Genomic DNA, 144,179 nt, shown 5'->3' with positions numbered 1-144,179 from the left:
ATTGCTGGGCCTCTTGTTGAGATATTTGTATCATCGATTGTCACAGGTGAGGTGCCAGAAGACTGGACGTTGGCTAACGTGGTGCCACTGTTTAAGAAGGGTGGTAAGAACAAGCCAGGAACTATAGACCAGTGAGCCTGACATTGGTAATGGGCAAATTGTTGAAGGGACAGGATGTACATGTATTTGGAAAGACAAGGACTGATTAGGTATAGTCAACATGGCTTTGTGCATGGTAAATCACAAACTTGATTGAGTTTCTTTGAAGAAGTAACAAAGAAGATTGATGAGGGCATAGAGGTTGATGTAATCTATACGGACTTCAGTAAGGCGTTCGACATGGTTCCCCGTGCAAGACTGATTAGCCAGGTTGGGGAGTGGATATGATGAGTCGTCAAGTATTGTTTTCTTTTTCCAAAGGTGGTCGAGTTCAATACCAGAGGGCATAGATTTAAGATTGTTAGAAACAAGTTTAATAAAATTTGGATGAGATCACCAAAACTGGAAACAAGACAATTTCTTCTATGATCTTGCAAGAAAGGGCATCAAATGCAGAAGCAAATGAGCAATGAACATTCAAACAGTTATACTTTTGAGCTGTGTGAGGTCACCTCTCCCGACTCTTGCATTACATAAGTCTTCCTTATTGTATTCTACCATTACCCCCAGCTGCGCTCCGCCCTTATTGCCCCCTTTTCTCCAAGTTAGCAACCTTTCCCTCTGCAAGTACTGACATAAGGTTAAACTTGTATCTTGATGTTCTTTTACTTTGCTTGTAACATCTTCCATTCTTCATAGGTACATTCCATTTCAGAACATACGTTTTGACAATATAAGTTTGCCTGGTTTATGTGCTTCAGCTGTCTCAGCTATTTTGCTGAGACTAAATTATTTAAAACATTATGATGAAATAAATTATTTGCTGTAATAATTCTGCACTAAAGTTAGTAATCAATTATCCACAATTATACATTAAAGATAAAGATGCATTTCCCTAATGCTTGCCTAGCTGATATTTTTCTCTGTACCCCTTTTCTGCAATGCACACTGTTGCTTTTCTATATCTGCAAAACAAACACACTTCCTCATTTCTTACAACTCCCCCATTTCTTTGTTTTTAACTATTTGTTGTTTTTGCAATTTTATTTTCTGCCCTCTTTTCACCCTATGGTGCAGAGGTTCACAATTTTGCCATTCCTGTCCTTCTAAGTCTGTCTTTTTTTCAAACTCTAGGAGTAATCTGCTACTCTCTCTTTCTTGTGCTTGTGCTATTGTCATGACCAATATTGATTGTTGTCCTTCCAAAGGCATTACCAGCTTAGTCATTATCCACTTTAACACATTGCACCCTATCAACAGACTAACTATTATTAGTAATACATAAATGCCTAAATTAACTAACCATTTTCCCCAACCAATCAGTCCCCAGTCGCCCCATCCCAATCCCTCATCTTTTCGAAGTTCATCCCCAATTTTTATCTTTTTCTTCCTTATCTTCCACTGTGGAAGAGGTGTCTGGGATGAAAGTGCAGCATTCCTTCCCAATCAGAGCACAGGTTCCCCCTTTTCTGGCCAAGAGATAGTCTAAAGCCATTCGATTCTGTAAAGCTGTTAGTCTTGTGGCAATCACTTTGGTGGTTATGGCCGATATTTGGGACTGAGTTTTTCCCATTGTGTCTACGGTTTCATTAGTTATCTTTTCAAGGGCAGCCGCCAGTTTCTGTACCCCAGCCCTTGCAGCGCCATAGTTTGGGAATAGTGTCCACAACAGAAGGTCTCCTTCAGAGACCTCTCGGGCCTTACGTCTTATCCCCGTACCCCACCCCACCGCACCCACCCCCCTTTCTCAGGTTGTGCTCATGTTTTTCTAATCGGAGGTGAGGAACTATACAAGCGAGGTAACAGCAACTACTCCAACCTTTCTGGCTTGAGGTAGTGTTTCACCAACATCATAACATGCATGCATTCCTATACATTTGGTCACACGAATGTATTTTTCCCGGGAATAAATGGATAGGCCTTCAGGCCACATACCCAACATGTTCCGTTTAATATTCGGGGAATGGTCATGGCAGTGGCTTGGCTAGTGTAGACACAAGATTATTTTCCTAATTAGAAGGGTGCGGTATCATTCTGATTACAGAAACAAGTGGTATTTACTGTTCATTTCAGGGGGGAAACTCTAAGGCCATCGATAGCACCCAGAGTTTTAGGGCCTGGTCTAGGGAACCATCCTGCAAAGTTATATTTACCCCTGTCAGATCTCCACTTTGTATCATTTGAGCCTGAGTCAAATTGTTATACATCGTATACGTCTCTTTTGGTGAGCGGTATTACCGAGGTGGGGATCCCACATTCGCCATGACGTAGGACCTCTGCACAGTCCCAACAGTCAGCAAGTACCTTTTGTTCAGCATAAGTTTGGCATAGTGTAGTGAAGTGATTTTCCCGTCTCCTTGAACAGTTAGTACTACTAAAGTTACAATACTATACCAGTACCCGCCCATCTCTGACCCCTGCCTACCATCCTGTCTATCTGTCTTAATCTTTTGAGTGCCAGGGAGAGGTGAGTCCACACAGCCTTACAATTAATAACAATAGATATCATCAAACGTTAAAAGAGTCTTTTGTCTCCGTTTATTCCTTCTTTCTTAGCTTAATTTTCAGAGTGTTGTCTGTAGGATGAGCATGCCACTCTGCCAATGGGGCGTTCACAGGACCTTTAACATGAGTGTGATGACTCCACCCTTTCTCAGCTGTTCGGACAGCTATATCAGTAATCAGGAGGGTTAGGAATGGTCTCTCCCAGCACGGGTGCAGTTTGGCATTTTTCCAGGTCTTGATCAGGACCCAAGCACCCGGTTGTCGAACTCAAGTGGAGGTGTCTGGGTCAACAGCCCCTTCTTCCTAAGGACAGACAAAGAAGAGCCGAACGCCACAATATAGTTCTTTAAAAACTTATCATTAAACTCTGCAGTTGATAATTCCCCTCTTTCACCCAAGAAAGGTAATCCAAACATCATCTCATAAGGGGAGAAACCTATATCACGTCTAGGCGCAGTCCTAATGCGTAGCAATGCAATAGGCAAGCATTTTGTCCATGGTAATCGAGTCTCTAGGGCTAGCTTAGACAATTGCTTCTTTAAGGTTTGATTCGTTCGTTCCACCCGTCCAGAGGAAGGTGGGTTTCAAGGAGTGTGGAATTCTCAAGAGATTTCTAATCCCGCCATTCCTTCTTGTAGGATCAAAGAGGTAAAATGGCTACCTTGGTCTGAATCTATACTTTCCACAACTCCATATCGAGGAATTATATGTTCTAAAAGAGTTTTCATTATCCCTTCGAGGTAGCCGAGGACATTGGAAATGCCTCCACCCACCCAGTTAGGTGATCCATTAGGACTAATGAGCACTTTTGTTTCCCTACTGGGGGTAATTCTGTGTAGTCTACCTGTATACTTTGGAAGGTTCTCACCACTGGGTTTCTCCTCTCTTTTGGCCCTTCCCTTATTACTTTCTTGTTGATCTTCTGGCAAGTTATACGCTCTGTACATATCTGTTTTGCCAACGTATATATTCCCTTACATCCATATTTCCTTAATACTATGTCACATATAGCTTGGGAGCTCCAATAACTACCTTGGTGTAAAGTGGCTAAGGTGTTTCTCAGAACCGGTTTACTCAACAATTCCCTCCCATCCAGGAGGGTCCACCTTCCTTCTGTTGTCTTAGTGGTTCCTATTTCCTGGAATTCTTTTTCCTCTTCTGTGTACACGGGGTTCACAAAAGAAGACTCAACTAGGGGTGTAAGAACCTGCATCTTTGTTACTGTATGGTTCATAGCTGCCTCTTTGGCTGTCTCGTCTGCTAGTCTGTTTCCCTTGTTTCCGGTTCATTCCCCTTCTAATGTCCGTTTATATGAACTATTGTCATTTCTCTCGGGAGTAACAGAGATTCCATCACTTGTTTTAGCAATACCTCATGTGCTAGTTCTTTTTCTCTGCTATTTATCAGTCCTCTTTCTTGCGAAATTTTTCTGAAGGTATGTACCATTCCAAACACATATTTGGAGTCTGTACATACCGTTCCTTTTATTGTTTTCTAAGGTTCTGAGAGCACTTTCTAGATAGAGTATAGAGTTCACAAGTTTGGGCTGACCAGCCATTAGGCAGTCTTTCAGCCTCCATAATGCTTCCCTCTATCCTGTCTACTACAGCATATCCACTGTGCATTTTATCCTCAAAGGAGGACCCGTCGATAAACAACCGAGCTCCTGCATGCAACGGTACATCTCTTAAGTCCATTCGCACTTTAGTCTGATATTCAGTAATATCAAGACAGTCACGTTCTGGATTGCCAAGGGCCACCCCCTCTCCCCGCCACAGAAATGCAGCTGGATTCAAGCAACTGTCTGTGACTAACACAAGGTCATTCTGTTCTATTAAGATTCTCTCATATTTCAAGATCCTAGAGTCTGTGAGCCATCGTCCTGCTTTCTGATTTAGTATGGTCTGTACCTGATGTGGAGTGCTGACTATTAAGGCTCCCCCAAAAGTAAGTTTCCGACTCTCCTCTACCAATAAGGCTGGTGCTGCCACTGCCTGCGCACACTCTGGCCAGTAATGTAGCTTTCCATTCTTTAATTAACAATGAATTCATGCAGTCATGTTTTAAATTAACCATGAATCAATATGACAGGTCAGTGAGAATTGTGAAGGAATCTTGCCAATTAATATTGATTCATGCTAATACAATTGATTTATTATAAGTATTAATTATTAATTATATATGCTATATAATTCAGGGTGGAAACGCAACAAGTGACTAAAACATTTTAACAACTGTAATCGCGCAGTTCTGTTTGTTTGCCAGTCACTTGTGACTTCTCATTCTGTTTCTGTAATTGTTTTGCTCGAGCACATTCATTTTTAAGAACCTCAACAGATTCCATAGTACCATTTGCAGTTAATTCGATCCCCAATTTGGTGGCAATATCTCCTCATGAGCGCAAAACTGATTCTTCGTGCCTCTCATCACAAAATTGTTGCCATAATCCAATTAACTTTTTCGTTCCCACGCCCTTGGGTTTAAAATTTAAGGATGACCTTTCTGCCCCCGTATCGACTAGGAAAACTACGTCCTCTTTGTAAGGTCCCACCTTTAAATTTATCAAAGGTTCTTGGTGGGTCCCCGGGGGCAGAAACTCCTGACACCCCTATTTTTCATCAAGGTTCATTAACGGCACTGCCTTTACTTCCTTTTTCGGATCTGGACACTTTCTCTTAAAGTGACCTGTTTTTCCATATCCCTCCTGTGGGGATTTCCACTTTGATCCTTGTTCCTGTTTACCAGACCCCTTAACATCTCCTCTCCGATTCCTTCTCCTCCCTTTATTTTCAACATGCTGCCCGCCACCATTCCGGTTTCCTTCTCCTTTTTATTTTGTCCTTTTCTTTATTACCTCATCAGCCGTGGCTATCATTATTTTTGCCTTCTGTTTCTGCTTCTCCTGTTACATTGCCAGAGCCGATTTAACCAACTGAACAGCTTTGGGGCCACCTCATGGCCATTCCTCATCCCCCAATGTTCTATTTAGACCTTCGTTTTTTAAAAAGAAATATTGCAATATTTCTTGCTCCCTGTAATCTCAAATACAATTTATCAATTTATCCTTGCTTTTCTTTAAAGCCTGTTCTTAACTATACATTTTGGAATCTTACTTGTAAATATATATTTATATATTATAAATTCATTTACTCAGTGTTTAATATTCAAAATGCAAAATGTATACAGTTCCCAACTCAGAAATCCACCACAATCACCCGGTTCCAGTCCCCCGATTCAAATCCAAAACTAGTCCTCCCAAGTAGTCCTGACCAGTCATTGCTCAATTACAATGCTATAGGTCGTGAAATAACCAGAGCTGCCTTAAAAGGATTTGTCTATTCAAGTTAAAACTTCAACTGTCCTCCATAAATCGCTTTTATGTAAGGATAAAAAAGATTAGTTAGAAACTGATAGTAAGGCAGTCATGACCTGTAAAAAGAGCAGGAGTTAACATTTGATTTCATAATCTGTAAAATCCTTAACCTTAAAAGGAATCATGTTAAAATTTCCATGATAGAAATCAGATTCAAAACAATCCCGGATCTCAAGCTCCAGGGAACAAAGCACAACATTCAATCTCCAACAAACAATGTGCATTCAAACCGAATCACAAAGGGCTAAACTTTCTGTTAGTTGTACAGCGTTTCTCTCTCTCTCACACACACACACACACACACACACCATACCTCACTTCCCGCAACGACTCCTCTAGCTTTTGAATATTTTTCTGGATGTCTGGCTATAAGTTAGTTACCAAGTGTATCCTCAGTAGCCCTTCAGCTACTAGCCCTTCTGACACGAAGCATAATCGAATTCCTCCTGACTGTAAGGCTGTTTGTCATTGACATTTTATCATTTGTTTTTATCTTTTCCTCGAGTCCAAGGATTGTACTTCCAATCTCTTAACATTTTTCCTAAAGGACAGTCCGTTGGGATGTGGTCCTCGAACGTCCCTCTCATGTCCCCTTCGACACTTAAACGACTATTTTTATTTCCCATTTTAATATTCGGCCATTTCTTTATGTAATTTAATTAACCATACTGTGGTCCGGTGTCACCTTCTTCCACACCCACTTCAGGGTCCTGACCTTCGTGTGGGGGAATTTCCCCGCTTAACAACCAGTCTAAGGCTGGGTGGTCGAATCAGGTGGACACCTTACTCGTCAGATTAATCTAAATGCTTTATTTGATAGTTGCCAATTCCCCGTACTTCTCAAACGTCCCCGACAACCAAGGCAATACTGAAAGGTCCATTTTCTTTACCTTGGTCTGTGCACAGAGTTACCTGGTCATTTCAGCACGCCCCGCCCTGTAGCAATTCCCGGATATATCCACCTGGCAGCAATTACCGCTGCCTACCCTGGTCGACTGGATTCGCCTACCCCGGTCGCCCAGAACCCCAGTTCCCCGGATCCCCGGATATATCCACCTGGCAGCAACTACCACTGCCTACCCCGGTCTCCCGGATACATCTTTTAAGACCTTTCTTACCCGAGTCTTCTGCACACAAGAGTCACCCGACCATCTGCCTGTCTTGTTTCCAGGGTCTCCCAGTCCGGATCACACTCGCCCAAGCTCCCGCGGCAAGGAGGGAAACTAGAGACCCGCCGAAATCAGCGAGGTGCACCTTCTCCGTTTTCCCAAAAGTGCAGAGCGACTGGAGCTTGGGATCCTGGAATGAGAACCCAAATCTGTTAGAAACAATTTGAATAACATTTGAAAGAGACCACCAAAATTGGGAACAAGACAATTTATTTTACGATCTTGCAAGAAAGGGCATCAAATGCAGAAGCAAATGAGCAATGAACATTCAAATTAGTACACAGTTATACTTTTGAGCTGCGTGAGGTCACCTCTCCTGACTCTTACATTACCCAATCTTTCTTATTGTATTCTACCAATAGCCAGCTGCGCTCCGCCCTTATTGCCCCCTTTTCTCCAAGTTGCTAACCTTTCCCTCTGTAAGTGCTGACATAAGGCTAAACTTGTACCTTGATGTTCTTTTACTTTGCTTGTAGCATCTTCCATTGTTCATAGGTACATTCCATTCCTGAACATATGTTTTGACAATATAAACTTGCCTAGTTTATGCGTTTCAGCTATCTCAGCTATTTTACTGAGACTAAATTTTTAAAACATTATGATGAAATAAATTATTTGCTTTAATAATTCTGCACTAAAGTTAGTATTCAATTATCCACAATTATACATTAAAGATAAAAATGCATTTCCCTAATGCTTGCCTAGCTGATATTTTTTCCCTGTACCCCTTTTCTGCACATACACACTCTTGCTTTTCTATATCTGCAAAACAAACACACTTCCCCATTTCTTACAAGATGAGAGGGGAAATATTTAAAAGGGACCTGAAGGGAACTTGTTTTCTCAGTGAAAGTTGTGTGTGTACGTAATGAACTCACAAAGTAAGTGGCAGAGCCTGGTACAATCACAACATTTCAATTGCATTTGGGTGGGTACATGGATAAGAAGGGTTCATAAAGAAAAGGGCCAAATGCTGCTAAATGGGGCTAGCTCAATTTCGGGCATCGGGTCAGCAGGGATCAGGTCGACTGGAGGGTCTGTTTCCGAGGCTGACACCGACTTTAATGGATTATTTGTCTAGCAGCCTGGTGCCGGATTCTGTGCGACACTACATTTATAATTCAGGTATTATATGGATTGTTTGTGGTTTGAAACTAACCGGAGACAATGGGCTTCTTTTCATTTGCCCCCAGTGACCACTCTGCATGATACTTTCCCAGATTCCCAGTCAGGATTTTGCTGCAGACTCTGTTCACTCCTCATCTATCGAATGATTCCCCAAACATCAACATGTAATGCATAAGAGAAGCGCAAGGGACAAAGCAAACGTGTCTTCAGACACAGTGTATCATGAATGCTATCTGTGGGACAAGTCCGAGGGATCTGAGTAATAAATGACTCGCACAACTGCCAGCAGAGCAAATCCAATCTGTGCTTCCGAACGTGCTGGAGCCTAAGTGCACCACCACTTGCTGGGAAGTGCACAAGTGAGAGAGAAAAAACAATAGAATTGAATGACCATTGAGAAGTGAAGACGACCAATCAGTCTCGATTAGGTTAAGTTTCCCTTCCGATCAACAATATGGGTATCACTGCAGCGGCTCACCAGCCTCCCTCTCCAGCACAGAAATGATGTAAATGCGAGAAATTTACCAACAGATCACATCGCCATTATTTTCCCATTGGGGACAATAGCAAAATAACTGCAAGTTGTTTCAATGTAGGATTTTGTTTCCCAACAGTGGTAAAATAATGATCTCCACTCTGACATAACGGTGAACGACACAATTTGCCTGGAACATTGCACAACAGCACAGCCTCTTTGGGCCCAGTGTAATGCTGGGGGCGTTTTGATGGGAGGTGATTGTGATAACCTCAGCACTATGTGAACACAGCATGGACGCTGACCCGTTGGAGCAACATGGTACTTTGTGCAACATAATTACATTGCGTTGCAATCAATTTAAACACAACTCACGCCTACCAACTTTCAGCATAACAAGCTAACATCACAAGTGGCAGCCAAGCCTCTATCCACACAAGTGCCTTGCACCGAATACCATGGTCTCTTGTCTTATTTAGCAGCTTCCGTAAAATACCTTGTTAAATGCCTTTTGGAAATCCAAACTGATCACATCCACTGGCCCTCCTTTGTTTAACTTTCTCAGTACCTCCGAAAAGAATTGCAACAGGTTTGTCAAACATGACTTCCTGCTGACGAATCTCTCTTGATTCTTCCAAGTACTCTGTGACCACATTCTTTCAATGCCCTGCCACACTGTTTAATACAAAGCTGATTTATTCGATTTTTATTCAGAATCTTAAAACTTTGCTTTAAGCCATGAACGTGATGAGCAGCAAATTGTCGAGATGTGTGAACTCTGTATTGTTTTAGTAGGGTCAAAGAATGAATGAATTCATTCCCCTTCACTGCGAAGATGAACAGTCGACCCCACAGACTGATCTGTCTGTTTTGTCTGCAGTGTAGATAAGTGACATAAATGGTTTTCTCATTTAGAGCAGGTAAATGCTTTCTCAACAGTGTAAACACGCTGAGTTAAGATGATCGCCTGAACCCATTCCCACAACGAAAGCACCTGAAATGTTTTTTTCAAAATATGAATATTTAATGGGACATCAGTTACAAACAACTTCTATATCACTTCCCACAGACTAGACATTTGAAAGATCTCTCCACAATGTGAATACGTTGATAATAAATCAGTTCCAAGGAACTTCTATCGTTATTCCTTTTGTCTGAGCATTTAAAAGGTCTCTCCTCAGTGTGAACACATTGATGGGACTTCAGTTAGAACATAGAACATTGAAAAGTATAGCACAGAACAGTCCCTTTGGTCCACGACGTTGTGCCGAAGTTTAATCCTAATGTAAAATATAATAACTTAACCTACACCCTCCTCAATTAACTGCTATCCATGTGCATGTCAAACAGTCGCTTAAATGTCCCTAATGACTCTGCTTCCACCATCACTGCTGGCAACACATTCCATGCATTCGCAACTCTCTGATGTCCCCTTTATACCTTCCTCCTAATATCTTAAAATTATGACCCCTTGTACCAGTTCATCCCGCCTTTGGGAAAAGTGTCTGGCTATTGACTCTATTCATGCCTCTCGTTAACTTGTATAACTCTATCAGATCACCCCTCTTCCTCCTACACTCCAGAGAGAAAAGTCCGAGCTTAGTCAACATTCTTCATAAGGCAAGCCCTCCAGTCCAGGCAGCGTCCTGGTAAACCTTCTTTACAGGAGAAAGTGAGGTCTGCAGATGCTGGAGATCAGAGCTGAAAATGTGTTGCTGGAAAAGCGCAGCAGGTCAGGCAGCATCCAAGGAACAGGAAATTCGACGTTTCGGGCATCAGCCTTTCCTGATGAAGGGCTTATGCCCGAAACGTCGAATTTCCTGTTCCTTGGATGCTGCCTGACCTGCTGCGCTTTTCCAGCAACACATTTTCAAACCTTCTTTACACCCTCTCCAAAGCCTCTGTATCTTTCCTATAGTAGGGTGACTAGAACGGGACACAATTTTCCAAGTGTGGTCTCACCAGGGACTTGTAGAGCTGTAGCAAACCTTTGCAGCTCTTAAACTCGATCCCCCTGTTAGTGAAAGCCAAAACATGATATGCTTTCTTAACAACCATATCCACCTGGGCGGCAACTTTAAGGGAACTATGTACTTGAATACCAAGATACCTGTTCCTCCACACTGCCAAGAATCCTATCTTTAATCCTATATTCAGCATTCAAGTTCGACCTTCCAAAATGCATCACTTCGCATTTATCCAGGTTGAACTCCATCTGCCATTTCTCAGCCCAGCTTGGCATCCTGTCTATGTCATGCTGCAGACTGCAATAACCCCTCGATATATCAACTGCACTTCCAACCTTTGTGTCATCTGCAAATTTACTAACCCACCCCTCAACCTCCTCATCTAAGTAAATTATAAAACCTACAAAGAACAGAGGCCCAAGAACACAGCCCAAGAACACACACGACTCAACATCTACCTCCAGGCAGAATACTTTCCATCTACAACCACTCACACTCACACTGCCTTCTGTCAGCCAACCAATTAGCTTTCTGTCAGCCAACCAATCATGATTCCCAGATAGCAAAATCTCCCTGCATCCCATACTTCCTGACTCTATGAATGGGCCCACTATGGGGAACATTATCAAATGCCTTGCTGAAGTCCACATAAACCACATCCACTGTATGACCTTCATCGACCTGACTTGTCCCCTCCTCAAAGAACTCAATACGTTTTGTGAGGCACGACCTGCCCCTCACAAAGCTATGCTGACTGCTTTTAATCACGCTATATAGCTCTGTGGAATTCCTAAAGCACTTTCCACAGACTGAGCATTTGAAATATCTCTCCTCAGTGTGAACCTGCTGATGACAAAGCAGTCCCTACGAGCTTGTGTAGCACTCTCCACAGTATGGGTATTTAAAATAACTCTGCAGTGTGAACTTGCAGGTGTCTCAGTTGGTTGAATGATTGAATGAATCTGCTCCCCAACTCGGAGCTGCTAATCATTCACTTTCCAGTGTGAACCTGCTGGTGCTCCATGAGGTCAGATTATCACCAGAACCCAGTCTCACAAAGAGAGAGCACCTAAGCGGTCTCTATTCAGAGAACATGTTGGTGGGGCATCCGGTCCCGGGAGTATTTGTAGCATTCCCCTCAGACTGGGCATTCAAAAAGTCTCTCATTGATGTCAGTAAGTTGATGAGACAAATGTTTCCTGGGTAATTATGCCACCCCCCACAGTCCAGACATGTAAATGGTCTGTCCTCAGTGTGACCCCGTTGAAGGCACAGCAGTCTTGCGAGGTTGGAATTGTGCAAAACAGACACAAAACCAAAAGTTACTAGAAAGGCTCAGCAGATCTGGCAACATCTGTGAAACGAAATTAGAGTTCATGTTTTGGGTAAGTGACACTTCCCCAGTTCTGCAAAATAGAAACTTTAACCCTGATTTCTCTTCACAGATGCTTCCAGACTTGCTGAGCCTTTCCAACAACTACTGGTTTTGGTTTTGATTTACAGCAGCCGGAGTTTTTATTTGTTTCTTTCTATTTAATTCTAACGATTGAGCCACACTGCTGTGCTATGTAGCTGCCACTTAGATTTTCAACTTATTTGTTGTTATGTGTACAAGAGTGTTTGTATTTATCGCATACAAGTATAAGTGACCTACATAATGTTTATAATTGGAAATAAAATATTCCTTGTGTGCCCCAGGAATATAATATCACATGGAGTCACATATTAAATGGTAAAGACGCCACACTAATTCTGGACTATACTCATTAGAGACAGACAACTGCTGGTGTTTTACCCTGAGGGACATTATACCACAAATGAGCAGAGAGGCTGAAAAAGAGTGTCATTAGCGTAACCTCATCGACTTAAACCCATCATGTTGGCATCATGATGAAAACTGGCAAACGTCTGCGAGAAAGAATTTGACTTTTGGAACTGTCTTTCAGGAATAAAATGTAGAGTTCATAGAAATCTTTCCTATTATTGTCTTAAGGAGCTGGTTCTGTTCCATTGAAGCCCTCAAAACATTGAATAACGATTTAAATGAGCCCTTAAAAGGTCAGAATATACAGAGCCAAGTATTGGAATTTGGGTTTAGAAGCAAGATGTTTAATATCTGGCATTGATAAAATAGGCCAAAGGGTCTGTTTCATTGCTGTTAAAAACACAGTGACTCTATCATTTTGCAATCGAAAAACAAGTCAAAAGCAGTGTCAAGAAGAAAAGTTGCAAGCATTGTGTGGGCCTTCATTTGTGCTCTAGTAATCCTGATTTACCTCTCTCACTGCTGTTTCCTGATTTTGATTCTCAGTCAGGGAATGAGAATTTGTTGTTCCTGTTCAAACTCTGAAAAATGAACATGAATTCTTGGTATTAAAAACACCAAAGATGAACATGACTTCCTGATATTAAAAACAGCAAAGGGAGCAGCTCTGCTAAAATCAGCACAATTTTCACGTCAGAGATGAAAGCAAATGGGAGGAAGCGCTCAAATCCATTCTCTTCTCTTGCTCAGACAGAGTTCTACAAAAAGAACATTACTCCTGATTGAGACATATAGTTTTTTTGAGTATTTAACTCTTTGCAATGCAGAAGGGTCAGTTCCCTTCTAGGACAGTCTAGTACCAGAATGCCTAATATCAAAATGTGGGTCAAACGTTTAAAACAACAATGAGAAAGAATTTTGGAGCAAATTATTGCAGATACTGGAATCTGCACTGAAAAAACATACACTTGCTGGCGATCATCGCGGGTCGTGTATCATCCATGGAGCAAAAGCAAGCTAATATTTTCAGTCGAGGCGACTTTTCATGAGAGCTGATGTGAAGTGTGGAGGGATCAGCCCATGTAACCTGCTCAGCCATTCATTGAGGGAGTAGCGGGACAAGGGGATGGAGTGCTTGGGGAGAAAATAAGTTATTAGTTCAGATTAAGTGATCATAATGTGAGAATTGAAGAACAATGTTGTGATTTTGAACCTACTCCCATTCCTTCCCTTTCTTTTAGCTTTACCTGTTACAGTATCTATCACCAACTCTCTCTTCCCTGCCGCCATCCAAATGAAATTGTCTGTTCTTTCCGGTTTGTCAATTAGACACATCTTTTTTTTCTGCCATTCTCACATTCTGGCGGAATTGTTTATAACATGGGTTGTAGGGTCTGGGTCATTAAGAACATTCAAGGCTGAGATCAACAGGTTTTTAATCAATAAATGTATGATGGTTTATGGAGAAAGGCAATAATGTGCAGTTCAGGATTATCAGGTCAGATGGAGGCTCGTTGAATGGCTGAGCAGGTTATATGGGCTAAGTGGTCTCTTTATGCTTCTAAAACGTATGGTTATAATATTATGCTGCAAAACTGACCTTAGTAATGTTTTCCAAGTTAAAAACGCACGGATCTCCTCTGGGCAATCAACCGAAGTGAGATGTGCAAAGGACAACACTGAAAGGAGAATTATTGCGTGTGATTTAACCGGAGTGATCAGTATACCAGAGTAAACAGAAAAACAGGGCTTCAGCATTCACATTGTGTCTGGCTGCACTGGGCCCACAGTCACCATTGTCCTTCCTTTTCCCTGCCATCCACTCTGTTCTTGATTTAAGTCGACTGCACATTGCGCCTGAACTGTAACATGCAGGGAAGCGATTCTGACTGGTCAATGGCATCATTCTGCTTCTATAGATCACAGTATTTCAAATTTATAACTGTAAATGGTATCCATTAATAACCAATGGCAGTGAAAATATGAATCTTCATGACTAGACTACACAAGAAGATTTTCATTTATCTCACACAGAACATTGCCTGATTTGGCAATACATTCTCATAACCTTCTGCCCATGATCCGCTCAACTCTGTCTCCTATTGTTGCGTCTTGCAGTATAGTATATAGGCTATCCAATCGTCGATTACATTGCTGTTTCTAGTGCATATGGACTCTTCTCTCAGTAGGTCCTCTGACGGCTCTGTAACTTGCTGGTTAGAACACTCGTCTTATGTAGCTGTTGTCATGAATTCGCGTCTCACTAGGCCTGTGCAGATGTCTATCCACCTGCTATATCAACTAGGCACTTTTCTGTAACCGGACTCCAGTGTTGAAGTCTGAAATAGGGCACAATAAGCCAAATGAATGCAAATCCAACATCCTGGAGTTGGCCTTTCCTGAGGCGTTTGTCACTCTTGGGGAACGTGTTTCCCTGAGTGAGTGAAAAATGCGGTTCAGCTCCGCTAGAGGGGGCATAAACACAATTTTTCAATCTCAAACAAAAACAGGAAGGCTCACTGGAGCAAGACATTAACCCCGACTTCTCTTCATAGAGGCTGTCAAACCTGTTGAGCTATTCCAACAACTTCTGATATTAGTTTCCCAACTCATTCTTCAATCCCATGTATTGTGTTGTGTGAGATCTTAATGAATATTTGGAACGTCAAACAACACAAAACTACAGGCATGTGCTGGAAACTGGGATGGTGAACCTCTCTCCGTTTATAAAAACTGAATGACTCGATAATTTTGAAGGAGCAACTTATCTCCAGCGATTAATTAAAAAGCCAAAGGCTGTGTCATTAAGAAGCGATGCAAGCATTCTTGTTTTTATCCCGGATGGTCTAGTGGTTAGGATTCGGCATTTTCATCACCACAGCCCGGGTTTGGATTCTCAGTCAGGGAAGCAAGGTTTGCTGTCCCTGACTGTGACAACAGTAAAAGCAGAATGGCTCAGACGGGAATCCGTTCAATGTCTCGGATCAATGAATATCTCTGACAACATTACAGTTCTCTTTTAAAGAAGCGGAATGTATCTAGCCTGCCTCTGCTCAGTCAGGCAGCTCACCCTTTACTCTCCTCTGATTCCGCTTTCAAAGAGTTTCTAATGATTCATAAATCTGAGATTGGGTTTTGTGATGTGTTTGTTTCCTATTCCCAGGAGCCGTAGTGATTGAGTGAGTGGGTTTGGGAAATGGAAATATGCCCATGAGCAGTGTGTGGACATCGTTCAGCTTCCGCTCCTCTGACAGCGCTGTGAGATTGACAGTGATATTCTCAGTGATATTCAATTATGTGAGACAGTGAAAGATTCCTGTTGGTCAAGAACTGAAGCATTATCCCCGATGGAGGACAAAGTGAAAAATGAGTTTGCTGCTGTAAAGAAGCTGGTAACTGCACTCAAGCCAAACAAGAGCCAAGTCTATAATCTCCAGTCTATAATCGGATATATGACTCATTATGCCCCTGGCCCTGAGCATATCTAACGCCCCAATGCTGCAGAGTTCAGATGTTTACACGGGCATGAATAACAATGAGAACACTCACAAGTGAACAACCTGCAAGGGTAATCACCTTCACTGATTCACTTCAATACTTCCCACTTTGTGAAGCAGTGCTATTCATAGGCAAAGGAAACACATTTGGCCTCAAGGACCTGTTTCAGGGTGGTCGCCTTTTTCTCTGCTGGAACTTTCTATCGTTTTATTCCCAGTCACTGCGCTATTTCATGAGCCACTTCAGTGAAATATGCATTCGTACTTTGAGTCATGGTCTCTTTGGGTCCAGAACCTGAACAAATTCAGCAAGAAACCTCTGATAATTTATACCCCATGATCTAGAATCAGGCGAGTTCAACGACGCCTTTATCACTGCTGACCCTTCACCGCAGCTCAGCGCCTCAAAACAGTCCCCTGTTAACCTTCCCTAGTTGAGTGATCCCCTCAAGTACATTCAGAATTCCTGACACGCAGCACCCGCTCCAATTCTTGTGACTCTCCAGTTCATACAAGCCTCACTTTCAATAATAACTCATCCAGTCTCTCCATCCATCTACTTATATCCATACCCTTCTCCAGCTCTTTCGCTCCAGTCTATGTAAAGTTAATTCTCTCCTTCAACCCTCTCTACTCCCTATGTATGTTACTGTCTCTGGCCTGGAAAAGCTGCCAGAACCCACAGCCTTCCTGTCTATGTAACTTCCAGAAAATGCAAGCATTCGTACGCTTGTAAACGTCTTCAGTCACTAAATTCCGCCATATATCTTTTACTTCCTCCAGTTTTCTCTGTAAAATGCTGCTCTCTGCACGCCCCTCTCTGCCCGCTTGCCTCTTCGACACCCATCCCTAACTGTAAAATCTTATCCGGCCTGTGGTACCTCTGTAATTTCCTTCAACCCTTGAAGCATTTTCTCCAACTGACATTCTCAACTGATACACACACACACACACACACACACACACATCCATGGAGTGGATTTCCATTTGCAGATTTTTGTTTGCAGTTACATTCTATGGTGTTCCAAAAGCATACAATCGGTGGGAGGTCAGTCCACGTGACATTTGATCAATTCCTACTTTGGAAATAGAACCAATCTGACTCAAGGTTGGGATAGAGACAGACTCTAACGTCACACCTTTAATGAATTGTCTGAGCAAGACGTCACTTTTTTTTTAAAAAAGCCTTAATTTATCTCAGGAATGTAATTTTAAAGGGTTTACATATTATGAATCGAAATCTGCAACCTCTTTCTAAGTGATTAAAGACTTTATGGCAAACTAGGTTTGTTCAACACATTTTGAACTTTTACCATAAATTCTGTGTCTTATGATCTTGCCTCACTAGCTATTTGATGAGGGAACAGTGCTCTGAAAGGCAGTTTATCTAGATAAGGGGTGGCATGATGGCTCAGTGGGTAGCACTGCTGCCTCACAGCACCACGATGCCACGTTTGATTCCAGCCTTGGGCAACTGTCTCTGTGGAGTTTGCACATTCTCCCAGGTTTGCTCTGGGTGCTCCAGTTTCCTTCTACAGTCTAAATGGTGAATTTCCCATCGTGTTAGGTGCATTAGTCAGAGGGGGATGGGTTACTCTTTGGAGAGTCAGTTTGGGCTGAAAAGCCTGTTTCTCCACTGTAGGAAATCTAATCTAATCATAAACCCGTTGGACTATAACCTGGTGCAGTATGATTTTTAATTTTGCCCATTCCAGTCCAAAAGCATACCTCTACATCATAAAGAGTATGATTGTCTTATGGAGTTTGAAGCATGGCATGGCAATCCATGGCCACAGCGGTATAGAAGATTCTGCTGCCTTAAACAGGATGACTGTGACAGATCTTGTATCTGGGGGCTTCCAAAATGTCTCTGATCACCAGCAAACTAGTGTGACACAGAGTCGGGGCAATAATGGGATTCTGGTACAGGAGAGGGGGCAGAGAATTCCACACAACACTCTCCCCTCTCTCACTGTTTCAACCACCAAACTAAGGGAGTACCTGTCACACCAGCTCTATCTCCTATCACAACCACCTTGTCCCACAAATCCAGAATCTGGTTTCTAGCATCTGCAGTCATTGTTTTTACCACAATAGCTCTGCCTGGCCCTGCACAAGTAGCAGTGAAACAGCCTTTACCAGGACTTTCTGGGGCTCTGAAACTTTGAAGGGCAAAAGCATCTGAAAAGTGAGAGCAACAATTTGAGAAGACTGTTTCCTTTGTTGAAACCTACAGGAAGCACCAATAAGAAGTAACAGGAAGCATTTGGACTACAAATTGTAATTAATTAAGTGTGCATGCACATATTGTGAGAGGCAGAGTGGGGAGGGGTTTGTGTGGAGGTGGTGAGTTGTTGAAATGTTCAGTTTTCTCTTGAAATGGACATCTGAAATGTCTGGTTGGAACCACCTCTACCCTCATCCATTCTCTCGTCCTGAAGGCCAGCTCACCCTTTCACTGATTTCATGCTGCAATTTTATGAAATCTGCAGCACGGTAGGTTTCAATAGTGAATTTTATTATTATAGGCTGATATCGATTGCCATTAGAATCTTGCATTGCAGTACAGTAGATAAACAAGATGTAGAAAGAAGAAGTTTGAAAAGAAGCCACGTTAGAATTCTTGAGATTTTAAATTGCATTTAAAATAGTTTTGCAGAAAGTGAGGACTGCAGATACTAGAGATCAGGAATGTGAAATAGTTTTGTACACTTTAAAGCTAAATAAAGTTCTTGAAGCTATTTTGTCAGTGAATTCACAAATGTTGATGAAATAAATAACAACAGATGTAGCAGCACTGAGGTAAGAGAAAAACACAAGAATGATAAATGTGCAGAACATCACGTGTTTAATTGAGATGAAAGTTGTTCATATGAACTGCAATTGGGCACAGGAGGAAGTTAAGCAGATTAGAACAAGGATAAACTAGATCCTCAAGAAATGTCTGTTTAATGGAGAACAACCAGAATCAGAAGATGAAGACTCAAGAAAAAAAAGAGTTTGAAGACAGGCTGAAAATGCTACAATAAATCATTTTTTGTGCTCTACTGTCCAATTATTGATATAAGCTGTATAACCCGTGTTCATGTGTAAATTGTTGTCTGCATGTATCACTATAATTTGCCTGAAAGCAGATAATTTTCAATTAACTTCATTTCAACAAAGCTGATAGTTGCTTCACAAACCAGTTCCCCTGCAAAGTCTGCTCCTGCCTGAAGAACATACAGCGCAGTATCGACCTTTGGCCCACGATATTGTGCCAACCTGTGAAATCAACCTGAATCCCATCTAACCTACACATTTCCATTATCATCCATATATTTATCCAATGACTATTAAAATGTCATTAAAGTTGGCATGTCTACTACTGTTGCAGGCAGGACATTCCATACCCTTACTAAGAAATGTGTAGACCACAGAATAGGACAATGCATATTTTCAATCCAGGCTCGGAGCAATTGGTGGATGAATTTTCTTTTTCATAAAATCCCTCCCATACAGAAACAGGGTATTTGGCCCAACATGTCCACACTGACTCTGAAGAGCATCCCACACAGACTCACCCCCTCTTCCCTATTCCTGCATTTGCCATGGCTAGCCCAACTAACCTGCACATCCATCTGACACTGTGGGCAATTTAGCACAGCCAATCCACCTAACCTGCACATCTTCAGACTGTGAGAGGAAACCAGAGCACTTGGAGACACGGTGAGAATATGCAAACTTCACACAGACAGCTGGCCCAGACTGGAATTGAACTCAGATCCCTGGCACGGTGTGCTACCCACTGAGCAGTGCTACCCACTGAAGGAACGTTCAGGGAGAGTTTGTATTGGTGCTGAGACGTATTCATTCTGAAGAGTTTGACCTGAACCAGTGACCATTAATTTACTACTTTGCTGCAATGCCTTTGCCCATTGTTGGTTTTTTTCAATTCAAACTGTGGGGGTTTTGTTGATTGTTCCGATCATAACTGAAAATGTGTTGCTGGAAAAGCGTAGCAGGTCAGGCAGCATCCAAAGAGCAGGAGAATCGACGTTTCAGGCATGAGCCCTTCCTGAAGAAGGGTTCATGCCCGAAATGTCGATTCTCCTTTCCTGAAGAAGGGCTCATGCCCGAAACGTCGATTCTCCTGCTCTTTGGATGCTGCCTGACCTGCTGCACTTTCCCAGCAACACAGTTTCAGCTCTGATCTCCAGCATCTGCAGTCCTCACTGTCTCCTGTTCCGATGATAAGACCATAACATATAGAAACAGAATTAGACCATCAGCCCATCAAATCTTCTCCACCATTCAATCATGGCTGATTGTCTCTCAACTCCATTCTCGTCCTTTCCCCTGTAACCTATGATCCCTTTACTAATCAAGAACCTATCTATCTTTGTCTTAAATACGTCCAATGTGTTGGTGTCCAAAACCTTCTGCAGCAGTTCTACAAACCCTTGCACCACATTGCATGCTTTTCTCCTTTTATTTTATTCTGTCCCTGACATTCCTAATCAATCAGCTCAGAAATGTTATTATATGCCCCTGCAGCAGGTGGAAATTGAAACGAGGTCTGTCGTTCCAGGAGTAGGGATAGTACCACCGCACCCCAAGAGCATCTATACCCCCAATTTCCCTTATGAGGTACGGTTGTCTCGTTCTTCCCTTAATATTGTCCTTGAGTACAGCTGCTGAGTGGCACCTCCACCAAACGCTGCAAATCTAAAAAGAAGGCGCAGCGGGACTGTCCTCCGACCACTCAGAGTGAATGAGTGCCGGGTTGAAGGATTGATTGTGAATGAAATCTATAGGATCGGTCAGAAACATGAGAAGTGAATTTTTTAATAAGATTTGATCATTCTCACTTGATATAGAACATTAAATCTCATATTAAATTGATAGGAGATATTAAGAAGTAGGTGAGATTCAAATCCAGATTACTTACCTATTTCCTAACTAATTTATAGAAGTCAAGTAAGAAACTGAGTTTTAAATCCCCAGAATGATGGTTAATGGCGATCTTCCATCCCAACATTCCTAGCGGGTGTGACCATTCCTTATACAGTTACCATGCTCGATGCAAGCGCGGTTTGGATTGTACCTGGCGCAAGCATAATATCATTTTGAGGCGGGCTGTGCGATTCTTTGTCCAGCGGCTGCTGTCAGCGACAGGAAGGGGGAGGAGTGGAGCTGGTGTATGGCAGTCTGCGTGAATGGGAAGAGCGTTAGTACTTCATGAATCCCTCTTGGAGGTCGCAAACCCCCAGTAAGACTGTCCTGGCTCCGCGTTAAAAGATCCAGGTCTTTGTCCAGTGGAGAGGTTCAGGTTCAGGCCACCATCTTGTTGAGGAACTGAAAACAACAAATGCTGAAGCTAACCGTGAGTCAGACAGTGGTCCATGGGGAGAGGGTAAGGTAAGGTTTTCAATCTAGATAATTCTTCATAAGAACGGAAGTGAAGTGTGGAGAGAACAGCATTTATGGTTTAGTTTCGGGGTGGGCGTGTAGGTGAAGGGTGCTGGTGGGCAAAAGATGTTGATCGTTCAGTTAAGTGAGCAGAATGTGAGAATGGTAGAACAATGGTGTGTCTAACTGCTAGACTGATAAGGACAAACAGTCCGAATGGAGTGAGGTGGATGGGAGAGAAGACATGAGAACAGAATGTAACAAGTAAAGTTAAAAGTAGGAAGAAATGGCAGTTGGTTGCCAATTTGAAGGTGTTGAACTGTACATTAAGTCCAGAAGCCCATTGTATTGCTCTGTTCCTGGCCACTCAGCTCATTTCCTCCTGCCTTGACTCCATCCTCTATCCATTTGTCCAGACCCTGCACACCAACACTTGTGAGTCCTCTGATGCCTCTCACCATATTGACAATTTCCAGTTCCCTGGCCTGACTGCCACCATGGATGTCGAATCTCTCTACCTGTATACTTCCACTCACCACCAGGATGGTCTGAAAGCTCTCGGTTTCTTCGTCAACCAGAGACTGAACAATCCCCTTCTGCCACCACTCTCCTTTGCCTGGCTGAACTCGCTTTCTTGCTGAACAATTTCTCCTTTAATTCACCTCACTTCTGTCAAGGCAAAGAAGTGGCTATGCGCACCACTTGGGTCTGAGTTATGCATGTCTCTTTCTGGGGTATGTCGAATGATCCTTGTACCAGTCTTGCATTGGCCCCCTCCCAGAACTGATTATTTGATCCATTGATGACTACTTTAGTGCCACATCATGCTCATGCTAAGGACTTTTGAAAAATTCATTAGTTTTGCCTCCAATTTCTACTCCTCTCTAATTTTCATGTCATCTATTTCTGACAATTCCCTTCCTTTTCTTGACCTCTCTGTATCCATTTTGGCGAACAAACTGTCCACTATCAAGCACTACAAAGCCAGTGATTCCCAGAACTACCTTCACTGAAGCTCATCACACCCCATGTCCTGTCAGGATTCTATCCCATTCTCCCAGTTCCATCACCTACATTGCATCTGTTCAGATGATGCCACCTTCCAAAGTAGTGCTGCTGACATGGCTTCTGCCACCTACAAATGGATCCCACCACCAGAGATAAATTTCTCTCTCCACCTCTATCCGCTTTCCATAAAGACCATTCCATCAGCAACTACCTTGTCAGGTCCACGCCCCCCCCCCCCCAACAACCCACCCTTCCCTCCTGGCACCATCCCCTGTCACTGCAGGAATTGCAAAACCTGTGCCCATACCTCCCCCCTCTCCTCCATCTAAGGCCCCAAAGGACCCTTCCACAGGCATCAAACTTTCACCTGCACTTCCACAAACATCATTTGCTCCGAATGCAATTTCCCCTACACTGGGGAGACAGGACACCAATTCACAGAGCACTTCAGAGAACATCTCTGGGACACCTGCACCAACCAACCCCACCACCCGATGGCCAAACACTTCAATACCCCCTCCCACTCCGCTGAAGATATGCAGGTCCTGGGACTCCTCCATCACCACTCCCTTACTACCCAATGCCTGGAGGAAGAATGCCTCATCTTCTGCCTCAGGACCCTCCAACCCCATGGCATCAAGTGGATTTCACCTGTTTCCTCATTTTCCTTTCCTTCCCCTCTCCTCCCCTCCCCAGTTCCAACCTTCTAGTTCAGCACTGCCCTTGTGACCTGTCCTACCTGTCCATCTCCTTCCCACCTATCTGCTCCACCCTCCTCTCCGACCTATCGCCATTGCCCCCACCTCCATCCACCAATCATACTCTCAGCTACCTTCACCCCCCCCAACCCCACCCCTCCCATTTATCTCTCCACCCCCAAGTCTCCCAGCCTCATTCCTGATGGGGCTTTTGCCGAAACATCGACTTTCCTGCTCCTCGGATGCTGCCTGACCCGCTGTGCTTTTCCAGCACCACACTATAGACTCTAATCTCCAGCATCTACAGTCCTCACTTTCACCATGGCCTTGCTTCTTGCATAACCGTGGTTTCCCACCCACTGTTGTTGACTGGCCCTCAACCGTATCCAACCTACCACCTGTGCTTCCATCCTCGCTCCTTCTCATCACTTGAAGATTGGGTACCCTTTCCTTACTTTCATCCACTAGTCTTCACATTCAAAGGATCATTCTCTGCCACTTCAGACAACTCTAGCAGAATGTCACAACCAAACACATCTTCCCCTCACTCCCCAGTCTGCACTCGATAGGGATTGTTCCCTCTAGGACACGTTCGTATATTTAAAGATGAGTAACACCACCTGCCATCCCCATGGCAGCTTCCCACGTATCTGCAGAAACTGCAACATCTGCCCCTTCACCATCTCCCTGCTCACCATCTAAGAGCCTGATTAGTCTTTCCACATGAAGCAGCATTTCACCTGTATCTCCTCCAATCTTGTGTATTGTATTCACTGCACCCAATATGGCCTAATCAACATTGGACGAACCAAACACAGACTCGGTGATCGCTTTGCAGAACATCTTCGGTCTGCATGCAAGCATGACTGTGACCTTCCCGTTGCCAGTCATTTTAACAGAGCACCTTTATCTCATGCCTACATGTCTATCCTTGACATGCTGCAGTGTTCCTATGACTCAGCACAAGCTGGAAGAACAACATCTGGTCTTCAGACTTGACACTTTACGGACTCCTGGATGAAATACTGAGCCCAACACCTTCAAATTATCAACCAACTCCCATATCTTCCTTTTCTTTTATAAGTTCATGAGATAAAGGAGCAGAATTAGACCATTCCATCCATCGAGCTTTTCTGCCACTCAATCATGGTTGATATCTCCTCACCCCCATTTTCTTGCCTTCTCCCCATAAATCTTCAACCCGTTGCAGATTAAAAATCTGTCTAATGGCTCCTTAAATTTACTCACTGTCCCAGCATCCACTGCACTTTGGGGTAGCCAGTTACACAGATTCACAACCCTTTGGGAGAAGTAATTTCTCCTCAACTCTATTGTAAATTTGTTACTCCTTATCCTAAGATTATGGCTTCTTGTCCTAGAATGCCCCACAAGAGGAAGCATCCACTCCACGTCTGTTTTATCCACACCACGTCTGTTTTATCCACGCCGTTAATCATCATGAACACCTCAATTTGATCTTTCTTCATTCTTCTAAATTCCAGAGAGTATAGAACTAAACTGTACAATCTCTCTTCATATGACAAACCCCTCATCTCTGGGTTCAATCTAATGAACTTCCAATGCCACTGTATCTTTCCTCAAATAAAGGGACCAAAACTGTGCACAATTCTCCGGGTGTTGTTTAGTTGCAACAATACTTCCTGACCTTTATATAGTGTTCCTTTAGATTTGTCAGTCAACATTTAATTCACTTTCTTTATTGTCTGCATGCTAGTTTTCTGTGACTCACGAACGCGAACACCCAGATTCCACTGTATCGCAGCACCTCAAAGTCTCTCCCCATTTAGATAATGCCTTCTAGTTTTTCTGACTAAAATGCATGACCTCACATATATCCCCGTCAAACTCCATCTGCCACATTTTGGCCCACTCTCTTAACCTATCCATATCCATTTGTAAGGTTCTTATTTCCTCATTTCAATTTACCATCCCACCTATTTTTGTGTTATCTGTAGATTTGGCTATAGAGCCTTCTGTCCCTGTATCCAAGTCATTAATATAGATTGTAAAATGCTGGGACCCAAGAATTGAACCCTATGGCACTCCACTAGTTACTAGTTACCATGCAGAAAAAAAATACCCTGACACTCTGTCTTCTGTCCATTAGGAGTTCACCCATCCAAACTAATAAATTACCCCAATCCCATATGATCCAACCTTGCGAATTAAACTTTTGTGCCACACCTTATCAACTCCCTTCCAGAAGTCCAGATATATTGCAGCACATCCACAGGATCTCCATTATCTACTTTGCTTGTTACATCTTCAAAGCACTGTAGCAAATTAGTCAAACATGATTTGTCCTTCATAAAATCATGCTGTCTTTGATAGATCGTGTTTCGACTTGCCAAATATCCTGATATTGCTTCCTTGATAATTGATTCCAACACTTTCCCAACAACAGATGTTAAACTAACTGGTCTATAATTTCTCACATATTGCCTCCCTCCCTTTTTGAATAAAGGTGTTACTTTGACGGATCTCCAAACCATTGGAACTTTTCCGCTTTCCAGGGAATTTTTGAATATTGTAACCAATGGGTCCACTATGTCGGATGTAGGCCATCAGGCCAGGGGTCTTATCTGCCCTCAAGCGTAGTAGTTTGCTCTATACCTTTTCCCTATCAATTGTTCTAAGTTGTACCCTTCCTATTGCCTCTGACTTGCCCGTTCCAATAGGAGTGGTACTATTATCCTTCACCGTGAAAACTGAGGCAAAGTATTGATTTCGCATCTCTGCCATTTTAATGTTCGCAACCACTAACGTTCCAGTTTCATCTTCCAAGGAACCAACATTCACCTTTGTGACTCTCTTCCCTTTTATATACCTATGGAAGCTTTTGCTGTCCTTTTTGATATTTTGTGCAAGTTTAGTTTTGTAATTTACCGTAGCCCTTTAAATTAATTTTTTAGTCTCCCTTTGTTTATATTTGAAAGTTTCAGCTTGCATCTGGCCTTTGCAATATTGTATACCTTAGTTTTTGATTTTATGTTGTCCTTGACCACCTTATTTAGCCATAGATGGTTTTTGACAGCCCCACCCCGCCCCTTACCAACTTCCCTCCTCACTGGGATATATTTTAGTTGTGTGGAATTGAGTAGCTTCTTAAACATCTGCCACTGCACGTCCGCTGTCTTACCATTTAGCTTTCCTGCCCAATCTAATCAGGCTAAATGTGTCTTCATTCCTATGTAATTTTCTTTGTTTAATTCCAGAATACTAGTGTGGGATTCCAACTTCTCACCCACAAACTGAATTTTGAATCCTATCAAACAATGATCACTTCACCCTAGAAGATCCTTAACTGTGATGTCATCAATTAATCTCTCCGAATTCCACAATACCAAGTCCAGACTAGCCTGCTTCCTGGATGGTTCCACGACATACTTCTCCAACAAACAATATCTAACATTTTAAATGAACTCTGCCTCCAGGTTATTCTCGCCAATTTGATTCTTGCAATCTATGGGCATGTTATTTTCATAATTATTGTCGTACCTTTCTTGCAAGCCTCTAATATTTCTTAGTTTATACTGTGCCCTACTGAAGAACTACTGGTTCCGGACCTACAGATTACTCGTACCAAGTATTAATTCCCTTTGTTATTTCTTATTTGTACCCAGAATGACTCTTGATTTCCTGTGCTTACATCATTTCTTAATACAACATTGACTCCTTCCTTTGGTAACCAAAACCACACCACCTAATTTTCATATCAGATGATCTTCCCTCAATGCTGAGTACCCTTGGATTTTCAATTCTATGCCCTGGTCTCTTTGTAACCATGTCTTAGTAATCATTATCAAATCATACACTTTTGTTTCTGTTTGCGCCATTAATGCATTCATGTTGTTTCAAATGCTTTGAACATTTAAACACAAAACTTATAAATTTGATCTACTGGTAAATTTTCCTACTCTTTGACATTTACCTGCTCTGTCCCTCACCTTTATTGTCTGGTAACCATCCACCACATTGCTTACCTCCTCCATTAATTTGAGTTTTCTAATTTCCCATACAGGAGGAAAAAGTGAGGTCTGCAGATGCTGGAGATCAGAGCTGAAAATGTGTTGCTGGAAAAGAGCAGCAGGTCAGGCAGCATCCAAGGAACAGGAAATTCGACGTTTCGGGCATAAGCCCTTCATCAGGATGAAGGGCTTATGCTGAAACATCGAATTTCCTGTTCCTTGGATGCTGCCTGACCTGCTACTCTTTTCCAGCAACACATTTTCAGAGCTAATTTCCCATACAACCTAAATGGACCATGACAACTGGATCTTTACCATCCCACTCCAAGTTCATCTGCAGTCCAGATGAGATATCCTGAACCCGAGCACCACGTAGGCAACACAACATTCAGGATCCCAGTCTTGGTCGCAAAGAACGTGGTGTATGCCCCTAACAAAACTATCCTAATTACAACCACATTTCTCTTCTCTCCCCCCATTTAAATGGCTCCCTGCACCATGGTGCTGCGGTCAGTCAGCTATCCTTCCTGTAGTCCCCCTTCCTTTCCATACAGGGAACAAGACTCTTAAACCTGATGGACAGGGACAGGGGCTGAGGCTCCTGCAACTCTACCTCCTGGATATCTACCTGCCTCACTGACAGTCACATCATTCTGTCCCAGACCACTGACCAAATTCAAGTTAGTTGGTCTAAGGGGTGTGACCATTGCCTGAAACACAGCATCCAGATAACTCTTCCCCCTCCATGATGTGTCGCAATATCCAAAGCTCAGAGTCCAGTTCATCAACTCTGAGCTGGAGTTCCTTGAGCAACCAACATTTACTACAGATGTGGTCAGTCGGAACCACAATGGGGTCGACCAGCTCCTACATCATGCAGGAACAACACCTCCATCCTTATTTTATTTAATTAGTTTTTAATTTTTATTTTATTTTTAACTATATTTATATATCCGCTTATTATCTTAATCTGAACGCAAGTTATCACCAATAATTTAGCCCAGACTCACTTTTAGCCCAGACTTGAATTTAGCAGATTCCCTGATTAGCCAATCAAATCACATCTTTCCTGTGATGTCACTTTTCAGCTCCCCCTCAGTTGAAACACTCAGAATCAGAAACTCTTACCTTCCCAGGCTGCTCTTCTGCAAATCCCTGAGGTACATTTTTATATCCTTTACCTTTCCAGATTGCTCTCTGGCTCACTCCCACTCAGCTCCACTTCTTTTAGCTTGTTATATTCTGTTATCATGTCCTGTCTCCCCTCCTTACCTCCTCCTACCCGCCGCCACCCCCACCCCACCAGTCCTGGTGGACTGTCAATCCTTTGAAATCTGAGAGGTAGACACATCATTGTTCTGCAATCTTCACATTCCAATCCCTTAATCTGAACTATCAACATCTTTTGTCCACCAGCACCCTACACCCACATAACCCCGCAAACTATGGCATAAATGTGTCCCCTCCACACTTGACTTCAGTTCTGATGAAGAGTCAGCTAGACTCAAACATTAGCTTGTTCTCCCTCCATTGATGATGTCTGACTCGCTGTTATCTCCAAAACTTTCTCTGCAGCAATTTGCTCCAACATTTCGTTGAGGGAACAGGTGTGCACAGACTTTGGGGGCGCCATCCGCATTGGGTGACAGCACGTGCTTGACCTTCCTATGGGAGGACGCCATCTTTATAGGGCTAAGGTGTAGCAAAGGGCATGTGCAGCCCTCCTGTGGGAGGATGCCACCTTGATAAAGTCACGGTGTAGCAGAGCTCATGCGCGGCCTTCCTGTGGGCAGATGTCATCTTGATAAGGTCACGGTGCAGCAGAGGGCATGCGTGGCCCTCCTGTGGGACAATGTTTTCATGCCACTGAGGATGGCTCAGCAAGAGTTGGTGTGAGTGAGGAGACAGGTAACAAGGGTCAGTGATCTCACTTACCAAAAGGGTTCATTGTGGAGAGGGGTCAGGATTGTTAAGTGTACAGATAATAATGGAGTGGATGAGAGTTTCAGAAGCAGATGAGCTGCGACTGAGGTGGATTCAGTTGATGTTACTAAGATGGAAATCTTTGAGTCAAAAAGTGGGGTGCTGGAAAAGCCAAGGAGAATCGACATTTCAAGCATAAACTGTTCATCAGGAGTGTTTTGATCTCACTAAGGATGGCTCCTTCCTGAGGAAGAGCTTATACTCGAAACATAGACTCTCCTGCTGCTCAGATACTGCCTGACTGGCTCTGTTTTCCCAGCACCACACTCTTTGACTCTGATCTCTAGCATTTTCCGTCTTCACTTTCTCCTGGTTTTACTGATGAAGTGGGCATATGGTTGGAATCTCAGGTTGGGGTGAAATATGGCAGCAAGCTTCTGAGCAGTCTATTTGAGGATTACGCAGTTGCCAGAGAAAGAGATTCAGTCAGTGACTGGGAATGGACTTTGTAACAGGGATGGAAGGCATTGACTTTCATCTTCCTAATGTTCAGTCAAAAAACGTCTCTGTTCCTCCAGCAGTGGATGTCAAAAATGCCAGGATCGTGTGTCTTGGAAGGTAATTTGGTGGTGAAGATTTTCACATAGATCTGCTCCCCTGATCCTTTGAGCTGGTGGAGATTGAGGATTTGGACCATCCTAACACACTTCAGGGCAAATTGTAGATATATAAAATCCCTCTCCTTTGCCTCCTGACTCTCCTACATCCTCCCCATGTCTCTCTCACTCTGCTCCATGCCGGTCTTTTTTTTGATTAGATTACAGTGTGGAAACAGGCCTTTCGGCCCAACAAGTCCACACCGACCCGCCGAAGCGTAACCCACCCAGACCCATTCCCCTACATTTACCCCTTCACCTAATTGTGTGGGCCCACACCAGGTAGCGGGTTTCTTCTCTGATCGATATTAATTATGAGTTTCTATGACATTTGAGAAGCTTTCATGGTAACTGTTCCCAAATGCCTGTCCAGCAAATTGCCCCAAATTCACTCAGCATGCTTTTACAACCTGCTTTTATGTTTTTGTGCCTTCTCTCTTACTCCTGCTTTCTGTTTCAAATCAATCCACAGGGTATGAGAAGTGGTGGATTTGAAGGCTGCAAACTGAAAGCAAACATCACACCATGATCTAATAGAGTCACCCAGTTTATCACAACCAGAATATCAACACATTTTAAACATAAAAGAAGTAAGCACCATTCACAATGGGGAGAACAAATACTTGTGTTCTGCATGCAAAAAGGGCTTCAGCCAATCAATTGGCCTCAAGAACCACAAATGCAGTCACATTGTGGAGAAACCATGGAAATGTGAGGATTGTGAAAAGGGATTCAGCCATCACTCTGCATTGAAAATTCATCAACGTATTCACACAGGGGAGAGGCTATTCATCTGCTCCCTGTGTGGAAGAGGATTCACTCAATTATCCACCTTGCTGACACACCAGCGAATTCACACTAAGGAGAGACCTTTTAAATGTCTAGACTGTGGGAAGTGCTTTAAAAGTTCGAGTGAGCTGATGTCCCATCAGTGTATTCACACTGAGGAGAGACAGTTCACATGCTCCAACTATGGGTGGTTTCAGGTGGTCATCCCAACTCACTGTTCACCAACAAGTTCACACTGGGGAGAGGCCATTCATCTGCTCTGAATGTGGAAGTGGATTCATTCAGTCATATCACCTCAAGGTACACCAGCAGGTTCACAGTGAGGAGAGACCTTTTAAATGCCCAAACTGCAGGAAATGTTTTAAAAGTTCTCACTATCTGCAATCCCATTAACGTGCTCACACTGAGGAGAGACCCTTTAAATGTTCAGAGTGTGGAAAGTGCTTCAAGAGATCATCTCAACTCAATCTACACCAGTGTCTTCACACTGGGGAAAGGTCATTCATCTGCTCTGATTGTGGACAAATATTCTTTCGGTTTTCCACCCTTTTGACACACCAACGAGTTCACTCTGGGGAGAGGCCATTCACCTGCACTCAGTGTGGGAAGGGATTTCATGAATCAAGGCACACCAACGAATTCACACTCAGGTGAGACCTTTCAAATGTCCCGACTGGTGAAATGTTATAAAGCTCTGGAGAACTGAAGTTACATGAACGTGTTCACACTGACAACAGACCGTTCACGTGCTCACAGTGTGGGATTGGGTTCAAGTGGTCATCTCGTCTCACTGCACACCAGCGCACTCATACCGGAGAGAGACCGTTCACTTGCTCTGTGTGGGGGAAGGGTTTCACTCAGAAAATCCACTTCCTGACACACCAGCGAGTTCACACTGGGGAGAGACCTTTCAAATGCACAGTGTGTGGGAAATGTTATACAAGATCCTGGGATCTGATATGCCATCAACGTGTTCACTCTGATGAGAGACATTTTAAATGTCCACAAATGAGGCAAGTGTTTTAAAAGTTCTGGGGGATTGATGCTACGTCAACTGTGTTCACACCAATGAGAGACCACTCTGCAGGACTGGGTTCAGATGATTGTCTCAAATCAGTGTACACCAGCAAATTCACACTGGAGAGAGGTCATTCTTCACTAAATTTGGAAAGAATTTACTGAGAAATCCTTCCTAATACAGCAGCAAGTCCACAAGTGACTGCATGAGCTGTAATTTTCCTGTTGATTGAAAAATTGACAATGTATAATTTCAGTTACAACACACTGTAAATTTTTGCTATAAATTCTGTGTGTTAGGATTGAGCCCTCCACTACCACCTGATGAAGGAGCAATGCTCCAGAAGCTAGTGTGCTTCCAATTAAACCTGTTGGACTATAACCTGGTGTTGTGTGAGTTTTAACATAATAATGTGGAACTTTGAATCAAGTTTTAAAGTGATAGAATAGCAATGTGGGTGACTGAAGACCCTAAGGAGGGCAGACATTCAGGAAGGCACCTCACCACCAGTACCACCCAAGCAGGTAGTGTTGGGCAATAAATGCTGGCTGAACCAGCAACAACCATATCCCATTAACAAATGAAAAAAAGACAGGAGTGATACTTCACTGAGATTGAGTATTTTGCTGGGGAAATTGTTTAAATGTGTTAAGGTCTTTCAAAATTGTCACATTTGTGTAGAGCCTTATTTTATGCAATAAATGTGTTATTAAAATGAATGTTGGCAGCCTCATGTGAATATGTTCAGTAATTAGCCAAATGTCTAATTTAATTGCAAAAATGAAACATGAGTTTCAGATTAAGTCAGATTTCATTCAGAAATTTGACTTGTGCAGTATTTCCATCATAATATTTGATCTCATTGAAACTTACAATGTTCTGACAGAATGGATGTAGATTGATATCTCCCCAGGATGTTCAGATTAGAACCAGGGACTTTGTCTCAGATTAAGGGATAGACTATTTAAGGAAAAGGTAAGGAGTGGGACAAATTGCCAGTATTTTCAGAGACAGTGCCAGCATAATGGGCCAAATGACTGCTACCTATGCTTTTAAGACTCTACGTGTGGGTTTATGATGAATCAAGATTTAATTATTGATATGGTTACTTTCATTTATAATCAGTTGCTTCTTCCTTCAATAATTTGGAAAGTATTTCATCAATAATCACCTCTGATTTGTGAAATAACAAAATTATTACAATTAATAATCATCCCTATTATATAAAGAATCAGGATCCTGTTAGATTTTAAAAATTGCCAGTTTTAAAAGATGAATAAACTGAATGTTATTGCATTAATAATCAAGGTTAAAATACATGAATAATCTGTTATTAACACCCAACCTGCCTCCCCCTTCCCCCATTAGTCAACAATTCTCTGTCCCCCCCAAAAACTGTAATTTTTGGTTGGGACAGATTTTGAGGCATTAAAATGGGTCATACTGGGAAATTTTGAGAAGCAGTGATTTGTTATGATTCCTTTCTAAACTTTAAATGCAATAGCTCATGTTCACAATGTTCTATCTCCCTGAGAGAAGTTATTATTATTCATCGTTACCAGGTGCCCTTGGGGATTATTGATTTGGTGTTGATCTCTGTTTCATGCCATACCTGCCCCATGTAAAAAGTCATAACAAGTGCAGATCAGACCAAAGAACATTGAATTCAGGTGCTGGGTATGATCAATCAGCTGCATTGGGCAGTTCACATCATCTACATGCTTGATACAGGGCTTCCAATACATACTCTTTAATCTGACTAAGCATCCTCAAGGAAAAATTAGATTACTTACAGTGTGGAAACAGGCCCTTCAGCCCAACAAGTCCACACCAACCTGCGGAAGTGTATACCACCCAGACCCATACATTTTACCCCTTCACCTAACGCTATGGGCAATTTAGCAAGGTCAATTCACCTAATCTGCACATTTTTGGATTGTGGGAGGAAACTACTCAAGAAGAGAAATATGGTTTGAGCAAAGATATTGTAAATCAATGATAGACATTCAGAACACAATATTCTGGATGGTGTGAATATACTTAGTTTAGAAGCATAAATTACTATATCCCATATGTTCCCTCCTTTGTCTAAGTTTGGTACATTTTTTCCTCAGATTATCTCCTTGTTTTTACTTCAAATGTCCTTCCCTGAACGTGCTTCTCGGGTTCACTGTCAGTCACCTATTCCAGGGATCAATCTAGTAAACAGCCTCTGAACCACTCCAATAAATTTATACATTTCCTGACAGATAATGATGAAAATTGCATATAATATATGAAATGTGGATTCACCAATTCTCTGCATAAATGAAGCAGAACATCCTTATTAAAAGCCAAAAGAACTGTGAATGCTTTAAATCAAACAAAAACAGAAATTGCTGGTCTCAGTATATTTTGTGCATAAAAGATATGGTAAGGCTTCCAGTTGCCTGCCACATCAACACACCACCCTATTCCCTGGCCGTTCTCTGTCTCCGTCTTGCTGCAGTGCTTTAACAAAGCTCAGCACAAGCTGGAAGAACAGTACCTTATTTTCAACTTGAGAACCTGCAGCCCTCCAGACTCAATATTGAGTTCAATAACTTTAGAGCTTGAGCTCTCCCATGTCCTTGCCCCAATCTCCAGACATCAGACCTTGTTATCATGTATTATCATGTATTCTGCTATTACACACAGCTTATTGTTAATGCATACCAGTTCCCATGAATAGCTCTTTATCCTTCTGGCCAGGTCATTTTCCATTCATTTGTCTGTCCAACTATTCTGCTGTCTCTTTGGGCTCCATTCCCATCTATCATTTACTCATTACCCTTTCTCCCCACCCTATCTTCTGGAAATAAACTGAGATTTTCCTAGCAACCATCAGTTCTGAGGACACAAAACACTTGATCTAAAACATTAATTCTGATTTCTCTGCACACATGCTTCTAGACCTGCTGAGCTTTTTTCCACCATTTCTGTTTTTATTTCAGAACATCCTTACATTTCTGTTCAATTCCTGTCATAAAAAGGATAACAACCCATTATATTTCTTGATTATATGCTGTTTCTACATGCAAATTCTGTGACATGCTTTAAAGCCCTCTCCACCTCCAAATTCTGTAGTCATTCTCCATTTAAGCAATGCTGTGCTCTTATTTATCCATCCAGTCAAGGTGAACATTTTAGATCATCTGCAAGATATTTTGCATATTCACTGAATCTATCGACCAATATTGGTACGTAAACACCTTATGTCTTCATCATAACCTAATTTTTTTTTAATCCATCTTTAGTTACTATGTTTTCAAGTGATTTATGTAAATTCTAAAATGTTGGGGAATGTATTATGCACAACATTTTACAAAACCACAGGTGGAATAAAGCTTTCTTTTCCAGAATGAGTGGTCCTACCCAGACCTCTCACCTTACAGGTGGAAACGAGGAGAACCAAAGACTTAAAATGCTCATCTAATTTCTTTTTTTAGGGAAATAAACTTGCAGAGTTTTGGGAGGAAAGCAGGGGAATTAGAGAGACTCTGTTGCTACATAGAAAGTTGGCATTCATGAAACAGGCCCATTGACCTGACAAATGTGAGATGATGCACTTTGGAAGGTCAACTACAGGTGGACATTGACTGAACAATGGCAGAACCTTTATATGTATTGAGCAGCAGAGGGATCTGAGTGTGCAAGTCCTCAGATCACTAAAAGTGGCAACGCACGTATATAAACTAGTAGAAATGGCCTTGACTTGCTTGCTTTCATTGGAAGGCATGGTGCTGGTTGACAACATTAAAAATCACCCAACACCAGGCTATAATCCAACAGATTTATTTGGAAGGACAAGCTTTCAGAGCGCTGATTCTACATCAACTACCTGACAAAGGGGTAGCACTCAGAAAGCGTGTACTTCCAAATAAACCCGTTGGACTATAACCTGATGTTGTGTGATTTTTAACTTCATTGGAAAGGGCATTGAGTATAAGGATAGGCAAGTTATGCAGCAGCTTTATAGACTTTGGTTAGGCCACCCTTTGAATATTGCATTCACTACCAGAAAGATGTGGCTGCTTTGGAAAGGCTTTACTAGGATATTGCCTGATATGGGGTATTTTAGCTATGAATGAAGGTTGGATGGACTGGGTTTGCTTTCACTTCAACACAGGAGATTGAGGGATGACTTGATAAAAGTTGATAAGATTATGAATGGCATGGATAGACTGGAAAGTATGAGGCTTTTTCCCAGGGTGGAGGGGTCAATTACCAGGGGACAGAGGTTCAAAGTGCAGGAAAAGAGGGGATGTTTAAAAGATATATGCGAGGCAGGTTTTTTCCACACAAAAGGTGGTGAATGCCTGGAATGTGTTGACAGAGGAAGTGGCAGAAGCAGACACAATGGAGGCATTCAAGAAGCACCTGGACGAAAACATGAAAGGAAAGGCAGCAGTGAGATATGGATCCTGTAAGTGCAGACAGTTTCAGTATGGAAGGTTAAATAATGTAGTTGCAAGTTTAGGGGAGGCGGAAGGGCCTGTTCCTCTGTGCATTATTCTTTTACATTGCACGGTGAAAAGCCGATGATATTGAGGAGTTCGGGAACGGGGAGTGTCTTTATTCGATTTTGCTGTGAGATTTGCTTGGATTTGACTATCTGAACACGCTTCCATTGAATGTACTGCAGAAACATTGCGAGAACAATGTCCTCCCAGTCCCGCCTCATTCCTGATGAAGGGCTTTTGCACGAAACGTCGATTTTCCTCCTCCTCGGATGATGCCATACCTGCTGTGCTTTTCCAGCACCACTCTAAACTGCAGTACCCGCTTTCACCTTCCAGTCCAGGACCAAGTTCGGGCTCCAGACCCGCCTCCTCCTTCATTGATTAGTTGTAGGACTAATCCCGCCCCTCACTCTCTCCGATAGGTTAAAGCGCTGGGCCACCCCATAATCGTTGATTGGTTAGAGTGAGTCCCTCGCTCACTCTGAATGGATGACCGGCAGCTCCTATCCCGCCTCTTGATTCCTATTGGCCCTGAGCCGTCAATCAGGCGGTGGAGCATGCGCACACCTGATTGGGCTATCGAACATGTCTGTGCCGGGAGTGACGGTTGGAAGTTTATCACATTCCATGGGTGGTAGGTAAAGGTTAAAGTAGGCAGCTATCGGAGAAATATTCTGGAAAGTATAATTCATAATTGTGGAGTTTAGATCGCAATCCCCAAACCTGGGTGTTCTGGTGCAGCGGAGTCCTCGGGCCTCCTCCTGAAATAGGCCCCGTTTAACGGCAGTTGGTCTTTGTTTTTGTTGGGTGTTTGGGGGGTGTCCGCAAAACGTCGAGATGTGACAGTGAGTGGGCGTGACCATGCGGAGCCCTTCTACCCCCACCACCCCCCAACCATCCTGATCCGAAATCTGCATGTGGGCCTCTGCTGGTTTGTTTGGTTACTTCCGGCTTACTGCAGGAAAAGGCCAATATGAAGGGAAGACGAAGGTGGCTGGGATAAAAAGCAGCAATCCCACAGAATCCAACTCCTGTAACCCCCTGTAAACTTACAGGGCTCTCAGCACATAAAATGTCTGACTGAATTCTTCCTGCACGTGGAGCAGGGAAATTGTCTCACCCTGTTGTGACTGCACCATTGGGTGGTCAGCTCAGGTGGGTAACTGTATCCCTGTCATTGCCCTGATATTTCCACAGGATCTCCATAGTGTAGGGATCTCTGTCTCTGCTGGCTGCATGATCAGAGAACTTCTAATCCAATGGAAAGAACGTCCATATTGTTTCTGTAAACTGAAAATAAGATAGTGAAGAAGGCATTTGGTATGCTTTCCTTTATTGGCCAGAGTATTGAGTAATGGTGTCGGGAGGTCGTATTGTATCTTTACAGGTTGTTGATTAGGCCACTTTTGGAATATTGCATGTAATTCTGATCTCCTTCCTATCGGAAGGATGTTGTGAAATTTGAAATGGTTCAGAAAATATTTACAAGGATGTTGCCAGATTTGGAGGATTTGAGCTATTGGGAGAGGCTGAATAGGCTGGGGCTCTTTTCCCTGGAGTGCTGGAGTCTGAGGAGTGACCTCACAGAGGTTTATAGAATCATGAGGGGTATGGATAGGATAATTAGACTCATCTTTTCCCTGGGGTGAGGGAGGTAGAGGACATAGGTTTAGGGTCAGAGGAGAAAGATATAAAAGGAACCTAAGGGGCAACCCTTTCATGCTGAGGGTTATACATGTATGGAATGAGCTGCCAGAAAAAGTAGTGGAAGCTGGTACAATTGCAGCATTTAAAAGGCATTTGGATGGATGTATGAATAGGAAAGCTTTAGAGAGATGTAGGGGTCTAGACTAGAGTGGTGCTGGAAAAGCACAGCAGGTCAGGGAGTATCCGAGGAGCAGGAAGATCGTTTCAGGCAAAAGCCCTTAATCAGGAATGAAGCAATCAAGTGTGGCAAATGGGACTAGATCAGGTTAGAATATCTGATCAGCATGATAAGTTGAACCGAAGGGTTCGTTTACATTTTATTTCAGTCTACGTTAAAGTACTTTCACTCCCTCTCAGGCTGACTAACTGGTTGCAACTCTTCCTACAGACTACTGGAAGACCTTATGAATTAGGAAGAGGAGTAGGCCTGTTTTACTATTCAGTATGATTGACATTCCTCAAGTCTACTTTCCAGCATTTTTCCTGTAATCTTTGATTCCACTACTGATCAAGAATCTGGCTATCTCAGCTTTAGATATTCACAAGGACTCTGCCCACAGCTCTATGGTAAGGAGCTCCAACTCTCACAATAGAACAGAAAATCCTCATCACAGTTTCAAATTGGTGTCCCTTTATTCACAGACAATGCCTTCTGGTCCTGGATTCTTCCATTAGGGGGAACATCAGTTCAAAATTTATCCTGTCATACAGTCAGAGTCATAGAGATATATATCACGAAAATAAACCCTTCAGTCCAATTCCTCCATTCCAACCGGACGTCCTAACCTAACCTAATCTAGTCCCATTTTGCCTGCATCCTTCTAAACCCTTCCTATTTACATACCCACCCAAATGCCTTTTAAATGTTCTAATTGTACCAGCTTCCACCACTTCCTCTGACAGCTCATTCCATATTTGTACCACAGTCTGCGTGGAAAAAGTTGCTCTTGGTCCCTTTGAAATTTTCCCCTCTCACCCTAAACCCATGTTTTCTAGTTCTGGACTCCCCCATCCCAGGGAAAAGACCTTGTCTATTTATCCTATCCATGCCTCTCATGATTTTACAAGCCTTTGTAAGATCACTCCTCAGCCTCCAACACTCCAGGGAAAACAGCCCCAGCCCCAGCCTCAGTCAATGAAAACAAGCATGCAGGTACAGCAGGCACTGAAGAAAGTTAATGGCATGCTGGCCTTCATAACAAGCGGAATTGAGTATAGGAGCAAAGAGGTCCTTCCCTCCTCGCTCCCCTCCTTGCTCACCACCCTCCCGCTCCTACCCTCCCCGGTCGCCCCCTCCAGTGCCTCCAGTCCTGCTCCACCCCCTCCCGCTAGCCCTTCATAGCTGACCCCCTCCTGCCCCTCCCCTCCTCACATGCCACTCCCTCTTCTCCTCTCATGCCTGCCCTCCCTGCTCGCCCCTCCCGTGCCTGCCCTCCCTGCTCGCCCCCTCCCTGCTCACTTCTTCACCTCATGCTTATCCATGTACAATTATGCCAAAAATATAACCTGAAACAATCCCAGGGTCAACAACAGGCGTTTGGATCAGTAGCAAATTGAGGGCATGTTTGAGGATAATCTGTGGAATGCTTTGCCGCAGAAAGTGTGGAGGTGAAGTCATTTAAGACAGCACTAGGTTTCTGATTAGTAAGGGGATCATACGTTATGGAAAGCAAGTAGGTGAATGGAGTTGAGAAAATGGCTGAGAAATAATCAGCCATTATGAAATGGTAGAGCAGACTTGATGAGCAGGATGTTCTATTTGTGTTCTTGTGTCTTTTGGTCTTATTTGGCCCATCCAGCCTGTTCTACTACTGTATTCTGTAAGATCCCAGCTGATCTGACTCTGACTTCAACCCCACATTCCTTCTTATCCCCTGGAATCCTATCTCCGTTACATTTTTCACCTCAACTGAAACTACTCGTTTCTGAAACACCTTTTGCAGGGATTTATAAGATTTGAAGGCAGCAGGAGTATTTCTTACTTACTTTTGATATGTTTTCAGCTGCAGGCTCCAGCAGGATATTTCGAAACAGTGGAAGTGTTTGCGAGGTGAGTGTTTTTGAGCATTTGTCGACACTGTCAATCTTCCTGTGCCATGGTCTGGTTCCAAAGCTGTGAGGCTGGTGTGACTCTCTTACTATGGATCTCAATCCATGTCCATCTATTGCTTTGTTTGGCCTTTGCTTTCCCTCATCACCTCTCTGCCATTGTCTGACTTCCTGCTTTGCTTCTCATTTATATAAATAGTTTAGATGAAAATATAGAAAGCGTAATTAGTAAGTTTGCAGGTGACAGCAAGATTGATGGTACAGTGGACAGTAAATAAGGTTATCTAAGATTACAAAGAGATTTTATTCAATTGGGTCAATGGGCTGAAGAGTGAAGTTTAACTTGAATAAATGAGAGATATTGCATGTTGATAAAGCAAACAATAGCAAGATTTATACAATTTATAATAGGGCCTTGGGTAGTGTTGTGAAACAGAGAGAATGAGGGGTTCAGGTACATAATCTATTGAAGCTTGCATCACATATAGATTATCCTAAAAATAAATGCTGGAGATCACAGCAGGTCAGACAGCAGCCATGGAGTCACAGCAAGCTTGCTTCGCGATGACTCTTCATGAGAGCTGTCACATACAGATAGGGTGGTTAAGAAGGCAGTTTATATGCTTGCCTTCGTTGCTCAGATCTTTGAGTAAAGGATGTTGAGATTGTACAGGACGTTCTTCTGTAGTACTGTCTCCAGTGCTGGTCTCGCTACTTTAACAAAGATATAATTAAGCTGGAGAGGGTTCAGAAGAGATTTACCAGGGTGTTGCCAAGAATGAAGCATTTGAATCATAAGGAGAGAACCTTTTTCTCAACCAGGTTGAGAGGTGATCTTACAGAGATTTATAAAGGTGTACAATAAGGTGAATGGCACGTATCTTTTCCCTCGGGTGGGGGATTACAAGAAAATGGAGCACATCTTTAAGGTGAGAGGAGAAAGATTTTAAAAAGATACAGGGACAATTTTTTTTTCAGTCAAGAGTGATTTGTCTGTGATATGAACCTCCAGAGGAAGTGCCGGAGGCGGGTACAGTTCCAACGTTTAAAAGGCATTTAGAGGAGTACATACATAAGAAATGCCTGGAAGGATATGAGCCAAGGCAGGTGGGACTCGCTTAATTTGGGATTATGGTCAGCATGGACTGATTGGCCCGAAGGATCTGTTTCTGTGCAGTTTGCATCTTTGACTATGCTTCTAATAATAGGTTTATTTGAACTTTGTGAGGTATTTTGTTGTTACTTTTGCCAGTTGTGTCCAAATGAAGTTTGTATTTCTCTTGATCTCTGATAATATGCTGCTGATTTTCCTAATGTTCAGAAATTGTTTGACCTACACTAGAGATTATTTCTGCTTCTGAGCTAATATTGACCACCCAAAGCTTCTTTAAAACACTAATTACAGGCCAAACTAAATCAGTGCCATGATCCTCCTTCACAATTGTTCATTACCTGACTTTAAGAATAACTGATCTTGGACACCAAGTTTAAAACTTAAACAAGAAGTATCAATAACTTGAGCAAAACAAAGATAACCAGTCAGGTAATCTAATTAATATGTATGATTCTTTGAGCATAACCTCCATTCCCACCAATAGACAGACACAGAAAAGGGATAAATTGAACAGAAAATAAAGTAAATATAAGTTATCAATTCAATTAAACAGTTCCAAACAATAGATGCCAAGCCTTTGTGCAATCCTTGGATAATACGTTGTTCAGAAGCACGTAAAACATTTTATTTAATTTCAGAGTCAGCAGTGAATGCTAACAGTTTCAGCAAACTTCCATAAATATGGCACGGTGGCTCAGTGGTTAGCACAGCACCAGGGACCAGGTTCAATTCTACCCTGGGGTGACTGACTGCGTGGGGTTTGCACATTCTCACCGGGTCAGTGTGTGTTTCTGCCAGGTGTTCCGGTTTCCTCCCACAATCCAAAGATATGCAGGCTAGGTGCATTGGCCTTGCTAAATTGCCCATAGTGTTCAGGAATATGTACATTGGATGCATTAGCCATGGAAAATGCAGGTCTACAGGATTAGGGGATGGGGATAGCTGGGTGAGATCCTCTTCAGAGGGTCAGTGTGGACTTGTTGGGCTGAATGGTCTGTTCCCACACTGTAGGGATTCTATAATTTTTTTAATTTCCTATATATTACGTTTCTTTTCTCAGGATATTCAACAATATAATAACTACATATTATGTGATAAAGACAGCAAAACAGCAGTCATCAGAAATAGTAAGTTGAAGGGACAATCTAGCTGGAATATGACAGGAAGAAAGGAATGCCTGTTGGATTAAATTGCACTCATTTCAATGCAAAAGGGCTGCCAAGTAAGGCCAATGAACTCAGGGTGTGGATGGGTACGTGGAACTGGGATATTTTATCCATTTACAGAAACATGGCTAAGGAAGGGACAGGACTGGCAGCTTAATGTGCCAGGGTACAGTGCTTTAGGCGGGACAGCAGTGGTGGAAGGAGGGGAGGGGGAGTTGCACTTTTTATAAAGGTGAGTATCACAGCAGTAATCAGAGATGGGGTTGATTGGTGCGGGTATCACAGAGATGTTCCCTGAAGCACTCTGCGAGAAGACGTCCAGTCTCCCCAATATAAAGGACACCGCAACTTCCACATTTGTGGAAGTGCAGGTGAAACTTTGGATGTGAATAGCTCCTTTGGGGCCTTGGATGGAGGTGAGGGGAGGTGTGGGCGCAGGTTTTGCAATTCCTGCGGTGGCAGGGGAAGGTGCCAGGAGGGGAGGGTGGGTTGTTGGGGGGCGTGGACCTGACCAGGTAGTCACAGAGGGTAGCAGTGGGAGTCTGTGGGTTTGCAAAAAATGTCACTGTTGAGTCAGTCGTTGTTGGTGGAGATGGAAAGGTTTAGGAGGGAGAGGGAGGTGTCAGAGATGGTCCATGTGAATTTAAGGTCGGGATGAAATGTGTTGGTGAAATTGATGAACTGCTCAACCTCCTCGTGGGAGCACCAGGTGGCGCCCATGTAGTCATCAGTGTAGCAGAGGAAAAGGTGTGATGTGGTGCAGGTGTAACAACAGAAGATGGACTGATCTACGTAGCCGACAAAGAGACAGGCATAGCTAAGGCCCATGCGGGTCCTCATGGAGGAAATGGGAGGATTCAAAACAGAAATTATTGAGGGTGTGGACCATTTCAGCCAAACAAATGAGAATGTCAGTGGAAAGGTACTGGTGGCAGAGGAAGAAACGGAGGGCTTGGAGGCCCTGGTCATGGCAGATGGAGGTACAGAGGGATTGGATGTCCATGGTGAAGATGAGGAGTTGGGGGTGGGGAAACAAAAGTCTTGGAGGAGATGGAGGGCGTGTGTGGTGTCCCAAATGTATGTGGGGGAATTCCTGGACTCGGGGGTGGGGGGGGGGGATAGGACAGTATCGAGGGAGGTGGAGATGAGTTCGTTGGTGCAAGAGCTGGTTGAGACAATAGGTCGGCCAGTGTAGTTAGGCTTGTGGATCTTGGAAAGGAGATAGAATCGGGCAGTGCGGGGTTCCGCCCTGGGCGGTGATTTCTTGGAGACAGTCCATATCACAGTAGAGGAGGTGTTGATGTTTTAGAATGTATGAAGGTAGATAAATCTCCTGGTCTTGACCAGGCATATCCAAGAACTCTGTAAAAAGCTAGTGAAGAAATTGCAGAGGCCCTAGTTGTTATTTTTGCATTATTTTTCGCCATTGGTGAGGTCCCAGAAGACTGGAGCGCAGTGAATGTTGTGCCCTTATTCAAGGAAGGCTGCAAAGAAAAACCCAGGAAATATCGACCCGTAAGCCAAACATCTGTGAGAGGTAAGTTACTTGAGAAAATTCTGAGGGATAAGATATAAATATATTTGGAAAGACAGGGTTTGATTAGGAGTAGTCAGCATTGCTTTGTGCATGGGATGTCATGCCTATCAAATTTGTTAGAGTTCTTTGAAGTGACCAGGAAGGTTGACGAGGGTAGGGTGATGGCTGTAGTCTGTATGGATTTCAGGAAGGTCTTTGATAAGGCTGCCCTGAAAGGTTAAACCGCATGGAATCCAGGGAGAGCTGGCAAATTGGATACACAATTGGCTTGATGGTAGGAAGCAGAGGGTAACAGTGGAAGGATTCTTGTCAGACTGGAGACCTGTGACTAGTGGAGTGCCTTAGGGGTTGGTGCTGGGCCAGGTTCTGTTCTGGGACACAAAACACTTCCAAGACACCCGCACTAGACAATGCCAGCGCCCTGTGGCCAAACACTTTAACTCCCTTTCCCACTCCGCCAAGGACATGCAAGTGCTGGTCCGCCTCCGCCACCAAACACTCGTCACCCAACACCTGGAGGCGTCATCTTCCGCCTTGGGACCCGATTTCACCAGTTTCCTCATTCCACCCCCCCCCACTTTATGCCAGATCCAACCTTCCAACTCGGCACCACCCTCTGAACTCTCCTACCTATCCACTCCATCTGAGGCAGTTTGGGCTGAGGTTAGAAATAGGAAAGGTGAGGTCACCCTGTTAGGAGTTTTCAAAGGTCTCCTAACAGCCCTAGAGACGGAGAAGAGTGAAAGTAATGGGGTGGTTGTTATGGGGGACTTTAACTTTCCAGATATTGACTGGGAAAGCTATAGCTTGAGTACGTTAGATGGGTTGGCGTTTGTCCAATGTGTGCAGGAGGGTTTCCTGACTCAATATGTAGACAGGCCAACAAGAGGTGAGGCCATACTCGATTTGGTTCTGGGTAACGAACCAGGCCAGGTGTTAGAATTGAAGGTAGGTGAGCACTTTGGGGACGGTGACCACAATTCGGTGACTTTTAATCTAGTGATGGAGAGGGATAAGTGTGCACTGCAGGGCATGAGTTATAGCTGGGGGCAGGGCAATTATGATGCGGTGAGGCATGACTTAGGATGCATGGTTTGGAAAAGTAGGCTTCAAGGGAAGGGCACAATCGATATGTGGAGCTTGTTCAAGGAGCAGCTATTGAGTGTCCTTGATAAATATGTACCTGTCAGGCAGAGAGGAAAGAGTAGTGTGAGGGAGCCGTGGTTTAATAAGGAATTGGAATCCCTTGTTAAAGGGAAGAAGGTAGCCTATGTAAAGATGAGGCGTGAAGGTTCAATTGGGGCGATTGAGAGTTATAAGGTAGCCAGGAAGGATCTAAAGATAGAGCTAAGAGCGGCTAGAGGGGACATGAAAAGTCCTTGGTTGGTCGGATTAGGGAAAACCCAAAGACTTTCTATAGGTATGTCAGGAATAAAAGAATGACTAGGGTAGGAATAGGTCCAGTCAAGGATAGTAGTGGGAAGTTGTGCGTGGAGTCTGAAGAGATTGGAGAGACACTGAATGAATACTTTTTGTCAGTATTCGCTCAGGAATAGGACATTGTTGTGAATATTGAGTCACAATTAGTTAGAATGGATGATTTTGAGGTATGTAGGGAAGAGATGTTGGAAATCCTGGAAAGGGTGAAAATAGATAAATCCCCTGGGCCTGAGGGCATTTATCCTAGGATTCTCTGGGAAGCAAGAGAGGATATTGCAGAGCCATTGGCCTTGATTTTTATGTCCTTGTTGTCTACAGGAATAGTACCAGAAGACTGGAGGATAGCTAATGTTGTTGCCTTGTTCAAGAAGGGGAGTAGGGATAACCCTAGTAACTATAGGCCAGTGAGTCTCACTTCTGTTGTGGGCGAAGTCTTAGAGAGAATTGTCAGGGATAGGATTTATGAACATCTGGATAGGAATAATGTGATCAAGGATAGTCAGCATGGTTTTGTGAAGGGCAGGTCATGCCCCACAAACCTTATTGAATTCTTTGAGAAGGTGACTAAAGAGGTGGACGAGGGTAAAGCAGTAGATGTGGTGTGTATGAGTTTTAGTAAGGCATTTGATAAGGTTCCCCATGGTAGGCTACTGCAAAAAATACGGAGGTATGGCATTGTGGGTGCGTTGGAGGTTTGGATTAGGAATTGGCTGGCTGGAAGAAGACAGAAGGTAGTAGTTGATGGTAAAGGTTCATATTGGAGTGCAGTTACTAACGGTGTTCCGCAAGGATCTGTTTTGGGACCATTGCTGTTTGTCATTTTTATAAATGACCTGGAGGAGGGGCTAGAAGGTTGGGTGAGCAAGTTTGCAGATGATACGAAAGTCATTGGAGTTGTTGACAGTGAGGAAGGATGTGGCAGGGGTACTGGGCTAATGGTCGGATACTTGGTAGTGTGGATGAGCAGAGGGATCTTGGTGTCCATGTACACAGATCTCTGAAAGTTGCCACCCAGGTAAATAGTGCTGTGAAGAAGGCATATGGCGTACTGACTTTTATTGGTAGAGAAATTGAGTTCCGGAGTCCTGAGGTCATGTTGCAGTTGCATAAGACTCTGGTGCGGCCGCATCTGGAGTATTGTGTGCAGTTTTGGTCGCCATACTATAGGAAGGATGTGGAGGCACTGGAACGGGAGGAGGTTTACCAGGATGTTGCCTGGTATGGTAGGAAGATCGTATGAGGAAAGGCTGAAGCACTTGGGGCTGTTTTCATTGGAGAAAAGAAGGTTTAGGGGTGACTTGATAGAGGTGTACAAGATGATTAGGGGTTTAGATAATGAGAACCTTTTTCCACGTATGGAGTCAGCTATTACGAGGGGGCATAGCTTTAAATTAAGGGGAGGTAGGTCTAGGACAGATGTTAGGGGTAGATTCTTTACTCAGCGAGTCGTGAGTTCATGGAATGCCCTGCCAGTAGCAGTGGTGGACTCTCCCTCTTTATGGGCATTTAGACGGGCATTGGATAGGCATATGGAGGATAGTGGGCTAGTGTAGGTTAGGTGGGCTTGGGTCGGCGCAATATCGAGGGCCAAAGGGCCTGTACTTTGCTGTATTTTTCTATGTTTCCATCCTCCTCCTCCAAACTAACACTATCATTTCCCTCCCCGTTGACGTATCACATTCCCAGCTACCTTGCCCCTAGCCTCAGCCCGTCCATTCCCCTCATTCCTGATGAAAAGCATCGACTCTCCTGCTCCTTGGATACTGGCTGTGCTTTTCCAGCGTCACACTCTTTTACTCTAATCTCCTGTATCTGCGGACTTCACTTTCTCCTATCAACTTGGGTGGCAACTTTGAGGGATCTATGTACGTGGACCCCAAGATCCAACTCTTCGTCTGCACTGCCAAGAATCTTGTCTTTAACCCTGTATTCAACATTCAAATTCGACCTTCCAAAAATAATCGCTTCACATTTATTCAGATTGAACTCGCATCTGCCACTTCTCAGCCCAGCGCCACATCCTGTTAATGTCATGTTGTAGGCTGCAACAGCCCTCGACACTCGACAACACCACCGACCTTTGTGTCATCGGCAAACTTACTAACCCACCCTTCCACTTTATTCAAATTATTTATAAAAACTACAAAAAGCAGATCCCTGCAGGACACCACTAGTCACCGACCTCCAGGCAGAATACTTCCCATCCATTACCACTGGCCATCTTTTTTCGGCCAGCCAATTCTGTATCCAGACAGCCAAATTTCCCTGTATTCCATACATTCTAACATTCTGAATGAGCCTACCATGGAGAACCTGAGGGAGGCACGGTGGCTCAGTGGTTAGCATTGCTGTCTCACAGCGCCAGGGTCCCAGGTTTGATTCCAGCCTGGGGCGACCGGCTGTGTGGAGTTACATTCTCCTATGTCTGTGTGGGTTTGCTCCGAGTTCTCCGGTTTCCTCCCACTGTCCAAAGATGTGTAGGTCAGGTGAATTGCCATGTTAAATTGCCCATAGTGTTAGGTGCATTAGTCAGAAGGAAATGGGTCTGGATGGGTTACTCTTCAGAGTGTCGGTGTGGACTGGTTGGGCCGAAGGGCCTGTTTCCACACTGTAGGGAACTTAATCTAAAAAAAAGTCTTACTGAAATCCATATACACCACATCCACTCCTCAACCTTCATCAACTTGTGTCATCATATCCTTAAACAACTCAATAAGGCTGGTGAGGTATGATCTGCCCCTATCAAAGCCATGCTGATTATCTTTAATCAAACAACTTATGTTTTTCCAAATAGCCTAAATACTATCTCTCAGAATCCTTTCCAGGACCTTGCTTATCACAGACGTAAGACTGACTGACTGGTCTGTAACTCCCAGGGATTTCCCTATTCCCATCGTTGAACAGAGGAATAACATTTGCCTCCCTCCAATCAGCCAGTACTACTCCCGTGAAGAGTGAGGATGCAAAGATCATCACCAGAGGCGCAGCAATCTCATTCCTTGCTTCCCATAGTAACCTTGGATATATCTGGTCCAGCCCTGAGGACTTATCTATCTTGATGCTTCACAAAATTTCCAGCTCATCCACTTCCTTAGCACCAACCTGTTCAAGCCTATTAACCTGGTCCATGGTGTTCTCATTATGAACAAGGTCTCTTTCTGTTGTAAATACCGAAGCAAAAAACTCATTTACAGCCTCTACCCCTTCAGACTCCAGGCACAAGTTCCTGCCATTATCCCTGATCGGCCCTACCCTCTCTCTGATCATTCACTTATTCCTCACATATGTGTAGAACACCTTTAGGTTTTCCCTAATCTTTTCCACCAAGGCTTTTTCATGCCCCATCCTATCTCCTCTCAGTCTATTTTTGAGTTCATTCCTAGCTACCCTGTAATCCTCTAAAGCCATGCCAGATCATTGCTTCCTCAACCTTAAGTAAGCTTCCTTCTTCCTTTTGACAAAAAGCTCCTCTACTCTTGTCATCCAAGGCTCCTTCACCTTGCCTTCCTTGCCTGTCACAGTGGGACAAAGTTATCCAATGCTTGCAACAAGTGCTCCTTAAACAGCCTCCATATTTCTGTTGTGCATTTCCAGTAGAACAATTGTTCCCAATTTATATTCCACAGCTCCTGTCTAATAGCAATATAATTTCCCCTACCCCAATTAAATACCTCCCCACACTGTCTGTTCCTATCCTTCTGCATGGGCTCTGGTAAAGGTGAGGCCGTTGTGGTCACTGTCACTGAAATGCTCTCCCACCGAGCGATCTGACACCTGGCTTGGCTCGTTGCCTCGCACCAAATCCAATACGGACACCCCCCTAATCGGCCTACCTACATATTGAGGAGGCAGTGAGGTCTGCAGATGCTGGAGATCATAGTTGAGAGTGTGTTGCTGGAAAAGCACAGCAGGTCAGGCAGCATCCAAGGATATTCCTGCTCCTTGGATGCAGCTTGACCTGCTGTGCTTTTCCAGCAACACATTATCTACATGTTGAGTTAGGAATCCTGCCTGTACACACCTAACAATAACAGCTCCATCCAGACCATCTGCTCTAAGGAGATTCCAATCAATGTTGGGGAAGTTGAAGTCACCAAAGCAACAACACTGTTACATCTGCACCTTTCCAAGATCTGCTGTCCAATCTGTTTTTCCATCGTTCTGCTGCTATTGGGGGAGTCTATAGAAAACACCCAATAAAGTGACTGCTCCTTCCCTGTTTTTGACTTTCACCCATACTGACTCAGTGGACAAACCCTCCTCAACAACTTCCTTTTCTGCAGCTATGATGCACTCTCTAATTAACAATGCTATTCCCCCTCCTCTTTTACCCTCCTTCCTATTCTTTTTAAAAGGTTGTAACCCTGGAACATCCAGCAACCATTCCTGCCCCGATGAAATCCATATCTCCATTATGGCCACAACATCATAGTTCCAAATACTGATCCATTCGTCACTCTTATTCCTGACACACCTTGACACTTTAACCCTTTGCCCTATCAACTGTGTATCCTTCCCAACAAACTCCCTGCATTCTTTTTCTGCCCGTTCAACAACTCCCCTCTTGTCTGATATAGTAGCTCTGATTCCTATGCCCCTAGGTTAAAAATAAGGACTGCAGATGCTGGAAATCAGATTCTAGATGAGAGTGGTCCTGGAAAAGCACAGCAGTTCAGGCAGCATCCAAGAAGCAGGAAAATCGACATTTCGGGCAAAAGCCCTTCATCAGGAATAGAGGCTATGCCTGATTCCTGTGCCCCTGCCAGTCTAGTTTAAACCCTTCCAAAGTGCTCTAGCAAATCTCCCACCCATGACATTGATGCCCCTCCAGTGTAAGTGCAACTCATCTTTCATGTATGGGTCCCACCTATGTATCTGATCTACTTATCTGAAGCCCTCTCCTCTGCACCAGCCCTGTAGCCATGTGTTTAGCTGCATTGGCTCCTTATTTCTCGCCTCAATAGCATGTGGCACCAGTAGTAATCCTGAGATTACTATTCTGCTCGTCCTGATTTTTGGCTTCGAACCTAACTCTCTGAAATCGCTTTTTAGATGCTCATCCCTTGTCCTGGCTATGTCATTGGTGCCAATGTGCACCACGACTTCTGGGTACTCAGCCTCCCCCTTCAGGATCTTGTAGACTCAATCAGAGATCCCAGACCCTGGCACCTGGGAGGCAGCATACCTTCCAGAGGTCCAGTTTGCCACCATACAACCTTCTGTCCATTCCTCTACTATTCAGTCTCCTATCACTAACGCTTTTCTATTCTCTCCTCTTCCATTCTGAGCCAGAGAGCCAGGCTCAGTGCCAGCGACTTGGCCACTATAGCTTTCCCCGGTAGGTTGTTCCCCTCACAACAGTACCCAAAATGATGTATTTATTATTGAGGGGAACGAGCACAGGGATCCCTGCACTCTGTCTGTCTGTTTCCTTTCTGTCCCCTGATTGTAAGCCATCTGCTTTTTTCCAATACCAGCAGTGAGACTACCTCCCTGTAACTCCTCTCGATTACCCCCTCCACCTCCTAAATGATTCGAAGTTCATCCAGCTCTAGTTAATCTATAAAATAAAAAGTTGTGGTCTTAACACTGGACTTTGTGGAACACCACTTATCAATGGCTGCCATCGTGAGAAGGACCCTCAATTCCCACTTTCTGCAAGACAGCCAAGCTTCTATCCATGCTAACACCTTGCCTCTGACACCATGGGCCCTTAACTTACTCCGAAGTCTCCTGTGCAGTACCTTGTCAAAGGCCTTCTTGAAGTCTAGGTAGATAAAGAAAGAACAAAGAAACTTTACAGCCCAGGAACTAGCCCTTCAGCCCTCCAAGCCTGAGCCAATCCAAATGTACTATCTAAACCTGTCGGTCAATTCCTAAGCATCTGTATCCCTCTACTCCCCACCTACTCATGCATTTATCCAGACGCACCTTAAATACATCTGCCATGCCTGCCTCAACCACCTCTGCTGGCAACGCGTTCCAAATGCCCACCACCCTCTGTGTGAAGTACTTGCCGCATGTATCCCCCTTAAACTTTCCACCTCTCACCTTGAAAGCGTGACCTCTCGTTACTGAATCCTTCACCTGGGAAAAAACTTGTCTATATCCACCCTGTCTATACCCTTCATGATTTTTAAAACCTCAATCAGGTCCCCCCTCAATCTCCTTTTCTCTAATGAAAATAACCTAGCCTACTCAACCTTTCTTCATAGCTAGCACCTTCCATACCAGGCAACATCCTCGTAAACCTTCGCTGCACCCTCTCCAAAGTGACCACATCCTTTTAGTAATGCGGTGACCAGAACTGTACACAATATTCTAAATGTTTCCGAACCAATGTCTTGTACAATGTTAACATGACTTGCCAACTCTTATACTCAATACCCTGTCCAATGAAGGCAAGTATACTATATGCCTTCTTGACCACTTTATCCACCTGTGCAGCAACCTTCAGGGTACAATGGACCTGCTCTCCCAGATCTCCCTGCCCATCAACATTTCCCAAGGCTCTTCCGTTCATTGTATAATTTGCTCTGGAATTAGTCTTGCCAAAATGCATCACCTCACATTTGTCTGGATTGAAATCCATCTGCCACTTTTCTGCCCAACTCTCCAGTCTATCTAAATCCTCCTGTATTCTCTGAGTGCCTAATGCTTTCTGCTACTCCACCAATCTTCGTGTCATCTGCAAACTTGCTGATCATCCCAACAGTGGCCTCTTCCAGATCATTTATATATATTACAAACAACAGTGGCCCCAACACTGACTCCTGTGGAACACCACTGGTCACCTTTCTCCATTTCGAGAAACTCCCTTCAACTGCTACTCTTTGTCTCCTGTTGCTCAACCAGTTCTTTATCCACCTAGCTAGAACACCCTGCACACCATGTGACTTCATTTTCTCCATTAGTCTACAAATGGGAACCTTATCAAACCCCTCACTAAAGTCCATGCATATGACAAGAACCGCCCTTCCTTCACCTATCAACTTGGTCACTTCTTCAAAAAACTCTATTAAGTTGGTAAAGCACAATCTCCCCCACACAAAACCATGTTGCCTATAACTGATAAGCCCATTCTTTTCTAAGTATAAATAGATCCTATTCCTCAGTAACTTCTCCAGCAACTTTCCCACCACTGACGTCAGGCTCACTGGTTTGTAGTCACTCAGAATATCCCTACTAGCCTTCTTGTACAGGGGACATGATGAGCAACCCTCCAGTCCTCTGGCACCTCACCTGTATTTAAGGATGCCACAAAAATATCTGTCAGGGCCCCAGCTATTTCCTCTTTCGCCTCCCTCAGCAACCTGGGATAGATCCCATCTTGTCCTGGGGATTTGTCCACCTTAATAACCTCTAGCCTACCCAACACATCTTCCCTACTTATGTCAACATGATCCAAACTAATCAAACTTCTATCTCCAATCTCAACTCCTCTGTTGCAAAGTAATCATTCAGAATCTCATCCATTCTCTCAGGTTTGACACACAGCCTTCCTTCATTATCTTTTAGTGGACCAATCCTTTCTCTAGTTACCCGCTTGCTTCTTATATAAGAATAAAGTGCTTTGGGATTCTCCTTGATTCTGCTTGCTAAAGCTATTTCATGACCCCTTTTAGCCTGCTTGATTCCTCGTTTAAGACTTGTCCTACTCTTCTGATGTTCTTCCAGGGCCCGTTCTGTCCTTAGCTGCCTCGACCTTATGTATGCTTCCCTTTTCCTCTTGGCTAGTCGTACAATTTCTCCTGTCATCCACTGTTCATGAATCTTGCCCTTCCTATCCTTTGCCTTCAACGGGATATGCCTATCCTGCACTATCTTTAACCTATCTTTGAAAGCCTCCCATATCTCTTTAAATAGCTGGGTCCAATCCACATTTCCGAGCTCCTGCCTAATTTTGATATAATTGGCCAGCTTAGTAATCTTCCCTTAGGACCACTCTCTTCTTTATCTACGAGTATTCTAAAACTTGCAGAATTGTGGTCACTGTTCCCAAAGACATCTCCCACCGCAACTTCTACCACCTGTACTGGCTCGTGCCCAGTACCAGGTCCGATATGGCCCCTTCCCTTGTCGGACTATTGACATATTGCTCTTGAAAACTCCCCTGGCCGCTTCTTACAAATTCTACCCCATCCAGACTTCTGGCGTTAAGTGTATCCCAGTCAATGTTGGGAAAATTAAAATCTCCCATCTCCACTACCCTATTGCCTCTTCATCTTTCCATCATCTGTTTACCTATTCTTCAACCTCACGCTGACTGTTGGGAGACCTGTAAAACAGCCCCAACAGTGTGACTGCACCCTTCTTACTTCTCAGCTCCACCCATAATGACTCGCTATCCAAGACCTCCATAGTGTGCTCCTTTAGCACAGGCGTGATATCGTCCTTGACCAGCAATTCATTGGCTGTCCTTGGTCTAACCTGCTTGTTACATCCTCAAAGAATTCTAGCAGATTTGTCAGCAATGGCCTCCCCTTGATGAAACCATGTTGACTTTGCCCTATATTATCATGCACTTCTAAGTATTCAGAAATCTCAACCTTTCCAATGGATCCCAGGACCTTACCCATGACTGAGGTTAAGCTAATCAGTCTGTAACATACTGTCTTTTGCCTTACTCCCTTTTTAAACAAAGGTGTCACGTTAGTGATTTTTTTAGTTCTCTGAGACCCTCCCTGATTCTAGCAATTCCTGGAAGTTCACACTAATACTGCCATTCTCTTTAGCAATCTCCCTTAGAACTCTGAGATGTTGTCCATCTGTTCCAGGTGATTTATCCACCTTCAGGCCATTCAGTTTTTCTAGCAGTTTCTCCTTGGTGATAGCCACCACATTCAGCTCTGCCTCCTCACTCTCTTTAATTTTTGAGATATTACTCATGTCTTCCACCATGAAGGCTGATGTGAAGTAATTATTCAGTTCTTCAGCCATTTCCTTGTTTCCCACTACTCAATCTTCAGCGTAATCTTCCAGTTTCCAATGTCCACCTTTGTCTTTCTTTTGCCCTTTATATATCTAAAGAAATTCTTACAGCGTTCCTTGATATTACTGGCTAGCTTACCCTCATATTTAATCTTTTACCCCTTATTTCTCTCTTTGTTGTTCTCTGTTGGTGTTTGTGTAAGTTTCCCAATCCTCTGGTTTCCAACTGCCTTTCGCCATATTATATGCTTTCTCTTTTGTTATTATGTTAACCCAGACTTCCCTCATCAACCATGGTCACCTCATCCTCCCTGTATCATGCCTCTTTTTCCTCAGAATGAATCTCTGCTGTGTCTCCTGAATTACTCCTAGAAACTCCTGCCATTGCTATCTTTCCTGTTAGGCTACTCTCCCAGTCGATTCTACCCAGCTCCTCCCTCATGCCTCTGTAGTTGCCTTTATTCAGCTTCAATACCAATACCTCTGATTCTACCTTATCCCCCTCAATTTGTAGATGTGGGCCAAGTGCTGGGAAATGGGGATGGGGTGGATGGACATTTTAGCTGACATGGACTAGTTTGAGCCAAAGGGCCTGTCTCCATGTTGTAGGACTCTATGACTTTATGACTTTAAGCTTCTGAAATCGCTCTTTGACCTTCTCGAACTGCTACAGTCCGTGTGGTGAAACTGTTCCCAGATTGCTGTTTGAAGAGGAGTTACAGAATTTTCATCCATTGATGACAAGGTAGTGCTGAGATCTGTCTCAGTTATGATCATTTTGTTTTTATATCCCACCCTCAACAGAATAGAAATGTGGAAAGTAGGAACAGGAGCAGGCCATTTCGCACTTTGAGCGTATTCTGCTATTCATTATGATCATGACTGGTCATTCTACTCAGTACCCTGTTCCCACTGTCACCCCATACCCTTTGATTCTTTTAGCCTTAAGAACTGTATGTCATTCTTGGAAACATTCAGTGTTTTAGCCTTAACTGCTTTTTCTAATGCAAAATTTCACAGGCTGAGTGCTCTGGGGAAAGAAATTTTCTTCTTCTCAGTCCTAAAAACCTACCACATATCTTTAGATTGAGTGTCCCTGATTCTGGACTCCCTGCTCATTCAGAACATCCTTCCTCCATATGTCCTGTTAGTCCTGTCAGAATTTTATCGGTTTCTATAAGATCCTTCCTCACTCTTCTAAATTCCAGTGAGTTGAGTCTTAACCAATTCAGTCTGTCTTCATACAAAGGACCTGCTGTTCCAGTCATCAGCCTGGTAAACCTTTGTTATACTCCCTCGATAGCCACAACATTGTTCCTCAGTAGGGTTTCCAAAACTGCGTTCAACACTCCAGGTGCAGTCTCATCAAATCCCTGTACAATTTCCGCAAGACATCATGCTCCTGTACTCAAATCCTCTCACTATAAAGGCCAATATACCATTTACCCCCTTCACCACCTGCTGCACCTGCATGCCTATTTTCAGTGACTTGTGTGCAAGGACAGCAGATCATTTCACCTCCTCTTTTCCCAATCTATCACCATTCAGATATTAATCTGTCTGTTTTTGTGATCAGACTGGTTCACCTCCCATTTATCGCCATTATCATTCATCTACCTTAGTTTCATAATGTATTCTGGGATGTAGATTACCAGGTGCTGTGATTTGTTGGTTTTTAATGCCATTATTTTTGCCAATACTTTTTCCCTGCTGAGACTGATTTCCTTCTGTTGCTTCCTCTGATGTGATCCATAACATTTTAGGGATGTTATTTGAGTCATCCTTTGTGATGCTAGAACCAAAATATGTTGTTAATTGTTCTGCCATCTCTTTATTCCACATTGTAACTTCCCCTGTTTCTGACTGTATGGGACCTACATTTGTATTCACTAATCTTGCTTTCTCTTCACACACAGTTTGTATGTTCCCCACAGGCTCACACCCTTATCCCCCTTTGTCATGGTTTACTGAAATCTAAACTGCCCCCGGCCTTCTGCTCTGCTGCACTTTTCAGCCAATTTGTTCACCTCTTCCTTGGATTTAATACTATCCCTTTTGGCCATAACAGGGCCACCTTCCTGTTTTATTTTGAGTCAGACAGTATTGAACACAGTTGCAGTTTCTCCATGTACTCTTTAAACATTTATCATCCCTTGAACTTCTGTTCCCCAATTTATTGTGGCCTGCTCATACTTCATACCATCGTAGTCTCCTCTATTTAGATTTTGGCCCCTAGTAATAGACAATAGGTGCAGGAGTAGGCCATTCAGCCCTTCGAGCCTGCACCGCCATTTAATATGATCATGGCTGATCATTCCTAATCAGTATCCTCTTCCTGCCTTATCTCCATAACCCTTGATTCCACTATCCTTGAAAGCTGTATCCAACTCTTTCTTAAATGAATCTAGAGACTGGGCCTCCACTGCCCTCTAGGGCAGAGCATTCCACACAGCCACCACTCTCTGGGTGAAGAAGTTCCTCTTTATCTCTGTCCTAAATGGTCTACCCCATAATTTTAAGCTGTGTCCCCTGGTTCGGCACTCACCCATCAGCGGAAACATGTTTCCTGCTGCCAGAGTGTCCAATCCTTTCATAATCTTATATGTCTCAATCAGATCCCCTCTCAATCTTCTAAACTCAAGGGAATACAAGCCCAGTCACTTCAGTCTTTCAGTGTAAGGTAATCCCGCCATTCCAGGAATTGACCTCGTGAACCTACGCTGCACTCCCTCAATAGCCAGAATGTATTTCCTCAAATTTGGAGACCAGAACTGCACACACTACTCCAGGTGTGGTCTCACCAGGGCCCTGTACAGCTGCAGAAGCACCTCTTTGCTTCTATACTCAATTCTTCTTGTTATGAAGGCCAGCATGCTATTAGCCTTCTTCACTACCTGCTGTACCTGCATGCTTGCCTTCATTGACTGGTGTACAAGAACACCCAGATGTCTCTGTACTGTCCCTTTACCTAAATTAATTCCATTGAGGTAGTGATCTGCCTTCCTGTTCTTGCCACCAAAGTGGATAACCATACATTTATCCACATTAAACTGCATCTGCCCACTCACCTAACTTGTCCAGGTCACCCTGTAATCTCCTAACATCCTCATCACATTTCACCCTGCCACCCAGCTTTGTATCATCAGCAAATTTGGTAATGTTATTGCTGATACAATCTTCTATATCATTAACATATATTGTAAAAAGCTGTGGTCCCAGCATGGATCCCTGCGGTACTCCACTGGTCACTGCCTGCCATTCCGAAATGGAGCTGTTTATCACTACCCTTTGTTTCCTATCAGTCAACCAATTTTCAATCCAATCTAGTACTTTGCCCCCAATACCATGCACCCTAAGTTTACTCACTAACCTCCTGTGTGGGACTTTATCAAGAGCTTTCTGAAAATCCAGGTACACTACATCTACTGGATCTCCCTCATCCATCTTCAGAGTTACATCCTCAAAAAATTCAAGAAGATTAGTCAAGCATGATTTCCCCTTTCATAAATCCATGCCGACTTTGTCCTATCCTGTTACTACTATCCAGATGTGCCATAATTTCATCCTTTATAATAGACTCCAGCATCTTTCCCACCACTGAGATCAGACTAACTGGTCTATAATTTCCTGCTTTCTCTCTCCCACCTTTCTTAAAAAGTGGTATAACATTAGCCACCCTCCAATCCTCAGGAACCCACCCCGAATCTATCGAACTCTGGAAAATAATCACCAACGCATCCACGATTTCCCGAGCCAGCTCTTTCAGTACCCTGGGATGTAGACCATCAAGCCCCGGAGACTTATCAACCTTCAGACCTAACAGTCTCTCCAACACCAAATCCTGGCAAATATAGATTCCCTTAAGTTCAGGTCCTTCAGCCACTGTTACCTCAGGGAGATTGTTTGTGTCTTCCCCAGTGAACACAGATCTGAAGTACCCATTTAATTCTTCTTCCATTTCTTTGTTCCCCGTAATATTTGTTTCCCTGTTTCTGTCTTCAAGGGCCCAATTTTAGTCCTAACTTTTTTTTTGCCTTGCACATACTTTAAAAAGCTTTTACTATCCTCCTTTATTACTGGCCAGTTTACCTTTGTAGTTGAAAATGCGTTGCTGGTTAAAGCACAGCAGGTCAGGCAGCATCCAAGGAATAGGAAATTCGACGTTTCGGGCATAAGCCCTTCATCAAGAATGAGGAGAGGGTGCCAGGCAGGTTAAGATTAAAAGGTAGGGAGGAGGGACTTGGGGGAAGGGCGATGGAGATGTGATAGATGGAAGGAGGTCAAGGTGAGGGTGATAGGCCAGAGTGGGGTGGGGGCGGAGAGGTTAGGAAGAAGATTGCAGGTTAGGAGGGCGGTGCTGAGTTGAGGGAACCGACTGAGACAAGGTGGGGGGAGGGGAAATGAGGAAACTGGAGAAATCCGAGTTCATCCCTTGTGGTTGGAGGGTTCCCAGGCGGAAGGTGAGGCGTTCTTCCTCCAACCGTCGTGTTGTTATGTTTTGCCGATGGAGGAGTCCAAGGACCTGCATGTCCTCGGTGGAGTGGGAGGGAGAGTTAAAGTGTTGAGCCACGGGGTGGTTGGGTTGGTTGGTCCGGGCGTCCCTGAGGTGTTCTCTGAAGCGTTCCGCAAGTAAGCGGCCCGTCTCCCCAATGTAGAGGAGGCCACATCGGGTGCAGCGGATGCAATGGATGATGTGTGTGGAGGTACAGGTGAACTTGTGGCGGATATGGAAGGATCCCTTGGGGCCTTGGAGGGATGTGAGGGAGGAGGTGTGGGCGCAAGTTTTATATTTCCTGCGGTTGCAGGGGAAGGTGCCAGGAGTGGAGGTTGGGTTGGTGGGGGGTGTGGACCTGACGAGGGAGTCACGAAGGGAGTGGTCTTTGCGGAACGCTGATAGGGGAGGGGAGGACAAAACATAACAACACGACGGTTGGAGGAAGAACGCCTCATCTTCCGCCTGGGAACCCTCCAACCACAAGGGATGAACTCGGATTTCTCCAGTTTCCTCATTTCCCCTCCCCCCACCTTGTCTCAGTCGGTTCCCTCAACTCAGCACCGCCCTCCTAACCTGCAATCTTCTTCCTAACCTCTCCGCCCCCACCCCACTCCGGCCTATCACCCTCACCTTGACCTCCTTCCACCTATCACATCTCCATCGCCCCTCCCCCAAGTCCCTCCTCCCTACCTTTTATCTTAACCTGCCTGGCACCCTCTCCTCATTCCTGATGAAGGGCTTATGCCCGAAACGTCGAATTTCCTATTCCTTGGATGCTGCCTGACCTGCTGTGCTTTAACCAGCAATGCATTTTTAACTGTGATCTCCAGCATCTGCAGACCTCATTTTTTACCCGAAGAGTTTACCTTTGTACCTCATTTTTCCTCTGCGTAACCCTCTGTTGTTCTTTAAAAGCTTTTCAGTCCTCTGTTTTCCCACTTATCTTTGCTGTGTTATACTTTTTCTCATTTAACTTTATATGTTTCTTAACTTCCCTTGTCAGCCACGGCTGCCCATGCCTCCTCCTGGGATCTTTCTTCCTTTTAGGAATGAACTGATCCTGCAACTTCTGCATTATACACAGAAATATCTGCCATTGTTCTTCCACGGTCATCCCTGCTAAAGTATTGCACCATTGAACTTTGGCCAGCTCCTCCCTCATAGCTCCATAGTTCCCTTTATTCAACAGAAGTACTGTCACTTCCGACGGTACCCTCTCCCTCTCAAATTGCAGATTGAAGCTTAATGTATTATGGTCACTACTTCCCAATGGCTCCTTCACTTCGAGGTCTCTGACCAATTCTGGTTCGTTACACAATACTAGATCCAGAATTGCCTTCTCCCTGGTCGGCTGCAGCACCAGCTGGTCTAAGAATCTATCTCTGAGGCACTCCACAAAGTCTCTTTCTTGAGGTCCAATACCACCCTGATTCTCCCAGTCTACCTGCATGTTAAAATCCCCCATAACAACTGTAGTAACATCTTTGCGACAGGCCAATTTCAGCTCCTGATTCAACTTACATCCAACATCCAGACTACTGTTTGGGGGCCTATAGATGACTCCCAAGAGGGTCTTTTTACCCTTAGTATTTCGCAGCTCTATCCACACTGACTCTACATCCCCTGACTCTAGGTCCCCCCGCGCAAGGGACTGAATATCTCCCTTACCAACAAGGCCACCCCACCCCCTCTGCCCGTCAGTCTGTCCTTACGACAGCACGTGTAGCCTTGAATATTCATTTCCCAGGCCCTGTCCACTTGAAGCCACATCTCAGTTATCCCCACAATATCGTATCTGCCAATTTCCAAAAGACCCTCAAGCTCATCCATCTTATGTCTAATGCTTCTTGCGTTCATATACAGTATTTTTAATTTGTTACTGCTCTCATCCTTCCTATAAGCGCCATTTCACTCAACCTTACAGCATGATTCCTTTCCGAGTTTTCTGCCTCATTGATACAGTTGTCTTTCTTGACTTCTCTTGTTCTAACTTTCCCATCAATTTTCTTTTTAAACATCCAGTTTGTCCCCTCCCCCCCGCTACTTAGTTTAAATGTAGCGGTGTTGCAGTAGAAAACCTGCCTGCCAGAATGCTGGTCCCTAACCTATTAAGGTGCAAACCGTCTCTCTTGTAGAATTTATGCTTACCACAAAATATACCCCAGTGATTCAAGAACTTAAATCCTTGCTCCCTGCACCAGTTCCCCAACCACACGTTCAAGTCCATTATCTTCCTGTTTCTAGCCACACCAGCCCGAGGAACTGGAAGCAAACCGGAGATAACCACCTTCGACGTCCTGCTTTTCAGCCTTCTTCCTAGTTTTCTGAAGTCCTGCTGTAGTATGTTCCTCCTCTTCTTCCCGACATCATTTGTGCTGACATGTACCACCATCTCTGGCTCTTCACCCTCGTCCTTGAGGATTTCCTGCACTCTGTCCGCGATGTCTTTCACCCTGGCACCAGGAAGGCAACACACCATCCTTAAATCCCGTCTGCAGCCGCAAAAACCCCGGTCAGTTCCTCTCACAATGGAGTCCCCTATTACCACGGCTCTGTCTCCAAATCAACTCTGTTTTTCACTCTTCCACAAGGGGCCTCCCACAACAAGGTTGTCAATTATTGTCTTCTCATCACACAATTAAAGTTTTCATATTAAAGTTGCCATTGTTCCAGAAGACCACAAGACTGCTCTGTCACGAGGGAGAATGACGATTGGTGGTGCTTTAACCTGAGAGTCACTAACTTTTGGGTAAGGGACAAGGTTGACAACGTGTGACCTTCATAGTGACCTTAGCCGGTATATGAATTCAGCACGTACCCTTAGCGTCGCTCTACATCATAAATCAGCCACCCAGCCAACTGAGCTAATCCATTCCCAGTCATTACAGAATACACAGCCTGGGGTAGTCTGTGCTTCATTTGGTTCCTCAATGTACCAGTCTAGAAAACCCATCTCATCCTCCAGGAATGTCTCGTAGACCATATGACACCGGTGCAGAATTTAGGCTATTCGGCCCATCGAGTCTGCTGCACCATTCAATCATACCTGATAAGTTTTTCAACCTCATTCTCTTGTTTTCTCTCTGTTACCCTTGATCATCAAGTACCTATCTATCCCTATTTTGAATATACTCAATGACCTGACCTCCACAGCCTTCTGTGGCAATGAATTACATGGATTCACCACTCCGGCTGAAGACGTTTCTCCTTATCTCCATTCTGAAGAGTCTTCCTTTTACTTGAAGGTTATGCTTTCGGATCCTACCAATGTAAACATCTTTCCAACGTCCACTCTGTCCAGGCCATTCAGTATTCTGTAAGTTTCAATTAAATGACCTCTCTTCCTTCTAAACTCCATTGAATATAGACTCGGACTCTTCCAACATTCCTCAGATGTCAAGTCTTTTGTTCCTGGGATCATTTGCGTGAACCTCCTATGGACCCGCTGCAGGCCCAGCACATCCTTTCTGGGGTATGGAGACCAAAATTACTGACAGTACTCTAAATGTTGTCTGACCAGAGCTCTATAAAGTCTCAGAAGTACATACCTGCTTTTATATTCTAGTCCTTTCGAAATAAAAGCCAACATTGTATTTGCCTTCCTAACCAATGACTCAGCTGCAAGTATACCTTAAGGAAATTCTTGACGAGAACTCCCAAGTGCCTTTGCAGTTCAGATTTCTGCATTGTTTTCCCTATTTAGAAAACAGTCCATGCCTCTATTCTTGCTACCAAAGTTGCACTTTCCCATGTTGTGTTCCATCTGCAACTTCTTTGCCCTGTCTCCAAACCTGTCTAAGTCTTTCTGCAGCCTCCGTGCCTCCTTAATACTACCTGTCCTTCTACCTATTTTTGAATCATCTGCAAACTTAGCCAAAATGCCCTCAATTCCTTCATTTAGATCGTTAATGTGTAAAATGAAACGTTGTGGTCTTGATACTGATCCTTGTGGAGCACCCTACTGGTGCTATCCTAAGAAGGATCCTTTTATCTGCACTCTCTGCTTTCTGCTGAATAGCCAAGCTTCTATCCATGCTGGTACCTTGCCTCTAACACCATGGAGAAAGTGAGGACTGCAGATGCTGGAGATCAGAGCTTAAAATGTGTTGCTGGAAAAGTGCAGCAGGTCAGGCAGCATCCAAGGAGCAGGAGAATCGACATTTCGGGCATGAGCCCCATTCCTGAAGAAGGGCTCATGCCCGAAACGTCGATTCACCTGCTCCTTGGATGCTGCCTGACCTGCTGCGTATTTTCAGCTCTAACGTCATGGGCCCATATCTTACTCAGCAGCCTCCTGTGCAGCAGTCTCATTACAGCTGATACAGCCTCAGCAATACATCTCTGATCTTGTTTTCTAGGCTTCTTGAGATAAATGTTAAAATGGCATTTGTCTTCCTAACTGCCAGTTGAACCTACATGTTAACCTTCAGAATCCTGAACTAGGATTAGATTAGATTAGATTCTCTACTATTAGATTCCCTTTGGCCCAACAAGTCTACACCGATCCTCTGGAGAGTAACCCATCCAGATCTATCTCCCTCTGACTAATGCACTATACAAAATGGGCAATTTAGCATGGCCAATTCACCTGACCTTTATGCCTCAGATTTCTGAAGCCCTTCCCTATTTAGAAAATAGTCAAAATCTCTTTAGTTTCCAACAAAGTGCGTGACCACATACTTTCCCACATTGTATTCCATCTGACACTTCTTTGCACTGTTGCCTTTTGCAGCTTCCCACTTCCTCAATCCTGTATCCATGCCACTGCCTTGCCTCTAACACCAAGGATTCCTGTCTTATTTAGCAGCCTCCTGTGCAGTACATTGTCAAAGGCCTTCTGGAAATCCAAATAGATCACGTCCACTGGCTCTCATTTGTCTTACTTGCTCTTGTCTTACTTGTACTTTACCCTTGACAAAGCTGTGCTGACTTTGCTCTATTTTACCACGCAGTTTCAAGTGCTCTGTAATTTTATCCTTAATAATGGACTCTAAAATCTTCCTAATGACTGCCATCAGGCTACCTGGCCTGTGGTTTCCTAAGTCCTGCCTCCCTCCCTTACTCCAGTGATTCTGAAAGATCACTACCAATGCCTCCGCTGTCTCCTTTAGAGTTCTGGCATGTAGTCCATCTAGTCTGGGTGATCAATGGTTATGGAGATAAGGCAGGAACAGGATACTGAGTAAGGATGATCAGCCATGATCATAATGAATGGTGGTGCAGGCTCAAAGGGCAGAATGGCCTACTCTTGCACCTATTGTCTATTGTCCCCCACCCCACGGAAAAGACCTTGTCTATTTACACTCTCCAGGCCCCTTATGATTTTACAAACCTCTTTAAGGTTATCCCTCAGCCTCTGGCTCTACAGGGAAAACAGCTCCTCTCTTTAGTTCAAACATTCCAACTCTGGCAACATGCTTGTAAATCTGAGCAGGAGTGGAAACAGGACAGTTGAGTAAGTGAGTAATATATTTGGGCAGTTACTTTACCTGAAACACTACTTCGTTATCCTCTTGTAACCAAAAACACAGGGTTCTGAGTGCCAATTTTTTTATTAGTTTTTTTAAAAATATAGTCTGTTTGGGCATTCAGAACAGTGGGAATGGATGATAGGGCAGTTGAATGCTCCTCCAGTCGAATGTGGGAGGTAAGGGTCACCATGAGTGTCCCTGCTGATTTCATCTGCAAGGAGTGCACCCAACTGCAGCTCCTTGGAAACCGCATTGGGGAACTGGAGCTGGAGGAAGTTTGGATAATTGAGAGGAGTTACAGGGAGGTAGTCACACATCAATACAGGTAGATGGGTTACAGTCAAGGGTCGGAAAGGGAACAGGCAGACAGTACAGGAATCCCCTGTGGTCATTCCCCTCAATAACAAGAATACCGTTTTGGATATTGTTGAGGGTGGGGAGAAACGACTTTGCAGGGGTAAGCCATGGGTACAGGTATCTGGCACAGAATCTGTCCGTTTTGCTAAGAAGGGAAGGAGGAGAGGAGCAGAGAATTGGTCATTGGGGACAGGGGAACATAGTTGGGGGGGCAGATGGATTCTGTGGGAGCAAGAGAGATTCTTGATTGATGTGTTGCCTCCCAGGTGCCAGGGTCCATAATGTCTCAGATCATATTTTTGGGATCCTTGACGGAGAAGGGGAGCAGCTCCAAGTCATGGTCCACATAGGCACTAAAGATATAGGTAGGAAAAGGGATGGGGGATTTAAGGAAGAAATTCAGGGAGATAGGGTGGAAGCTTAGAGCTAGAACAAGCAGAGTTGTTATCTCTTGCTCATTATCCGTGCCACATGCTAGCAATGCGAGGAATAGGGAAAGAGAGGAGTTGAGCTATAGGGATGGTGCGGGGGGGGGGGATTCAGATACTTGAATAATTAGGGGTCATTCTGGGAGTAGGTGGGACCTCTATAAATGGGATGGTCTACACCTGAACCAGAGGAGTACCAATATCCTGAAGGGGAAATATGCCAATGCTCTTCAGGAGGGTTTAAACTAATTGAGCAGGGGGTTGGGAACCTGAATTGTAGCTCCAGTCTACAGGAGGTTGAGTGTAGTGAGGTCTTAAATATGGTTTCAAGGTTGCAAAAGTGTACCGGCAGGCAGGAACATGGTTTGAAGTGTGTCTACTTCAACGCTAGGAGCATCCGGAAAAAGGTGGGTGAACTTGCAACATGGGTTGGTATCTGGGACTTCAATGTTGTGGCCATTTGGGAGACATGCTTAGAGCAGGAACAGGAATGGTTGTTGCAGGTTCAGGGGTTTAAATGTTTCAGTAAGATCAGGGGAGGTGGTAAAAGTGGGGGAGGTGTGGCACAGTTAGTCAAGGACAATATTACCGTAGCAGAAGGGACGTTTCAGGACTTGTCCACTGAGGTAGTGTGGGCTGCAGTTGGAAACAGGAAAGGAGAGGTCATGCTGTTGGGAGTTTTCTATGGGCCTCCGAAAAGTTCCAGAGATGTAGAGGAAAAGGTTACAAAGATTATTCTGGAATGGAGCGAAAGTAACAGGGTAGGTATTATAGTGGACTTTTCCTGTCAATATTTATAAAATTAATGCTATAATTTAAGTACTTTAGATGGGTCAGTTTTTATCCAATGTGCGGAGGAGAGTTTCCTGACACAGTATGTAGACAGGCCAGCAAGAGGCAAAGCCGCATTGGATTTGGTACTAGGTGATGGACCAGGCCAGGTGTTAGGTTTGGAAGTAGGCAAGCACTTTGGTGATAGTGACCACAATTTGGTTACGTTTACTTGAGCTATAGAAAGGGATAGGTATATACCGCAGGGCAAGAGTTAATGCTGGGGGCAATTATGAGATGTTTAGGCAAGATTTAGGATACATAAGATGGGGAAATAAACTGCAGGGGATGGGCACAACTGATATGTGGGGATTGTTCAAGGAATAGCTACTGTGTGTCCTTGATAAATATGTACCTGTCAGGCAGGGAAGAAGTGGTTGAGCAAGGGAGCCGTGATTTACTAAAGAAGTTTGTCTTTTGTCAAGAGGAAGAAGGAGGCCTCTGTAATGGTGAGGCTTGAAGGCTTAGTTAGGGTGTGTGAGATTTACAGGTTAACCAGGACAGACCGAAAGAGAGAGCTAAGAAGAGCCAGGAGGGGCATAGGAAGTCTTTGGCATGTAGGATGATCAAGGAAAACCCTAAAACTTTTTCTCGAGATGTAAAGAATAAAAGAATAACTCGAATAAGATTAGGGCCAGTCAAGGAAGTTGTGCTTAGAGTCTGAAGAAATAGGAGAGGCACTAAATTAATATTTTTCATCAGTATTCACACAGGAAAAAGACCATGTTGTCGAGGAGAATACTGAGATACAGACTATTAGACTAGATGGGATTAAGGTTCATAAGGAGGAGGTATTAGCAATTCTGGAAAGTGTGAAAATAGGTGAGTCTTCTGGGCCAGATGGGATTTATCCTCTGATTCTCTGGGAAGCTAGGGAGGAGAGTGCAGAGACTTTGGTTTTATGTTGTCATTGTCTACTGGAATAGTGCCAGAAGACTAGAGTGTAGCAAATGTCCCTTTGTTCAAGAAGGGGAGTAGAGACAACCCTGGTAATTCTAGATCAGTTAGCCTTACGTCTGTTGTGGATAAATTGTTGGAAAGGATTATAAGAGATAGGATTTATAATAATCTGGAAAGGAATAATTTGATTAGAGATAGTCAACACGGTTTTGTGAAGGGGAGGTCATGCCTCACAAACTGTATTGAGATCTTTGAGAGGGTGACTAAACAGGTGGATGTGGGTAAAGCAGTTGATGTGGTGTATGTGGATTTCAGTGAAGTGTTTGATAAAATTCCCCATGGTAGGCCATTGCACAAAATACAGAGGTATGGGATTGAAGGTGATTAGACAATAGACAATAGGTGCAGGAGTAGCCCATTCAGCCCTTCGAGCCTGCACCGCCATTCAATATGGTCATGGCTGATCATTCCTGATTAGTATCCTCTTCCTGCCTTATCTCCATAACCCTTGATTCCACTATCTTTGAGAAGTCTATCCAACTCTTTCTTAAATGAATCCAGAGACTGGGCCTCCATTGCCCTCTGGGGCAGAGCATTCCACACAGCCACCACTCTCTGCGTGAAGAAGTTTCTCCTCATCTCTGTTCTAAATGGTCTCCCCCATATTTTTAAGCTGTGTCCTCTGGTCGTGGCTTGAATCAGAAATTGATGAGCTGAAAGAAGACAGAGGGTGGTGGTTGATTGGAAATATTTATCCTGGAGTTCATTTACTAGTGGTGTACCACAAGGATTTGTTTTGGCGCCACTGCTGTTTGTCATTTTTATAAATGACCTTGTTGAGGGCGTAAAAGGATTTGTACTTAAGTTTGAGGACAACAGTAAGGTTGGTAGAGTTGTGGATAATGACAAAGGATGTTGTAGGTTACAGAGGGACATAGATAAGCTGCAGAGCTGAGCTGAGAGGTGGCAAACGGAGGTTAATGCGGAAAAGTGTAAGGTGATTCACATTGGAAGGAGTAACAGGAATACAGAGTACTGGGCTAATGGTAAGAGTCTTGATAGTGTGGATGAACAGAGAGAGATCTTGGTGTCCATGTGCATAGATCCCTGAACGCTATCGCCCAGGTTGATAGTATTGTTAAGAAGGCATACGGTGTGTTAAGTTTTATTGGTAGACGGATTGAGTTTTGGAGCCACGAGGTCATGGTGCAGCTGTACAAAACTCAAGTGCGGTTGCATTTGGAGTATTGTATACAGTTCTGATCTCGCATTATAGGAAAGATGTGGAAGCATTGGAAAGGGTTCAGAGGAGATTTACTAGGATGTTGCCTGGTACGGAGGGATGATCTTATGAGGAAAGGCTGAGAAACTTGAGGCTGTTTTCATCAGAAAGAAGGAGGTTAATAGAGGCATACAAGATGATTGGAGGATTAGATAGGGTGGACAGTGAGAGCCTTTTTCCTCAGATACTGATGGCTAGCACGAGGGGACATAGCTTTAAATTGAGGGGTGATAGATAACAGGACAGATGTCAGAGGTAATTTCTTTACTCAGAGTAGTAGGGGCGTGGAATGCCCTGTCTGTAACAGTAGTAGACTAGCCAACTTTAAGGGCATTTAAATGGTCATTGGATAAACATATGGATGAAAATAGAATAGTGCAGAATAGATGGGCTACAGATTGGTTTCACAGGTTGGCACAGCATCAAGGGTTGAAGGCCCTGTACTGCATTGTAATTTTATGTGTTCACAACAAGACCCAGATTAAATGAGAGAAGATTTATATGCATCCAGTACTGAATACCAGGACATTATGTGAATTGGAGGGAGCTTCAAGGTGATGACGGTCACAACTGCATGGAGTTGGAAGTGCCTGGTTTTGGAGATTTTGCTAAAGCTGTTGGTCAATAAAACCTGTCTCATTCACCACCTCCTCCCTCCAACATCCCTCCTCTGCTCTCTCCCCCCACCCCCCTCACCCCCACCAACACCACCATCACATGGAGCCCAAAGTCTGTATGACCAGATCGAGTGGTAGGTTCCCTCCCTGAAGGACAATAGTAAATCAGTTGAACTTTTATGACAATCTGTAGCTTTTATGGTCACCTTTTTTGAATGCCTAGGCCCACTCACTACCAGAGTAATCCAGCTCAGTTTCACAACGTACTTTGTTATGGGAAATTGTTTGAGTCTGTTATTAAAATTGGAATAACAATGCATTAGGAAATATATCATAAAATCAAGCAGAGTCAGCACGGTATTGTGAAGGGGAAATTGGAGCTGACAAGTTTGTTAAAATACTTTGAGTAGGTAATGAACAAGATAGATAAGGGGAAACCAGTGGATGCAATATATTTCCAGAAGGCATTGTATGTGAGACTATGTCATACGATAAGAACCCATGAATCCACACTGTTGGAAGTTGTTGGTGAGGGAAGTAGTGAGGATGACACAATGAGCTGATAGTGATAGAGACAGCTTAAGTGAGTGGACAAAAACTCAGAAGGTGAAATATAATGTGGGAAAAAATTCAGTTTTATTCATTTTTGTGCATTTTCTCAGGAAGGTTATATTATTTAACGAGGGAAAAGGACTGCAGAAAGCTGCAGCACAGATAGAATTGTGGATTCTCATACTTGAAAGACAAAACGTTAGCATCCAAGTTCAGCAGCTAATCAGAAAGGCAAATGGTCTGTTGGCCTTTAAATACAGGAAATAGGGATGTCTTGCTTAAGACTATGCATGATATTAATCAGATCACACCTGGAATCCTGTCAACAGTTTTAGTCCCCTTATTTTAGGAAAGACAGTCCAGAAAATGTTCACGAATGATCCTGTACATGGGAGAATTTTCTCAGTGGATGAAAGGAATCCTTATTGAAAGATGTGATTCTGAGGGGCTTGACTGGATAGATTCAGAGAGATTGCTTCTCCTTGTTTGAGAGTCTAGGACGAGAGGACATAATCTCAGAATAAGAAGTCACTTATTTAACACCAAGATGTGGAGGAATTCTTTCTTTAGGAGGGCACTGAATCTGTATAATTCTTTACTACAACAGAGGACTGTAGAGGTCGGGTTGTTCACTGTATCCAAGGCTGAGATAAACCGATTTTTAATCAGATGGGGCACCAAAGGTTAGGAGATAAGACGGGAACGTGGAGCTGAGAATTATTAGACCAACCCTGATCTCATTAGCAGGAACAGATTTATGGGTTGAATTGCCTACTTTTGCTCTTGTGTTTTATGATCTTATATTTTTGTTTTTCTTTTCTCTCTCCCCCCTTTTTCATTTACAACCAGTTTCACAGGGTATTTGAAGAGGAGAATTTGTAGTGGGGAGACTTAAAATCAAACATCACCAGAGTCTGACAGTTGATTGCAGCCTTAATATCATTTGATCTTGAACATGGAAGGGAAAAGCACCATTCACAGTGGGGAGAAACTGTCCATGTGTTGTATGTGTGGACAGGACTTCAGGTCATTTGCCTTGTCGGAACATAAATACAGTGACAATGGGGAAAGGCAATCCGTCTGTTCCCAGTGTGGGAAAGGATTCCCACCATCATCCACCCTGCTGAAACACCAGCAAGTTCACACCGAGGAGAGATTGTTTAAATGTTCAGAATGTGGAAAGTGCTATAAAAGTTCTGGCGCGCTGAAGTTGCATCAACGTGTTCACACTGGTGAGAGACCCTTCAGTTGTTCTCGCTGTGGGTCTAGATTCAAGCAATCATCTGATCTCATCGAACACCAGCGGATCCACACTGGGGAGAGACCGTTCAGCTGCTCAGCATGTGGAAAGACATTCGCTCGAAAATCTACCCTCCTGAAACACCAGCAAGTTCACACAGAGGAGAGACCTTTTAAATGCCCAGACTGTGGGACGTGCTATAAAAGATCTGGGGACCTGATGTTGCATCAACGTGTTCACACTGATGAGAGACCATTCAGGTGCTCTCACTGTGGGACTGGGTTCAGGCGATCATTCCAACTCACTGTACACCAGCGATCTCACACTGGGGAGAGGCCATACACCTGCACTGAGTGTGGGAAGGGATTTGCTCAGAAATCCAACCTGCTGAAACACCAACAACTTCACACAGAGGAGAGACCTTTTGAATGCCCAGACTGTGAGAAATGTTTTAAACGATCTGGGGACCTGATGTCACATCAACGTGTTCATAGTGTCGAGAGACCGTTCAGATGCTCTCACTGTGGGAGTGGATTCAAGTGGTCAACCCAACTCACTGCACATCAGCGATCTCACACTGGGGAGAGACCATACACCTGCACTGAGTGTGGGAAGGGATTCACTGTGAAGTCCAGCCTGCTGAAACACCAGCGGTCTCATGAGTGATGACAGTGGCTGGTTTTTACTGTGAATATATCCCTGTTTCGTAGTGTCCTTCCCTTTATGCCAAAGGGTCTGTATGACATTGAAATGTCACTTTGTGTTAAACATACTGTATCAAGTCTTTTTAATATCTCTAATGTATGTTAGTGCTCTTTCACATTATCTATTTCTGACTGCAGGAATTGGATTTTGCTGTTAATCTTATCCAGGACAGAACCATGTTTCCTGGGACCATCTTCTGTTGGTCTGTATAAATTCCAACTTAATTATAGGTATTAATAAAGAGATGAAAATACAGTTACGTCAAGTTTGTGGTAAACTCACAGCCTGTTGAGGCTATCTAATGTGGGAGAAAGTGAGGACTGCAGATGCTGGAGATCAGAGCTGAAAATGTATTGCTGGAAAAGCGCAGCAGGTCAGGCAGCATTCAAGGAGCAGGAGAATCAACGTTTCGGACATGAACCCTTCTTCAGGCTATCTAATGTCTTCACTTTCTTTTGTAGTGTTTGCCTATTGTACCTCCTTCATCTTCTATGGAGCTTCTTTGTCATTCAGTTTGAGACAATCCAATCACCTGCCTCTTCCATGTCTCTCCTTTCTCTGAAACTGTCTCTAAAGTTCCACTTTGTCTGAGCCCTGGACATGCATTTTTCTCCAATTCCTTTCCTACATCCAGAGCTCCTTGCATCCATGAGACCCATATCATAGTCCCAAAACACACTTTCCACTCAATCACCGAATATCCAACCTGCCACTTATTTTTGAGAGTGGCTCTTGTAAAGCTATTTTCTTTTTAGGGTGGTTTTAATAGATCTTAATGTCTAATCCCCATGGGGAAAGGGACAGACCAAGCAGCTCGAAGTTGGGCTATTTTGTTCCCACATTCATGCCCTCTGAGACGGTGTATTTGGCCAGTAGCCCAGGCAGCAACAGATAGAAGGCAGCAGAATCTCCCAGGAGGACAGGGTATGCCAGCCAGTGCAGTGGACCAGGTGGGTGGCCTCGGTGGCCAGGCCCTTGAAGATGTCACGCTCAAACGGATTGATTATACTCATGGCCTTGTCGGGATGCCTGTTGGCTGATGTTGTTAATAGTTCTTGCTTTCATGTGTTGCAGTTCCTCTCACCTGAAATCCTCCTTTTGAAATCAGACCTTGGCCTCATCTCCAAACTCCCTTTCCTCCCCAAAGATCTGGAACTTGGTGTCCCCAAGGATCTATCCCTGGCTCTTCCTGTTTTTAGTGACATCATCCAAAGCCATTATGTTAGTTTCACACATCCACTGACAACACCCCAGCCCCACTTCTCTATTCCTCTACTGTTGCTAATTTATCAGACTCTGTCTTCCATATTCTTGGATAAAAATTTAAAAACATTGAAAATTACCACTTAACTCTTGTGTCTGTCCTGCTGCAGGAGACCTGAGGGTGAATCACATTGTTCATAATCTGGGTCTTGTGTTCCACTACACTGAGCTCCTGACCATATTTACACATCATCCCAAACATTGAACTGTTCAAGCTCCAGGAGAGTGCTCTGTTCTTAATTCCCATCGACTTCAACAGCTCCTTCATGTCTTAGCCAGTCAATGATACATTGATGTGAAGGGTAGTTGGTCTCACTGCATGTCTCCTATTTAGCATTTTGTCCATTTTACACTAATGCTGTAATGAGATTAAGAGCTGAGTTGCCCTGGTGGAACGCACAGCATCAGTGAGGTGGTTATTGCTGAGTGAATAGTGCCTGATAAGACTGTTACTGCTCCTTCCGTCACTTTGTTAATGGAGATGTCTGACAAGTGGGAGGCTGTCAAGAATGTGATGATGAGCGTTCAGAGGCATTATGTTCCTGTTAGAGTGAAGGGTAAGGCTGGTAGGATTATGAAACAATGGATAAAGATATTGAGGTTCAAGTCAGGAATAAAAATAATCTTATTTTAGATATAGACAACTTGGTTCAATTGAATCTTTTAATCATTATAAAGTGTGTAGGGGTATTCTTAAGAAAGAGATCAGGAAGGCAAAGAGAGGATATGAGATAGCATTGGCAGATAAGGTTAAGGATAATCCAAAAACATTCTACAAATATATTGAGTAAAATGGTGACAGAGAGAGGGTGGGGCCCCTTAAAGAGTAAAGAGGTCGTCTTTGTGTTGAACCCCAGGAGATGGGAGAGATAGTAAATGACTATTTGATGTCAGTTTTTATTGTGCAAAAATAAATGGAGAACGCAGATAGATATATTTTGATGCTTTTTAACATAGTTCACATTACAGAATAAAAAGTTGAGGAGATCTTAGAGAATATAAAGGTAGATAAATATCTGGGACCTGATCAAATATATCCCAGAATGTGTCATTAAGGGAAGAAACTGCAAAAACCCTTACAGAAAAATTTGGGGTGGTCCAATAGTTTGCGATTTCACATAAACCTGTTGGACTATAACCAGGTGTCACATAACTTTTGAATCTATAAAAAAACACAAAGAACAATACAGTATAGGAACAACTCCTACAGCCCTCGAAGCCTGCACCAACACATTTTACCCTTCCATACAAAAACAGTCTTCACTTACAGAATTCGTATCCCTCTATTCCCTTCCTTTTTATGTATTTGTCCAGGTGCTTCTTGAATGCTGCTATAACTATGGGTGAGATGCCTGAGGGTGGCTAATGTTATACTTCAGTTCAAGAAAGGTTATAACAAGAAACTGGGGAGTATAGACTTGAGTCTGACTTCAGTTGTGAATAAATTATTAGAGGTGAATTTATCGTCATTTAGAAAGGCAAAAATTGCTCAGAGATTGTCAGCATGGTTTTATGAGAGGAAAATTGTCTCAATTTTTTGAGGAAGTTACCAAAAAGATTGAGGGCAGAGCAATGGCATAGTGGTTCGTCTGGACAGATTGTCTGTGAAGAGTTTGCACCTTCTTCTTATGCCTGCATGGGTTTCCTCCCACAGTCAATAGATGTGCAGGTAAGCTGGATTGGCTATGTTAAATTGCCCGGAGTTTCCAGAGAGTGCGTGATCTGATGGATTAGCCATAGAAATGCAGAGTTGGAGGGTAGGTGTGATATTCTTTGGAGGGTCAGTGTGGACTCAATGGGCCAAATGGCCTGTTTTCACACTGTTGGAATTCTGCGATTCTGCATAAGGTATAGTTAGTAAGTTTGCAGATGACATCAAAATCTGTGGCATAGTAGACAGCAAAGAAGGTTTTCTAAGATTAGATTAGATTACTTACTGTGTGGAAACAGGCCCTTCGGCCCAATAAGTCCACACCGACCCACCGAAGCGCAACCCACCCATACCACTACATTTACCCCTTCACCTAACACTAGGGTCAATTTAGCGTGGTCAATTTCGCGTGGCCAATTCACCTGACCCGCACATCTTTGGACTGTGGGAGGAAACCGGAGCACCCGGAGGAAACCCACGCAGACACGGGGAGAAGGTGCAAACTCCACACAGTCGGGAATTGAACCCAGGTCTCAGGTGCTGTGAGGCAGCAGTGCTAATCATTGTGCCACCGTGGATCTTTACCAAATGGGTCAATGCACTGAAAAATGGCAGATGGAATCCAATCTGATAATTGTAAGGTATTGCATTTTGGTAAAACAAACAAGGATAGGACTTATACAATTAATGGTTGGGTCTTGGATTGTGTAAAACAGAGGGACCGAGTGGTTCAAGTCCATAATTTTTGCAATTTGTGTCACGTGTACACAGGGTGGTTAAAAGTGTGTTGAGCACACTTGCCTTCATTGCTTTGAGTACAGGAGTTGGGAAGTGATATTGAGATTGTACATGATAAAGAATTTATAAATATAACGGTTATAAAACATATCTAAATATATTGAAGAACCCTAGATTATTATTAAGTCTTTAATCTGTAAGAGTGGAGATGCAGGTTTCAATTGATAATATGTAAATCCCAGATTGTATTTCAAGTCGTTGTCCCAAGATAACCTATCAGTAAAAAATGACAGAGTCATGGAGATGTACAGCATAGAAACAGACCCTTCGGTCCAACCCAGGCCGACCAGATATCCCAACCCAATCTAGTCCCACCTGCCAACACCCAGCCCATATCCCTCCAAACCCTTCCTGTACATATACCCATTCAAATGCCTTTTATATGTTGCAATTGTACCAGCCTCCTCCACTTCCTCTGTTAGCTCATTCCATACATGTATCACCCTATGTGTGAAAAGGTTGCCCCTTAGGTTTCTTTTATATCTTTCCCCTCTCACCCTAAACCTATGCCCTTTAATTCTGGACTCCCCGACCCCAGGGAAAAGACATCGTGTATTTATCCTATCCATGCTCCTCATAATTTTGTAATCCTCCATAAGGTCACCCCTCAGCCTCTGACGCTCCAGAGAAAACAGTCCCAGCTTGTTCAGCCTCTCTTTACAGCTCACATCCTCCAACCCTGGCAACATTCTTGTAAATCTTTTCTGAACCCTTTCAAGTTTCACAACGTCTTTCCGATAGGAAGGAGACCAGAATTGTACGCAATATTCAAACAGTGACCTAAACAATGTCCTGTACAGCCGCAACATGACCTCTCCACTCCTGTACTCAATATTCTGACCACTAAAAGAAAGCATACCAAACGCCTTCACTATCCTATCTACCTGCGACTCCACTTTCAAGGAGCTATGAACCTGCACTCCAAGGTGTCTTTGTTCAGCAACACTCCCTAGGCCCTTACCATTAAGTGTTTAAGTCCTGCTAAGATTTGCTTTCCCAAAATGCAGCACCTCGCATTTATCTGAATTAAACTCCATCTGCCACTTCTCAGCCCATTGGCCTATCTGGTCAAGATCATGTTTGTAATCTGAGGTAGCCCTCTTCACTGTCCACTATACCTCCAATTTTGGTGTCATCTGCAAACTTACTAACTGTACCTCTTATGCTCGCATCCAAATCATTTATGAAAATGACAAAAAGTAGAGGACGCAGCACTGACCTTTGTGGCACTCCAGCCTCCACAGGCCTCCAGTCTGAAAAACAACACTCCACCACCACCCTCTGTCTTTGAGCCAGTTCTGTATCCAAATGGCTAGTTCTCCCTGTATTCCATGACCTCTAACCTTGCTAATCAGTCTCCCATGGGGAACCTTGTTGAATGCCTTACTGAAGTCCATATAAAATATAGCATGCAGTTCTGGTCTCCTTCCTATCGGAAGGATGTTGTGAAACTTGAAAGGGTTCAGAAAAGATTTACCAGGATGCTGCCAGGGTTGAAGGATTTGAGCTATAGGGAGAGGCTGAACAGGCTGGAGCTGTTTTCCCTGGAGCATCAGAGGCTAAGGGGTGACGTTATAGAGTGTGAGAAACTAAGCTCACACACTTCAATAATTTCAGTCCGAGACAAAATCTGAATCAGTAGTGTCCTTTATTTTACTCTTGCAAGAGGGTGTGATGTCCACTGTCTGTCTACAAGGCAAGGGACTCACACACCGAATTCAACGAATACTCGATATTTATATAATTTAGTTTCTATTTTTTTTATTTCATTGCTCCTCCCCTGTTTAAATCCTCCACTTCTCTAAGACCGGTACCCATTACTCCTGATTATCCGTTGCCCTATCCGGCCTTGTCTGTGACAAAATGCTTATTTCTGGCCTCACAAGGCCGTTTGACCTCATCCTGCTGTGGATCATTGATAGGCATATCCTTTCCTTACCAATATCTACTCCCTCCATCTGTGCCTCCCCTCTCAGCATCTTATCGTTAAGACCCTTTTAATTGGGGTTTGTTCCTATGTTTCTGTAAAAGTGGGAAACAGATGTTTACACCTACTGTTTGTACAGGCGTATCTAGCTTAACTGCCTCCCCTCACAGCACCTTATCTAGTCGCCTGTATTTCTACCATTGTTTTGCAGTCCCGTTTCTTTCTTGCATACAATTTTAGCTAATACAAAAAAACGATTATGCATTTCCTCCACATAGTTTCCATTCTTGTTGACTCAGCTCTTGGCTGAAACAATTACAATCTGGTGTGAGTTCATTTACTTTGTATAAGTAATTATAATTGCAGAAGTAACACTACTTTACCTATATCCCACATAAAGGTTTACAAAATTATGAGGGGTATGAAGTGGGTAAATAGGCAAAGTCTTTTCCCTGGGGTTGGGGAGTCCAAAACTAGAGGGCATAGGTTTAGGAGGAGAGGAGAAAGATATAAAAGAAACTGAAGGGGCAATTTTTTCACACAGAAGGTGGTACGTGTATGGAATGTGCTGCCAGAGGAAGTGGTGGAGGCTGGTACAATTGCAACATTTAAGAGGCATTTGGATAGGTATATGAATAGGAAGGGTTCGGAGGGATATGGGCCGAGTGCTGGCAGGTGGGACTATATTGGGTTGGGATATCTGGTCGGGCATGGATGGGTTGGACTGAAGGGTCTGTTTCCTTGCTGTACGTCTCTATTACTCTATCTACCGCTCTGCCCTCATCAATCCTCTTTGTTACTTCTTCAAAAAAACTTAATCAAGTTTGTGAGACATGATTTCCCACGCACAAAGCCATGTTGCCTATCCTTAATCAGTCCTTGCCTTTGCAAATATGTGTACATCCTGTCCCTCCGGATTCCCTCCAACAACTTGCCAACCACTGACAGCAGGCTCACTGGTCTCTCAGGTCAGACAATGCACTTTAGGATTGAGGCCTTGTTTCTAGTCTGTTTGTGTCTTACCCTGGTGTCTGACTGGTTTTCTTCATTAATTGAAGTGACTCAGGAACCAAAATAGAGAGTGAGACTATTCCAGGTTTAAATTAGGTTTAGCTGGAGAAAAGGAACAAGCAGTCTATGAGAAGATAAACAACCTTCGAAGCCTTTTTTCTTAAAAACATTGTTGGAACAGTAGATGCAACCTGAGTTGGTGTTCAGACTCTCACTGATCTAGGAATTTTAGTTAGCTGTCGGCAGTTGTTGCTATTGGGGTCTTGAAAAAGTGGAAGCTATTTATCCCTGTTGCATTACAGCAGAACGACATGTAATTGAGTGTTTTGTTAATGCAATTTCACTAACGAGATGTACGATCTGGGGACACTGTTTCTAAAGTGCAAACATTTAAAGCATGTATTGGTTATAAAATGATCCTGGCCCCATTAGTTTAAATGGTGTTGCTGTGAGGCAATTTTCTTATAACACGAGCTTGCATGAGAATAGAAGTACTGTGTTATAGCAGAACAGGCTGTAAACCAAAAGCTGTGTCCTCTGTCCCTCGGATGCTAGATTGCATGTGAGAACAAAATCTCTTTTCTGAATTTGCCTTTTGCTGCGGGTGTGATTATGGAATGTTACTATATTGGAACAATTAATTAATAATATATATTGTACCTTTTAGTCTCAAGTTTTACAATAGAGTTGTTAATCCATTTCTTCTTTTTCATTTTATTCAAATGCTGTAACTTAAATACTCTTAGCATAGAGTAGTTTGACCAGTCAAATTGCATCTGGAATACAACACCTGACACTTTTCTTGTTTTTAAAGATAAATGAGGGTCCAGTCTACCTTCCCTATTATGAGGGGATCTGGTCTGATCCATAACCATCACTAGGTGTTAATGGGACTGAAATGAACGAGTAAAGTCAGCAAGTTTACTTATAATTAATTTCTAAGAAATCAATATCTGAATCGATCCATTCTATAAATAAAGTGATTACACAGATCTAATGTACAAAATCTGTTTATTAAACAGATCAATATACCATGGGACAATGTGTATCTCTGTAAGGATGTGTTTGTGAGTATCTGCACAGCTTTGTCCAAGTGCATTTTTTCTATCTTGTGCATGTGTCTTGATGTGACCAAATCTGCAACAGGGAGATGTTTGAATGTGTCTGTGTATATGAATCTGGTTTTGTGCCTGTGCATCGATATGTGTGCACACCCAGCTCTGCCTGCAATGGGACATGCTTTAATTCATCATATTTTAATTAATCAATTCAAAGTCAGAGTGTCTGTCTCTCTTCCTCTCTCTCTCTGGCCATTTGCAGTTTAAAATGATCGTGTCACCCTCTGCTGGCTTCCCCTGTCACATCACATGCACCACATTTCACTGTTCCACTGCATCTGCTTTTTGGCCCTCCACGTGGATGGATCAATCCTGACATATTGATCAATCAATCATGTCTCCAGGGCATTGGTTAAGCACTATTATAATCCATCACATAGTCCACCACTGAGACAGGGAGCAAGATAGTTAAAGGAAGATTGAATTTGGTTTTCCAAATTCCGATCCTTCATTTGCAGGGATACCATCAGGTTAGGATTGGCAGACAGGAAACCAATCCAATCATGTCAAAATCAAACAGCCACTTGTCACAACCTTCATTGTATTGGCATTTAAATGAGAAAGGACAACTGCTTGTCAATGGGAAGAGATCTCAGATGAACCTCAATGGAAAGTATTGAGAAACACTCAATCAACTGAACGTTCCAGTCCATTGACAATGGAAAAAGTTTGGACTGGATTAGACAGCCTGAAATATAGCATTCCAGCATAGAGAAACAGTCCACTGTGTTGGATTGATTGCATAAGTGACAGCATCAATGGGTGTAAATGATGATGGCAACGCCACCAACTGGGGATTATTCCCACCCCACCCCAGAGAACTGGGTGATCAAGACTTGTTACAGTGCACTTAACACAAAGTGGATTTGTTTCACTGCCATCCAGAATGGTACTTCCTTTAATTTTGGCAATACTTTCAGCAGAAACAGACCAATGGACATGTTTCAATCATCAACTGAAGAATTAAAAAAACACGCACAATCTGTTTTAAACCACTCCAGAGCAGGTGGGACTTAAGAAGCAGCGAGCAAAACATATGGAAGCTTGAACTTCAAAATGGAGATATCAGGGAGAAAAGCAAGGAAAATTTGCTGGCCTCTTTTTATAAAAAAAAATCTCTTTCGCTCACAACTACAAGCCCGGTCTGATACCATGCTTCAAAGTGTACAAGTTTACAGGTACAGGAATAAAATATTGGTTCCATATTGTGATGGCCTCAGTCAGAAGTCACATGACACCAGGTTATTGTCCAATAGGTTTATTTGAAACCACAGTGCTCCTTTGTCATGTGAAGTGATAAAGCTTGGGATTTCAAATAAACCTGTTAAGACTATAACCTGATGTTGTGCAACTTCTGCCTTTGTCCAGACCAGTCCAACACCAGCACCTCCACATCATGATGATCCAAAGATTAGGGAGGTGCAGTTAAAAGGTTTTGGGAAAGACATGCAGAGGTGAGGTGAGGAAAAGTTTAATTAAAGAACAGCAACAACAACAACAGAGACCTGCCCTGCAGTCATTTGTGAACGTTAGTGTCTCAGCAGGTGGGATGACAAAGTAAATCCTTTCCTACAGGTCATAACTTCTCACTAGTATGTATTCGCTGGTGTCTCAGAAGGCTTTTTGAATGAATAAATCGTTTCCCACAAACAGAGCACGGGAATGGCCTCTCCCCAGTGTGAATCTGTTGGTGTATCAGCAAGTCACATGTGCGTTTAAAGCTTTTCTCACAGTGCAAACATTTGAAAGGTCTCTCATCAGTGTGAACCAGTTGGTGTGTCCTGAGGTTGGATAGCTGAGAGAATGCTTTGCCACACTGAGCATGGGAATGGCCTCTCTCCAGTGTGAACTCGCTGGTGTGTCAGCAGGTGGGCTGATCGAATGAATCCTTTCCCACACTCTGAGCAGATGTACGGCCTCTCCCCAGTATGAATTTGCTTGTGTTTTTGCAGGCTGGAGGAGTCCCTGAAGCCTTTCCCACATTCAGGGCAGATGAACAGCCTCTCTCCAGTGTGAGTCCGTTCATGTTTCAGAAAGTCAGATGACCGGGTGAATCCTTTCCCACAAACAGAGCAGGTGTATGGCCTCTCCCCCATGTGACTGCGTTGATGAGTTTCCAAGAGGTATGGGTGTTTAAATCTCTTCCCACAGTCCCCACACTTCCATGGTTTCACTGTAGCGCAGGTATCCTCATGTCCTTCCATTTGAGCACCTGACTCCTCACTCATACACAAGACAGGGATACAGTCTCTCTCCACAGTGTGATATTATTCAGTCTGTGGAACTGGTTCAAGACCTGGCCACAGACAGTTCATCAGAACTCACTGTGGATGTGTCTTGGTCCATTTCCAGTCACACTGATGTTTGAAATCTTCCACCCCCCCCCCCCCCCCCAAAAAAAACACTGAATATCCAATGGTTTTCACATTCAGACCTTGATGGGATGTTTGTTTGGAATTCTTGCTCGTGAATGTGCCTCCGTGATTCTCTGTAAAACAAATTTAAATCAGGAAAAGATGAGTAATAAGAAAGAGAGAACTGTTTAAGACAGTAAAAGCAGGTTGTGAAATGGAGAAAAATACTCAAATCGTGACCATGAAAAGTTACTGGATTGTCATAAAAACCCCTAGGAGAAAGTGAGGACTGCAGCTGCTGGAGATCAGAGCTGAAAATGTGTTGCTGGAAAAGTGCAGCAGGTCAGGCAGCATCCAAGGAGCAGGAGAATCGACATTTCGGGCATGACCCTTCTTCAGGATTTCTGACCTGCTGCACTTTTCCAGCAACATTTTCAGCTGTCATAAAAACCCAACCAGTTCATGAATGTCCTTCAGGGACAGGGACCCAGTTGCTCAGGTGTTTAGTAATGCAGCCTCACAGCACCTGGGACCCAGGTTCAATTCCAGCCTCGGGTGACTGTGTGGAGTTTGCACGTATTCTCCTCCAGGTACTCCAGTTTCCTCCCACAATCCAAAGATGTGCAGTTTAGTTGAATTGGCTATGCTAAGTTGCCTACAGTGTAGTGTTCACCCCTAATCAGGGTATAGATTAGGGGCAAATGTAGAGTAATGCAGAATGGGTTTGGGTGGGATACTAAGGGTTGATGTGGACTTGTAGGGCCAAAGAGCCTGTTTCCATGCTGTAGAGATTCTGTAAAATCTAAGACTCAGCCCTCAATAAAGTGAGAAAGCTGAAATTTTTTTTAAAAATCACAACACCAGATTATAGTCCTACAGGTTGGTTTGGAAGCACTAGCTTTTGGAGTGCTGCTGGTGTTTTTTTTAAAACATTGTCCATCCCAATCCAACACTGACCTGGGATACTTAAGGAAACTGTTTCCTCCATCTACATCACAGGAATAACTGTGACAAATCATTCCTTCAAAAAGAAAGGTCAAAAGCAGTATGTATGGGGAATCATCACCTATAAACTTCCTCCTCCCACGCATACAATGTCCTCTTGTGGAAACATCTTGCTGTTTCTTTATAGCTGCCGCCTGACAATCCTGCAACTCCTCACTGAGCAATACTGTGGGAGAATGGTCACAGCAGTGAATGCTAGCTTCTTTAGCCTTGCTCATGTCCCAGTTATAAAATTTGATGCAAGTTAGATTAGAACTATTCAGAATTTGTTTTGCCAAAGGAAATCTTTGTGTACATACAGTTACTAAAGCAATTCAGATTGATACATTTTTTGTGTGCAAAGAGAAACATTGGGGTTTAACTTGCTCAACAATTCCAATTAACCCAAATGCATTTCTGATTAAGCTGAGTACTGGGACCTATTTACATCTGAGGCATCAGGAGGGTCCAATAAGAGAACTGACCCCTATTGTCCTTTGGCAGAAAGGCCTCAGACAGTAGTTCCTCACTGTGCCTTGGCAGCAACTGCCTGAACTTTACTGCATCCCTCAGTAGTAGTTTGGGACCTTGGAGTGTGCCAATCTGTAACACTTGGTTAAGCTTAACTCTTTCATCTGGAAGACCAACAAGTTTCAGGCTGACCAAAGAGATTCATTCACTGAGTTGATGGTTCTTCAGGCACATGTTTGCCTCAGTGTGCATCCCAGGGAACAGACTGTAGAGCACAGAGTCCTGCGTCAGAGCTGCTCAGGACAAACCTTGACATAAACCACTGCATCTTCTTCCGGACTTCCTTTGCAAAGGCACATTCCAGCAGGTGGTGTGAGACAGTCTCACCCTGCATGCAGTCATTTTAATGGCATCATGTTGTGGTGCAGAATCTGTGCATTCATGGACTACCAGCCAGGCAACATCTTGGTGCTTGTTGGAAAGTTTTGGCTGAATGTCTCATCACCAGAAATGACTGTGTTCAGGGAACTTCCTGACAAGATCAATCCTCCTTTTCCTGAAAAGGTGCACGTGCAAACCACTTCCTGATGGACTAGTCAAAGGGGTTTCCCCTGCACTAATTACAAGGGACATGTGATATGGGGACAATCCAACTATTTGGAGGCTCGACCTTTCCTTCATATTGCCAGGGATAGGTACAACCTCAGTAAGTGGGAACACTTGGTGTTTGTACGCTGATGGTCTATGCACAGTTTGATGCAGAGTACGTGCATGGTAAAACAGGGCAGAATCAGCATGTTACACCAGAAAATATTAGAATTCTTTGTCTAACTTGGTGGTTACCTCTTCAAAAGGAGAGCCACTGGATGTGTTCTATTTGAATTTCCAGAAGGCATTTGATGAAGTGCAGAACAGGAGGCAATGGTGTTAGTGGCAATGTACTGGATGGAGGACAAGCTGACTGACAGAGGGTAGCAAGTAGGGATAAAGATGTCTTTTTCAGGATGGTAACTGGTACTCGAAGTTCTGCAGGAGTCAGTGTTGGGTCTGCAATTATTCATGTTAATCACTAACAATTTTGATGAAGGAACTGAGGACATGGTTGCTAAGCTTGCAGTTGAGAAAAGGTAGGTGGAGGGACAGGTAGTATTGAGGAAGCGGGGAGGCTGGGGGATGACTTGGGACAGGCTAGTGAGTGGGCAAAGAGACAGATGGAATACGATGTGGGAAAGAGAGATTATGCACCTTGGTCAGAAGAGTGGAGGTGTAGACTATTCTCTGAATGGTGAGGCTTCAGAATTAAGCACAAGGGACTTGGTGTTCATAAGGTTAATAAGGGGCGTCATGGAATCATAGATATGTACAGAATGGAAACAGACCCTTTGGTCCAACTCATCCATGCCAACTACATATCCTAACCTGATGTAGTTCCATTTGCCAGCATTTGGCTGATATTCCTCTAAACCTTTCCTAGTCATAAATCCATCCAGATGCCTTTTAGATGCTCTAATTGTACTACCCTCCACCACTTCCTCTGACAGCTCATTCCATACACGTACTACCCCCTGCGTGAAGTAGTTGCCTCTTAGGTCCCTTTTTAAATCTTCCTCACTCCCTCCTCCCATCACTCTAAACCCTCTAGTTCTTGGCTTCCCAGGGAAAAGACTTTGTCTGTTTATCCTTTTCATGCTCATTATTTTATAAACATCTCTAAGGTCTAAGCTTCCAATGCTCCAGAGAAAACAGCCCCAGCCTATCTTTATAGCTCAAACCCTCCAATCCTGGCAATATCCTTGTAAATCTTTTCTGACCCTTTCAAGGGTCACAACATCTTTCCACAGGAGGGAGCCCAGAATTGCACCATATATTCCATAAGTGACCCCATCAATGTCTTCACCTTATGGAGATCCCCAGTGACATCAATCCCCATTGTCTGCAGCAGCAATAGGTTCTGCATGCATTTCTGGAGTTTGAACAGTTTTGCCCCATCTCTCTCACCTTCTGAACATATTTGAGGATGAAAAACCTTGATGTTCCTCTTGACTGTTTCCCTCCAGTCTGCTTGAGAGTCAAAGAGGGGTTTCCATAATGTTTCTGGGGCATCAATTTCACGTTCAGCTTCCACATTCTCTTGGCAGCCCACTGGAAGACTATCATGTCTGGCAGTTCAGAAGGCAAATGCCATTTTAACATTTATTTCAAAAGGATCTTAGAATACAAAAGCAGAGACGTACAGCTGAGGCTATATCTGCTCTAGTCAGACCACAATTGGAATATTGTGAGCAGTTTTAGGCCCCATATCTAAGGAAGTTGTGCTGGCTTTGGAGGGGGTTCATAGAAGGTTGACAAGAATGATCCCAGTGATTAAGGCCTTGTCATACTAGGAACAGTTGAGGACTCCAGTCTTGGGTCCAACGGAGTTTAGAAGTAACAGGAGGATATGATCGAAATTTAAAGAACACAGAGGCCTGGATAGAATGGAGGTGGAGAAGATGTTTCAACAGCAGAGGGTGGGCAGGAGAGAGAGAGAGAGAGAGAGAGAGAGGCATCATCCTGACACATACATTACAGCCTGGAAGTTGTCACCTACACTGCAGAGCAGATTGTCATGGGCCTGTTGACAAGTAGTGCTAAACATGCACTAATGACATAAGTAGAAATAGAGATTATGTCCTGCAGTGTGCTTACAGAGAGCTTGGTTTTTAAACTTATTTCCAAGCTTTAATAGGTGATAATCTCTGGATTCCTTCCAGTTCCACGTGATAGTGAGGGTAAGAACATGAGTATATGGCAGATGAAGGTGTGGCTCAGTAATTGGTGCAGGGATTCAGATTTTTAGATCACATTTTCTCTGGGACAGAGATGACCTGCTCAAGAGGGATAGGTTGCACCTGAACTGGAGGGGGACCAATATCTTGGTGGCCAGGTTTGCTAGTACTGCGAGGGAAGATTTAAACTAGATTGGCGGGGGCGCATCCTTAACAGCAGGGAGGCAAGTGTGAGGCTGAAAGGAGATACAGTAATTAGAAATAATCAGTTGAAGAACACGTCAGGCTGGAACACAACAGGGTGCAAAATTAAATCTCATCTAATTCAATGCAAGGCAGCTGACAGGCAAGATCGATGATCTCAAAGTGGATAGGTATGTGGGACTGGGATATTATAGCCATTACAGAAGCATGGCTATGGGCGGGAGAGGAGCGGCAGCTTGGGGGGGGGGGGGGGGGGGTGTATTTTTGATTAAGGCAAGTATAATAGCAGTCATTAGATTAAATAACTAGGGATCATCCAATTGAGGCTTTGTGGATGAAGCTAAGGGGACGGTGACTTTAGTGTTGTACCATAAGCCCCCAAATTTCAACAAACATTAGAAGAATAAATATATAGGAAGACTGGGGAGACTTGCAGGAGCAATATAGAGTTGTCAGAGCAGAGGATTTTATTTTTCTATCACAGACTGAAACAGCCATAGCGTTAAGGGCTTAGATGGGGTGGAATTTGTTAAGTGCGTTCAGCAAAGTTTCCTCAAGCAGTATATAGAGGGTCCTACTCGGGAAGGGGCAAAACGCTACCTACTCTTGGGAAGTAGGGCAGGACAAGTGATGGAGGTATCAGTGGGGAAAGATATTAGGACTCATGCCCATAGTTCTATTAATTTTATAGAAGTTATGCACAGGGACAAAACTGGTCTAACGTTCAAGTCCTAACTTGGGGTAAAGTGACTTTCAATGGAATTAGACAGGAACTTGCAGGGGATGATTTGTTTGCAGGCAAATGGGACCTCCGGCAAGTGGAAGGCCTTTAAAATGAGATAGCTAGAGTTCAAGGTGTATATGTTCCTGTGAGGATGAAGAGCAACGTTGGCAGGAATAGGGATCCCTGGATGACAAGAGATATTGAGGCTTTGACCAGAAAAAATAAGATATGGCTCAGCTACAGGTAGCTGAGATCAAGGGAATCCCTGGAGGTATATAGGTGATACAGGAGCTTACTGAAGGAGGAAATCAGGACAGCGAAAAGTTGGCACGAGATAGCCTTGGCTTGGATTAGGGTGGATCCAAAGTGGTTCTGTAACTATGTCAAAGGAAAAAGAATAACTACAGAGAAAATAGTACCCCTCAAGGACCAAAGTGGAAATGGATGTGTCAAACCACGCGGAGGGGCTGAGATTCTCCATGAATATTTTCTCCTGTGTTTACCATAGAGAAAGACAAAGGCTTGAGGAAGTTAGTGGTGATACCTTGGGGGACAGTCCATAACACAGTAGAGGTGGTGTTGAATGTATTAGAATGTGTGAAGGGGAAATAAATCTCCTGGTCCTGACCAAATATATCCAAAGAACACTGCAAGGCGCTGGAGAAGAAATTGTGATATTTTTGCATCATTGTTAGTCACAGGTAAGGTTCCCAGAAAACTGGAGGGGAGTGAATATTGTGTTCTTATTCAAATAGTGCTGCAAAGAAAAACCTGGGAACTATAGACCAGTAAGCGTAACATTTATGATAAGTAAATTTACTTGAGAAGATTCTGTGGGATAAGACATTTGGAAAGACAGCATTTGATTAGGAGGAGACAGCATGGCTTTGTGCATGAGGAATCATGCCTCACAAATTTGGTAAAGTTTTTAATGAGGAGACCAGGAAGGTTGACGAGGGCAGGGCAGTAAGGTAGTGTATATGGATTTCAGTAAGGCCTTTGACAAGGTTCCACATGGTAGACTGGTCTGGAAAGTTCAATCGCATGAAATCCAGGGGAAGCTGGCAAATTGGATACACAAGTGACTTGATGATAAGAAGCAAAGGTTAATACTGGAAGGATGCTTGTCAGACTGGATGCCTTTGACTAGTGGAGTGCCTCAGGGGCCGGTACTGGGCCCATTGCTGTTTGTTATCGATATCAATGATTTGGATGAGAATGTACAAGGCATGATTAGTACATTTGCAGATGACAATAAAATATGCACTATTGTGGACAGTGAAGAAGGTTCAGAAATTGCAGTAGGACCTTGATCAGCTGGGGAACTGGGCCAAGAAATGGCAAATGGAGTTTAATATAGATACATGTGAGGTCTTGCATTTTGAAAATTCAAATCAAGGTAGCAGATTCATGGTGAATGGTAGGGCCTTAAACAAGTGTATTGGAACAAGGGACCTTGGGGTTCAGGTGCATAGTTCTCTGAAAGTGGAGTCACAGGTCGACAGAGCAGTGAAGGCAGCTTTTGGCACACTGTCCATCAGTCAGAGCACGGAGTATAAAAGTTGGGAACTTATGTTACAGTTGTACGGGACACTGAGGCCACACTTGGAGCATTGTGTTCAGTTTGGTCACCTTGTTATAGGAAGGATGTCATCAAACTGGAAAGAATAAATAAAAAAAATACAAGGATGTTGCAAGGACTCGACCGTCTGAGTTATGGGAGAGGTTGGACAGGTTAGGATTTTTCTTTAGAGCATGGAGACTGAGGGGGATCTTATAGAAGTGTATGAGATCATGAGAGGCATGAATAGGGTGAATGCACTCCATCTTCTTTCCCAGGGTTGAGGAATTGAGGACTAGAGGGCATCAATTGAAGATAAGGGAAAGAGGGGCCATTTTATTTATGCCAGAAGTGGTTGAGGCAGGTATACCAACACCATTTAAAAGGCATTTGGATAGGTATGTGGATAGAAAGACATGGGCCAAGTGCAGGGAAATGGGGTTAACGTGGATGGACATTTTGGTCAGCATGGAACAGTTTGGTCCAAAAGGGCCTATCTCCATAGAGACTAGAACCCAAGTGCACAATCTGAATGTGAAGAGATGCCTATCAGAAGTGAAACGAGGAAGAGTGTCTTCAGCCACAGGGTGGTGATTCCATGGAACTCACTGCTTTAGATGGCTGTGGATACCAAGTCATTGAGTGTGTTCAAGATAGAGATAGTTAGGACTTGATTGGTAAGGGGATCAATAGTTCCATTAGCAAGTAGAAGACAGGACAATGAGGTCAAGAAACATCATCTATAATCAAATGATGGAGCAGGCTCAATGGGCCGACTGGCACTGGAAAAGCACAACAGGTCAGGCAACATCCAAGAAGCAGGAGAGTCAATGTGTCAGGTATAAGCCCTTCATCAGGAATGTGAAAAGGCAAGGTGGCTGAGAGATAAATAATGGAGTTGGGGGTGAAGGTAGGTGGAAAGGCGGATCATGGGTAGATGCAGATGGTCCTCACTTTCTCCTTGTTCTGTATACTGCCCAATAGTCAGCAGGAAATGGAGAAGTTTCTTCGGAGATCTGTTATCTGTAAGAATAAGGTGGTTATGGTAGGGGATTTTAACTTTCCGAACATTGATTGGGACTGCCAAAATGTTAAAAGATCAGATAGAGAGGAATTTGTTAAGTGTGTATAAGAAACTTTTCTGATTCACTATATAGATATAAATACTAGTGTATTGATCTATCCTTAGGAAATAAGATGACAAGGCAGGCAAGGGTGAACACTTTGGGGCCAGTTACCATAATTCTGTTACTTTTAAAGCAGTGGTGGAAAAGGATAGACTGGATCTAAAGGTTAAAGTTCTAAACTGGAGGAAGGCCAAGTGTGACAGTATGAGATGACACCTTTCACAAGTTGATTGAGGGCAGATATTCACAGGTGAAGGGACAGCTAGAAAAATGGCAAGCATTCGAAAATGAGAGTCCAGAGACAGTATGTTCCTGTTAGGCTAAAGGGCAAGACTGGATGATGAGGGAATTTGAAGTTTTAGTCAATACTAAGAAAGAAGCATATATCAGGTATAGACAGCAGAGATCAGGTGATTCCCTCAAAGAGTACAAAGGGAGTGGCAGTATTCTTAAATGGGAAGTCAGGAGGGCAAAAAGGGAACATGACATAGCTTTGGTAAATAGGGTTAAGGAGAATCCAAAAAAAAATTCTACAAATAAATGAAGGACAAAAAGGCTAACTTGAGAGAAAATAGGACACCTGAAAGATCAGCAAGACAGTCTTGGGGGAGATACTAAACAAGTATTTTGCATCAGTGTTTACTGTGGAGGAGGACATGGAAGATAAACATGGAGAAGGAAATAGCAACATCCTGAAAAACTTTCATATTAGAGGCGATGCTGGACATCGTAAAACACAGTAATGGATATATCCCCTGGAATCAGGTGTACCCCCAATCTGTGGGAAGCTAGGGATGTGATTGCTGGGCCCCTGGCTGAGATATTTGTATCATTGATAGTCACAGGTGAAGTGCTGGAAGACTGGATGTTGGCTAACATGGTGCCACTGTTTAAGAATGGTAGAAGGACAAACCAGGGAACTATAGACCGGTGAGTCTGATATCAGTGGTAGGCAAGTTGGAAGAATCTCGAGGGACAGGATGTACCACGTTTGGAAAGGCAAGGATTGGTTAGGGATAGTTAGCAAGGCTTTGTGCATGGGAAATCACATCTCAAATTTAATTGAGTTTTTTTTTAAAGGAAGTAACGAAGAGGATTAATGAGGGCAGAGCAGTGCACAATCCATATGGACTTCAGTTAGGCATTTGACAAGGTTCCTCGTTGTAGACTTGTTAGCAAGGTTAAATCACATGAAATACAGAGAGAACTAGCCATTTGGACATAGAGCTGACTCAAAGGTAGAAGACAGAGGGTGGTGGTGGAGGGTTGCCTTTCAGACTGGAAGTCTGTGACTATTGGTACGCCACAAGCATCAGTGCTGGGTCCACAGCTTCTCATCATTTATACAAGTGACTTGGATGTGAACGTAGATGGTATGGTTAGTAAGTTGAAGATGACACCAAAATTGGAGGTGTAGTAGACAGCAAAAAAGGTTACCTCAGATTACAACGGGATTTTGATCAGATGAGCCAATGCACGGTTGACGGGGTTTAACTTAGATAAGTGTGAGGTGTTGCATTTTGGCAAGGCAGATCAGGGCAGGACTTATACACTTAATTGTCACATTCTGTGGAGTGTTGCTGAACAAGAGACCTTGGACTGCAGGTTCTTAGTTCCTTGAAAATGGAGTCACAGATAGGTTGGGTAGTGAAATGAAGTTTGGTATGCTTGCACTTATTGTTCAGTGTATTGAGTATAGAAGTTAAAAGTCATGTTGCAGCTCTGTTAGGCTACTTCTGGAATATTGCATGTAATTCTGGTCTCCCTGCCACAGGAAGGATGCTCAATTCTTGAAAGGGTTCCAGAAAAGATTTACAAGGATGTTGCTAGGGTTGAAGAGTTTGAGCTATTTGGAGAGGCTGAATAGAATGGGACTATTTTCTCTGGAGCGTCAGAGGCTGAGGGGTGACCTTATAGAGGTTCATAAAGTCACGAGTGGCATGGATAGGGTAAATAGACAGGGTCTTTTCCCTGGGGTGGGCAAGTCCAAAACTAGAGGGCATAGATTTAAGGTGAGAGGGGTAGAATTTAGAAAAGGACCTAAGAGGCAACTTTGTCATGCAGCTCTGTGTATGAAGTGAGTTGCCAGAGAAAATTGAGGCTTGTACAATTACATTTTAAAAAGCATCTGGATGGGTATAAGAGAGTTTACAGAGATATAGGTCAAATGCTGGCCAATAGGACTAGATTTATTTAGGACATCTGATCAGCATGGATGAGTTGGACTGAAAAGGTCTGTTTCTGTGCTGTACACTTCAATGACTATCCGGTGGTCTTATGGGTGACTCCAATCTGTGTCTAGATTGAGCAAATCAAAGCATAAAAATACAATACAGGAGAAATTCCTGGAGTGTGTAGATTTATTTGGATCAATACGTTGAGGATCCAAATGGCTTAGCTCAGTCGGCTGGACGCTGGTTTGATGCAGAGTGACACCAACAACACATGCTCAATTTCTGTACCAGCTGAGGTCACCACCAAAGTCCCATGTTCTGAACCTTGTCCCTTGCCTGAGGCATGGTGACCCTCAAGTTAAAGCACCATTACTCATCTCTCTAATGAGAGAGCAGTCCTATGATCCTAAGTAATGAGAAAGGAATAATTGGTCATCTGGCTGTGTGAGGCACCTTGTGGAAAAAAAAAGTGATGGAATGCTTCATTAAGATGGAGTGTGACAGTTGATTCTGAGACTAGGGGCCAAAATCTAAACAGAGGAAATTACAATGGTATGAAATATAAATAGGCTACAATAAATTGGAATCACAAACTTTTAAAGAGCACTCAGAGGAAATGCTACTGCCTGACAAAATGAAATGGGAAATGTGACCCTGCCATGGCTAATAAGGGATATTAGGGATAGTACTGGATCCAAGGATGGGGCATACAAATTGGTTAAAAAGAGCAGCAGACTTGAAGACAAAGTTCAGGTTTCAGCAAGAGGACTAAGGCATTGATTAAGAGGGGAAAAAAAAAGTCTGAGAATGAACTTACAGGGAATAGATTAATTGCAAGGGCTCCTAAAAACGGTACATAAAAAAAGTTAGTGAAAATTAATACAGGTTCCTTACAATGTGAAATAATGAGATGCAGAACAATTGACCACATATTTTAGTTCTTTCAAAGGATGACAAAATATTCCTAAAATGCTCGGTAACACAAATGGAGGAACTGAAAGAAATCAGTTTTCAGAGAAATGGTGTTGGGGGGGGGGGGGGGAAAGAAAGAAACATGGAATTAAAAGCTAACAAATGCCAGCACCTGTAATCTCCAATCAGTATCCTGTTCCTGCCTTATCTCCATAACCCTTGATTCCATTATTCTTGAGAGCTGTATCCAACTCTTTCTTAAATGAACCCAGAGACTGGGCCTCCAATGCCCTCTGGGGCAGAGCATTCCACACAGCCACCACCATCTGGATGAAGATGTTTCTCCTCATCTCTGTCCTAAATGGTCTACCCCGTATTTTTAAGCTGTGTCCTCTGGTTCGGCACTCACCCATCAGCGGAAACATGTTTCCTGCCTCCAGAGTGTCCAATCCTTTAATAATCTTATATGTCTCAATCAGATCCCTTCTCAGTCTTCTAAACTCAAGGGTACACAAGCCCAGTCGCTCCAGTCTTTCAGCGTAAGGTAGTCCCGCCATTCCAGGAATTGACCTTGTGAACCTACGCTGCACTCCCTCAATGTGCCAATCAAGAGTTGCTTAAATGTCTCTAATGTATCTGACTGTACTCCCACTGCTGGCACTGCATTCCATACATCCACTCTGTGTAACGAACCAACCTCTAACATCTCCCCTAAACCTTCCTCGAATCAAATTATGCCCCCTTGCAATAGCCATTTCTGTCCAGGTAAAATGTCCGACTGTTCATTCTATCTATGCTTCTCATTATCTTGTACACCTCTATCAAGTCACCTCTCATCCTTTTTTGCTCCAATGAGAACAGGCTTTGCTCCCTCAAATCTTTCATAAGACACGCCCTACAGTCCAGGCAGCATCCTGGTAAATCTCTTCTGCATCCTCTATAAGGTTCCACATCCTTCCTATAGTGAGGCGATCAGAACTGAACAGAATATTCCAAGTGTGATCTAACCAGGGCTCTATAGAGCTGCAACATAACCTCACAGCTTTTAAACTCAATACCCTTGCTCATTGAAGTCAACACACCATAAACCTTCTTAAAAACCCAATCACTTTGGATGGCAACTTTGAGGGATCTATGGACATGGACCCCAACATCCCACTGTTCCTCCACATTGCCAAGAATCCTTACCCTGTATTCAAATTTGATCTTGCAAACAGAATCACTTCACTCTTTCCCAGTTTGAACTCCATCTACCACTTCTTAGCCTAGTTCTGCATCCTGTCAATGTCCCATTGCAACCTACAACAGCCCTCCACCTCTATCCACCAAACTTTGTTGATGACACAAACTTACTAATCCACCCTTCCACTTACATATAAATGATTTGGATGAGGAAAATAAAAATCACAAAGAGCAGAAGTCCCAAAACAGATCCCTGTGGAACACCACTGGTCACCAACCTGCAAGCTGAATACTTTCCAACTAGCACCACCCTGTATCTTCTATGGGCCAGCTAATTCTGCATCCAGACAGCCAAATTCCCATCTATCCTATGCCTCCTTACTTTCTGAATGAGCCTACCATGAAAGACTATCGAATGCCTTGCTAAAATCCACATCCACAACTACCTTCATGAATGTGTTTTGTCACATCCTCAAAAGAATTCACTAAAGGTTTGTGGGGCATGACCTGCCCCTCACAAGGCCATGCTGACTATCTCTAATCAAACTAAGAATTTATGATTTCTTGGAAAACTAAACCAATCTCTCAGCACTCTCTCCAATAACTTGCCTACTATTGACATAAGACTGACTGGTCTGTAATTCCCTGGATTGTCCCTATTCCCTTTCTTGCACAGAATAACATTTGCCGCCCTCCAAGCATCTGGCACTACTCCAGTGGACAGTGAGGACACAAAGATCATCGCCAAAAGGCGCAGCAATCTCTTCCCTCACTTCCTGTAGACACCTTGGGTATATCCCATTTGGCCGAGAGGATTTATCTATCCTTATGTTTTTCAAATGTTTGAGCACATCCTCCTTAACATCAACCTGTTTTAGCATATCAGCTTGTTTCATGCTGTCCTCATATACATCAAAATCCACCTCACTAGTGAATACTGAAGCAAATTATTCATCAAGGACCTCCCTAAGTGCCCTCCACTATCCCAGATTGGCCCTACTCTCAATCTGGCTATTCTCTTGCTCCTCACAAGTAAAGAATGACTTAGAGTTTTCCTTAATCCTCCCCACTAAAGCTTTTTCATGCACCCTTCTAGCTCTCCTCAGTTCCTTCCTGGCTACCTTGTAACAGTCCAGACCCCTATTTATACTTTTATTGGTAAAGTCCTGGGGAGTGTTGCTAAACAAAGACCTTTGAGTGCAGGTTCATAGTTCTTTGAAAGTAGAGTCACAGGTAGATAGGATATTGAAGAATCCTTTATGGGTCAGACCATTCAGTACAGGATTTGTGGCATCATGTTGTGACTGTACAGGATATTAGTGAGGCTATTTTTGGAATATTGCGTGCAATTCTCATCTCCTTTCTACAAGAAAGATATTAAGAAACTTGAAAGGGTTCAGAAAAGATTTACAAGATGTTGCCAAGGTTGTAGAATGAGGTATAGGGAGAGGTTGAATAGGCTGGGGCTTTTTTCCCCCTGGAGCATCAGAAGCTGAGGGGGGACCTCAGAGGTTTATAAAATCATAAGGGGTATGGATAGGATAAATAGCCAAGGCCTCTTTTCTCTGGTGGGGGGAGTCCAGAACTAGAGGACATAGGTTTAGGGCGAGAGGAGAAAGATAAAAGGGACCAAAGAAGCAACTTTTTCCACACAGACCATGGTGCATAAAGGAAATGAGCTACAAGAGGAAGTGGTGGACACTGGTACAATTACAGCATTTAAAAGGCATCTGGATAAGTATATGAATAAGAAGAGTTTAGAGGGATATGGGCCTAGTGCTGGCAAATGAGACCAGATTAGGATATCTTTTCAGCATAGACAAGTCTTTTTCCGTGCTGTATATCCCTATGGACTCCGACTAGATGTTCTACATCCCTGGTCACCCAAGGTTCCTTCACCCTACCATCCCTTCTTGGCCTCAGTGGGACAAATCTATCAGAAGTGCTCCCTAAAAAACTCCACATTTTTGTCATGCATTTCCCTGAGAACATCTGTTCCCAGTTTAGGTGCCCCAGTTCCTTCCTAATAGCATTGTAATTCCCCCTCCCCCAATTAACTACTTTCCCATACCATCTGCTCCTATCACCCTACTTTCAAGAAAATGGATAGAGATCAAAGGGAGTGAGGCAAAAATGGGAACAGGCTACTTAGTAGGATGATCAGCCACGATCATTCTGAATAGCAGAACAGAAGAATCAAAAAGGCCTTACTCCCATACCTATTTTCTATGTTACTCTTCTGTTAAATGTTTTATATAAAGTAAAAAATGAGGTCTGCAGATGCTGGAGATCACAGCTGAAAATGTGTTGCTGGTTAAAGCACAGCAGGTTAGGCAGCATCTCAGGAATAGGGAATTTGACGTTTTGAGCATAAGCCCTTCATCAGGAATCAGAGTCCTATAAATATAAATGTTTTATATCCTAAACATTGGAACCATGACAGATCTCAGCATAAATCATCACTGGATGAAAATCCTGTAACTCCTTACCGAACAACAATCTGGAATAGCTTCACCATACGGACTGCAGAGTTCAAGAGGGTTAAGAAGGGACAGTGATTTTGGAAGCTTCTCGGTCTCTGATTTTCTATCCAGTTATCAACTGTTAAATGTTGTGAGAAATGAAACAGAATATAAGAAATAAGTAAACATCTTTGGAAGTTTATCAAAACTGTTGAAATTCACTGCTGACTCTGAAATTAGATCAGGTTTTACCTAGCTGTGAACAACTCATTATCCAATGATTGCACAAAGGCATATAACCAGAGATGAGCAGCAACAGAAACCTCAAATCTCAAAGCGGCATAAGTAACAATAAAATACCAAACAAAGGTTCAAATAAAACTATTATTCAAGGCAGAGAGATGATTGGTGAGGACAAAGTGAATAAGACAACAATAAATCAAATCAAAGGTAAAACAGAGCAATAGAAGGACATGGATTCAGACTCACAGTAAAAGGAGTCACATCAGCACCAGCATGACAGAACCAAAGCACTGCTCTGAAATTGCAGATGAATGCTCAAAAATACTCACCACAAAAAGGGTTTCAAATCTCCTGCTGTAGTCTGCAGCTGAAAGGATGTCAGGAGCCAGGAAAATAAATTCTTGCTACCTTCAAACTTTATAAATCCCCGGGAAAGGAGATGACAAATCAAGTTTTAGCTGAGGTTAGAAATGCAGCAGGAATGGAGTTCCAGGGGATTCGGAGGAAAGTGGAGTTGAGGTCAGAATCAGATCAGCCACGATCTTACAGAATAGCTCAATCAGCCAAATCAGACTGATTTAGGAGCAGTATTAGGCCATTCGACCCATTGAATGTTGGAGCAGAATCAAATCATGCCTAACATGTTTCTCAACCCTAGTCTCCTGACCTCTCCCCAAAATCTTCGATCACTTAATAATCAAGAACCTATCCCTGTCTTAAATACACTCAATGATTTGGCCTCCAGTCTTCTGGAGACAATTAACCATCCTCTGGCTGAAGAAATTCCTCATTTCAGTTATAAGAAATTGGCCCTTCACTCTGACACTGTGCCCTAGAGTCCTCGTCTCTGCTACTCAGGAAAACATATTCTGTGTATTTGATTTATTTATTGTCACATGCATCTTCTTACAAAATATAGTGTTGTCACTTTCCCATGCCATCTTAAAGCAGTAAAATAAACCAGACCATCGAACATAAACGCAGAATAATGAAGTAAAGAAAGTGTCCAGTTGGGAAGTGCTCTGTCATGTGGCCAGCCTTGAATCCCCTTCGCCTTGCCATCGCAATAGAATTCAACATTCTTTGGCAACATCTTGCCTCCACAGATGACCTCATCACTATGAGTCCTCACCAATACAGATGACACTAATTGTGCTGTGCAGGCTACCACTTTATAAGTCCACTGTAAGCCCACCTCACCGATGCAGCTGTCATGGATATAGTCGGGTCTTGTACTGCAGTCAGACTGGCTTCTTAGAAGCTGCGCTGACAGAAGCCACTGTGAACCTAAACTCACCTCCACAGCAGCAACCACGAGATCAGCTCTAGGAGCACCTCGTCACTGCAAAAGCTGCCAGGAAGCCAAACTGACCTCTGATGACACCGCCATGAGTCCACGTTGCTGAGCCTAATTCAGTCTGAACTGCTGGGCCCACTCAATGCTAAGGTGAGGGGACATAGGGTGAGAGAAGAAGGGGGCAGCGAGAGAAAAAAAAAATGGACTAGGGCTTCACAAGGGAGAAGAACACACCCTAAATCTGCAAACACACCCACCTCCCATCACTCCCTGGTCTGGTATTTCAAACTGGTAGGCAGCCCAGTGACAAAAATGGGCATGCAGACATTTTCAAAAATTTCAGTTACACATGAATGTTCAAGCATCTCCCTAAAGCAAACTGCGCATACACCTCAGTGAACACTACAATGATTTATACCCAATAACCTTTGCTTACAGCCCAATTCATGCAAAAGACAAAACAACCAGATCAGGGACAAATTTAAAGTAGTAAAAAATAAGTGTGACGATATTACTTAAGCAGCTTCCTTGATGCTTTCTTTTTTTTAAAAAAGCACAGGTACATAGAATCGTTAACTCTTCGTGCTGTAGCATCATCAGCCAACCCCTTTTCTTCCCCATCCAAAACCCCAGTTCAAAACACTCTAGCCCTTCCGTAGGTTTGACCATGTTCTCTCCCACATTTGCTAGCACCACTTAGAAACTTAGAGATGTACAGCACGGAAACAGACCCTTAGGTCCAACCCGTCCATGCTGACCAGATATCCCAACCCAATCTAGTCCCACCTCCCAGCACCCGGCCCACATCCCTCCAAACCTTTCCTATTCATTTACCCATCCAAATGCCACTTAAATGTTGCAATTGTACCAGCCTCTACCACTTCCTCTGGCAGCTCATTCCATACACGTACCACTGTGTGAAAACGTTGCCCCATAGGTCTCTTTTATATCTTTCCCCTCTCACCCTAAACCTATGCCCTCTAGTTATGGACTCCCCAACCCCAGGGAAAAGAGTTTGCCTATTTACCCTATCCATGCCCCTCATAATTTTGTAATCCTCTATAAGGTCACCGCTCAGCCTCCGACACTCCAAACAAAACAGCCTCAGCCTGTTCAGCCTCTCCTTAAAGCTCAATTCCTCCTTATAACCAATTAGGCTCAGCAACGTGGACTCATGGCGGTGTCATCAGAGGTAAGTTTAGCCTAACCAATGTCCTGTACAGCCGCAACATGACCTCTCAACACCTGTACTCAATACTCTGACCAATAAAGGAAAGCATACCAAACACCTTCTTCACTAACTTGCGACTCCACTTTCAAGGAGCTATGAACCTGCACTCCAAGCTCTCTTTGTTCAGCAACACTCCCAGGTCATTACCATTAAGTGTATAAGTCCTGCTAAGATGTGCTTTCCCACATTTATTTGAATTAAACGCGATCTGCCACTTCTTAGCTCATTGGCTCATCTGGTCAAGATCCTGTTGTAATCTGAGGTAACCTTCTTCGCTGTCCACTACGTCTCCAATTTTGATATAATCTGCAAACTTACTAACTGTACTTATGCTTGCATACACTTCCCAGATACTGACCTTATGAATCGCCAAACAGCTGCAGTCTGGTTAAGCACACTGCCACAATGTCGTCCCATTCTCTCTCCCTCCCCAGCACCCCATTGTTAACTACACGTTCTTATCTGATGAGTCACGCTCAGTTGAACCTTTTGTTTCACAAAACTCAATACGTAACTCTTTCCCTGCCTATTTATACCCTCATGATTTGGAGATGCCGGTGTTGGACTGGGGTGTACAAAGTTAAAAAATCACACACCAGGTTATAGTCCAAAGCTAGTGTGCATCCAATTAAACCTGTTGGACTATAACCTGGTGTTGAGAGATTTTTAACTATTTATTCCCTATGCACATTCGCATACAAGAACCAGCCTGCAATTAACTTCCAGGCCGAGCCTAAAAAAAACTTGTCTATTCGCTGTTTAAACACAAGCTGCTATTCACAGTACAGAGGGATCATTCAGCTCTCACGGTCAAACCAAAAGCGATTTAAAAGAAAATAAGGGTTCTAACACTGACTGGGAAGAGTTTGAACCAGTGACACAGATTGAGTGAGGATGACACGTCTCACTGGAGTTTAAAACAAGAGCGATGTGATGGTTTCATTGAAACATAAGGGCCTTGACAGATTAAATGCGGAGAAGATATCCCCGTTATGAGAGAGCCGAGGACCAAAAAGGCAGTCTCAGAATAAAAAGGACCCAATTTAAAACTGAGATGATGAGGAATTTCCTGCCAGAGTTGGAACTCCTTGCCATCAAGGCTGAGATCGATGGATTGTTGATCATTCGGGGAAATCAATGGTGTCAAGAAAAAAAATGTTGTAGAGTGGACACAAGGAATATCAGCTCAACCATGATTGTATAGAATAGCGGAACAGGCTCGAGTGGCTGAATAGCCTACTGCTGTTCCTGATAGATATGATCTTCTCAGTAGACGGTAGAAAAGGCTGTAACCAGTTACACAACTGGAGTAAGTGTGTTCCAGTGAACTGACTGTGGAAAGAGCTTTAAATTAGACGGGGTTGGGGGGGGGGGGGGGGGGGGGGTGAGAAAATCACACTTCATAGTTGAAAACCAATATGGATATTTAGTCGACGTTTCGGGTATGAGCCCTTCTTCTCATGCCCAAAACGTCGATTCTCCTGCTCCTTGAATGCTGCCTGACCTACTGCGCTTTTCGAGCAACACATTTTCAGCTCTGATCTCCAGCATCTGCGGTCCTCATTTTCTCCATGGATATTTAGTCCTTTGGATTGGAATATATCTGACCACCCAGCCTGGAGAAGCAGAAATCCCTACACTATGGAGATCGTGTGGAAATATCAGGACAATGTGGGCGGCACGGTGGCACAGTGGTTAGCACTGCTGCCTCACAGCGCCTGTAGACCCGGGTTCAATTCCCGACTCAGGCGACTGACTGTGTGGAGTTTGCACGTTCTCCCCGTGTCTGCGTGGGTTTCCTCCCCCAATCCAAAGATATGCGGGTCAGGTGAATTGGCTATGCTAAATTGCCCGTAGTGTTAGGTAGGGGGTGAATGTAGGGGTATGGGTGGGTTGCGCTTCGGCGGGTCGGTGTGGGCTTGTTGGGCCGGAGGGCCTGTTTCCACACTGTAAATCTAATCTAATCTAACAGGGATACAATTACCCACCTGAGCTGGCCACCCAATGGTGCAGTCACACTGGGGACGGACCATTCCCCGGCTCCACGTGCAGGGAGAATTCAGTCAGACATCCATCTGCTCAGAGCCCTGTAAGGTTACAGGAGTTGTAATCTGCGGGATGATTGCTTTTTATCCCATCCAGTTTCAACTCCCCGTCACAGTGCCTTTTTCCCGCAATAAGCCTTCCTTCCTCCCACCGGGAAACAAGCAGCAGAGGCCCAGATGGAGACACTGGTTCAAATGGAGTGGGGGGGGGGGGGGGGGGGGCTAAAGAAGGCCCCGCCTACTCACTGTGACATCACTGCGCTGACTGTTCCTGTGCAGTACCCCTCCCCCCCTCCACTGAATCAAGGTGGAGGCTATTGACCAGGAAAAGCTTTCAGCTTAAGTCGCAGCCCCGGAAACAACATATTTGGAGGTTAAGACCTAACGTTGACAATCATGAAAACGTCTTGTCAGAATATTGCAACAAACGCTAACTTTCACTTTGACGTACCGCCTAGACATGAGATTAACGGACATTTCTAAACAACCATCACACGCGGCGCTAAAACACATTCCATTCAGCTCGCGATACGCATTTTTCAGCTCCTTGGCCACGAGCCTAATAACTTGACACAACCAATGATGAGGAAGGGGCGGGACGAGTTGATTCAACCAATCAGAACGGTGGAATGGACGTCAATCCGGGGATTGGGGCAACTCGTGCTCCAACACGAGTTGGGTGTTGATGGGTTGAAGCAGCAGATGGGTTTGAAAGTCGTGAGGTGTAAGGCTGTGTCCTGGTCTCAGGGGAGGATGCCTTTGTATTCGTACCTTTTGCAGCACATAAAATGGGAAACATTTCCAAGTCTTCAATTCCAATCAAATATCGCAGCAAGATCCGACAGAGTCACTCCATTCACTAGTAGCTCACTGTCATTCGCCTTTCACCGTGCAAGGTAAAAGGTTTGTCTGTAAAAAAATACTTCCGAGATCAGTGTCACTGGGAAATCTCCGGAGAGATTCGAAATCGTGTTCAGAGCAGCCTCAGAGGATGTGTCTCGGTTGAGGCACTGCACCTGAGGAAAAAGGAGCTGTAGTCCTCCTTGGGGGAGCAGTCCAGATTTATCCCATTGATGTCTGGATTTATGTTATGAACACAGGCCGCAGAAATCAGTCTTCAACACATTAGAAAGAATGTTAAGGCACAGAAAATAATTTGGCCGATGTAAGTCATTGAATCTTTTCGTTTCCAACCATTAAGTACAGAGGAATGGGGAACACCACTCATTCTTGTTACCCCTATGTCTCTTGCCATACGTTATCCAACCTTTTAGAATTTACATAAATCACTTAAATAGGGGAATGAAGGCATGGTAGCTATAATGGGGAGGGGGGAATGTTATAATGAGGACATAAGTTGCGGACAGGTTTAGTAAATAGGAGTATAATGTGGGAAAATGTGAAGTCATGCATTTCGGCAGGAGGAATAAATTAGTGCAGAATACTTTTGAATGGAGAATGACTGCAGAATTCCGAGGTGCAGAAGGATTTAAAGCATGAGTTGCAGTTTTGGAATGAAGATAGAGCGTGTAGTGTTGAAAAGTGTGGTGCTGGAAAAGCGCAGCAGGCCAGGCAGCATCCGAAGAGCAGGAGAATCGACGTTTCGGGCATAAGATTCTCCTGCTCCTCGGATGCTGCCTGGCGTGCTGCGCTTTTCCAGCACCACACTTTTCAACTCTGGTCTCGAGCATCTGCAGTCCTCACTTTCACCCAGATAGACCGTGTAGTCAATAATGTTAATAGGCTGCTACCTTTTTTATGACAGGGATAGAACATAAATGTACGGATGTTCTGCTTTATTTATGTAGGGAATTGGCGAGACTGCAACTCTCATACTGTGCACGATTTCCATCGTCATCTGTCAGGAAATGTGTAGATTTATTGGAGATGGTTCAAAGGAGGTTTACTGGATACGTGGAATCAGTGGGTTGTCTATGGAGGACAGGTTGTAGAGGCAATAAGGAAAAGGAGGTGGCAGAATTGCTGATTAATAAAGGAAATTAATATTATTGTAAGCAAGGATATAGGCTGTGGCAAAGTAGAATCTGTATAGGTTGAACTTAGAAACACCACAAGGCAGAAAACAACAGTAGGGTTATATATAGAATACAAGCTGCTGTGATCATTTGAAAACATTGGAACGAATTGACAGATGCAAGTAATAAGACTATAGCTGTAATTATGGGTGACTTTGATCGGCATATAAATTAAGCAAATCAAATCAGTAGCGATGTGATGGAGGAGGAATTCTTAGCATGTATATGGAACAGTTTTATCAATCAATGCATTGAAGAACCAAAAAGTTATTGGGTAACAAGACAGAAATAATGGACAACCAAAATGAGCATGGCTCCTTAGCGAAGAATAACCACGATATTAGGGTCATAGAGGTGTAGAGCATAGAAACAGACCTTTCGGTCCAACTCTTCCATGCCAACCAGATATCCCAACCCAATCTAGTCCCACCTGCCAGCTCCCGGTGCATATCCCTCCAAACCCTTCCTATTCATATACCCATCCAAATGCCTCTTAAATGTTGCAATTGTAGCAGCCTCTACCACTTTCTCTGGCAGCTCATTCCATACATGTATCACCCTCTGTGTGAAAAAGTTGCCCTTTAGGTCTCTCTTATATGTTTTCCTTTTCATCCTAAACCTATGCCCTCTAGCTCTGGACTCCCCAACCCCAGGGAAAAGAGTTTGCCTATTTACCGTATCCATGCCCCTCATAATTTTGTAAAACTCTATAAGGTCACCCCTCAGCCTCCGACGCTCCAGGGAAAACAGCCCCAGCCTGATCAGCCTCTCCCTATAGCTCAAATCCTTCAACCTTGGCAACATCCTTGTAAATCTTTTCTGAACTCTTTCAAGTTTCACAACATCTTTCCAATAGGAAGGAGACCAGAATTGCATGCAATATTCCAACAGTGGCCTAACCAATGTCCAGTACAGCCACAACATGACCTCCCGACTCCTGTACTCAGTACTCTGACCAATAAAGGAAAGCATACCAAACGTCTTCTTCACTATCCAATCTACCTGCAACTCCACTTTCAAGGAGCTATGAACCTGCCCTCCAAGGTCTCTGTGTTCAGCAACATTCCTTTGGACTTTACTATTAAATGTATAAGTCCTGCTAAGATTTGCTTTCCCAAAATGCAGCACCTCGCATTTATCTGAATTAAATTCCATCTGCCACTTCTCAGTCCATTGGCCCATCTGGTCAGGATTCTATTGTAATCTGAGATAACCTTCTTCACTGTCCACTACACCTCCAATTTTGGTATCATCTGCAAACTTACTAACTACCTCTTATGCTCACATCCATATCATTTCTGTAAATGATGAAAAGTAGCGGATTGAGCACATCCTTGTGGCATTCCACTGGTCACAGCCTCCAGTCTGAAAAACAACCCTCCACCACCCTCTGTCTTCTACCTTTGAGCCAGTTCTGTATCCAAATGGCTAGTTCTCCCTGTATTCAATGAGATCTAACCTGGCTAACCAGTCTCCCATGGGGAACCTTGTTGAACGCCTTACTGCAGTCCATATAGATCATGTCTACCACTCTCCCCTCATCAATCCTCCTTGTTACTTCCTCAAAAAACTCAATCAAGTTTATGAGACATGATTTCCCACGCACAAAGCCATTTTGACTATCCCTAATCAGTGCTTGCCTTTCCAAATACATTTGATAAGGTTCCCCATGCTAGGCTCATTCATAAATTCAGGAAGTATGGGATACAGGAGATTTGGCTATCTGGATTCAGAATTGGCTGGCTGACAGAAGGCAGAGAGTGGTTGTAGATGGAAAGTATTCTGCCTGGAGGTCGATGTTGAGTGGGGTCCCACAGGCCTCTGCTCTTTGTAGTTTTTATAAATGACTTGGATTAGGAGGTTGAGAAGTGTGTTAGTAAATTTGCAGATGACACAAATGTTGGAGGTGTCGTCGATAGTATAGAGGGCTACTTCAGGCTGCAGCGCGACACAGGCAGGATGCAGAGCTGAGCTGAGAAATGGCAGATGGAATTCAACCTGGATAAATGTGAAGTAATGCATTTTGGAAGGTCGAATTCGAATGCTGAATATCGAATTAAAGACAGGATGCTTGACAGTGTGGAGGAACAGAGGGATCTGTGTGTTCAAGTACATAGATCCCTCAAAGTTGCCACCTAAGTGGATATGGTTGTTAAGAAAGCATATGGTGTTTTGGCTTCCACTAACAGGGGGATCAAGTTTAAGAGCCGCAAGGATTTGCTGCAACTCTACAAGTCCCTGGTGAGACCATACTTGGAATATTGTGTCCAGTTCTGGTCACCCTACTATAGGAAAGATACAGAGGCTTTGGAGAGGGTGCAAAGAAGGTTTACCAGGATGCTGCCTGGACTGGAGGGCTTGCCTTATGAAGAAAGGTTGAATAAGTTCAAACTTTTCTCTCTGGAGAGAAGGTGGAAAAGAGGAGACCTGATCAAGGTGTAATGGATAGAGTCAATAGCCAGAGACTTCTCCCCAGGGCAGATTGACTTTTATAAGGAGTCATAGTTTGAAGATATTAGGAGGAACGTATAAAGGAGACGTCAGAGGCAGGTTCTTTACACAGAGAGTTGTGAATACATGGAATGCGTTGCCAGCTGTGGTGGTGGAAACAGAGTCATTGGGGACATTTAAGCAACTGCTGGACATGCACATGGATGGCAGTGAGTTGAGGGGTGCGTAGGTTAAGTTACTATATTTTACATTAGGATTAAACCTCAGCACAGCATTGTGGGCCAAAGGGCCTATTCTGTGCTGTACTTTTTTATGTTCTATGTACATCCTGTCCCTCAGGATTCCCTTCAACAATTTGCCCACCACCGATGTCAGGCTCACTGGTCTATAGTTCCCTGGCTTGTCCTTACCATCTTTCTTAAACAGTGGCACCACGTTAGCCAACCTGCAGTCTTCCGGCACCTCACCTGTGACTATTGATGATAGAAATATCTCAGCAAGAGGCTCAGCAATCACTTCTCTAGCTTCCCACAGAGTTCTAGGGTACACTTGATCAGGTCCTGGGGATTTATCCACTCTTAACCATTTCAAGACATCCAGCATTTCCTCCTCTGTAATCTGGACATTTTGCAAGATGTCACCATCTATTTCCCTACAGGTTATATCTTCCATATCCTTTTCCACAGTAAATACTGATGCAAAATATTCATTTCGTATCTCCCCCATTTTCTGTGGCTCCACACAAAGGCCGCCTTGCTGATCTTTGAGGGGCCCTATTCTCTCCGTAGTTACCCATTTGTCCTTAATATATTTGTAAAAACCCTTTGGATTCTTCTGCTTTCTGTATACTCTTCTAAGGATTCACTCGATCTATCCTGTCTATACCTTACAAATGCTTTTTCTTAACAAAACCCTCAATTTCTTTAGTCATTCAGCATTTGCTATATCTACCAGCCTTTCCTTTCACCCTAACAGAACATTCCTTTCTCTGGATTCTCGTTGTCTCATTCCTGAAGGCTTCCCATTTTCCAGCCGTCCCTTTACCAGTGAACATCTGCCCCCAATCAGCTTTTGAAATTTCTTGCCTAATATCATCAAAATTAGCCTTTCTCCAAGTTAGAACTTCAACTTTTAAATCTGGTCTATCCTTTTCCATCAATATTTTAAATCTAATGGAATTATGGTCACTGGCCCCGATAGTGAAGAAGGCATTTGGTATGCTTTCTTTTATTGGACAGTGCATTGAGTATAGGAGTTGGGAGGTCATGTGGCGGCTGTACAGCACATTGGTTAGGCCAATTTTGAAATATTGTGTGGAAGTCTGGAGTCCTTCCCTTCGGAAGAATGTTGTGAAACTTGAAAGAGTTCAAAAAATTTACAAGGGTGTTTGAGCTACAGGGACAGACTGAATAGGGATGGCATGGTGGCTCACAGTGTCAGGGACCCGGGTTCGATTCCAGCCTCGGGTGACTGTCTGTGTGGAGTTTGCATGTTCTCCCCAAGTCTGCTTTGGTTTCCTCTGGATAATTCCTTCCGCAAACCAAAGATATGCAGGTCAGGTGAATTGGCCATGTTATATTGCCCATCATGTTAGTCCGGGTCAATGTAGGGGAATAGGTCTGGGTGGGTTACTCTTTGGAGGGTCAGAGTGGACTTGTTGGGCCGAATGGCCTGTTTCCAAGCTGTAGGGAATCTAATCTAAGCTGGGGCTGTTTTCCGTGGAGCATTGCAGGCTGAGGATCACCGTATAGCGGTTTATAAAATCATGAGGGCCATGGGTAGGATAAATAGACAAAATCTTTTCCCTGGGGTGGGGGGAGTCTAGAACTAGTGGGCATAGCTTTAAGGCGAGAGGAGAATGATATAAAAGTGACATCAGGACCAATGTTTTTACGCAGAGAATGCTGCATGTATGGAAAGAGCTGCTAGAAGAAGTGGTTGAGGCTAGTACAATTGCAGCATTTAAAAGGCATCTGCATGGGTATATGAATATGAAGGGTTTGGAGGGATATGGGCCAAGTCCCAGCAAATGGGACTAGATTAGGTTTGGATTCTGGACGGCATGGACAATTTGGACCCAAGAGTCTGTTTCCTTGCTGTACATCCCAATAACTCTATGTGCACTTGTGAATCTAAGGCATATAAGGCTGTGGCCAAGTGTTGGAAAATGGGATTAGAATAGTTTGGTGGTTGTTTTTAACCTGCCCAGAATGGTAGGCCGAAAGGCCTTTTTCTGTGCTGTAAATCTCTGAGACTCTTTGGGCATGAAGCCTGTCGAAGCCACTCACCAACCTGACTTGGAATATATCTCTGTTCCTTCAGTGTTGCTGGGTCAAAATTCTGGAAGTCCTTTCCAAACAGTATTGTGGGTCTACCTCCAGCTCATGAATTACAGCGGTTCAAAACGATAGCTCAGCATCCCATTCTCAAAGGCAAGTCAGGACAGCAATAAAGCCGCCGGAGATGCCCATGTCCCATGAGTGATTTTTTTTAAAGCATTATCGAGACCAAGTGGGAATGTGGATTTCAAGCCTAAAGCATTAACCTGTTGTTAGATTTGAGACGGCCCAGGGAATCCCTTGTGGACTCAGACCTTTAAAGTCTCTCTCGGTTCGTCCCAGAGATCGTACTCTTTGGAAGTCTGGAATAAAAGCCTCTTACAGACAGTTTAGTTTAATTTTAGTCATCCCCTTTATTCACTAATAGCAATATAACACTGATACCTATAAGCTAAACTAATTAGGTTCTAATAATTTATGTTCCACCCATTGCTAAGAATCCTGTCCTTAACTCTGTATTCAGCATTCAAATTCAACCTTCCAAAATGAATCAGTTTACATTTATCCAGGTTGAACTCATTCTGCCACTTCTCAGTCCAGCTTTGCATCTTGCTGCAGCCTGCAACAGCTCTCCACACTGTCTACAAAACCACCAACCTTTGTGTCATCGGCAAACTTACTCACGCTTCCATTTCTTCATTCAAGTCATTTTTAAAAACTACAAAGAGCAGAGGCCCAATAGTGGCTATCCACTCTATCTATGCCTCACCACCTTGTACACCTCTGTCAGGTCACCCCATCTTTCTTCACTCCAATGAGAAAAGACCCAGCTGCCTTAACCTTTCTTCATAAGACATGCCCTCCACTCCAGGCTGCATCCGGGTAAATATCCTCTGCACCCTATCTAAAGCTTCCACATTCTCCTTATAATGAGACAACCAGAACTGAACACAAGATTCCAAGTAGGATCTAACCAGGGCTTTACAGAGCTGAAGTATAACCTGACAGCCCTTAAACTCAATCCCTCTGCTAATGAAAGCCAACACACCATATGCCTTCTCAACAACCCTTGGGTGGCAAGGTTTCCTACCTCTGTCCTCCCAGTGTTTTTTCTAAGCCATCAACACTGCGATTTCATGTGGCCTATTTTATTGCAGTGAAAACACCAGAGCTTTTTAAACTTCTCTTTCCCCTTCATGAGTTTCCTTTATATCCTGTGTTAAGCTATCTTTATTATCTTCACCGAAATCTACTGTTCCCTCACTACATGAAGATTGCTCTTTTCCCCAATTTCTATCCCTCCTGGATTGAAATTGATCTCTGAAGCCAAACTTTGATGTCTGTACCAATTCATAATCATCAGCCATTTCAGTTGCTAATCTTGCCGTTTTAACTCTCTGCTTTTCCGTGTGAGTTGTCACCACCTCAGGAAGTGAATTTTTGAACTCCTTCAAAATAATCATCTCCCTCAGAGCTTCATATGTTTGATCTATTTTTTAATGCCCTTACCCATCCATCAAAATTTTGTTGTTTAATCCCTACAAACTCAACGTATGTTTGACCAAGGTCCCTCCTTAGATCTGGCACAAGCTTATATGCACTTAAGATGGCTTTCTTCACCTCCTCGTTCGCCCAGATACCTTCTCTGATAGTGAGGCAAATACCTCACTAGCTCTACGTACCAGCTTTGTTTGGATCAACAAAACCCACATGGTATCTGGCTAATTCATTTGTCTAGCTACCTTCACAAATGAGATGTAAAAGGCTTCTATATCCTTCTCATCAAATTTGACACTAATTTTTCTGAGATCACCCTCCACCAACACCAAGACAAAGTATTCGTTTAGGACCTCACATACCTCTTTTTCATGACCCATTTTAGGCCTTCTAATTCCTCGTTTAAGTTCTTTCCTACATCCCTGATGCACTTGCTTTATCAGGGCCCATCTTGCTGGACTTTCCATATGCTGCTTTTCTTTTTTGACAAAGGTCACAAGATTTCTGGTCTTCCAAAGTTCATGTAACTTGCCACACACATTCTTCGTTCTGACAGGAACATGCCGCTCTGAACTCTTATCAACTGCTGTTTGAAATACTCCCACATGTCCATAGTGGATTTACCCTGAAACAGCTGCCTCCAATCAAAATTTGTCAGTTCCTGCCTAATATTGTAGTGTAGTGTAAAGGGATGGACAATGACTCAGTAGCTAGCACTACTGCCTCACAGTGCCAGGGACTTGGGTTCAATACCAGCCTTGGGTGACTGTGTGGAGTTTGCACATTCTCCCCGTATCTGTGTGGGTTTCCTCAGGTCAGGTGAATTGGCCATGGTAAATTGCCCAGTGTTAGGCGCATTTGTCAGAGGAAAATGGGTCTGAGTGAGTTAGTCTTCAGAGGGTAGGTGTGGACTCGTTGAGCCAAATGGCCTTTTTCCACATCATAGGGAATAAAATCTAGAAAGTAGTTTGTCTTCACCCAAGGACACCCTACTCCTTATCCATGAGTATCTTAAAACTGTGATGTAGGGGTGCCTGGAGTGGACAAAGTTAAAAATCACACAACACCAGTTAGCAGTGCTCCCAAGTGCCAAAACCTTACTGAGTTCTTTGAGAAGGTGATCAAACAGGTGGATGAAGGTAAAATGGTCGATGTGGTGTATGTGGACTTCAGTAAGGCATTTGATAAGGTTCTCCATGGGAGGCTATTGCACAAAATATGGAGGCATGGGATTGAGGATGATTTAGCGGTTTGGATCAGAAATTGGCTAGCTGAAAAAAGACAGAGGGTGGTAGTTGATGGAAAATGTTCAGCCTGAAATTTAGTTACTCATGGTGACTGAATCTGTTTTGGGGCCACTGCTGTTTCATATAAATAACCTGAATGAGGGCGTAGAAGGACGGATTAGTAAATTAGTATGGTCATTGGAGTTGTAAATAGTGCAGAAAAATGTTGCAGTTACAGAGGGACACAGATGAGCTGCAGAACTGGGCTGAGAGATAGCAAGTGGAGTTTAATGCGGAAAAGTATGAGGTGCTTCACTTTGGAAGGAGCAACAGGAATAAAGAGTACTGGGCTAATGGTAAGAATCTTGGTAGTGTAGATGAGCAGAGAGATCTCAGTGACCAGGTACATTGATCCTTAAAAGTTGCCACCCAGGTTGATAAGGTTGTTAAGAAGGCATAAGGTGTGCTTGCATTTATTGGTCAAGGGATTGAGTTTCAGAGCCACGAGGACATACTGCAGCTTTACAAAACTCTGGTGCAGCTGCACTTGGAATTTTGTGTACAGTTCTGGTCACCGTATTATAGGAAGAATGTAGAATCTTAACAGGATGTTGCCTGCTATGGAGGGAAGGTCTTACGAGGAAAGGCTGAGGACTTGATGCTGTTTTCGTTAGAGAGAAGACGGTTGAGAGGTGACATAATTGAGACATATAAGATAATCAGAGGGTTAGATAGGATGGACAGTGAGAGCTTTTTTCCTTGGATGGTGATGGCTAGCATGAGTGGACATAGCTTTAAATTGAGGGATAGTAGATATAGCACAGATGTCAGAGGTGGTTTCTTTACTCAGAGAGTAGAAGGTGCATGGAATGCCCTGCCTGCAACAGTAGTAGATGCGCCAACTTTAAGGGCATTTAAATGGTTGTTGCTTTAGTACTACAGATTCCTGAAGAAGGGCTCATGCCCAAAACGTCGATTCTCCTGCTCTTTGGATGCTGCCTGACCTGCTGCGCTTTTCCAGCAACACATTTTCAGCTTAGTACTAGAAGACCATAGGACTGCTTTCTCACCTGAGAGAGAGAGGTGGCTAATGTTGCTTTAACATGAAGGTCGTCATACCTCAGGCAATGGGCAAGTTTAGGAATGTGGGACCTTCATGGTGACCTCATCCGGCACAGAGATTGAGCACATGCTGTTGCATCACTCTGCATCACAAACCAGCTGACCAGCCAACTCAGTTAACTCACGCCTGGCTATTACTCCATAGGCACTTGAATATGGACTTCATTTGAGTCCGCAATGTATCAGTCCAGAAAACCATCTTGTACACACTCCAGGAATGTCTCCTCTATCGTATTGTTACTGATGTGATTTGCTCAATTTACGTGCAGATTGAAGTCACCCAGAATAATTATAAGATATCAGAACAGAATTAGGCCATTTGGCCCACCAAGTCTGCTCTACCATTTGATCATGGTTGCTATGTTGCTCAACCCTCTTCTCCTGTCTTCAGCCTTCTCACATAACCATTGATCCGCATATTAGTCAAGAACAGAACTATCTCTGTCTTGAATACACTTAATGACTTGACCTCCATAGCTCTCTCAGGCAATAAGTTCCACAGAATTGCCACCCTCTGACTGAAGAAACTACACTTTATCTCAGTTCTAAATTATTGTCCCTTCACTCTGAAGCAGTGCCCTTGGATCCTAGTCTCTCCTATGAGTTGAAACATCTCCTCTCCCTCCATTCTATGCAGGCCTCTCAGTATACTTCAGTAAATTTCAATCATTTCGACCTTATACTTCTAAACTCCATTGAATACATAGTCTGATTCTTCAATTGCTACATGTGTAATAAGTCCTTCATCCCTGGGATCATATAGTAAACCTTTTCTAGACTCCTCCAATGCTAGCACATCCTCTGGTATACCGTGTGCTGTTTTGGTTGCCCTGTTATAGGAAGCATATTTAAAAAACTGGAGAGGCTTTGGAAAAGATTTTGCAGGAAATGGAAGGCGAGTTATAAAAATAGCTGGTTAGGCTGAAACCTTTCTCACGGCCGTGTAGGAGGTTGAGAGGTGACCTTATGGAGGTTTATAGAATCATGAGGGGCATAGATAAGATGAATAGCCAAGGTCTTTTCTCAAGGTGGGGGAGTTCAAAACTAGGGGGCATGTTTTTAAAGTGAGAGGAGAAAGATTTAAAAGGGAACTGAGGGGTAACTTTTTTACACAAAGAATAGTTTATGTGTGGAATGAATTGCTAGAGGAAGTGGTGAATGCACATGCAGTTACAACATTTATGAGAGTTCCTCACTTTCTCCTTTATGACAGTTAGCTAAGTACATGAATAGGAGAAAGTGAGAACTACAGATGCTGGAGATCCCAGTCGAGAGTGTGATGCTGGAAAAGCACAGCAGGTCAGGCAGCTTTGGGAATATTGATCACAATTCCATAAGTTTTAGAATGCTCATGGATAAAGACTACCGTGATCCAAAAGGAAGAGTGCTAAATTGGGGGAAGGCCAACTTTTCCAAAATTTGGCAGTAGCTGGGGAATGAAGATTGGGAGCAGTTGTTTGAAGGGAAATCCACATTTGACATGTTGGAGGCTTTTAAAGAGAGGTTGATTAGATTTCAGGAGAGCTATGTTCCTGTGAAAATTAGGGATAGAAATGGCAAGATTAGGGAACCATAGATGACGGTTGAAGTTGAGACGAGCCAAGAGGAGAAAGGATGTGTACATACGGTTTAGGCCACTGAAGACAGACGAAGTTTTGTAAAAATATTGGGAACGTAGCACCAATTTGAAATGAGGAATTAAGAAGGCTAAAAGGGGTCATGAGATATCATCAGCGAGCAGGATTGAAGAAAACCACAAAGCCTTTTATTCATATGAAGGATTAAGAGTGTAACTAGGGAAAGGATTGGCCAACTCAAGGATAAAGGAGGAAAAATATGCATGGAGTGAGAGAAAATGGGTGAGATTCTTAATGAGTATTTTGCATCGGTATTCACTGACGAGAGAAACGTTGCAAATGTTGAGGTCAGGGATAAATCTTTGCTTACTCTAGGTCAAGTCTGCAAACTGATTGGGAGGAAGTGTTAGGTATTCTAAAAGGCATTAAGGTGGACAAATCCCCAGGTCCGGATGGGATCCATCCCAGATTACTGAGGGAAGCGAGAGAGGAAATAGCTGAGGCTTCAACACATATCTTTGCAGCATTCTTGAACACAGTTGAGATCTCAAAGGACTGGAGAATTGCTAATGTCCCCTTATTTAAGAAGTGTTGCAGGGATAATCCAGGTAATCACAGACGTGTGAGCCTGACGTCAGTGGTAGGGAAGCTGCTGGAGAAGATACTGAAGGGATAGGATATATACCCATTTGGAAGAAAATAGACTTATCAGTGATAGGCAGCAATATTTTGTGCAGGGAAGGTCATGTCTTACAAACCCAAGAGAATTCTTTGAAGAGGTGACAAAGTTGATTGATGAGGGAAGGGATGCAGAGGTCATATACATTGGATAAAGTTCCCGATGGTAGGCTGATGGAGAACATGAAGTCGCATGGTTTGCAGGGTGTTCTAGCTAGATGGATAGAGAACTGTTTGGGCAACAGGAGACAAAGCGTAGTAGTAGTGGAAGGGAGCTTCTCAAAATGGAGACCTGTGACCAGGGATCCGTGCTGGGACCACTGTTGTTTGTGAGATACATAAATGTTTTGGAGGAAGGTATAGGTTGCCTCATTAGCAAGTTTGCAGATGACACTAAGATTGGTGGAGTAGTAGATAGTGAAGAGGACTGTCAGAGAATTCTGCAAAATATAGATAGATTGGCGAGTTGGGCAGAGAAATGGCAGATGGACAAATGTGAGGTGGTGCATTTTGGAAGATCCAATTCAAGAACGAACTATAAAGAAAAATTGATGTGCAGAGAGATCTGGATGTTCACGTTCATTGTTCCCTGAAGGTGGCAACACAGGTCAGTGGGGTGGTCAAGAAGGCATACGCATGCTTTCCTTCATCAGGTGGGGTACAAGAGTTGGCAAGTCATGTTCCAGTTGTATAAGACTTTCGTCCGACCACACTTGGAATACTGTCTACAGTTGTGGTGCCACAGTTCTTGTAGCTCAGATTCCAGTTGCTGTAGTTGTCGGTATGTTCACTGAGCTGGGAAGTTGGTTCACAGATGTTTTGTCCCCTGTCTAGGTGAAATCCTCAGTGCTTTGGAGCTCCTGAGAAGCACTGCTGAACTGTGTCTTCTGGAATTTATTTGGTTCTGTTCCTGCAGTTTCCGGTTGCCGGTTCTGTTTGTTCGTGGCAATGGTCGGTATATTGAGTCTAGGTCAATTAGATTACTTACAATGTGGAAACAGGCCCTTCGGCCTAACAAGTCCACACTGACCCACCAAAGCGCAACCCACCCATACCCCTACATTTACCCCTTACCGAACACTACCGGCAATTTAGCATAGCCAATTCACCTGACCCGCACATCTTTGGACTGTGGGAGGAAACCGGAGCACCCAGAGGAAACCCACACAGACACGGGGAGAATGTGCAAACTCCACACAGTCAGTCGCCTGAGGCCGGAATTGAACCCAGGTTCTCTGGCGCTGTGAGGCAGCAGTGCTAACCACTGTGCCACCCACAAATGTTTTTATTGATCAATGTTTTTATTGATAGAGCCAATGGATGAGTGTCATGCCTCTAGAAATTGGCTGGCTGCCCTCTGTTTATCTTGTCCTATTATTGTGTTGTTTCAGTCGAATTTATGATCCTTGTCATCTCTGTGTATAGCTACTAGGGACAGCTGGTAGTGGTGTTTAGTGACCGGCTGGTGTTCATGAATGCAGATTGCTAGTTATCTGCCTGTTAGTTCTTTATAGTGTTTTGTGCAGTCTTTGCATGGAATCTTGTAAACTAATGGTAAACTACAGCTATAGCTAAGATTCTTGGTAGTGTAGATGAGCTGAGATCTCAGTGTCCAGGTGCACAGATCCTTGAAAGTTGTCCTTGAACCCAGGTTGATAGGGTTCTTAAGAAGGTATACGGTGTGTTAGCTTTTATTGGTAGAGGGATTGAGTTTCAGAACCATGAGATCTTGCTGCAGCTGTACAGAAACTCTGGTGCGGTCACATTTTGAGTATTGCGTACAGTTCTGGTCACCGCATTATAGGAGGAATATGGAAGCGTTGGTAAGGGTTCAGAGGAGATTTACTAGAATGTTGCCTGAAACAGAGGGAAGGTCTATGAGGAAAGGCTGAAAGAATTGAGGCTCGTTTCGTTAGAAAGAAGAAAGTTGAGAGGTGACTTAATTGAGACATTTTAGATAATCAGAGGGTTAGATAGGGTGGACAGTGAGAGCCTTTTTCGTCGATGGTGATGGCTAACATGAGGAGACATAGCTTTAAATTGAGGGGTGATAGATGTAGGACAGAGATAGTTTCTTTACTCAGAGAGTAGTAGGGGTGTGGAATGCACTGCCTGCAGCAGTTGTAGTAGACTCGCCAACTTTAAGGGCATTTAAATTAGCGTTAGATTGTTCATTGCTTTGACCATGTTGGATTAATTCCATAAAGATGTCAACAGTTGAGAGGTTCTGATGGAACATGAATTAGTGAGCTGGTTATTGTCAAAACGTGTGGTGCTGGTAAAGCACAGCCGGTAAGGTAGCATCCAAGGAACAGGAGAGGTAGCATTTCAAGCATATTCTCTTCATTGAGAATGTGGGGTGAGTTGAGAGATAAATGGGAGAGGGGTGGGTCTGGGGGTCAAGTAGCTGGGAATGCAATAGGTAGATGAAGGTTGGGGGTAATGGTGATACGTCGGAGTGGACAGTGGAACGGACAAGTGGAAAGGAAGGTGTCAGGTAGGACAGTTCAAGAGGACAGTGATGAGTTGGAAGGTTGGATGTGGGATAAGGTGGGGGGAGGGGAGATGAGGAAACTGGTGAAATACACATTGATTCTGAGTGGTTGGGGGTTCCCAAGCAGAAATGAGGTCTTCTTCCTCCAGGCATCAGGTGACGAGAATTTGATAGTGGAGGAAGTCCAGGACTTGCATGTCCTTTGCAGAATGGGACAGGGAGTTGAAGTGGTTGGCCACAGGGCAGTGGGATTGTTTAGTGTGTGTGTGTTCCAGAAATATTCTCTGAAACATTCTGCAAGTCGGCATCCTGTCTCCCCAGTGTAGACGAGACCACATGGAGAGCAACTGACACAGGAGGTGACATGTATCGAGATGCAGGAAAATCTCTGTCCAATGTGGAAAGATCCTTATCTAGCTATCAATTCCCAGCTCCCTTCTCCCCAGCCCCAACCCCTCCCATTTATCTCTCAGGCTCCTTAGAGCCTCCAATTCCTGAAGAAGAGCTTATGCTCAAAACTTCGACTCTCCTATTCCGTCAGATGCTGCCTGACCTGCTATGCTTTTCCAGCACCATTTTTTTTTACACTCTGATCTCCAGCATCTGCAGTCCTCACTTTCTCAGAGTGAGCTGGTTATCGCTGAGTGAGTACAGCCTGATCGCACTGTTGTTACTGCCTTGCATCAATTTGCTGATGATAGAGTGTAGACTGACAGGGGTTCGGTTATGGGTGGGATTGGATTTGTCTGCTTTTGCGGACTTGACATAACCAGACTATTTTCTATTAAATGCTGCTTCAATGTAAATATTGTGGTTATATTTGAACAGCTTGTCTGATGCAAAAGCGAGAGCAGAGCACTGAGTGTGATGACCATAATCGTATTGAAGCCAAAGCAAGCTGGAAGGGCCGAATGGCCTACTCTTGATCCGATATTTCTACGTTGGTGATTTTTCAGAAGAAGCTGATATACAAATGTGCACATCCATAGCCAGAAAAACGCATGGATTCTGGAATTGGAACATCCTTTTGCATTCCTATTGGTCAGAAAACCTTGTCAATCTTGTGTGCGTCGTGTACTCAGCGTGCACAAGACAGACTGAAGAATAGGGCTGGTAGAGATGGAGGTTGCAATGTTCACAAATATGCAGTATCGACCTCAATAAAACGGTTTGGTGTTTTGCTCAGAGTACAAGTAAGCTGCACATTTTCTTCAGAAATCAGACCCCAGTTTAACGGCCAGTCGGGACTCCGGTTATCATGACGGACCTATAGGTAGAAACTGTTCCCACTGGTAAAAGCATTGAGAATAAGAGTGTAGATGTCAAATAAATTACAAAGAACAAAGAGAACAAAGAAAATTTACAGCCCAGGAACAGGCCCTTCGGCCCTCCAAGCCTGAGCCGATCCAAAGGTACTGTCTAAACCTGTCGGTCAATTCCTAAGCATCTGTATCCCCCTACTCCCCACCGACTCATGCATTTGTCCAGACTCATCTTAAAGGAATCTACCGTGCCTGCCTCTACTACCTTTGCTGACAACGTATTCCAAATGCCCACTACCCTCTGTGTGAAGTACTTGCCACGTGTATCCCACTTAAACTTTCCACCTCTCACCTCTCGTTATTGAATCCTACACCCTGGGAAAAAGCTTGTCTCTATCCACCCTGACTATACCCTTCATGATTTGTAAACCTCAATCTGTCCCGCCTCAATCTCCTTTTTTCTAAAGAAAATAAACCTAACCTCTCTTCATAGCTAGCACCTTCCATACCAGGCAGCATCCTTGTAAACCTTCTCTGCACCCTCTCCAAAGTGTCCACATCCTTTAGGTAATGTGACGACCAGAACTGTACACAGTATTCTAAATGCAGCCGAACCAATGTCTTGTACAATTTTAACATGACTTGCCAGTTCTTATACTCAATACCCCATCCAATGAAGGCAAGCATACTATATGCCTTCTTGACCACTTTATCCACCTGTGCAGCAACCTTCAGGGTACAATGGACCTGCACTCCCAGATTTCTCATCTCACCAACTTTTCCCAAGGCTCTTCCGTCCATTATTTAATTCGCTCTAGAATTAGTCTTGCCTTAATGCATCACCTCACATTTATCTGGATTGAAAACCATCTGCCACTTTTCCGCCCACCTCTCCAGTCTATCTATATCCTACTGTATTCTCCGACAATCCCTTTTGCTTTCTGCTACTCCACCAATCTTCATGTCATCTGCAAACTTGCTGATCATACCAACAATGCCCTGTTCCAGATCATTTATGTATAGCAAGATGTGCAGGTCAGGTGAATTGGCCATGCTAAATTGCCCGTAGTGTTAGGTAAGGGGTAAATGTAGGGGTACGGGTGGGTTGCGCTTCGGCGGGTCGGTGAGGACTTGTTGGGCCGAAGGGCCTGTTTCCACACTGTAAGTAATCTAATCTAATCTAATTACAAACAACAGTGGCCCCAACACTGACGCCTGTGGAACACCACTGGTCACCTTTCTCCATTTCGAGAAACTCCCTTCAACTACTACTCTCTAGAGACAGAAATACGTTTGATAACTCACTGTAATACAAACATTATTTGCTCAACCAGTTCTTTATCCACCCAGCTAGAACACCCTGCACACCATGTGACTTCATTTTCTCCATTCGTCTATAATAGGGAACCTTATCAAACGCCTTACTAAAGTCCAGGTATATGACGTCAACAGCTCTTCCTTCATCTATGAACTTGGTCACTTCTTCAAAAAACTCTTAAGTTGGTAAGACACGATCTCGCCCACACAAAACCATGTTACCTATCACTGATAAGCCCATTCTTTTCTAAATATAAATAGATCCTATCCCTCAGTACCTTCTCCAGCAACTTTCCCACCACTGACAACAGGCTCACTGGTCTGTAGTTACCCGGAATATCCCTACTACCTTTCTTATTCAGAGGGACAACATGAGCAATCCTCTAGTCCTCTGGCACCTCACCTGTATTTAAGGATGCCACAAAGATATCTGTCAGGGCCCCAGCGATTTCCTCTGTCGTCTCCCTCAGTAACCTGGGACAGATCCCATCTGGTCCTGGTGATTTGTCCACCTTAATAACCTCTAGCCTACCCAACACATCTTCCCTACTTATGTCAATGTGATCCAAACTAATCAAACTTCTGTCTCTCATCTCAACATTCATGTTCCTCTCCTCAATCAGAATCTCACCCATTCTCTCAGGTTCGACACACAGCCTTCCTTTTTTTCCTTTAGTGGACTAATCCTTTCTCTAGTTCATCTAGTCTGCTTCTTATATAAAAATAAAATGCTTTGGGATTCTCCTTAATTCTGCTCGCTAAAGCTATTTCATGACCCCTTTTAGCCCGCTTGATACCTCGTTTAAGACTTGTCCTACTCTTCCGATATTCTTCCAGAGCCTGTTCTGTTCTTAGCTGCCTAGACCTTATGTACACTTCCCTTTTCCTCTTGGTTAGTCGTACAATTTCTCCTGTCATCCACGCTCCACGAAACTTTCCCTTCAGGATAGCCTCTGCCTTCAATGGGTCATGCCTATCCTGCACTATCTTTAACCTATCTTTGAAAGCCTCCTACATCACAAATGTGGCCTTCTCTTCAAATATCTGTGTCAAATCCACATTTCTGAGCTCCTGCCTAATTTTGATATAATTGGCCTTGGCCCAGTTTAGTACTCTTCCCTTAAGACCACACTCTTCTTTATCTACGAGTATTCTAAAACTTGCAGAATTGTGGTCACTGTTTCCAAAGAAATCCCCCCACCGTAACTTCTACCTCCTGTCCTGGCTCGTTCCCCAGTACCAGGTCCAATATGGCCCTTTCCCTTGTCGGACTATTAACAGAGAAGGAAATGAGATGCGGTAAAGAAACTTGATCTGGACTGTATCGCATTTTCCTTGAGAAAGCATAAGTTTAGGCAGGTTCAGTCAAGGGCAATAGATGCTTTAGGTGTAAGCTCTTCATTAAGAACATCAACTGTCCTGCTCCTCAGATGCTGCCAGACCTGCTGTGCTTTTCCAGCGCGACACTTTTTGACTCTAATCTCCAGTATCTGAGATCCTCACTTTCATCAAGGGCAATAGGTGATGATTTGATTAGACACTATGTACAGGATTTCTGGGAGAAGTCAGGAAAATGGCACAAGTCAGCAAGCATATTTGGGGCACCATACTGCCACAATGTGTTGAATGGCCTCCTTCTGTGCCTTTACAATTCTGTGAATCACAATTGCTCATTGAACTTGCACACAGTCGGTTATGAATATGAATCTAATGTATGATCATCTGTATGCTTTCTCAAGGACAAGCAATTACAAATAATGTTAGTATTACAGTGAGTTATCAAACGTATTTCTGTCTCTAGATGCACATTTAAAAGAAAGTTTCAGAAAGAATTTGAAAAACTTAAGGATAGATAAGTTCTCTGGGCCAGAATGGATATAACCTAGATTACTACAGGAAGCAAGGTAAGAGTTTGCTATGCCTTTGGTTACGATTTTTGTATCCTCACTGTTCACTTGAGCAGTGCCAGATGATTAGAGGGTGGCAAATATTATTCTCTTATTATGATTACTTGGAAAACCATAGTTTGATTAGAGATAGTCAGCATGGCGTTTTGAGGGGCAGATCATTCCTCACAAGCCTTATGGAATTATTTAAGGATGTGACAAAACACATTCATGAAAGTAGAGCAGTGGATATCGTGTACATGGATTTTAGCAAGCATTTGATAAGGTTTCTCATGGTAGGCGCATGCAGAAAGTGAGGAGGCATAGAATGCAGGGAAATTTGGCTGTCTGGAACAGAATTGGCTGGCCCATAGAAGACAGAAGATTGTCGTAAACAGAAAGTATTCAGCCTGGAGCTTGTTGACCAATGGTGTTCTACAGGGATCTGTTCTGGGACCTCTGCTCTTTGTGATTTTTAAAAATGACTTGGATGAGGAAATGGAAGGTTGGGTTAGTAAGTTTGCCAATGACACAAAGATTGGTGGAGTGGCGGAGGGCTGTTATAGGTTGCAACGGGATATTGACAGGATACAGAACTGGGCTAAGAAGTGGCAGATGGAGTTCAACCTGGAAAAGTGTCAAGTTATTCATTTTGGGAAGTTAAGTTTGAATATAGATTCCAGATTTAAAGGCAAGATTCTTGGCAGTGTGGAGGAACAGAGCAATCTTGGGGTCCATGTCCATAGATCCCTCAAATTTGCCAGCCAAGTTGATAAGGTTGTTAAGAAAGTGTATGGTGTGTTGGCGTTGACTAGCAGGGGAATCAAATTTAAGAGCTACGTGGTTAACGTGCAACTCTATAAATCCCTAGTTAAGATTTATTTTAATTATTGTGTTCAGACCAGGTCACCTCATTATAGGAACAATGTGGAAGCTTTAGAGAGGGTGCAGACGATATTTACCAGGATGCTGCCTGGACTGGAGGGCATGTCTTATCAAGAAAGGTTGAGGGAGCTAGTGCTTTTCTTATTGAAGCAAAGAAGGTGACTTGATAGTGGTGTACAATATGATGACAGGCATAGACAGAGTGAATAGTCAGTGACTATTTCCCTGGGCAGAAATGGCTATCGCAGGGGTAAATAATTTTAAGGTGATTGGAGGAAGGTTTAGGGGAGATGTCAGAGATCGGTTCTTTGTACAGAGTGATGGGTGTGTGCATTGCACTGCCAGTGGTTGTAGTAGAGTCAGATACATTCGGACATTTAAGCAACTCTTGGATAAGTACGTGGATGATAGTAAAAGGAAGGATATGTAGGTTAGTTTGATCTTAGAGTAGGATAGAGGTCAGTACAACATCTAGGGCCGAAGGTTCTATGTTGTAGAATTATGGCAGAAAAAGTAGGGAGAATGTGGGACATGGATTTATAACTTTGAGGGGAAAATGTTCAACAAAGCCTGGATTTGTCTGGACACAATTTCTTTTCCAGTGCAATAGAAAGAAAGGATTTGTTGATGAAAAACCCAATCATATATCATATTGCAATTTGAGAGAGTTACGTGAATCATCAGGACCTGAATGTAACCTTTCAATGTATTCATCTGATCTGTTAGTAAGGGAACATCTCAAACATCAGTGTGACTGGAAAAGCACTGACACACCTCGTGAGAGTGTTCCAGTCAACAGACTGGGAAAGAATTTGAGCCAGTTATGCAGCCTTAATGTCAACTGATTCCAAACTTTGCAAGTTATCCCTCAAACCAATTTTGTTTTTTGATGTTGCAAACAATAGCCTGCTTTAACAGTGAATTGACTAAAATGTAAAGGACAGCTTAGTCAAGATCCTCCTTCTTAGAGTCAGGGTAACGATCATGGATCGTATCAATTAATATTATTTACAGTTGGCCTCCATCATTACCATCCTTGCCTTCCCCCTCTTAAGTCTCTCAGTAACAGCTATGAAATCTATCTGCGAATATACTTGGGTTCTTCATGGGAGCTGTTCGATTTTTCACGAGGTCCTAATTAGCTCTTCCCTCAGCTCCTCTCTGACTTTCACCATTCCTTTAAATACTTGACATTGTCTGTTTTCTGACCTGAGCTCCTGTGACCGAACGCTCACTTAGAACATAGGGGAGGCAGAGCAGAGGTGAAGAACTTTGAATTACATTAGTCCAGCAGAGTCCAAGGCCACCTATGCTAGTTTTGTTTGTTTGTTGAGATGTTGTACCTGACACACACTGTTTTCAGCTACACGCAGAGAGTGGAGCACAGAGGGCAGCATGGTTGCTCAGTGGTTAGCACTGTTCCCTCACAACACCTGGGACCTGAGTTCAATTCCCACCTCGAGTGACTGTCTGTGTGGGGTTTGCACATTCTCCCTCTGTCTGCGTGAGTTTCCTCCCACAATCCAAAGATGTGCAAGTTAGGTGAACTGGCCATGCTAAATTGCCCATAATTGTAGGTTAGGTGCATGAATTGGGGTAAACATAGGGTAATAGGGTAGAGGAATGGGTTGGGGTGGGTTCAGTGTGAACTTGTTGGGCCTAATGGTCTGTGGGATTCTTTTCGATGATCTGTTTCATTTTCTCACATATTCTGCTATTTTCTGTCTGTAAATTAATTTCCAGCTCCAGTGATCAGTTTAATAATGGATTTTTCGCTTGTGTAATGCACTCTATTATGCAATACAACAGTACTTTTCGCCATCCACCACTTCTCTTTTACAACTGGTGTATTAATTGCCATAAGTCTTTTTATTCAGCTGTAAAGCACACAAATGTGAACAAGACGACCAATGTTTAAAAGCATCTGGATCAGTGCACAAATAGGAAGGATTTAGAAGGATTTGTGACAATGGAGACTTAATTAGTTTCAGATATCTGGTCGGCGTGGACAAGTTGGACTGAAGAGTCTGTTTCGTGCTCTACATCTCTATGACACTATAACTTATTCCAGATTATTCCACCTCAATAGTTCCTTTCTGAACCTCTTCAGGATAGACTCTCAATCTCTGTTGCACTATTCCATCAGTTTCAGTACATTTCCCATTTCTGATGCTGCATCACACTGTATGCCAGTTCCATTTGAACACATCACAATTTCATTATAATTTACTTCACAGAATCAAAGAATTGTTTCAGCACAAAGAGAGGCCATTGGGGTCATCATGCCGACATCACTTCTATTCTTTACAGCTAACTTACTGGCTTTACTCCATATGTCTGTACATCAGGTCTATCCAAGTAAGCCTCAATGGAACCTGCCTCTGCCACATTTCCAGGCAGTGCCTTCCACACTCTGACCATTCATTGTGTGACAAAGCTTTTTCTCATGTCACTTTGCTTCTTTTGCATGTCACTTTAAATTTAAATCCTCTCCATTTTGTTTCCCAATTCACAAGTGGGAAGAACTTCTCCTTACCTATTTCTATTCAGTAGGCTTCTAATTTTGACAACTTTCATCACTCTCATCTCGGCCTTCTCCTGTTCAAGGAGAACAGTTCCACCTTCTTTAATCTAACACCATAACTGATGCTTCTCATTCCTAGAAGCATTCTTGTAAAGCACTTCAGCACTTGCTTCAATGCATTCATACTTTTCCTAGAACTTGATGGCGATGACTACACAATCTCCAGGGGAGGCTAAATTAGAGTCTTGTATATAATTTCAACATCACCTCCCTGCTCTTGTATTCTATGCCCCTACAAATAAAAGCTGAAAATATTGCATCTTTTATTCATTTCTCACTCAGTCCTGCCACCTTCAGTGATGCACATGTACATCCACGTCCTTCTGCTGCCGCATTGTTTGAATCGTACCTTCTATTTTAGATTATCTTTCCGAATTCTTGTGACCAGAATGCATTACCTTACACTTCCCTGTACTGAATCTCATCTGCCACCTACCTGCCCACTCCACCAACACAAGAATATTATACATGAGTTTAACTACAGTCTAAGACTGTTGTTTCCCCAGTTTCCTGTCCAGTTTATGTTGGAACGGGGTATGTCAATCCCTGCATTTGAAGCCAAGCTTAATCTCAGTAACGTGAGAACAGCATGTGCATAAAATTCCTCACTTTTAGGAAGTACTCTCATTGTAGTCAGTTCATGGCTCAAGTTACATAAAGATCACTCACATAAATAAAATATCTGTATTAACTTCTCATTCCCCACAGGGATAGGGAGGGGTGAGCCTATGGGAGAATATAGCCTGATCTGTACTAACCCCTCTGTTCTCTACATGACAGGTATAGAGAGGGGTGAGGTCATGCGTGATTTGAAATCAAGAAATTTTAAATTGAGCTATCACTTGACATGGAGCCGATGTAGGTCAATGCGCACAGGGGGTGAACAGGACTAATATGAGAAAGCAAACGGGGAGCAAAAACACCAGAAACTCTATTTCAATTCACCTCCCTTCCCACTGATACCCTCCCAGTGTCTTGTTTACTTTGCTTTGTTCTCAGCAGAGCTGACCTATTTTCTGCTATACACTTACCACTCTCACCTCCTCTCTATCTAAAACTCTCCAAGGGTGGCTCAGTGGTTCGCCTCGTAGCGCCAGGGACTCAGGTTTGATTTCCTGGCCTGTGGGTGACTGTCTGTGTGGAGTTTGCCTGTGACTGTGTGGGTTTGCTCCTGGTGCTCCAGTTTCCTCCCACTGTCCAAAGATATGCAGGTTAGATGAATTGGCCATGCTAAATTGCCCAATAATCTTCAGGAATGTGTCGGCTAAGTGCATTAGTCGGGGGAAATGTACAGTAATAGGGTAGGGGAATGGGTTTGGGTGGAATACTTTTCGGCGAGTCGGTGTGGTCTTGTTGGGCCTAATGGCCCGTTTCCACAGAGTAGAGATTCTATGATTCTATACAACCATCATTGGCATTCTGAACACCCATACAATCTTCCACTTGCTCCCACCCCCCAACTCCACCCCCCCACCCCCGCCACCTCTGTTTCTCCAGTATAAATACTATTATTTTCCTAGTTCCCCTTCAGTGTCAAGGAAGAGTAGATTAGACTTAAAACATTAATTATTTTTCCCTCTTTACAAATGCTGTCAGATGTGCTGAGTTTCTCCAATGCTTTGTTTGTATTTCAGACCTCCATCTCCATACTTGTATGCTAATACTCAAAGCAAAGCTGAATTGATTTCACTTTATCCAGAAAGTTAACACCAAGAGCTGGGTTGGAGGCGGTGATCATCAGCTGAGACAGACCCCATTTCACAGGGTTCAGTCCTGATTGTGAGTAACAGCAAAACCAGTCATGGTAGCTGCTTGTGAACTTGTTTATGTCTCAACAGATTGGATGACTGAGTAAATCCTTTACCGCACTCGGAGCAGGTGAAGGGTCTGTCCCCGGTGTGAATACGCTGGTGCTTCAGCAGATTAGACAAATTATTGAACCTTTTCCCACACTCGGGGCAGCTGAATGGCCTCTCCCCAGTGTGAATTCGCTGGTGCACAATGAGATGAGATGATTTCCTGAACCCAGTCCCACAGTAAGAACATCTGAATGGTTTCTCATCAGTGTGAACACGTTGATGGCTGACCAATTCAGCAGAACTTTTAAAGCATTTCCCACAATGCAGGCATTGAAATGGTCTTTCATCACTGTGAACCCGCTGGTGTTTCAGCAGGTGGGATGACTGAGTGAATCCCTTACCACACTCAGAACAGATGAATGATCTCTCGCCATTGTGAACTCGCTGGTGTGATGACTGAGTGCTTCCCTTCCCACACTCTGACCGGCCAAATGACCTATTCTCAGTGTGAACTCGCTGATGTGCCATCAGGTGGGATGACTGAGTGAATCCCTTCCCACACTCTGTGCAGGTGAATGGTCTCTCCCCAGTGTGAGTTCTCTGATGACATAAGAGGTTGGAAAACTGAGTGAATCCCTTCCCACACTCAGGACAAGTGAATGGCCTCTCTCCAGTGTGACTGCGTCGATGTGTTTCTAGGTCAGATGGGTAATTGAATCCCTTTCCACAATCCACACATTTCCACGGTTTTTCCCCAGTGTGACTGCACTTGTGTCTGGACAGGCCAGACGATCGGCTGAAGCCTCGTCCACACAGAGGACATGAGTACAGTTTCTCCCCACTGTGAAAGCCGATTTTACCTTCCATGTTCAAAGTCCAGAAAGATATTCAGGTCACTAAAAATTGAGTGACACTGTCAGATCCTGATGTAATGTTTAATTGGAATTTGTTGATGGTAAATTCTCCCCTTCCAAAATCCTGGAAAAATGATTGAAAACAGAAAGAAGGGAATGAGTGAGGTCCCACAAAGACAGAAACATAAATTGAACTCAATGAATCTTATAATTTCTGTAGATAAAACTCGTGAACCATAAAGCTGCCTGATTGTCATAAACACACAACTGGATCACAAACATGTCACTCCTTCTGGACCCACAGCAGAATCTGGCTTGGATTAGTGGAAAGACCAAGAAAGAGAGAGGTTATGGTGTTGTCATGGTTCAACAAAAGGAATTTTGTAAACAAAGTCCTAAGCCTCCTATAAGAATCCTGGCAGCAGGTGTATGTTAACAACCTTATCATCCAAATCACTTCGAAGTCCCACACCATACTGCCCTGTGTGACATCCAGTTTGAATTTAAAATAAAACCTTCATTTAACTAAATGAATATTGGGAAGAATGAAGTCAGTGTCTTTAGACAAGCTATAAACTCCATGCCAAAGCCACTGATTTCATCTCTCTTTTTGGTCATGTGAGGCTGAACCACACAGGACGCAATCATACAAAATAGAAGAGTTGAACACGCTTCTGATTGTTTGGGGCAAGGCAGATCAGAAACGTTGTTCATGAATGATTGTAAAGGGGTTACAGGACACAACTCACAGTTTTGGGTGAGCCCTCCGGGGGATCATCGCGAGCAATAAAGGAATTACAACACTCTGACCTGCTGGCTGCACCATCAACCTGTTGAACATTGACCGACCCTGTATGTGAAGATACCGTTTACACAGGGTTATGAGTTTCAGCTGAGGGACTTAATGTGACTCAACAGAACCACAGGTCTTTGGACACCTAGGGCTGCATGGCAGAGGGAATTAAAGCAAAGAATTTAAGAAAGGTCACCGGACTTGAAATGGGAAGCATGGTGACTCAGTGTTTCGTATCACTGCCTCACAGCACTGTGGACCCAGGTGCAATTCCACCCTGGGGTGACTGTCTGTGTGAGGTTTGCACATTATCCCCAGGTCAGCGTAGGTTTCCGCTGGGTGCTCCAGTTTCCTCCCACAGTCCAAAGATGTGCACGTTAGGTGGACTGGCCAATAGGGTGGAGGATGAGTCTGGGTATAATGCTCTTCGGCCAACGCTATTTTGATTTAGTCCCTGCCCTCCCCTTCACTGTTTGATCACACAGCATTGCCCTTTGATGTGAAGGGCACTGCTTGTCACAGGCCACTCGGGTGTTTTCCTACTTTTCCTGGTGGTGGAAATTAAATAAAGATTTGTGCACTTTGTGTCTCACAGCTGCACACACACACCATGGGTGCTGGGGAAAATAAGCACTACCGCAGTTAGGCGGTAGTGTGGGGGTTAAGAAAAAAGAAGAAAAAAAATATATAATGCTCTTCGGAGGATCATTGTGGACCAGTTGGGCCGTATAGCCTGTTTCCAGACTGTAGGAATTCTATAATTAACTCCATATTTTTCTCCATATATTGTGCCAGACTTGTAGCGTTCCCCTAGCAGTTATTGGTTTTGTTGCGAGATTTGTTATCTTATACTTTAATCTTTGCCATAGCTTTGCGTCACCAATAAGCCGTGAGGCCTCATCAGTTTGATTGACCATTCTAAGCTAATGTCGGCGACTGCTCCCTGGCCCCCTACAAAGACGGCGGCTTTGCATGTCCATTGCGCCTCATTGCCCCTAAGAAAGATGGCGTCCTTTAGCATAGGCCCAACACTAGAAGCTGTGGCCCCGCTCTTTGTTCACGGGAGAAGGAGAGATAAATTCCTGACTGGGATTTGCAAGGGACTTACACAACACATTTACTAACCTGGCCGAGCACTCGCCACGTCCATCGGTCTCTCCACTGCTCCATAATTTTACTGTTTATGAATCCGAACTGATCATCCCATCACCGCCGTCACTGTTTTCGCGCATGTTCCATGCCGCTTAAACATTACGCATGCGCGTTTTTCATGTTATGTCGATCGAGGTTAAAAATCACGCAACACCACCCGATGTAGGAGCGTCACCCCGAAAGCTAGTGCTTCCAGTTACACCTGTTGGACTATAACCTGGTGTTGTGTGATTTTTAACTTTGTACACCCCAGTCCAACACCGGCATCTCCAAATCATGACGTAGTTCGGGGAACATTCACAACCGCGGGGGGTGCTGGGTTGCATTGAAGGGACAATCGTGTTTATTAATTTACTTTGGTGAAGCTGCAGAAACTGTGACGTCATAAAATTCAAAAAAAACGTCTCTCCCCAATGTTAACCATTGCCTCTGTTCACTTGTTCCACACATTGTATGCCTATGAATGCAAAACGGTAGGTCCTCTGCCTCAGCATCAACCACGTCTTGACAAATTGTTAGGATTATAACAGAAAAGCTCGTGGATTTAATTTTTTTACAGTACTTTTGTTTTAAAATTGCATATCTTTTAAGTTGAACGTGGGTCAGGCTAACTTATCTCAAATCAGTGTTGCTTGTTTTTAGATTTTGAGTCCCATGCTCCTGTATCCATTGTTAGTTCTTGCTTTTATTTTAGCTCATCATGTTCTTTAATATCGTTTATGGAGTTCCATTTCCCAGCCGTGTCCACCCAACTATTCAGTTGTTGTTCCCAAAATTGCTAACAATGCAAAATGACAAATGACACTACTTCTGGTGGTGGGTGTTGGTTTTTCAGTATATTGAACCAGCAACTGGGACATTAATAAACCCGTAAAGGAAAAGGTCGCATTTTGAATGTGATAACACTGCTGGTGGAATAAAGAGCCAAAGTTCATTTGAAAAAGCAAGATTTCAAAGGCATATTGTTCAATATGGGTGTGAAACACAACCTGAGATTAAAAATCTTGCTCTACCAATTGAGATAGCCGGACAGATACCAACTCGAAATCTTTCCAAAGCAAGGAGACTGCTTAAAAGCAATGCAGATAATTAAATTGACCACCAGAGCCCCACGGCTCAATTAGTTCTGCTCAATAATCAGTGAAATCATTGAGATTCCACTTCGCTTTTCAGTATTGACATCTAATTTCAGCAGCATCTGTTCCTGAATTTAATATTTATCTGTTGTGTGGCTTCATTTTGAATTCAGATTTGCTCCAATAAGGCACAATAACTGAATGACAAAACAGAAAGACAAACAACAGACAATGAGTCATTCACTACTATATATCCCGAATGCTGATGTTCAAGCTTACCAAATGTCAATCGTTCGAGAAAATGTTATGGAGGAGACGAGACTGTCACATGCCTCCTTCTGGAAAGTGATATGCAAAGGAAGTCGGATAAGGAATGCAGTAGCGTTTATCGAGGTCAGTCCCGAGCAGCTCCATGATGTCTGTTCCCTAGGATATACACTGAGATGAACATCAAGTGTAGAGGACCATCAACTCAGTGAAAGACACTCTTTGGTCTGCCCAAGATTTGCAGGTATTCCAGTTGAAGGAGTTAACCCTGACCAAGGGTTGCAGACTGGCACATTCCAAGGCCCAGGACTATGTTCTGAGGGACACAGTGAAGCTTGGGGCAGCTGCCACCAAAGAGTGGTGGGGAAAGACCACCTTGTCAGGTGCTTCTGCTGAAGAATAACTGAGGTACATTCAGTATTGGGCCCAGCTGACATCACAATGGTTGAGGGAAAGGAGCAGTTACCAAGGGAAGATATTTAATTGGGGAAAAGGAAATTATGACACTATCAGACAGGAGTTGGGAAGTACAGACTGGGAGCAATTGTTCCATAAAAAGGGCACAGCAGACATGTGGAGACTGTTTAAGGAGCAGTTGTTGAAAGTGATGTATGAATTTCTTTCTCTGAGACACCACCAAGAAGAGGTAAGATTAAGGAACCTTGGATGGTGAGAACAGAGAAGCTTATTATCGAAAGGAAGAAGGCAGCTTATGTAAGGTGGAGGAAGCAAGGATCTAGCACAGTTTTAGAGGATTACAGGCTTGCTAGAAAGGAGCTCAGAAATTGACTGAGGAGAGCCAGGAGGGGACACAAAAAAGGGTAGTCAAGAAGGGAGAACCCAAAGGCATTTTACTCATACGTGAGGAATAAGAAATGATCAGAGAGAAGGTAGGACTGATCAGAAATAGTGTAGGGAACTTGTGCATGGAGTCTGAGCAGATAGGGAAAGCCCCAAATGAGCTTTTTGCTTCGGTTTTCACTCAGGAAATGGGCCTTGTTGTGAATGAGAACTTTGAGGAGCTGTGGTTTAGGCTTGAACAGATCAAGTTTGTTGGAAGTTGATGCATTGGAAATTTTGGCAACCATTATGATTGATAAGTCCCCAGGGCGAGACCAAATTTATCCTTGGTTACTCCAGGAAGCAAGAAAGGAGGTTGCTAAGCCACTGGCGAAGATCTTTGCCTCCTCACTCTCCACGGGAGTTGTACTGGAGGATTGGAAGGAGGAAAATGTTGTTCATCTTTTCAAGAAGGATAATAGTGAAGTCCCTGGCAATTACAGACCAGTCAGTCTTACGTCTGTGGTCAGTAAAGTTTTAGGAAGAATTCTAAGGGATATGACTATTTAGAAAACCATAGCATGAGTAAAGGCATGGCTTTGTGAGGGGCAGGTCATGCCTCACAAATCTTATTGAGTTCTTTGAGGAGGTGACAAGTCAGGTTGATGAAGGTCAAGCAGAGGATATTGTACATATGGACTTCAGCAAGGCATTTGATAAGGTTCCTCATGGTAGGCTCATTCATAAAGTCAGGAAGTATGGGATACAGGGAGATTTGGCTATCTGGATTCAGAATTGGCTGGCTGACAAAAGGCAGAGAGTGGTTGTAGATGGAAAGTATTCTGCCTGGAGGTCAGTGTTGAATGGGGTCCTGCAAGGCTCTGTTCTTGGGCCTCTGCTCTTTGTAGATTTTATAAATGACTTGAATGAGGAGGTTGAGGAGTGGGTTAATAAATTTGCAGATGGCACAAAGGTGCCATTGATAGTATCAAGGGCTATTGACGGTTGCAGCACGACATAGACAGGATGCAGAGCTGGTCTGAGAAATAGATGGAGTTCAACTTGGATAAATGTGAAGTGATGCATTTTGGAAGGTTGAACTTGAATGCTGAATATAGAATTAAAGACAGGATTCTTGGCAGTGTGGAGGAACAGAGGGATCTTGGCGTTCAAGTACATAGATCCCTCAAAATTGCCACCCAAGTGGATCGAGTTGTTGAGAACGCATATGGTGTTTTGGCTTTCATTAACAGGGAGATTAAATTTATGAGCCGCGAGGTTTTGCTGCAGCTCTAAGTCCTTGGTGAGACCACACTTGGATTATTGTGTCCAGTTCTGATCGCCCTACTATAGGAAAGGTACAGAGGCTTTGGAGAGGGTGCAAAGAAGGTTTACCAGGATGCTGCCTGGACTGGAGGGCTTGCCTTATGAAGACATATGTTGACTAAGCTTGGACCTTTCTCTCTGGAGAGAAGGAGGATCGAGGTATATATGATAATGAGAGGCATGGATAGATTCAATAGCCAGAGACTTTTCCCCAGGGCAGGATTGACTGGCATGAAGGATCATACTTTTAAGTTATTCAGAGAAAGGTATGGAGGGGATGTCAGAGGAAGGTTCTTTGTGCAGAGAGTTGTGAATGCATGGAATGCGCTGCCAGCGATGGTGGTGAAAGCAGAATCATGAGGAAGATTTATGCAACTGCTGCACAACACATGGATAGAAGGGGTGCATAGGTTAAGTAAATTTATTTTATATTAGGATTAATCCTCGACACAACATGGTGGCCAAAGGGCCTGTTCTGTGCTGTATTTTTCTATGGTCTATGTTCTATGTAAATGTAGAGAATAGTGAACATCAATGACGCAGTTTGTTCTTGGAAGGCAAACAAAATGTGTTTACCTGAACGGCTTCACCAACTGTATATATACCAAAATTTCTTTTTATAAATAAATTTTTGTTTTTGAAATTTTAGAATAATGGGAGGTGAGGAGAATTTAGATTAGATTGCTCACAGCGTGGAAACTCGCCCCAACAAGTCCACACCGACCCGCCGAAGCGCAACCCACCCAGACCCATTCCCCTACATGTAACACTACAGGCAATTTAGCATGGCCAATTCACCTAACCTGCACATTTTTTTGTTGGTTGAAGGAGTGAATGCGAGAGGGTCAGGGTGACGGTGATGGACTGAGTGTGAGGGGGTCAGGGTGACTGTGATGGAACAAGTGTGAGGGGGCCAGGGTGATGGAGGTGGAGTGAGTGTGAGGGGTCAGGGTGACGGTGATGGAGTGAGTGTGAGAGGGTCAGGGTGATGGCGATGGAGTGAGTGTGAGGGGCTCAGGCTGACGGTGATGAAACGAGTGTGAGGGCGTCAGGGTGATGGTGACGGAGTGAGTGTGAGGCAGTCAGTGTGACGGTGATGGAGTGAGTGTGAGGGGTTCAGGGTGACGGTGATGGAGTGAGTGAGAGTGGGTTAGGGAGTCTGTGACGGAGTGAGTGCGAGAGGGTGAGGGAGAAGGTGATGGAGCAAATGTGAGGGGATCAGCGTGACAGTGATGGAGCAAGTGTGAGGGGGTCAGGGTGACAGTGATGGAGTGAGTGTGAGCGGTTCAGGGTGATGGAGGTGGAGCGAGTGAGAGTGGGTCAGAGAGACTGTGATTGAGTGGGTGTAAGGGGGCCAGGGTGATAGTGATGGTGTGAGTGCGAGAGGGCCAGAGAGAAGGCGATGGAGAATGTGTGAGGGGGTCAGGGTGACAGTGATGGAGCAAGTGTGATGGGTTCAGGGTGATGGAGGTGGAGCGAGTGTGAGGGGGTCAGTGTGATGGTGATGGAGCAAGTGTGAGGGGTTTACGATGACGGTGATGGAGTGAGTCAGGGAGACAGTGATGGAGTGTGTGTGAGGGGTCAGGGTGAAGGTGCTGGAGTGAGTGTGAGGGGGTCAGGGTGTGGTTGATGGAGTGAGTATGAGGGGGTCAGGTTGACGGAAATGAAGTGAGTTTGAGGGGTTCAGGTTGACGGAGGTGGAGAGAGTGTGCGTGTTTCAGGCTGACGGTGATGGAGTGAGTGCGAGAGGATCAGAGAGAAGTTGATGGAGCAAGTGTGAGGGTGTCAGAGTGACCGTGATGGACGAGTGTGAGGAGGTCAAGGTGACGGAGATGGAGTGAATGCGAGGGGGTCAGGGTGACGGTGATGGAGTGAGTCAGAGGGACAGTGATGGAGTGAGTGTGAGAGGGTCAGGGTGACAGAGAAGGAATGAGTTTGAGAGGGTGAGGGTGACGGTGATGGAGTGAGTGTGAGGGGTTCAGGGTGACGGAGTTGGAGTGAGTAATGGGTCATGGTTACAGTGATGGAGTGAGTGTGAGGGAGTCAGGGTGAGGGTGATGGAGGGATTGTGAGAGGGTCTGGGTGACAGTGATGGAGTGTGTGTGAGAGGGTTCGGGCGATGGTGTTGGAGTGATTGTGAGAGCATCAGGGTGAAAGAGGTGGAGCGAGAGAGAGCGTGTCAGGGCGACAGTGATGGAGGGGTGCGAGGGGTTCAGGGTGATAGAGGTGGAGCGAGTGTGATGGGGTCAGTGTGACGGTGATGGATCGAGTGTGAAGGGGTCAGAATGAAGGTGAGTGGGCCAGTATGATGGTGATGGCGTGAGTGTGAGAGGGTCAGGGTGACGGTGATGCAGTGAGTACGAAAGGGTCAGGTCGATGGTGTTGGAGTGAGTGTGAGGGGGTCAGGGTGATGGTGATAGAGTAGTGTGAGAGGGTCAGGGCAACGGTGATGGGCGTGTGAAGGGTTCAGGGTCAGGGTGACGGTGATGCAGTGAGTATGAAAGGGTCAGGTCGATGGTGTTGGAGTGAGTGTGAGAGGGTCAGACTGACGGTGATGGAATGAATGTGAAGGGGTCAGGGTGAAAGTGATGGAGTGAGTGTAAGGTGGGTCAGGGTGACGGTGATGGAGGGTGTGACCGAGTCAGGGTGATGGTGATGGTGTGAGTGTTAGAGGATTGGAGTGACTGTGATGGAGTGAGTGTAAGGGGGTCAGGATGATGGTTATGGAGAGGGTTTGAGGGTGTCAGGGTGATTGAGGTGGAGCGAGAGAGAGCGTGTCAGGGCGACAGTGATGGAGGGGTGCGAGGGGTTCAGGGTGATAGAGGTGGAGCGAGTGTGATGGGGTCAGTGTGACGGTGATGGATCGAGTGTGAAGGGGTCAGAATGAAGGTGAGCGGGCCAGTATGATGGTGATGGCGTGAGTGTGAGAGGGTCAGGGTGACGGTGATGCAGTGAGTACGAAAGGGTCAGGTCGATGGTGTTGGAGTGAGTGTGAGGGGGTCAGGGTGATGGTGATAGAGTAGTGTGAGAGGGTCAGGGCAACGGTGATGGGCGTGTGAAGGGTTCAGGGTCAGGGTGACGGTGATGCAGTGATTATGAAAGGGTCAGGTCGATGGTGTTGGAGTGAGTGTGAGAGGGTCAGACTGACGGTGATGAAATGAATGCGAAGGGGTCAGGGTGAAAGTGATGGAGTGAGTGTAAGGTGGGTCAGGGTGACGTTGATGGAGGGAGTGACCGAGTCAGGGTGACGGTGATGGAGTGAGTGTTAGAGGGTTGGAGTGACTGTGATGGAGTGAGTGTGATGGTGATGGAGAGGGTTTGAGGGTGTCAGGGTGATTGAGGTGGAGCAAGTGTGAGGGGGTCAGGGTGACGGTGATGGAGTGAGTGCGAGAGGGTCAGGGTGACGGCGATCGAGTGAGTGTGAGGGTTTCAGGCTGACAGTGATGGAGCGAGTGTGAGGGGGTCAGGGTGACAGTGATGGACGAGTGTGAGGGGCTCAGGGTGACGGTGATGGAGTGAATGTGAGAGGGTCAGTGTGACGGTGATGGAGTGAGTCAGAGGGACAGTGATGGAGTGAGTGTGAGAGGGTCAGGGTGACAGAGATGGAATGTGTTTGAGAGGGTGAGGGTGACGGTGATGGAGTGAGTGTGAGACGGTCAGGCTGACGGAGATGGAGTGAGTGTGAGAGCGTCAGGATTGCAGCGAAGGCATGAGTGCGAGGGCATCAGGCTGACGGAGCTGGAGTGAGTTTGAGTGGGCCAGGGTGGAGGTGATGGAGGGAGTGTGAGGTGGTCAGGGTGACGGCGATGGAGTGAATGTGAGGGGTTCAGTGTGATGGTGATGGAGTGAGTGTGAGGGGTTCAGGGTGACGGAGTTGGAGTCAGTAACGGGTCATGGTGACAGTGATGGAGTGAGTGTGAGGGCATCAGGGTGAGGGTGATGGAGTGATTGTGAGAGGGTCTGGGTGACAGTTATGGAGCGAGTGTGAGAGGGTTAGGGCGATGGTTTTGGAGTGATTGTGAGGGCGTCAGGGTGAAAGCGGTGGAGCGAGAGAGAGCGTGTCAGGGCGACAGTGATGGAGGGGTGCGAGAGGTTCAGGGTGATGGAGGTGGAGCGAGTGTGATGGGGTCAGTGTGACGGTGATGGAGCAAGTGTGAAGGGGTCAGGATGAGGGTGATGGAGTGAGTGAGAGTGGGTCAGGGAGACTGTGATTGAGTGAGTGTGAGGGAGTCAGGGTGACACTGATGGAGTGAGTGTGAGAGGGTCAGGCGACGGTGATGGAGAGTGTGAAGAGGTCAGGGTGACGGTGATAGAGTGAGTGTGAGAGGGTCAGACTGACGGTGATGGAATGAACGTGAAGGGGTCAGGGTGAAAGTGATGGAGTGAGTGAAAGGGGGGTCAGGGTGACGGTGATGGAGGGTGTGATGAGTGTGAGAGCGTCAGAATGGCAGCGAAGGCGTGAGTGTGAGCGGGTCAGGGTGACGGAGCTGGAGTGAGTGTGAGTGGGTCAGGCTGAAGGCGATGGAGTGAGTGTGATGGGTTCAGGGTGACGGAGTTGGAGTGAGTAGCGGGTCATGGTGACAGTGATGGAGCGAGTGTGAGGATGTCAGGGCGACAGTGATGGTGGAGTGCGAGGGGTTCAGGGTGATGCAGGTAGAACGAGTGTAAGGGGGTCAGGGTGACGGTGATGGAGTGAATGTGAGGGGGTCAGGATGAGGGTGATGGAGTGAGTGTGAGGGAGTCAGGGTGACTGTGATGGAGTGAGTGTGAGGGCCTCAGGGTGATGGCGATGTAGTGAGTGTGAGGGTTTCAGAGTGATGGAAATGGAATGAGTTTGAGGGATTCAGGTTGACGGAGGTGGAGTGAGTGTTAGGGGTTCATGGTGACGGTAATGGAGTGAGTGTGAGGGGTTAAGGGCATGGTTGATGGAGTGAGTTTGAGGGATTCAGGTTGACGAAGATGGAGTGAGTCAGAGGGACAGTGATGGAGTGAGTGTGAGAGGGTCAGGGTGACAGAGATGGAATGAGTTTGAGAGGGTGAGGGTGACGGTGATGGAGTGAGTGTGAGGGGTTCAGGGTGACGGAGTTGGAGTGAGTAATGGGTCATGGTTACAGTGATGGAGTGAGTGTGAGGGAGTCAGGGTGAGGGTGATGGAGGGATTGTGAGAGGGTCTGGGTGACAGTGATGGAGTGTGTGTGAGAGGGTTCGGGCGATGGTGTTGGAGTGATTGTGAGAGCATCAGGGTGAAAGAGGTGGAGCGAGAGAGAGCGTGTCAGGGCGACAGTGATGGAGGGGTGCGAGGGGTTCAGGGTGATAGAGGTGGAGCGAGTGTGATGGGGTCAGTGTGACGGTGATGGATCGAGTGTGAAGGGGTCAGAATGAAGGTGAGTGGGCCAGTATGATGGTGATGGCGTGAGTGTGAGAGGGTCAGGGTGACGGTGATGCAGTGAGTACGAAAGGGTCAGGTCGATGGTGTTGGAGTGAGTGTGAGGGGGTCAGGGTGATGGTGATAGAGTAGTGTGAGAGGGTCAGGGCAACGGTGATGGGCGTGTGAAGGGTTCAGGGTCAGGGTGACGGTGATGCAGTGAGTATGAAAGGGTCAGGTCGATGGTGTTGGAGTGAGTGTGAGAGGGTCAGACTGACGGTGATGGAATGAATGTGAAGGGGTCAGGGTGAAAGTGATGGAGTGAGTGTAAGGTGGGTCAGGGTGACGGTGATGGAGGGTGTGACCGAGTCAGGGTGATGGTGATGGTGTGAGTGTTAGAGGATTGGAGTGACTGTGATGGAGTGAGTGTAAGGGGGTCAGGATGATGGTTATGGAGAGGGTTTGAGGGTGTCAGGGTGATTGAGGTGGAGCGAGAGAGAGCGTGTCAGGGCGACAGTGATGGAGGGGTGCGAGGGGTTCAGGGTGATAGAGGTGGAGCGAGTGTGATGGGGTCAGTGTGACGGTGATGGATCGAGTGTGAAGGGGTCAGAATGAAGGTGAGCGGGCCAGTATGATGGTGATGGCGTGAGTGTGAGAGGGTCAGGGTGACGGTGATGCAGTGAGTACGAAAGGGTCAGGTCGATGGTGTTGGAGTGAGTGTGAGGGGGTCAGGGTGATGGTGATAGAGTAGTGTGAGAGGGTCAGGGCAACGGTGATGGGCGTGTGAAGGGTTCAGGGTCAGGGTGACGGTGATGCAGTGATTATGAAAGGGTCAGGTCGATGGTGTTGGAGTGAGTGTGAGAGGGTCAGACTGACGGTGATGAAATGAATGCGAAGGGGTCAGGGTGAAAGTGATGGAGTGAGTGTAAGGTGGGTCAGGGTGACGTTGATGGAGGGAGTGACCGAGTCAGGGTGACGGTGATGGAGTGAGTGTTAGAGGGTTGGAGTGACTGTGATGGAGTGAGTGTGATGGTGATGGAGAGGGTTTGAGGGTGTCAGGGTGATTGAGGTGGAGCAAGTGTGAGGGGGTCAGGGTGACGGTGATGGAGTGAGTGCGAGAGGGTCAGGGTGACGGCGATCGAGTGAGTGTGAGGGTTTCAGGCTGACAGTGATGGAGCGAGTGTGAGGGGGTCAGGGTGACAGTGATGGACGAGTGTGAGGGGCTCAGGGTGACGGTGATGGAGTGAATGTGAGAGGGTCAGTGTGACGGTGATGGAGTGAGTCAGAGGGACAGTGATGGAGTGAGTGTGAGAGGGTCAGGGTGACAGAGATGGAATGTGTTTGAGAGGGTGAGGGTGACGGTGATGGAGTGAGTGTGAGACGGTCAGGCTGACGGAGATGGAGTGAGTGTGAGAGCGTCAGGATTGCAGCGAAGGCATGAGTGCGAGGGCATCAGGCTGACGGAGCTGGAGTGAGTTTGAGTGGGCCAGGGTGGAGGTGATGGAGGGAGTGTGAGGTGGTCAGGGTGACGGCGATGGAGTGAATGTGAGGGGTTCAGTGTGATGGTGATGGAGTGAGTGTGAGGGGTTCAGGGTGACGGAGTTGGAGTCAGTAACGGGTCATGGTGACAGTGATGGAGTGAGTGTGAGGGCATCAGGGTGAGGGTGATGGAGTGATTGTGAGAGGGTCTGGGTGACAGTTATGGAGCGAGTGTGAGAGGGTTAGGGCGATGGTTTTGGAGTGATTGTGAGGGCGTCAGGGTGAAAGCGGTGGAGCGAGAGAGAGCGTGTCAGGGCGACAGTGATGGAGGGGTGCGAGAGGTTCAGGGTGATGGAGGTGGAGCGAGTGTGATGGGGTCAGTGTGACGGTGATGGAGCAAGTGTGAAGGGGTCAGGATGAGGGTGATGGAGTGAGTGAGAGTGGGTCAGGGAGACTGTGATTGAGTGAGTGTGAGGGAGTCAGGGTGACACTGATGGAGTGAGTGTGAGAGGGTCAGGCGACGGTGATGGAGGGTGTGAAGAGGTCAGGGTGACGGTGATAGAGTGAGTGTGAGAGGGTCAGACTGACGGTGATGGAATGAACGTGAAGGGGTCAGGGTGAAAGTGATGGAGTGAGTGAAAGGGGGGTCAGGGTGACGGTGATGGAGGGTGTGATGAGTGTGAGAGCGTCAGAATGGCAGCGAAGGCGTGAGTGTGAGCGGGTCAGGGTGACGGAGCTGGAGTGAGTGTGAGTGGGTCAGGCTGAAGGCGATGGAGTGAGTGTGATGGGTTCAGGGTGACGGAGTTGGAGTGAGTAGCGGGTCATGGTGACAGTGATGGAGCGAGTGTGAGGATGTCAGGGCGACAGTGATGGTGGAGTGCGAGGGGTTCAGGGTGATGCAGGTAGAACGAGTGTAAGGGGGTCAGGGTGACGGTGATGGAGTGAATGTGAGGGGGTCAGGATGAGGGTGATGGAGTGAGTGTGAGGGAGTCAGGGTGACTGTGATGGAGTGAGTGTGAGGGCCTCAGGGTGATGGCGATGTAGTGAGTGTGAGGGTTTCAGAGTGATGGAAATGGAATGAGTTTGAGGGATTCAGGTTGACGGAGGTGGAGTGAGTGTTAGGGGTTCATGGTGACGGTAATGGAGTGAGTGTGAGGGGTTAAGGGCATGGTTGATGGAGTGAGTTTGAGGGATTCAGGTTGACGAAGATGGAGTGAGTGTGAGGGGTAGAGGGTGACGGTGATTGATTGAGTGTGAGGGGGTCTCAGGGTGACGGAGATTGAGTGTATGTGAGGGATTTAGGGAGACAAAGATGGAGTGAGTGTGAGAGCGTCAGGGTGACAGAGAAGGAGTGAGTGTGAGGGAGTCAGGGTGACGGTGATGGAGTGAGTTGCGAGGGGGTCAGGGTGCTGGTGATGGAGGGAGTGTGAGGGGGTCAGTGTGACGGTGATGGAGGGAGTGTGAGGGGGTCTCAGGGTGACGGTGATGGAGTGAGTGTGAGACGGTCAGAGTGACGGTGATGGAACGAATATGAGGGGGTCAGGGTGACGGTGATGGAGTGTGTGACCGAGTCGGGGTGACGGTGATGGAGTGAGTGTTAGAGGGTTGGAGTGATGGTGATGGAACGAGTGTGAGGGGGTCAGGGTAATGGTGATGGAGTGAGTGTGAGGGAGTCAGGGTGATGGAGATGGACCGAGTCAGGTTGACGGTGATGAAGTGAGTGTTAGAGGGTTGTAGTGACTGTGATGGAACGAGTGTGTGGACGTAAGGGTGATGGAGGTGGACTGGGTCAGGGTGACGGTGATGGAGTGAATGTTAGAGGGTCGGAGAGACTGTGACGGAGAGAGTGCGAGGGGGTCAGGGTGATGGTGACGGAGTGAGTGTGAGGGGGTCAGGGTGACGGCGATGCAGTGAGTGAGAGTGGGTCAGGGAGACTGTGACGGAGTGAGTGCGAGAAGGTGATGGAGCAAGTGTGAGGGGATCAACGTGACGGAGATGGAGTGAGTGTGAAGGGGTTAGGTTGACAGCGATGGAGTGAGTGTGAGGGGTTCAGAGTGATTGAGGTGGACCGAGTGTGAGGGGTCAGGGTGACTGTGATGGAGTGAGTGTGAGAGGGTCAAGCCGACGGTGATGGAGTGAATTTGAGGGGGTCAGGGTGACGGTGATGGAGTGAGTGTGAGGGGGGAATCAGGGTGACGGTGATGGAGGGTGTGACCGAGTCAGGGAGACAGTGATGGAGTGAGTGTGAGGGGGTCAGCGAGACACTGATGGAATGAATGTTTGTGGTTCAGTGTGACGGAGATTGAGTGAGTGTGAGGGTGTCAGGGTGACAGTAATGGAGTGAGTGTGAGGGGTTCAGGGTGACGGTAATGGAGTGAGTGTGATGGGTTCAGGGTGACGAAAATGGAGCGAATGTGAGGGGTTCAGGGTGACAGTGATGGATTGAGTCAGGGAGACAGTGATGCAATGAGTGTGAGGGGGTCAGAGAGACAGTGATGGAGTGAGTGTGAGGGGTTCAGGGTGACGGTAATGGAGTGAATGTGAGGGGTTCAGGGTGCTAGTGATGGAGTGAGTGTGATGGGTGCAGGGTGATTGAGATGGAGTGAGTGTGAAGGCGTCAGGGAATGGTTGATGGAGTGAGTGTGAGGGGGTGAGGGTGACAGAGATGGAGTGAGTTTGAGGGTCAGGTTGACGGAGGTGGAGTGAGTGTGAGGGGTTCACGGTGACGGTAATGCAGTGAGTGTGAGGGGTTCAGGGTGATGGTGATGGAGTGAGTGTGATGGGTGCAGGGTGACAGAGATGGAGTGAGTGTGAGGGGGTCAGGGCGTGGTTGATGGGGTGAATGTGAGGGGTTCAGGGTGACGGTGATGGAGCGAATGTGAGGTTGTCAGTGTGATGGAGATGGAGTGTGTGAGGGATTCAGAGTGACGGTGATGGAGTGAGTGTGAAGGGATCAGGGAGACAGTGATGGAGTGAGTGTGAGGGGTTCAGTGTGACGGTGATGGCGTGAGTGTGAGGTTGTCAGTGTGATGGAGATGGAGTGTGTGAGGGATTCAGAGTGACGGTGATAGAGCGAGTGTGAAGGGATCAGGGAGACAGTGATGGAGTGAGTGTGAGGGGTTCAGTGTGACGGTGATGGCGTGAGTGTGAGGGGGTCAGGGTGATGGAGATGAAGTGAGTGTGAGGGGTTCAGGGTGACAGTGCTAGAGTGAGTGTGATGGGTTCATGGTGACAGTGATGGAGTGAGTGTGAGGTGGTCAGGATGACATGATGGAGTGAATGTGAGCATTTCAGTGAGACGGTGATGGAGTGAGTGTGATGGGTTCAGTGAAACGGTGATTGAGGGATTCTGAGAGTGTCAGGATGACGGAGATGGAGTGAATGTGAGAGTTTTACTGTTTCGGTGATGGAGTGATTCTGAGAGGTTCAGGGTTGCGGTGCTGGAGTGAGTGTGAGGCGGCCAGGGTGACGGTGATGGAGTGAGAGTGAGGGGATCAGGATGATGGTGATAGAATGATTGAGAGAGGTTCAGTGTGATGGTGATGGAGCAAGTGTGAGGTTGTCAGGATGACGGAGATCAAGTGAGTGTGAGGGGTTCAGAGTGATGGTGATGGAGTGAGTGGGAGGGGATCAGGGTGAAAGAAGTGGAGCGAGTGTGAGGTGGTCAGGATGACGGATATCAAGTGCGTGTGAGGGGGTCAGTGTGACAGTGATGGAACGAGTGTGAGGGGGTCAGCGTGACGCTGATGGATTGAGTGTGAGAGGGTCAGGGTGATGGGTGATGCAGTGAGTGTGAGGGAGTCAGGATGACAATGATGGAGTGAGTGTGAGCGGGTAAGGGAGATGGTGATGGAGCAACTGTGGGGGGTGCATGGTGACAGAAGATGGAGTGAGTGTGACGATTTCAGGGCGTGGTTGATGGAGTGTGTATGATGGGGTGAGGGTGACGGAGATGGAGTGCGTTTGAGGGATTCAGATTGAAGGAGGTGGAATGAGTGTGAGGGGTTCAGGGCGACGGTAATGGAGTGAGTGTGAGGGGTTCAGGGTGATGGTGATGGAGTGAGTGTGATGGGTGCAGGGTTACAGAGATGGAGTGAGTGTGAGGGGGTGATGGTGACGGAGATGGAGTGAGTTTGAGGGATTCAGGCTAATGGAGGTGGAGTGAGTGTGAGGGGTTCAGTGTGATGGTGATGGAGTGAGTGTGAGGGTGTCAGTGTGATGGAGATGAAGTGAATTTGAGGGGGTCAGGGTGACAGAGGTGGAGTGAGTGTGCGTGTTTCAGGGTGGCGGTGATGGAGTGACTGTGAGGGGGTCAGGGTGACGGTGATGGAGTGAGTGTAAAAGTGTTAGGGCGATGGTGTTGGAGTGATTGTGACGGGGTCAGGGTGAAAGAGGTGGAGCAAGTGTGAGGATGTCAGGGCGACAGTGATGGAGTGAGTGCGAGAGGTTCAGGGTGATGGAGGTGGAGCGAGTGTGAGGGGGTCAAGGGTGACAGTGATGGAGTGAGTGTGAGGGGGTCAAGGGTGACGGTGATGGAGTGAAAGTGAGGGGTTCAGGGTGACGGTAATGGAGTGAGTGTGCGGGGTTCAGAGCATCGTTGATGGAGTGAGTGTGAGGAGGCCAGGGTGACGGAGGTGGAGTGAGTGTGAGGGGTTCAGTGTGACAGTGATGGAGTGAGTATGAGGGGTTCAGTGTGACGGTGCTGGAGTGAGTGTGATGGGTACAGGGTGACAGTGATGGAGTGAGTGTGAGGTGGTCAGGATGACATGATGGAGTGAATGTGAGCATTTTAGTGAGACGGTGATGGAGTGAATGTGAGGGGTTCAGTGTAACGATGATTGAGGGATTCTGAGAGTGTAAGGATGATGGAGATGGAGTGAATGTGAGAGTTTTACTGTGACGGTGATGGAGTGATTCTGAGAGGGTCAGGGTGACGGTGCAAGAGTGAGCGTGAGGGGGCCAGGGTGATGGAGATGAAGTGAATTTGAGGGGGTCATGGTGACGGTGATGGAGTGAGTGTGAGGGGGTCAGGGTGACGGTGATGGAGTGAGTGTGAGGGGGTCAGGGTGACGGTGATGGAGTGAGTGTAAAAGTGTTAGGGCGATGGTGTTGGAGTGATTGTGACGGGGACAGGGTGAAAGAGATGGAGCAAGTGTGAAGATGTCAGGGCGACAGTGATGGAGTGAGTGCGAGAGGTTCAGGGTGATGGAGGTGGAGCGAGTGTGAGGGGGTCAGGGTGACAGTGATGGAGTGAAAGTGAGGGGCTCAGGGTGACGGTAATGGAGTGAGTGTGCGGGGATCAGGGCATCGTTGATGGAGTGAGTGTGAGGAGGTCAGGGTGACGGAGGTGGAGTGAGTGTGAGCGGTTCAGTGTGACAGTGATGGAGTGAGTATGAGGGGTTCAGTGTGACGGTGCTGGAGTGAGTGTGATGGGTACAGGGTGACAGTGATGGAGTGAGTGTGAGGTGGTCAGGAGGACATGATGGAGTGAATGTGAGCATTTCAGTGAGACGGTGATGGAGTGAGTGTGAGGGGTTCAGTGTAACGGTGATGGAGTGAGTATGAGGGGTTCAGTGTGACGGTGCTGGAGTGAGTGTGATGGGTACAGGGTGACAGTGATGGAGTGAGTGTGAGGTGGTCAGGATGACATGATGGAGTGAATGTGAGCATTTCAGTGAGACGGTGATGGAGTGAATGTGAGGGGTTCAGTGTAACGGTGATTGAGGGATTCTGA

At 44.5% G+C, this 144,179-nt stretch overlaps 2 protein-coding genes and 1 long non-coding RNA gene across 8 annotated transcripts; 1 reads left to right on the top strand and 2 right to left on the bottom strand.

Annotated features, from left to right (window-relative positions):
- Nucleotides 1–36,487: 36,487 nt before the first annotated feature.
- LOC132836331 (zinc finger protein 239-like) lies at nucleotides 36,488–74,711 on the top strand. Of its 6 annotated transcripts, XM_060855771.1 has the most exons (5): nucleotides 36,488–36,565; nucleotides 39,642–39,688; nucleotides 43,402–43,504; nucleotides 61,738–61,842; nucleotides 69,658–74,711. In XM_060855771.1, exon 5 carries the CDS (start codon nucleotides 69,764–69,766, stop codon nucleotides 70,712–70,714), a length of 951 nt encoding a protein of 316 aa, XP_060711754.1. In that variant the 5' UTR covers nucleotides 36,488–36,565; nucleotides 39,642–39,688; nucleotides 43,402–43,504; nucleotides 61,738–61,842; nucleotides 69,658–69,763; the 3' UTR covers nucleotides 70,715–74,711. The 6 variants fall into 6 exon arrangements, with proteins under 6 accessions (XP_060711754.1, XP_060711757.1, XP_060711753.1 ...); XM_060855774.1 differs by lacking the exon at nucleotides 43,402–43,504; XM_060855770.1 differs by lacking the exon at nucleotides 61,738–61,842.
- A 6,240-nt stretch (nucleotides 74,712–80,951) lies between these two features.
- LOC132836255 (uncharacterized) lies at nucleotides 80,952–100,461 on the bottom strand. Its single transcript, XR_009647345.1, has 3 exons — nucleotides 100,204–100,461; nucleotides 95,472–95,583; nucleotides 80,952–81,009 (listed from the first exon to the last, which is right to left on the bottom strand). It is a non-coding gene; the product is annotated as an uncharacterized LOC132836255 (long non-coding RNA).
- A 24,641-nt stretch (nucleotides 100,462–125,102) lies between these two features.
- Nucleotides 125,103–128,294, bottom strand: LOC132836322 (zinc finger protein 436-like). Its single transcript, XM_060855749.1, has 2 exons — nucleotides 128,126–128,294; nucleotides 125,103–126,331 (listed from the first exon to the last, which is right to left on the bottom strand). Exon 2 carries the CDS (start codon nucleotides 126,218–126,220, stop codon nucleotides 125,354–125,356), a length of 867 nt encoding a protein of 288 aa, XP_060711732.1. The 5' UTR covers nucleotides 126,221–126,331; nucleotides 128,126–128,294; the 3' UTR covers nucleotides 125,103–125,353.
- Between the last annotated feature and the right edge of the window lie 15,885 nt (nucleotides 128,295–144,179).

This window comes from Hemiscyllium ocellatum, chromosome 46 (genome assembly GCF_020745735.1).
Source record: "Hemiscyllium ocellatum isolate sHemOce1 chromosome 46, sHemOce1.pat.X.cur, whole genome shotgun sequence".
In the NCBI taxonomy this organism is placed as follows: Eukaryota; Metazoa; Chordata; class Chondrichthyes; order Orectolobiformes; family Hemiscylliidae; genus Hemiscyllium; species Hemiscyllium ocellatum.
The sequence above is the reverse complement of the archived record's forward strand: the minus strand, read 5'-3'. Positions and strand labels throughout refer to the sequence as shown.

Bases quoted from the DNA above. Each gene is read 5' to 3' on its own strand.
- LOC132836331 (XM_060855772.1), top strand. From the start codon at position 69,764: ATGGAAGGGAAAAGCACCATTCACAGTGGGGAGAAACTGTCCATGTGT.
- LOC132836322 (XM_060855749.1), bottom strand. From the start codon at position 126,220: ATGGAAGGTAAAATCGGCTTTCACAGTGGGGAGAAACTGTACTCATGT.